Here is a 110,387-nt window from a genome sequence, read left to right on the forward strand (position 1 = left end):
TTCAATGTAATACATCCGTTATATTTTTCATCCATTGGTCAGTTAAGAGCTAACGTGGCTGCCAAATTTGTGCCACGTGGCAATTTTTTTTTATGCATTAAAAATATTATAATAATTTACCCTATTAAAAAAATTAAAAATAAAAATGAACCCAATAACCCATTCCCCCCCGACCCACCTCCCTCTCCTCCACTCTCTTCACCTCCCCTCCCATCCAAAAACCCACCCCCACCCCACCTCTACCTCCCCGAAGACCTAACCCTAGACTGCTCGCTTCCCGAATCCCTCGAATTCGACCACGTCGGTGACCTCACATCCCTTAACCCCTTCCCTCCTCCTCTCTCCTCGAACTCCTTCCCGAACCTCCGCCACGCCTAAAAATCCCACCCAAGCCCACCCCCTCCTTCCAATCTCATGCATTTTCTGTGGGAGCGGAGACCGCCAACGAGCGTCTCTACGAATCGATTGGTGATAGGAAGAGGAAGACGAAGAGAGAGGAGTGCATGAGATTAGGGTTAGGGTTTGAGGCTTCACGAAGAAGCTCATCTCCTAGAGGGAAGAAGAAGAAGAAGAAGAAGAAGAAGAGCAGAGGAAGAAGCTATAAAAAATGGTGAGTGAGGAGAGGACTGAGAAGGGGATTTTTGGGAGGGGTGATGGGGGATGAGAGAAGGGGATGGGCTCGGGTGGGTTTTTTGGGGGTGGGTGATGATGGATGGGAGAGAGGGGGGTGATGAGTGGGGAAGAAGATTTGTGGTTTTTTTTTAATAGGTTAAATATTATAATATTTTTAATGTATAAAAAAAATTGTCACGTGGCACAAATGTGGCTGCCATGTCAGCTCTTAATAGATTAATTGATATAAAATGTCATGGATGTATTATATTAAAATAAAATAGTACGTAAGGTATGAAAGTGAAATGTTTTGAAGATATTGTATGAGGTTGCAATAGATCTTAAACTTGAGGTGGTAAAGTATAATTTACTCTTAAAAAAATGATTAAACAAAAACAGATCGAAGAAAAGAAAAAGAAAAAAAAAACCCCAGCCACCACCACTTCCTTTCCGCACCCCATCACCCACCCTACGACATCCTCCGACTACCCTCATCTCCCTCAACCGTAACTCCACCGCCCGATTTGGCCCCACCCTCTGCTACCCCAATGACCCAACCCTTCCTGCATCACAAATCTCTCTCTCTCCCTCTCTCTCCCCACATTCTGCATCAGAGAAGTGTTTCTTTTATTATCAGTACTCTGCAAACTTTCTTTTTGTTTCTTCGTTCCTTGCATTGTTGGGATTTTAGAATAACAAAGAGAGAGGGGAAAGAGGAGTCTCTGTGTGTGGGGAAGGGGAGGACCGGATATGGTGGTTGATGGGTCTCAAGGGTGGGAGGAGGTGGTAATGGTGGGTACAAGGAGATTGGCGGGAGATGGCCGACTGGAATTTTTTTATTTTTTATTTTTATCATTGTTTTCTTACACTTTAATTGTTTTATAATGTTTTTTAACCCAGATTACATTAAAGACATTGCCACATCAACAAGTTAACAGTTTACATGATCGAGTTAATGGAATATGGTAAAGTGAGACACAACATATAAGTACGCGGTAAGTGCCCAAATTACAAATTTAGGGGTTGTTTTCACAAATAATGTCTGAGATTTATTGTGTTTTCACGTAACATGATATTTGGATGAGGGAATAAACTTGAAATTTTGATAAAAGTCAGAATTTATAAATTAACATTTACCAATTCCCTTGTTTGGATTAATATACATATAAATTTAGAATTTCCGCGTGAAAAAAAAATCTTGAAATTTAGGACCTCTAATTTCTAAGTTTAAATTTCATAGAAATATATGTCATTTTTAAATTTCCATGAATGAGAGTTTAAAATAAAAATTCCGTATAAAATTCTATTATTCTTATAGGTTAACTAAACAAGAAAATTCACAAATTCTAGAAAATAAAATTCTGTCGTTTCAAAATTTCTTGGTAATCTTAAAGTTTCTCATCCAAACATAATGTTAAGATTATATACCTTTAGAATTTGCACTGACACGCTTGAGGTTTCAAGTGGCTGCAAATTAAACTCTATGTCTGGATGAGGAATTAAAAAGAGGGTTTGGACTGAAAAAGGGAATTAGGAAATCCCGATTCTTAACTAACTTGTTTGGATGAAGTAAAGAAAGGATCTATGACTATCTGCCTCTGATGCCGCCGTAGTCTCGCGGCTATCTTTAAATATTTTTTGAAATTTTAATTTTAATGTTGAAGTATGTATAAGCATTTGAGCTGATTTCTTCATCCTCAAATCATCATCTAACAAAAAATTCTAGGGCGTTTGAAGGAGGATTGACTTTTACCTCAAATCAAGCAATGGTAAAAATGGCGTGAGTTGTGTTCTTGTAAGTCAGAAGATTCAAGACTTGACCGTCATGGACTTGAAAACTGGTACGGACAACGTCAAGGCGACGCATCGCGGCAATGGCGTCGGCGGTGGTGGTTTCCCATTGCCACTACGATGCCAATGACATTTTTATTTCACGACAGATCTAGAAGATTTTAAATAGATTGGTGTTTGAAAATTATAGAGAGATTTGTCCCAAGCCTCTCGACTCTTCGACCAATATGATTAAAAAAGCAATATGAATTTTAAGTCAAGTGAGAGAGGGGTTTTGGCTGTGGGCTGGTGATGAGTACGGGAGGGGGAAGGGGAGGGGTTTAGGCTGTGGGCTGGCAACGAGTAAGGGAGGGGGATGGGGTGGGCCTTGGCGTGGGCGGGGACTGGAAACTGGGGAGGGTTTCTGCTTTTTTTTTTTTTTTTTTTACTTTTTTTTTTTTTCAATTTTGGTAAAAGTTAACAGAGTTAAATTAGAGTTAAGTGGTAGTACACGTGTCAAACAAATATAGAAGGAGACAGGAAGGAGACACCACTTTCGGGACAGCAGACTCGAAGTCTAATTATTTTGTTCTTGTTTTAAAGTTCTTAGAATGGATGGCTGAGATTAGACTAGTTCATAGGCTAGCAGTTGTGCTTGTTTAATAGTACACGTGCAAGGCACGTGAATTAGAAAGATCATGATATTTGTGTGAGTGTTTATTTTTGTGAAATTTTTTGAAATGTCATATGAAATTGTTCATATTTTTCAATTTGTCATATAAATTAAAATTTTAAGCAATTTGTCATACCAACTTTATAAAATCATTAATTTGTCATCTCACTCTAACTCCGTTAAAATTTCCATCCAATATAAGTTATGTGTCTCGCACGTGACTTGTGTTTAGGGTTATTTAGGTCATTTTAACATCTTTTCACAAGTTTTTTACTTTTCTGTAGTGCAAACACTTAAATTTTCTACTTTTCTTTAGCACATATGCACCTACAACTCCATTTATGGCACAAAACATCAACATTTTTCTCATTTATAAAGCCTATATGAAATTATGTCTTTTGACATGCTAAATGCAACCCACTGGTGTACATTACATATTTGAAATAACCAGAAGAGAGTGCAGTGTATGATAAATTTCATTGCTATCATATAAAAAAGATTGTTCCATTGCCTGAGAAACCTTTATAGTTTTTTGTCAAATACAACTTAATAAAAGGGAAGTGAGGTATTAGGATGACAGAAATAACCTTAAACACAAGTCATGTGTGAGGCGCAAGACTTATATTGGATGGATAACTTAACGGAGTTATGGAAAGATGATAAATAAATGATTTCAAAAAGTTAGTATGACAAATTGCTTAAAATTTTAGTTTATATGACAAATTGAAAAATGCATACAAGTTGATATGACATTTCAAAATAAAATTCCTTTTTTTTTTGTAACGGTCACCTGTACTCTCTCATCCCCAATGTATTCATCGTAGTCGTGGGCGCCGGCGTTCTTGGCCACCCATATTCCTTTAAGCGCACTAAGTGGCTGATGAGCCTCCTCACGCTCCTCCTCATTGTGTTCCTCACCTATCATTAGGTTCACAAAGATCCCATCTCTTGGGGGTCAACGGAGACCATAAGCGGCGATGAAGATCTATTGTTGATTGTCTATTTGCTGGACGGCTACGAGGATGGTGCGAAGTAGACGAGACGAGTCTGAGGCGAAATGAAGCACACGGTCTTAGTAGTCAATTGCTTTTCATGGGGTCTCGGTAAGACTGTCTAGTGAGGCCTTTAGTCGAGGCGAGTCCCTCATAATCCTATTAAAACTAGTCCATGTGGTAACCAACACGAGCTACACTAACCGTTAGTCTAGTCCAGTCCAATCCAGTGAAAGCTAGTGAAGGTAAACAAATGCATCCTAATTGAAATTAAAAAACACTAACACAGCCTTAGAGCCAAATTCGACCTTATTTTTTTATTTTTTTTGGCATAGTCTGTGATTTGGTTTTTCTGAGTTCCAACGAAGAACTCAGCTTAATCAACTGGCAAGATGGCTGGATCTGGATGAGCTCCGAACTCCAGTGTTCACCAGAGTAAATTACAACTTTTGTTGCATAAATATTAAGACGATTTTCAAGTCTCACAACCTGTGAAAGTTTGTGGATGAAGGATTTGAGATACCAAATGATTTTGAGGATGACCTCACTGAGAAGAAGATGATTGTGGTTCAAGACCTCATGGCTCAAGAAGCAAAAGCCTTGAGGTTAATACAAGGTGCAGTTTCAGACGAGATCTTCTCTTGGATTGCAAATCAAGAAACTGCAAAGGCGACTAGGGATGTTTTGAAGCAAGAGTATGGAGGAGATCCACAAGTTCGAGCTGTGAAATTACAAGGTATTCTTGAGACTTTGAATATGCTAGAATGAAAGAAGATGAATCATTGTTTGCTTATTTGACTAGATTTTTTGGATTAAAGATGAATGATGAGTTAAATAACAAGAGAATTGTTGAGAAATTGTTGATTAGTTACTAGGACATATGACAATATAGTCACTATGATAAAGGAAACTAAGAAACTCGATGAAATTCACCCCACTGAGGTTTTGCAACACTCAAGGGCTTTGAGGAAATGTTAATTAAACATGCTGAAGAATGAGAAGTGACTAAAAAGCATTCTTTAGCCTTAGATTACTGTACCTAGGGATGGTTCACTAACTAGCAATTATAACGAGAAAAAGTTATGGATAAGCAAAAAGATAAGATAGGTGATTCCAAAAGTGGCGAGAAGTTTGGTGCTACGGTGAAATATACTGGTAGCATGGAAGGTTTAAAAAAAGCTTGTAAAAAACTTGCAACAACATTCACTTTGGTGAACCTTGGTACAAAGGAAACGCTAAGTGTTACAGGTGTGATAAGTTTGGACATATATCAAAGGATTGTCATAGCAAGGTGATACAGCTTGTTCATTATGCTAAAAATGTAAAAGAGGAGGCCTCAATGTTTTTTGCTTGTAATTTATATCTGTTGTTAAAAATAAACATGTGTGATACATTGTGACTGCAGCAACCTTATGACCTCACATGAGTCATTACTTATAAATGTTGATAGAACTATGACTACAAGAATTAAGATGGACCGCAGTCAAAACGATAAGGTAGCAACCTCAAATCTTGCTATTTAAAAATGTCAAAGACTAAAACAGGAAGAATACTTCTCACAAAATTACATATATTATAGGTGTCTTTACTATATATACCATTAAAATTTCCTAACGACCAGCACTTGTAACCAGTAACCTTACACCTTCTCTTCTTACAACTAGAAGGCCTTAACAATAATCTCGCACTCTGGTTTCGCGTTATTTGAAAAATCTCCTCTCTCAATCAACCATGCTAAGAAAATGTTGCTGCTGTTTCTGCATCATTGTTGTAGTACTCGGTGCCCTCGCGTTCACCGCTTGGTTCGTGATTCGTCAATTCAGCCCTTCTAAACCGATGATTTACCAGGTCACCGATGCCTCGCTGACGCAATTCAACCTGACGGCAACCAACAACACCATCTTTTACAATCTGTCCCTCAAGATGACTGTGGAAAACCGTAACAAATGGAATGACTTCCACTATGAACATTTTGAAGCCGTTCCTAGTTATAAGAACCAGGATTTGAGTACCAGTATTCTAGGACCATTCGGCGTAGCGCACAGGGATAAGTACGAGTTGAATCCATTGTTCAAGGGACACCAAACGGTGACGGCTCTTACAAATGGGGAGGCTTCAAATTTTAGGAATAGTTTGGTTTTTGATATCGCGTTGAAGATCTATTTTAAGTATTGGACCAAGATTGCTATGTACAAGGATGAGAAGGAGCTCCAGATGGCTTGCTATTTGAAGGTTCCATTGAGTTCTAGCGGAAAACCAGCTGAAATTTTTCAGAGCACCAAGTGTGACAAGGTCGACCATTAAATTTGTTTCACGTTTAGTTTAGAGTAGATTATCCTTTTTGTATCACTCGCTTGTCATTTCAAGGCAATCTACTTGTTTGTATATAGGAATTTTTTGTTTCCCAAATTTTGAAAAAAAAAAAAAAAAAAATCTTTATTATAGTGGTGTGACTTCCTTTTTTTTTTTTTACTTGTTATTATTTTTAAAATTAATCTCAAATCACGACAATTAACATTATGGTAGTGATATTTATTTTTTTACTCGTAAGTGAAGATCTCAGGTCCAGTGTCAGGAATGGCAATTTTGATACCTTAATGGTCCATTTCCAATCAATATATGGCTTAGCCAAAATCTTTACCCCCAGTTCGGTATATCAGAAGAAAAAAAAAAACCTGGTGTCCTGAATCACGACTTTGGAGGAACTTAACAAGATAACAACATTTGTTTCTTTATGTTGTGAGTTATATATTAGTTGAAGTGTAAATAGTAGTTTATTGTCCCACATTGGTGAAATACATATGTAATACCAATTGTAACTCTTATATATACTCCACTTTGGAGATTAATGAACGTATAAGAAATTCCTAAATATTGTCATATATATTTTTGGTATTTACCATGTTTAGTTTAATATGGCATCAGAGCAGTTCGCTCTTGGTGACCTATGTGCTTTAATTTTGTGCCCACATTTTTCATGATTTCCTTCGTTGAAAAAAAAAATTAAAAAAATAAATAAAATGTCGCGCTACAATGTTGTGAACAGTGATCCTCTACAGTGCCGTAAATAGTAATTGCTACAGTACCGTGAATAGTGCTCTGCTATAGTATCGTGAACAGTGATTGCTACAGTGTTCTGGTAAATTGTTTTCATACTGCTACGTATCTTTTATGCCTTTATTATTCGTGATTTTGTTCAATGGCTCAATATAATCATAGTGTTTTTATGTTCCTAATCATTTGTGGGGTCATGCTGTTTTGGCTGTTATGTATTTGATCAATCGTGTTCCAAGTAGAGTTCTTGATTTTCAGACACCACTTGATGTGCTACAAACACATGTTTCTCTTGTTTCTGTATCAAAGCTTCCTCCGAAAATGTTTGGGTGTATTGCATATGTGCATGTCTAATCTCATCAGCAGAGTAAACTTGATGTATGTGCTCTCTGATGTGTCTTTATTATGTATGCTAACAATAAAAAAGGCTATAAGTGTTATCATCCTTCGACTTAAAAAATTTATATTACCATGGATGTCACCTTTCACGAGGAAGTTTCGTATTTTGTGAAGCCCTCTTCCAACTCTCCACTTCAATGAGAGAGAAGGAGTGAAGTGCAGATTCGAAGAAATGGTATGGATGATGTGTTACAGGCAAAGTTAGGAACAGAACCGATTATGTTGCGTGATACTGATCAGTCGGCTACAGATAGTGATTGGTCACCTGTCATTCCCGGAACTATTTCTACTGACGACAGATCAGATGTGCCCAGCGAGTTGCCTGCTAGTATGTCTGACGAATTACCTTCTGATGATCGGTTGCCTGCTGCTGATATGTCTAACGAGTTGCCTGATGATGGTTCGTCTAGTGATGATTCTTCTAACAGTTTGGTACAAGATGGTGGCATACATGAGGTAAATTCTGACGATTCTTCTACTTATCAATTGCCTCCATGAGCTAATCATGGAAAACCTAAAGTACAATATGAACCTGATATGCATGCCAAAGCCAAATATCTTATCAACAATTATGTGTCTACTCATCGCTTGTCCAAACCATATGCATCTTACATATGTCAGCTGTCTAGTGTATCAATTCCAACAAAATTGCAAGATGCTTTGTCTAACCTTAAGTGAGTTAATGCCATGAAAGTTAAGATGGAAGCTTTGGAAAAGAATTCTACTTGGGATTTGGTTCCTTTACCAAACAGGAAGAAAGCCGTTGGATGTAGATGGGTGTTTACTATTAAGCACAAAGCAGATGGTTCTATTGATCTGTATAAAGCCAGATTAGTTGCTAAAGGTTATACTCAAACATATAGGGTGGACTATCAGGAGACTTTTGCTCCTGTTGCCAAACTTAATATTGTGCGTGTTCTTCTGCCTTTAGCAGCAAACTAGGATTGGCCTCTGCTGCAGTTTGATGTTAAGAATGCTTTCCTTCATGGTGATCTTAATGAGGAAGTTTATATGGATCTCCCACCTGGTATTGAAACATCTCCTGAAAAAGGTATTGTATGCAGGTTACGAAAAGCTTTGTATGGTTTGAAACAATCTCCTAGAGCGTGGTTTGGGAGGTTTACAAGTTCATTGAAGAAGTTTGGGTATATCCAAAGTCATTCAGATCACACTTTGTTTCTAAAGCGACAAAATGGTAAGCTAACTGCATTGATTATTTATGTTGATGACATGATAGTGACTGGTGATGATCAGAAAGAGATACAACACCTTCAAAAGTACCTAGCTATTGAATTTGAGATGAAAGAATTGGGTGAATTGAAGTATTTTCTTGGAATTGAGGTTGCACGATCCAAGCATGGTATTTTTCTGTCTCAACGGAATTATGTTCTTTATTTGTTAGCTGAAACATGTATGTTAGATTGTAAACCTGTTGATACTAAGATTGAGCAGAATCATCGTCTGGGCGTATTTCCAGATCAAGTTCCTACTCATAAGGAACGGTATCAGAGGCTTGTGGGGAGATTAATTTATTTGTCTCACACTCGCCCTAACATTGCTTATGCGGTTAGTGTGGTAAGTCAGTTTATGCACTCACCTAGTGAAGCTCATACGGATGCAGTAACTCGTATTTTGAGGTACTTGAAGATGGCTCCTGGTAGAGGTTTGGTTTTCTCCAAGAATGGTCATTTGAACGTCGAAGGGTATACAGATGCAGATTGGGTAGGTTCTATCACTGATCGGTTATCTACATCTGGATACTTTATGTTTGTGGGTGGTAATTTAGTTACTTGGAGAAGTAAGAAACAAAAAGTGGTGGCTAGGTCAAGTGCAGAAGCTGAGTTTTGTGGTATGTCTCATGGTGTATGTGAGTTGTTGTGGTTGAAAAAATTGTTGAGAGATCTTGGGTTTAAACCCAAGGGTGCTATGAAACTTCATTGTGATAACAAGGCTGCTATTAAGATTGCTCATAATCTAGTGCAACATGATCGAACAAAACATGTGAAGATTGATCGACATTTCATTAATGAAAAATTGGATGCTAGAATTATTATGTTTCCGTTTGTGGGATTTGAAGATCAACTTGCTGATGTTCTTACTAAGGTTGTGTCTAATAGTGTGTTTTCCAACTCGCTTGCCAAGTTGGGCATGCGTGACTTCTTTGCACCAACTTGAGAGGCAGTATTGCGAGTTATATATTAGTTACAGTGTAAATAGTAGTTTATTGTCCCACATTGGTGAAGTACATATGTAATACCAATTGTAACTCATATATATACTCCACTTTGGAGATTAATGAACATATAAGAAATTCTCAAATATTGTCATATATATTTTTGGTATTTACGATGTTTAATTTAATACTTTAAACAAAAAAAATAATGTTTCATTGTTTATTTATGGATTAAGCATAAGACGTGGAGGTTTGCAAAAGTGAGAATAAGCTTTGAAATGGTGTGTATTTCTGTTGCACATAATCACATTCATTTCCTGTTAGTATGTGAATTTTGATAGACTCCTTTCGAACACTTTTTTATTATTATTATTTGGTCGAGTGTAAATATAAATAAAAGATTGAATTGGGGTACTGGTTAGAGATGATAAAGGGCAGTTTCGCGGTGCGTTTGTCCGGCGAGTGTCTGACTTGTTGAACTCTGATATGATTGCATTTATGGCAGCTCGTGACGGTGTTCATTGGAAAGTGATTCTATCAGGCTTGTGCATGCTCTAGGTAGTTTACAATGTGAATTCTCCCTGCTGAGCATGATTGTTGAAGACATTAAGGTGGCTTTACGTTCCATTCCTCAAGCTCAAGTTTCTCATGTTCGCAGAATTGCTTATATGGCAGCCTACAGATTAGCGGAATTGGCATTGTACTTTGACCATTAGTGTCTTTGGTTTGAGGATCCCCTGACCTCATCCAAGATATCTTGATGGAAGATTGTAATATAAGGAAAAGGTTTTTGTTTCCTACATTCATACATCACGTCGATCGCCATGTAATGTGGTGTAACACACACAATGATAGCTCTCTTAATTGGTAACATTTTTTCACACAGCAATGCCTTTTGTCAGTATGCTTATGTTCAGAAAGACGATTTTTGCTTATATAACTTAATTGATCAAGAGTCACTCAGTACTACGGTCTGGTGGTATTCCTCTTCACTTCGAAGTGAGAGGTCTTAGGTTCGAATCTCGTGAATGGCGAATTCAATACCAAGTTAGGTTGTTCATTGTGTGGCTTAGCTAAACTCCCCCTCCACCTAGTGTAAAAATATCGATTTACTCAAAAAAACTTAGTTGATCAAGAATATTTTACTCTTACACTAGAGGTTCATGTTTGATTTTTCCTTTCTCGCTCTCAATCATATAAAAAAATGAAATGAAAATATTTTTATTAAACACTAGAGGTTCCTGTTTGATTTTTCCTCGCAACATATTTTTATTTACATGTACTTAAAAACCTCTCTTATTGTCCCTATTTACCAATTTAGCCCTCATTAAAGGAAAATAAGCATGAAAAGGTAACTATAATTTAGGCCTTGTTAAACACATTTAATACTCATTTTTAAGTGAAAACAAAGTTCACTGGCAAACAATAGTGGAGAAGGTACAAAGGGAAATGCAAGAGGAAATGTAGCCAGTATCGTCTTCTGCATAACATATGTTTGTTTTTAATATAACGATATAATTAGGATATTTGCTTATTAATTTCAACTTCTTTCTTATAAACAACTACTCTATTTTCCCACTCAAATGATAATTCCACCCACCATAGAAAATTAAAAAAGTAAAATGTTATTTCCCCACCCACCATTATTCCCAAAATAACCGTAATATATATTTTTTTAAATAACTCTGATATATCTTTAAATGATATTATAAATAAATAAATAAAAATATAAAAAATGAAAGAAAATGCAAGACCTAAGGCCTAGACATTCATCATCTCCTTCACACCTAACACTACCCTGCAGAGACCCCGGATCCCCAAACCACTCTTCTTCCTCCTTTTTTTGTCAAAACCGCAGATCTCACACCCAATTCTCTTTTTTCTCCATTGAAGTTTCTCGCCTTCATCTAGCACACGCCCATTCCTTCCTCCAACCTTTCTATCGATTCTAACCCAAATCTTTCCCAACCTCTTTCCACCAAAGATATCACACCCCACCCACCATTATTTATTTATTATTTTAGTACTGAATTAAATAGGGGTTTAAGAGTCTTCTTTTAAAATGATAAATATGTTATTAACATTTTCATTAAATGGGTGGGTGGGGAAATAAGACACCGGGGTGGGAATATCACCACACTCTGTATAATTATCTACTTAGGGCTAGCCGTTGTCATATCTTGGCTCGTCTTCCATCCCGAAAAGCCAAAATTCACCATCACCAATGATTACCTAACGCAATTCAGTTTCACTAACGACACCAACACTCTCTCGTACAATCTTTCGTTCAACATCACCATCAGAAATCCCAACAAAACGGTTGGGATATACTACTGCCGTGTCCCAGTCGTTGCTGACTACAGAAAGAAGACGTTTGCCCGAGTGACTTTGAATTCGACGCTGTTTTTCCAAGGTCACAAGAACACTACCATTTTGCATAGTGTACTTGTCGAAGGTCAGGGATCGGTGGTCGTTGGGGAAAGCGACATTTCCATGTTTTAACTCGGAGACTGCTGCTGGTGTTTACAGTATTAATGTGTGGCTTCCTCTTCGGGTAAAAGTCTATTAGGAAATATTATACGATATTATATGTAATATATTTTGTAATATATTTACCTAAACAGGTTTGAGTCAAATCTCACTAAATGTGGGTCACTGTTTCCTAGCCATTAATGTAGGGTTGATTAGTTGATTTACTTGTATATATATTGTACGATGTACTCTGTCAATGATATACACGAAATCATTCAATCTGACACTCCTCTTCATTCAGCCATTTTAACAAGGGAACATTTTTGCTCACCACCATAAACTATGGTGTATGCTCACCATACACCTAATCAATTGACACGTGTTCTTTCATCTAACTCTAGTTAACTTTCACATTAAATGTTAGTTTTTCAATTTTGAAAAAAATTAACCAAGATTAAGTGAAAGAACATGTGTCAATTGATTAGGTATATGGTGAGCATACACCATAATTTATGGTGGTGAGCAAAAATGCTCCCTTTTAACAAAGTCCAGTAACCTGAAGGTTCCATTATTGAGTGTTAATGATACATCTGCAACTCGTTTCAAGTCTACAGAGTGCAGGAATGTTAATTTCTTTTCAAATCCTGATTAACTGTTCTTTTGTTTCGGTTACCCTAATTGTGTCTAAGTGCTGATTATATGTTGTCCGTTGAAACTATAAATAATCATATTAAATTGTCCAAGTGTCGAGCGCAGGCATTTGTCAAAAAATGTTCATGCCACTAGATTGAAACAATTACTCAAAGTATATAACTTGGCTATGTATTGAACATCAATTAAATCCATCATGCAATGTATTTCTTTCCAATTTTTTGTGATAAATTAATAGATAGTTGACTAAATAAACATCTTTCAATAAAAATTTCCAAGTTTTTCTTACAATTTCCGTGGTTTTTATTCAATTTTTATCGATATCGATAATATCCCGATATTTTCATCGAAATTTCCGTACTTTTGGACTACCAATATTTCCAATATTATCGATATTTTAGACCTTGGTTGCACATATGCTCTTCCATGTATAAGATGCATTTGGTTGTACAAGTACCTCCATAAAAGAGCCATTTGGAAAGTACTTAGCCTTTAGAACCCTCGAAATCAGGAAGTTGGGCTCAGTAAGTAGCTTCCAGCCTTGTTTAGCTAACATCCCCAAATTAAACACAAAGATATTTCGAAACCCAAGACCACCCTCACATTTTGGGCTGCAAAGTCTTTCCCACGAACACCAGTGCATTTTCCTTTCACCTTCATCACCATTCCAGCAAAGGGATGCAATTAATTTGTTTAAATCATCACAGAAGTGTTTGGGGAGGAGAAAACAACTCATTGTGTAATTTGGAATTACTTGTGCGATGACTTTGACTAGTACTTCCTTCCCTTCCGCACTAAGCAGTTTGCCCTTCCAGCCTTGGAGCCTTTTCCACATTCGGTCCTTTATATAGCTGTAGCACTATGTCTTGTTTCGACCAACAAGAGTTGGCATACCCAGGTATCAGTCATGTCGGTCTACCTTCTTGACTCCTAGCAGACCTGCCAGCCTCAATTGCATCGGCCGTTTAACATTTCTACTGAAGCAAATTTCACTCTTTTGCAAGTTAACCCGCTGCCCAGATACATCTTCATACATCTGTAGGACGTCCTTGATTTGGCTACACTCATCTTCCGACGCCCGGCAACAGTTTGTTATGTGGTCATCGAACTTTTGCGTTCCTATAAATACAGAGCCAGTGGCAACGGAAAGGGCCCTTCAAATTAGCACACAAATTGCCCTACCCAAAGCTTTTCAACAACCCTTAGATTTTTTTTGTCTCTCCTTTTCTTCTAGCCGACACATCTTCAGTTTGGATAAACAGCACTGTGAAGGCAACCAATGAGCACCTTCAATTTGGATAGACAGCACTGGAGCCGTAGAATCAGCCGATCGAGGAACACCTTCAGTTTGAATAAACAGCACTACTTCAAGACCAACTGGTTATTTATCTAAGTCTCGATTAACAAGGATTTCCGAGTCATTGTTGGTAGAGATCATCTCATCAGCCTTCTCGGCAAAGTGAGGTGTTACCAGGTTACTACATTCAACACATTGAAAGCCGAATTTGATATTGAACTTCGCAAAACTAACAGCCTTGTCTTCAAGCTATAGAACCAGAATTTGATATTGAACTTCAAGACCAACTGGTTATTTATCTAAGTCTCGGTTAACAAGGATTTCCGAGTCATTGTTGGTAAAGATCATCTCATCAGCCTTCTCTGCAAAGTGAAGTGTTACCAGGTTACTACATTCAACACATTGAAAGCCGAATTTGATATTGAACTTCGCAAAACTAGCAGCCTTGTCTTCAAGCTATAGAACCCGAAGGCTGAGATATGTTCCTTCCTTGGCCGTAGTTGCAAGATCAAGAAGTCAGCAGTGCGTCCAACGCCACATCGACATATTTTACTCTCCGACCAAATTCGGCCGACGAGTTGGCACGTTCCGCACACAACCGAATGGCATAGTTAGCTTATTTATTACTCGGCCTGCACGCTACGTAAGCTTGGTAGTTTTTAGGGTCAACACATCTCAATTAAATACTTTTTTTCTGATGAATACATACACACATCTATTATATAGAGAGAAATTCTAGGAAGACTAAATTTGTAGACAAATTTTGTAAACCAAATGATGTGTCACCAATAGAAAATAAGCACATTTATCAACGCTTAAGTAATAATCCAATCATCAACTTTTATGTCATTTAATTTACAAAATTGTCTACAAATTTATTTTTCTTTCCATCATCTGACCACACAATTACTTTGCTTGTACGTTTACCTAGATCGATCTATAAGCCACTATTTTCAGGATCATGCAAGGGTAACATTTCAAACAGCAACGAAACTATTAACTCGAGTCATATTGAAACCAACTTAAACCCAATAAAACTGACCAGTTTACATGTCTACTAATAGGGCGTAGAGTAACATACTTACCCTATGAGTTCCTACATAGGGCGTGATGAGTTAGGACCCAGGTTAGAACCAACACATACCACCATCATGGATGTGAGCCCGACCCCAAATTGAACCGGCTAAAAACAAGTACTTCTTGAAGCGCATGGGGAGGTGGTGTTTGGGCAAAACGACATTTCCAACTTTAACTCGGATACTGCTGTATACAACATCGATATACTGCTGTATAAAACTTCAAGCTATTTTTTTTTTTTTTACCAACAGTGCTCAGCACATCGTCAAAAAATTTCATACGTTTCGATTGAATCCAATGCCGAAAATGTGCACAACAACGACACTAGGAGTTTTTAGTGCTGGGAGCGATGATCATTTGTAGAGATCTAGCTTGTTTACAATGCATCACGCGTAAAATTTAACTAAATAATAATTCATGTTCAAACTTCAAGGGACGAGCATCTTACATTGCCAATGTGGTGTTACTGCACACCGAAAAATTACTCGACTTGGTGCGTCAAAACTGCCCATAAAACTACAGTTTAGAAATGTTATGCTATTCTCAGGGACCAAAAGTCGTCACAACTAACTCTCACATTGCAGTCTCCCATACCTTCCCCCTCGTCTCATCCGCCATATTCAACTGCGACCAGAGCGTCCGTCCACCATAAGTTAATGGGTGTAGAAAACACAGAAAATAAAAACAAGCAGAGAAGTTAAAGGGGTTGGGAACTACAAGGAACTACTTCAAGCAAGTATCGAAAGTCCTTTTCCTCCAAGTGCTTCTGCATAAATTTGTTTAGCTAATTAGATCAACAAAACAGAAGGTATTTCGATTCTTTTGGTGATCAGGCGAGACCCGGATTGAACAACTTTGGAAGTTCCCACAGACCAGAAGGACTCTTTGGATGTTCCTCTTGACATTTCCAACAAAGTCAATTGCTAGATATACATACCTTCTGTCAATGGCTGTCAGCACTCGATTAAGCTTTTTCATAAGTACAAAGCCGAAATCCTCCCTTTCGTCTTATATACAAGACAATACTCCATCTGCAACTGCATTGGTACCATTTTTCTTGTTTTCTCTCGTCTAATGACTCCAAGGGGCGGCACCCGCTGCCTCTACTTCCCCTGCAACGCCTTACTCTGCCTCGTCCTAACCATGTTCATATTCTGGTTGATCTTCCTTCCCAAAGAGCCTCAATTCACCGTCTCCAATGCCTCTCTAACCCGATTCAATTTCACCGACACTGACAATACTCTCGACTACAATCTCGCGCTCAACATCACCATCCGAAACCCCAACAAAAGGTTGGCATATATTACCGCCGCATCCAAGTCTTTGCCAACTATAGAAAAAAGAGGTTTGCTAATGTGACACTGCCTAGGGCATTTTAAATCATGTACTCGTTGAAGGTCAGCAGTTGGCGGTATTTGGAGAACGTGACCTCTCTCAGTTTTAACTTGGAGACTGCTGCTGGTGTTTACAGTATTGATGTGAAGATTTCTCTTCGGGTAAGAGCCAGGTTCGGAAAGATCAAGACACCAGATTATGGTCCTAGCAACATCAACTGCAACCTGAAGGTTCCTTTGAGTTTAAGCGAAACATTGCTGAGTGGTTTCAATGCCACAAAGTGCAGGAATGTTCATGTCCTCACAAATCCAAGCAACTGGCCACGGATTTGAGATTTTCGGTCCAAAAAATGACCCCTTTTTTTACATAGTCATACAATGAGATAACTAAAAAGAGAATGTAATTCAAGAAATCATACTTCAAACAAGCAATATAAAGTACAAATTCAATCCACAATATGAGGATCTCTATTCTAATCTCGACTAAACAGGTGATGAAGTATACTTTTCATACTCAATCATCTAGTGATTAAAACTCAACCCGACATTGAATTATGGAAGTAGAGGAGCTCACCTGTTCAAGCAAGGGGGCGACAAGATCATACCAAACCTACGCACCATATTCAGGAATGTAGCCATATAGAGTACCATAAACGGCTACAACCCAAAATAATCTTCAATATATGAAATTTCCATTTGAATATTATGAAACAAACACAAGCCTGAGATAAACAGACAAATTGATTTCAAAATCAATCTGTAAATTTACATTTTCTCACCACGCTGCAAGCATAATCTTGTACGAAATTAAGGGGCTTCCATTTTCAGATTTATATGAGGATGATAGAATCCTTGTGTTCTTGTGAAGTTCTGCCATGTACCTTATTGTACAATCATGTGCAGCCAATATTTGAATAGACACCAATGCAGTCAGCAGGACTTTTATTCGTATTCAAACTGAACCTCTACATGCAGATATTTTCTCATCAGCCGGACAATGGATGAGGTGAAGCTTGCTAAAACTTGGCACTCTTCATGGGATTTGGCTTCTGAGACCACCCCATAAATGACCAACTTCTTCAAATTAGGGCATCTTTCTAGAAGTCCTGCTACCCAGTCGGAGAAGAGCTCACTGATTATAGTCCATCCAAGTTCTAACACAACCACGTTCTCCAAAGAAGATGACCCCTGCAAGCCACAAACATCTCTTAAATCATAACTTAATGATAGGTGGGTTAACTGAGGGAAGCAAGTAGAAACAGTCTCCAAATCCACCACCTCATCCTCGTCATCAAATACAACACCCCAGAGCCGAAGCCTCTTTAAATTTGATGATTTTGAGATCATGTTATAGAACTTTGGCCACATGATCGTGAAGCTGCTAACATCCACAATCTGAAGATTCTCTGTGTTATCCCCAATATCGAGATGGAGGACACTAACATCATCGATCTTCAAAACACTCAGTGACCCCTTACCAATAAGCTCAAAAAGCTCAAGGGTACAATCTTTCAGGTGCAGATTCTCAATGCTATCAGCCTCTAGTACGAACTTATCCAAACTGACAGCTTCCACGTAGATATTTTTCAGTGAAGGACTATTAAGTTCCATAGTTGCCTGTGCATCTGACATGGCAATATCAGGATTAATAAGAGCCAAAATCTGAAGTTTTGGACATGCGGTAAGCAAAAGGCTCAAATCCAAAGCTGAGATACTGACATAACTTAGCGAAAGTGACTTCAAGCATGGAAATTTCTGATAACTGGGTTCAACACCTGTTACAGAATTATGAGCCAATGCCAAGACTTCAAGCTTCTGCCGACTGCATTTCTCAATGATATTCACATTCGGAGTAGTCCTCACATTATAATGTAGTTGCCGCAAGGTGTCCCGGGTATACATGAGCCAAGCAATCACTGGGGCGGCTGAAAATTCATCAACATCATCCATAAAAATTGACAAACACTGCAATGCTGTGGTTTGGAATATTGTTTGAGTTATAAGAATTTCCAATCTACTTGTTGTCAGATCATGATAGACGGACCAATCATTGGAATTGAAAGAAAGAGTGTGGAGGTGATTCCGCCAAGCCTCTCTCCATTTCTTGCACGTTGCAGATGCAATCACAACATCTCGGGCAGCTTTAAGCCGGGATAGAATGTTACCTATGACTTCAACGGGAAGGTGCTCCATATACCCAATAAATTAACGAAAACCGAGGAAAGCTCTTGGTTCTCAAAGTTCAAAGTACCCCATGAAAATTAAGAAGCCAATTCTAAAGAAATCCTCACCACACAATTAACCATCCAGAATTGTTAAACATTCCATCTGGGTTTATCACAAAACAGAAGAAAAACCAAGATCCATCCATGCCAAACACCAATCTGCCATCTTTTCGGGATTTGTCACGACATCATCTATACAAGTAAAAATTCAGATCAATATTTTGGACTTTCATTAATCAATCAGTAATTGTCACTACAATTAAACATGGAAAGCAAAGATTAGCTAGTAGAAACTGGAAAAATCCAGTACTTTGGGCATTACAAACAAGTCAACAATTTCAAAAGTTAGCAGATTTTGCACCGGATCAACATCAATTCAATGAAAAACCAAGCAAACAAACTCAATAAATTAAACCCAATTCAATTATTCAAACAAATTTCAACAGCTTAGCATCAATCTACTAAAAATGGAGCAAAAACACATAGAACCCAAAAATCTATAAGAATACAATTAAATAAAAATGATCTCAATACAGTGATAATCAATGGGTAAAACAGAGAGAAAATTAGGGTGGGATTACCTGTGGAAGCAAATCAAAATCCAAAATTCCCAAATGTCATCGGGATCACTATCATCCCATTCATCAGAGAAAGGGAGAAACTTGAATGCAGGATTCGATGGTTTTGGAAAAACGAGTGGAGAAACGAACCAGCCAAAACCTGCTTCGTCCGCGGAGAAGACGAAGAAGAGTCTGCGATTAGAGAAGAGGGAAGCCGGCAGGTCTTCCTCTAGCACGTGTGGGAAAGTGGTGAGTAATTACGCACGTGAGAATGTGGAAATTTAATTTCTGAAATTGGAATGCAAATATGCTACATTTTTTTTTTCCCAATCCAATATGCCACATGAGTCCCCATTACATGAATCCTATATCCTACCTCACCTTCTTACAAATGGGAAAAAGTTGCATTCCATAAGGAGATCAACATCTGTGTTATTGTCCACGAACGTGAACGACTGACAACTGTTGATTGTTTGAGAATTAGCAAAATAGCAGAGTTCCAAAACATAATCTATAAGGAAATTTAAAAATTAAATGAATGTGGACGACACACAACTGGTAATTAATATAAGGAGAAATTAGGTTCTCATCCATCTTTTTGCTACTCCATTGATTAAAACCTTATTTTTTTCAATTTTTGATCAAGATCCTTAGATATTAATAACATCATTAATTATTTTAATAATAAAATATTTTTTATTTCTAAATATATTCATTTAGTGTTATGTTATAATTAGTATATTTATATTTATGGCTAAATTTTTATCATATATTTTTATTTTTAGTTTATACCCATTTTTAATTTGCAACCCTTTTTTAATTTATACCAATTTTCTTTTCAATTTTAATTTGTACCCATATATTAATTTCTTTTTGTGCCCATATATTTTTTTAATTATTTGTACTCATTTTTTATTTTTCTAAATGTACACATGCTAATTATATGTACCCATTCATGTAATTTTTCAAATTTGTAATCTTAAAATGTACTCATTCTTAAATATACCAATTTGTTATATGTAAAATGTACCATTTTTTTTATATAAAATCTATTCAATTTTTTTCTAATCTATTTTTAAATTTATATGGGTACATTCTTTTTTCTTTGATTTGAGAATGTATTCATGTCAAGTTTAATCAAAGAAATTTACTAATATTATTAAGCCTAATATCTTTTTCTTTTTCTTTTTTTTGGGATTTTGAAGAATGTACTCATGTTTTGGTACAATAATTTTTTGGTTAATATTGATGAATGTACCCATGTTTATACACACACACACACAATAGTATATTTATATTTTAATATTTTTAATGTCACAGCCCGTCCCGAAATGTTTAGTTTCAACGATGTGAAATGACGGTTTTACCCTTGAACGTATGTGGTATGGTGTGGTTTAAGCTTTGGTTGTGGACAAATTATGTATTTTCTTAAATTTTGGGACCTAATTGGAACTTAGATTTTTTTTTTGTTTGATTGGGGACCAAATCTAGACCAAAAACACTCTCTCTCTTCCCTCGGTTTTTCTTCCTTCGTCCGTACAATTTGTACGGTCACTCTCTCTAAACTCCAACCAGGCATGGATCGAGCTTGTAGACAACATCATCATCTTCATCTCATCGTCACAGATCGAGCTTGTATATTGATAATTCCATTGATTGTTTGAAAATTGGAAGGAGAGTAGAATTTGACAGCATATTCTATTAGGAGATTAAAAATTCAACGAATATGGACGACAGACTACTCGTAATTAATATAATTTTATATGTTATAATTTTGGACTCATAGGTTTTCTGTTCACTTTTCTAGTACACAGTATGGCTCATATCACTGAAAAACAAAATGCCTCAAATTCTGAAGAAAATTATAATCGATACGGAAAAAGCAAAAGTAAGATCCATGAACTTTTTTTATTCAACGATAGAATTACACCGAATAGTAGGAAATTAAATTAATATCAAACTCGTCATTCATAAGATTCAAACCTAAACCATTTCACGTATAAGTAAAGAATGGTAAAAAAAAGATCAGGAAAAATTTGATAATCCCGCCGACGCAATTTCCACAATTCAGCAGCTTCTACATGTTGACATTACAAAAGTTCATAAAATTTCAAGAAGCACATAATTTTATCGATATACATTGTGTTCTTCCAAACAAAATTGGAATATCTTTACAAAAGAATGGGAACTTTAAGACCCGAGTTAGCAGAGACTACTATGACTTACGCCAGCGCCAACACGAATGATTAGTCAGTGGAAGTGTTGGTTCATCACAAGCTGGCCACACGATTCTTTATACCTTCTTGGTAGCTCCGCTGCCGCCTGTTGTCATGAAAGATTCCCCACAGCCACACTGTCCTTTAGAGTTGGGATTGATGAATACGAACTCAGACCTGCCAAAAGAAAATAAATTAGGTGTGAGCGGAACCAGGAAGGTGAGAGTAAGAAGGCAAAACCAAGTTGTGAAACCAACAGCATAAACGCCAACAGAAGAATTAAGCCCAAAGCATGTCATATTGTACCATTGCCTCACGAACAAATGAAAGGCGGTTAAATTTACAACGTATCATCAGATCGACAAGGGGCATAAATGCCATGCCATTTGGCTGCTTAAGGTTCCCAATTTCAAGTACTTGTTCATGGAAAATAAAGCAAACAAAATATACCCAGATAAAAACACAAGCAAAATAATATTAGCAGATCATCTTTCTTCATGGTTTGGTTTCTGCTCATGTAAAAATGGATACACATGCACCCTTATCTCTCCTAAACATGCACATGGAAAGCCACTTGAAGCATTCACTAAAACCCTTCTAACGTGCACCATTATCTTTCCTAACACGCACATGGAAAGCCACTTGAAGCATTCACTAAAACCCTTCTAACGTGCACCATTATCTTTCCTAACACGCACATGGAAAGCCACTTGCAGCATTCACTAAAACCCTTCTAACATACACCATTATCTCTCTCCTAACACGCACACGGAAAGCCACTTGAAGCATTCACTAAAACCCTTCTAACATGCACCATTATCTCTCCTAACACGCACACGGAAAGCCACTTGAAGCATTCACTAAAACCCTTCTAAACTGCACATTCAATTTGTCATTGAACGAGCACAACACACACATCCAACAGTAAACAGAGGTTGAAGTACTAATGGCAGCAGTGGTGGAGGTGATGATGCCCTAAATCATGGTCCTCTGTCGGTCTTAATGCAATGATCATAGAGTAGTAGTCAGGACAGGAATGGAAAGCTGACCATCGGCGAAGGTGACATTATGAGCAAATTTAATATCACTAGTTAAGGAGGGTGAAGACCTAAAGCTGACGTTGTTTATAGCAGCGCTAAGCAGCATCAGTCTAGGTCTTGTATAAGGTAGCGGGGCTCCATTGGGATGATGTTAGAGTTGATGAATGGCAATACACCCACCATAAATATGAAATGCCCACCCCCCCAAAAATGGTCAATTGCAGCACATTGGCTTACTGATTGTCATATGGTTCCAAGAGCTCATTTGGGATTGCTATGTAGGAACGACTTCTGCTCATAAATAAAAGCACTAAAGAGTGCTTCTACAACCCAAAAAACGCTTTGAAGTTTTTATGCCAAACGTAGTCAAAAGCACTTTTGGCTCTTTCGAAGACTCTTGGTTCGTCTCAAAGTGAAAAAACTCTATATTCTCCACAAAATTCAACCTGAAATTTGACGACCCATTATCCTTACGATGCGCAATTTTAACATCTAATATTAAATTGACACTGGAAATAATTACAAAAATGAAAAACTAATCCATTTCTAACACAGCACAAGTTCATTTTCTCTACCAAAAAAAAAAAACAAAAGATTTACACACGCCCAATTCAAATCAAAACCAAACAATTTCTCAGAATCCAAACATGCTAACAAGTTGCCCACAAATCCACCAAAAAAAAGGGAAAGTTGGGGAAAAAAAGAGAGGAAGAGATGATTTACCTGAGTTTATCATCTATAAAATCCATCTTCGTTCCTATGACGTGCATCAGAGCCTTCGGATCAATCAAAATCTTCACACCTTTATCCTCCACCAATTCGTCGAACTTCCCCTTATCATCTACACATGAACAAATTGGAGCAAATAAATTCACGAAATTCATAATTCAACTCATCAAAATTGAAGAAAAAGAAGAAAACTTGACGATCAGGATCAAAACGCCGCCGTACCTGCGTAATTGAGAGTGTAGGACAATCCGTTGCAGCCGCGAGCCTTGACTCCGAGCTTGAGATAAGGCCGCCGGCGCTGCTCTAGGAGCTGCCGTATGCGATTCGCCGCCGCGTCCGTCAGGCTCACGGCCTGTCGCCTCGCCGCCGGTCCGACCCTCTCGGCTGCCGCCGCCAGAATTTGCGAAGCCATCGGTGAGATTTTTAATGTCTTTTCTTCTTCCCAGATATGTCTCTCTGCGATCTAAAGGCAAACCCGTGGTGAAATCGTGCCGGGGTAGTTCCGTCATTTCGCAACCCTCCACGTTGCGTCTGAACGAAATTCTGAATGTTTCCGTGGACAAATTGATCGACAGAAATTAGGCTGCACTTCTTACGTGTGTGACTCATGGAGTCTCAATCGTTGATTGATGGATGTAAATTATAAAAGTGAGTTAAATTTATGAACACGTGTTAATTAATAATGGAATCCACAAAAAGGCCACATACAAAATTGAAAAGATTGAAACTTTCCGTAACGGGAAAGGTTGAGTCGGCTTTAAACATAATTTATTCCATTAAGCGAGATTCTCCTTACCACGCTTAATGAACAACATAACAAGTAAAAGTGGTAAATAACATTTTTGTGGTTTCGTTAGGCCTTCCACACCGATTTGTGTGGTATATGAGTTAGTACGCTTAGACACTTTGATTTTGATTCTTATATAATATGAGTTTCATTCAACTTATAAGAATTAAATTTGAATTTTTTTTCCATAAAAAAAAGAAAAAACAAGAATTAAATTCAAAATTTTCGATCTACGGTAAGAAGCCTTATGTGTCATCATTGGGGCACACTTAATGTGAAACCTAACAATGTGGTTAACTAGTGACCAACATTACTGAATATAACACCTTGCAAGTTTTTTATCCAAAACCAAATGAGCATACTAAAAGTTGAACGGTTATGATTTAAAATTTAGTAATAACTCATCAAGTTAATAGGATGTTGATGCACAAAATCAGCGAAGACTTTGGTACAACAGAAAGTGTCAGGTTTTGTGACCTTCGCTTGGTTGCTTGGTTGCTTCAGTCACTAGTGAGGATAAGTACGTAAATGAATAGAGACAGAGAAGCAAACACAGGATGTACGTGGTTCACCCAGATTGGCTACGTCCACGGAGTAGAGGAATTCTTATTAGTAGTGAAGGGCTTACACAAGTACAAAGGATCAAGCTCTCAATTTAGTGAGTTCTTGTGAATGATTTAACACAAAATGGCATTAGGCAATATTGTGGGGGAATGACCCCTATTTATAGAAAAACTTGTAGCTTTGTCACATTGACATGTGTCATGTTGTGATTGGTTCTTGATGTCGACACGTGCTGCGCTCTGATTGGCTTCTAATCTTGACACGTGTCGAGTAGTGATTGGCTTCCTGGTCGGAGGGGAACTCTTCTGGGTCCTTGACAGTATAGCGTTGGCCGGTGCTCGGTAGTTTCGGGATTGGTCAAGTATGGTACAAACAGTGCTCCCCTAAGTTCCCGAGTGAGGGAAACTCCTCGGTTGGGGACTTGCAAGATCCAATCCCTTGAGTAATCACGAAACTTCTAAGTACCGAAGTGTGGTCTGATCTTCATTTGCCCTTCTCTGGAAGTACCTTTCCTCCATCCGGGAATGGTGTATTTAGCTGATGTTGACGCACAAGGTAATGTATCAATTTCACTTGAAGCTTACTTGTAGTTTCGGGCTTGGTCAAGTGCGATACAAACCCTATAGTAGGAGTCCCCCAAGTCGCCGAGCTAGGAGATCTGCCGAAAGAGGTGACAGACAAGGTAAGCAGTCAAACTTCCAAGTAAGCAACCCAGGATCAGAGGTTTGACGTCGGCTTCCGGTTGATTGTTCTCATTCTCCTTGTCTCTCATTCAACTGCCAGGATAAGGAGAAGCAAATGGATAAGAGATGATATGAGATACTTTTGCTTTTGAAGAAGTAACTTTCCACAGGCTTATTCTTGAACTGTGCTGGAGGGTTTTCTGGTGCCCTTCAGAGTATAAGGCCGACTCAAAAATTTGAGGGTCAAAACAAGTCCATCAAATCTAGAGTACGTTCGACCTTGATGATATGGGATACTTTTGCTGTTGACGGAATAATGAATGTGGTATGGAAAGGTGTCGTGCTGTAGTGATCTGTTTCAGCTCACCATTGAACCTTCTGCTTCAATCTTTTGCATGGCAGAAGTGGTGTGCAACCTTTGCATTTAAATGGTCCTTCAGAACATTCCTTCATAGTGACTCATCCACGCTTGGCAGCTTCAGTGTAAAGAGCCAATATCTGATCAACTGTCATGAGGTATTTGCCGGTGGAATTCGTGACCTTGACAGCAGTTGAGGATGAGTACTCGAGAGCAATGCTAAGTAAGCAACCAGGCAAAGGCTCCAGGCAGTCAGTTCCAAATTGGAGGTTTGATTTCAGGTTCCGACTGACTGCTCTCTTTCTCCTTGTCCTGCAGGTGTGGACAAGGACAAAGACAAAGACAGGGAGAAAGCATGATATGGGATACTCTTGCTTTCGACCCTGATGATATGAGATACTCTTGTTCTTGGTGTGGCTTATTTGCTGAGGTATTATCGGGGGGAAATAAAGCTGAGTATTTCGAGAGGTTATGCTGAGGGTGCCTTTTCGAATGTGAGAAAGGGTTGAGCATTTTTGCAGGTTTGCCTGTCCGTTGAGGAGGGAGGTCAATGTATATAGGGATTTCCCAATAACAAGTAGTAATGCTATTCCTTTACCCTTCTTGGTCACAGCAATGTAGTGGGAGCTGCCAGCTTCACGTGTTTTAATTTTGTCAGAGCACTTTGAAAAAGTGGTATGTGGTATCTGGAAAGCTGATATTACGTGTGGAGATTACAGACAAGCTTTATCTAAGGAAATCTGGCTCTCGAAGTTCTGAGAGTTGTGCCTCTTCGGTTTTCGAACAAGCAATCCCGTCGAGGATCTGACTCTCGAGATTCGGAAAGCGGTGCTACTCCGGTTTTTGAGAAAGTAATTATGTTGGGAGTCTTTTCTCGAATGTGAGTAAAGGTTGGACGTTCTTGCCAACCTGTCTTGCCGCAAAACACGGAGGTCGACACACATAGGGACTTTCCAGTTGTCAAGCAGTGGTGCTGTTCCTTTACCCTTATGGGTAATAGTAGGGTAGCTGGAACTTCGAAATTCTCGTGCCTAAACTTTGTCAGAGATCTTTGACAAAGTTATATATGGTACCCGAGGAGTTGATGGTGCATATGGAGAGCGGTGATTGAACAGTAAGATTCACGTGCTTTCTACTTCACCAGAAATCTTCGACAGATTGCCCGTAATTTCCGCAAAGCTGAGTGTGCATGTGACAGGTGCTGACGAGGCTGAAAAAGCAGGTGCTTCTTCGATTTCTGAGATCGGCCCTCGTGGTCTCTGAGCAGCCCAGCTTTTGAGAAAGCAAACGCCTCTTCGATTTCTGAGATCGGCCCTCGTGGTCTCTGAGCAGCCCAGCTTTTGAGAAAGCAAACGCCTCTTCGATTTCTGAAGCTCCGTCGAGTGCAGATTTTTATAGAGGCTGGCATTAAGTTCCACAGCACACTTGAATCTCTACCAGTAGAAGCTCATTTCTTGCACTTCTAAGATCTTGATTTGTCTGACCTCTTCCTTCTTCAACACATTTGAAAATGTCTGGACCCTCCGACCGTCGTTTTGACTTGAACCTTGGAGAAGAGACAGCCACGCCTTCTCCAGACAACATATGGCGCCCATCCTTCATATCCCCTACTGGTCCTCTTACCGTTGGGGATTCTGTGATGAAGAATGATATGACCGCTGCAGTGGTGGCCAGGAACCTTCTCACTCCCAAAGATAACAGACTACTTTCCAAACGGTCTGATGAGTTGGCTGTTAAGGACTCTCTGGCTCTTAGTGTTCAGTGTGCAGGTTCTGTGTCTAATATGGCCCAACGCCTATTTGCTAGAACCCGCCAAGTTGAATCATTGGCTGCTGAAGTGATGAGTCTCAAACAGGAGATTAGAGGGCTCAAGCATGAGAATAAGCAGTTGCACCGGCTCGCCCATGACTATGCTACAAACATGAAGAGGAAGCTTGACCAGATGAAGGAATCTGATGGTAAGGTTTTACTTGATCATCAGCGGTTTGTGGGTTTGTTCCAAAGGCATTTATTGCCTTCGTCCTCTGGGGCTGTACCTGGTAATGAAGCTTCAAATGATGAACCTCCAATGCCTCCTCCTTCTGGGGTTTTGTCAAGTACTGAGGCTCCGGATAACCACCCTCCGGTACTTTCTCTTTCTGGGGCTCTACCGACTGCTGAGACTTCCCCTAAGCAACCTTTGTGAAGGCTCCCTTTTGTTTGTTTATTTTGACTCATGTATATGTACATATTTGTGGCTTATCGAAAATATTAATAAATAAGCTTTGCTTCATTTCAACATATTGTGTTAAATACACCAAAGCCTTCTTCATAAAGTTCTTTGAATTTTTGCTTTTGTTGAAACCTGTATTGTTGAAGCTTTGTGAGTGAAGCATGTAGTTTGAGGTAGTGTTCCCTTAATTTCCCGAGTGAGGAAAACTTCTCGGTTGGAGACTTGAAAAATCCAAGTCACTGAGTAGTCACGAACTTTTGAGTACCAAGGCGTAGTAGCATATGGTGGGAGTCCCCCAAGTCTCTAGTCGAGGGAGTTGACGAATGAGGTGTCTTGCTAATAGTCCATGTCGTAAGTACCAAAACTTCATTCTTTTGTTTTCTAAGTGGTAGCCCCGGACTTTTTCTTCATAGATTTTGTTGATGAAGGTTGCTAGGCCCGAATAAGTGGAATTGCAGAAGGTGTAACCGTTGGTGCATTAACATCATAATGGAAGCATCACAATGATGGAAGCATCACAATGATGAAAGCATCATAATGATGAAAACACCATAATGATGAAACATCATAATGATGTTTCTTTGGTGGAATTGTTTTTCATTTCTCCTAACACCCGGAATTGGTTTTCAATATAAGACCATCATCTGTAGCTCGAATCACAAACTTGGCTTCATGAAAGTTGTTCTTTAATTCCTTAACTACAACATATCCAAATTTGAGAGCCATCAGATCAGTACAACTCTAGAAATTCAGGTACGACGAGTGATTGTGCATCATTTGTCTGTCAACACGTCAGACCTGTTGTGAGCTTCAAAAACTCCATTTGCTCTTGCTTAGATCAACAAACTTTCTTCAGCGAAGTTGTTCCTTAACTTGTGAACTACAACATATCCAAAATTGAGATCCCTCGGAGCTGTATAACCCAAGAAATTCAGGTATGATGAATGACTGGTTATTATTTTTCTGTCAACCCGTCAGATTTGTTGTGAGCTTCGAAACTCCATTTTCTATTGTTCAGATCAGCATGCTTTCTTCATTGAAGTTGTTCCTCATCGTCTCTTTCATAACATATCAAAAATTCAGAATGAACTAATGGTTAAATATTTCCAGATCTTCGAAACATCACAGCAGCTTCGAAATCTGCAAGAATCCGACTGTCATGCTTGGAGCTTTAACACTTTAATTTCCGTGGCTCAAACAGAAATGGTTCCTTCTTGAAAGTTGTTCATCTGCTCAAGAACTAGAGGGTGTCCAAAATTCAGCTCCATTGGAGAGAAGCAGCAGCTGCAAAAATTTGATAGAGAAAAGGAGGCGAAGCTTTGTTGGATTTCTAGGCTGGGGAAGATTCCAGTTTTTGTAGCAACTTCAGTACTGGTGAATTGCTTGTATTTTTGTCCATAACGAAATTTTGGACTTTGAATTATTATTTGATCTATCATAATATGTTTGGGAACATATATAAGTGAATAAATAAGAAGGAAGATTTTGGGCCCTTGTGGGTGTAAAACAAAAAATGTTTAGGTTTTGTGAACAAAAGTTGTTTATTTGGAGCAAGGTTTTGTGTTGAAGCTTTGTAGGTGAAGCTTTGGTGTTGAAGCTTTCTAGGTGAAGCTTTGATGGTGAAGCTTTGTAGATGAAGCTTTGTAGATGAAGCTTTCTAGGTGAAGCTTTGATGGTGAAGCTTTGATGGTGAAAGTATGTAGATGAAGCTTTCTAGGTGAAGCTTTTTTAGGTGAAGCTTTGTAGGTGAAGCTTTTTTAAGTGAAGCTTTGGGCCCTTGTGAAGCTTTGGAGGTGAAGCTTTTCGGGTGAAGCTTTTTTGGGTGAAGCTTTTTAGGGGAAGCTTTGTGGGTGAAGCTTTGGAGGTGAAGCTTTTCGGGTGAAGCTTTTTTTGGGTGAAGCTTTGTGGGTGAAGCTTTTTAAGGGAAGCTTTGTGGGTGAAGCTTTGGAGGTGAAGCTTTTCGGGTGAAGCTTTTTGGATGAAGCTTTTTTTTTTTTTTTTTTTTTTTTTTTTTTTTTTTGGCGCTTGACACGGTCTTCATTTGCTTGTTTTGTAGTGACTGTGGAAGACGGATTGCTTTCTGATTGAGAAGGGTTCCGGCATCGCTTTGCACCATCTTCATGTGGGTAATATAGGAACTTCCTTATGTTTTGATCATGCATGTAGTGATAGAATTTGTTTCTTCTTATTGTAGATGTCAGAGCCTGGAAGTTCTAGTGATGAGGGCTCTTCTAGCTTTAGCTCTAAGTCTGAGTCTGCAATGTCGGAGTCTTCAGGGTCTTTGTTAGAGTCCGGTACTAGAGAAACATTGGATGATCTTCCCAACCGTCAAACTTTAGCTATTGCTAGTTCTTCCTCCATGGCGTTGGGTGAGGGGGTTGTTTTTGATGCCATACCCATAGTTCGCTCTGAGTTCACAGCAGACCATCTAAAGAATAACTTGTTAGATAATGAGAAGCAGGTTGAGGCGCTAAGGCAGTCATGTAATATCCCTCGTAGTGTAGGGATACGTTTGGTACATGATGAAGAATGGCCTTCTGAGCCTCCCCAGGGTCATGTTATGTTCTACACCCAGATATTACTGACTTTAGGGGTGAGACTACCTTTACATCCGTGGTTGCAAAAGATGTTATCTTTGATCGGATATGCACCTGGGCAACTCAATCCTGGTTTCTGGGATACTTTGATTGGATTTTATATCATTTGGATGGAGTGTGGGTTGTGTGAGCCTTCCTTCCATCAGTGGCGTTACTGTTACAAGATGCGCCCAGCAAAATCATGCACTGGTTATGCCGAGTGTGCATGTCGGAGTGAGAGAGAGCGTATTGTGTATGGTAAGAAAAAGGCATACTACACATGGAAAAACCGTTGGTGCTTTCTGTATAATGATTGGGAGTATGATAAGGGTGTCACGCCTGAGCGACGTGTGCTTACTCACTTCCAGACTGTAGGTTGTAACGTATCAACCGTTCGTACTATTTGCTATTTGTTGTGGTCTTTTCTTGCTTCTAACACTTTGCTTCATGTAGTGACGCGGGGCACCATCCAACTGTTTGGGCAGGAGCTATCTGACATAGAGAAGGTGTTGAGGGTGCCCAAAGAGGATAGACACTTAAGCAAGCTACGACCCTTATTTCGTCGGTACGGTTTCCAACCCTTAGTTTCCGAGAGCCAGGGACGATCGAGTAAGTTGTATCCTTCATGTAAACTTAGCTCAATTCCTTACTTTATTTGGAAAGTTGTATTTCTTATTTTGATTTTCCTTATGCAGTGGAGAAGGTAAGCAAGAAAACAGGGACTAGCACCCATAAAAGGAAAGCACCAGTGTTAGTTCCTTCGGAAGACATCCTACCGCATAAGAAAATTCATAAGTTCCGAGGGGAACCATCCGTTAGACCTAAGTCCCAAGATGTGGTCCTTAAGGGGCCTGCCTTTAGGAAGACTGGAGTCAAGGCCGTTGATAATGCTGCTGCCGTAGTTGCAGGAGAAGGGAGCCGACTGTTGCCTCATCCTCTTACTATGGAGCACACTGTCCAGGAAAGTGATCCTGGTTCCCGCCATGAGGGGAAAGGCAAGGAAAGAGCTGGCAGTGTCCCGTGGAAGGACTTGAGGGTTGCCACGCGGCCAAAGGATTTTGGGGATATCAACAATTGCTTGGCAGGGCGTCGATTCGCCTTCGATGAGCTCGGAGAGCCCTTAGCTAAGGATGAATCGGATTGCGACCGGATGTTGAAGCTGTCTTCATATGTGAGTGTTACTTTGTCATTTCCTTACTTTTTCCTCTTTATTATCATTATTTAGGTAGTGATGATCGTCTTGCCATGCAGGTCATGGCCGAGTATCACGACAGACTGCAAGAGGTTGAGCGGTACAAGGCAAAACTGAAGGAGAATAAGCAGCTTGTGGACGAGGCCCGGAGGAATAAGGGACTTTTGACTCAGGCCCTCCAACTGAAGGACGAAACCATGGAGAGCTTGAAAAGGCGAAATGGTGAGAACCTAAGGCTTAAGAAATTGTTTGAGGCAACTAAAAAACAGTTGGAGGTGGCTACCTTGGAAGTATCCAAGGTTAGGGGAGAATTGGATGGTGCCTTAGTTGAGATTTCTGAACTGGAGAAGAGCATTCCAACTGAAAGGGAGGCTGCTGTGCAAGAATACTTAAGTTCTTCGACCTTTCATCTTGCTATTAAACCCTACTGTGCTCAAGAAGCTCGCTTTGAAAAAAGGAAATGGATGGCCGTCCTTGATCGTTATGATGATGGGAGCATTCTTCGAAAATACCACGAAGATATAGATGAGCATCATCGAAAGGGCGAGACATTTGTCCTTGCTGTTGATCCTAGCAGCGAAGATGAGTCTGATAATGAAGGTAGTGCTGATGCACAGACTCAGCATGGTGAAGAGGATCTTGGGGATGCAGAGGATGATGGTAGGACGCGGAGTGATACTGCCAGGGGTTCGGCTTCAGATGAGAATGAATAGCAGTGTCTTTACTATCTGCATGTATTCTGGATGTAGTAGTCTGATGTGTGTATAACATGTGCCCATGTTATAAGCTTGAGAGTTTTGGATTTTAGGTGTTTATGAGTGTTTGCACTATTATTAATGCATGTTTGGCTATGTATGAATAGATCTATTGTTTGGATATAAGCCATTGTTTGGTTGTTCCTTTCTTTGTATAGTCTTGTCGACACATACTTAGATTTTGCTTCGTGTTGGATATATCTGCTTTGAGGTTTCAACACTTGAGTGTTCCCTTGCTAGGAATGTAAAAGAGTGAGGGCTGAGTTGGCTAAATTACCTCTTTATTGAATTCATTGCCAAATGGCCTTCATTACATAGGATGCCGAACGGCTATAGCTCAACACTTGTACATCGTGAGTCTATTTGTAGTAGTACTTCAAGTGATCAGCGTTCCATGGATGGCCAAGGGTCTTGCCATCGGAGCTTCTAAGTGTGTAAGAGCCAGGGCGACTGATGCCAATGACTTCATACGGTCCATCCCAGTTTGGACTAAGTGTGCCTTCACTCGGGACTCTGTCGCAGAGTAATCTTTTCTTTAAGACCCAGTCTCCTATTTTGAAAGAACGAAGCTTGACCCTAGAGTCATAATAGTTGGAGATGCGCTGCTTGTAGGCGACATTCCTCAAGTGAGCTTGGTTTCTGTGTTCCTCGACTAAATCCAAGTTGAGGGTGAGTTGTTTGTCATTTTCACTTTGAATGTAGTTCTGGACTCGGAATGTTGCTTGCTCGAGCTCAACAGGGACAACCGCCTCTGTGCCAAAGGCAAGTGAGAATGGAGTTTCTCCTGTTGAAGTCCGATATGAAGTGCGATATGACCAAAGAACTTGGGGTACAAATTCTGGCCAACAGCCTTTAGCTTTGTCCAAGCTGGTTTTCAAAGTGCGCTTGATTATTTTGTTGATGGCCTCAACTTGTCCATTAGACTGGGGATGAGCTGGAGAGGCAAAGCATAAGCTGATGTTGAACTTAGAGCAGAACAACCTGAACTTCTTGTTGTCAAACTGTCGCCCATTGTCAGTGACTATCGCATTGGGAATGCCGAATCTACAAAGGATGTTCTTCCACACGAAGTCTTCTATCTTTGCCTCAGTAATGGTTGCCAAGGGTTCTACTTCGGCCCACTTTGTGAAGTAGTCCACTGCAACGACTGCGTAACAGACTTTGCCCTTCCCTGCCGGCATTGGGCCGATCAAATCAAGTCCCCACTGGGCGAAGGGCCAAGGGCTGATCATAGGAGTAAGAGGCTCTGGAGGGGAATGAGGAATAGTTGCATATCGTTGACATTTGTCACATGAGCGGGATACTTTGATGGCATCCTGGTGGAGTGTTGGCCAGTAATATCCTTGGCGAAAAGTCTTGTGTGCTAGGGACCGAGATCCAGCATGATCTCCACAGACTCCCTCATGTATTTCCCGAAGGACGATTTCCGCCTCGGCAGGCGTAAGACACCTTAAGTATGGCAGGCTAAAACCTCGCTTATAGAGTTGATCATTGATGATCAGGTAGCGGGTAGACTTGTATCGAATTTGCTTAGCCTGGACTTTATCATTTGGGAGGGTGCCATGAGCAAGGAAATTATAGATCGGGGTGATCCAACTATCCCCCTGTTGTAAGTTGCATACTTCTGCGGCCATGGTGCTTGGTGTTGCCAACAGTTCGACATGAATTTTTCTTCCAATCTTGTCTTCCACAGCTGAGGCGAGGCGAGCCAGGGCGTCTGCATGACTGTTTGCCGCTCGAGGAACTTGGGTGATCTGGTAGTGGAAGTGCTTGAGCAAAAGTTGTGTTTGCGCAAGATATGCTGCCATGGAGCTGTCCTTAGCATCAAAGTTGTTGGTAACCTGGTTGACCACTAATTGGGAGTCACTGAAAATATCAATTTGTTTAACCCCGAGGTGTTTGGCCAAACGTAATCCTGCTAGAAGGGCTTCATACTCGGCCTCATTGTTTGATGCCTTGAATTTGAAACGAAGAGCATACTCCATTGCTACTTTGTCGGGCGTAGTCAAGACTAGTCCCGCTCCACAGCCCTGTTGGTTGGATGAGCCATCAACATACAGACTCCATGCTGAGGTCGTTGATTCTACCTTCTGAGCTTCCGGGGGTAATGAAGCCACTGCTTCAGGTGTAGAAGCAATGTCAACCGGATATGTGAAGTCGGCAATGAAATCTGCTACTGCTTGACCTTTTTCGGCTGGTTTTGGTTGGTAGGAGATGTCAAACTCGCCCAATGCTATCGCCCATTTGATCATTCGCCCAGACGTGTCAGGACTCTGGAGTATCTGTCGAAGAGGGTGATTGGTAAGCACGATGATGGCGTGTGCTTGGAAATAAGGGCGAAGTTTCCGAGCAGACATGACCAATGCTAGAGCTAATTTCTCAATGTTGGAGTATCGTGTCTCCGCATCTTGTAGGGCTTTGCTAGCGTAGTAGACAGGTCGCTCAATATTCCCATCCTTTCGAATGAGAACGGAACTTACGGCTGAAGCTGATACCGATAGGTAGATAATGAGAATGTCTCCTACCTCGGGCTTGGAGAGTAGAGGGGCTTTACTCATGTACTCCTTGAGGTTTTTGAATGCCTCGGCACATTCATCAGTCCATGTAATGTACTTCCTACTTCCCTTAAGTGCTTTAAAAAAGGGAGCACATTTGTCTGTGGCCTTAGAAATGAACCTGGTTAAGGCTGCCACCTTGCCAGTAAGGCTCTGGATGTCCTTTGAAGTTACCGGTTCCTTCATGTCGAGGATTGCTTTGATCTTCTCGGGATTAGCTTCAATGCCTCGTTGGCTAATCATGAAACCTAAGAATTTGCCAGAACCTACGCCGAAGGCACATTTGTTGGGGTTTAACCTCATTCGATACCTCTTCAAAATAGTGAAAGTTTCAGATAGGTTGGTGATGTGTTGGTCAGCATGTTTGCTCTTGACTAACATATCATCAACGTAAACTTCCATGCTCTTCCCAATCTGCTCGGCGAACATTGAGTTGACTAGTCTCTGATAAGTCGCTCCTGCATTCTTTAGGCCGAAAGGCATGACTTTATAGCAGTATAGTCCTCTGTCGGTAGTGAAGGCTGTGTGTTCTTGATCCGAAGGGTTCATGAGGATTTGGTTGTATCCTGAGTAAGCATCCATGAAGCTCAGGAGTTCACACCCGGCCGTAGAGTCTATAAGTCTGTCAATAAGAGGAAGAGGGAAGCTATCTTTCGGACACCCTTTGTTTAGGTCGGTGTAGTCAACACACATTCTCCACAAGACCTTTTGAAGCAAAAGACTTTCTTTGGTCGGATTTTTCTTAACAAGGACCACATTTGCTACCCATGTCGGGTAATTGACTTCGCGGACAAAGCCTATGCCTTTGAGTTTTTCAACTTCTGCTTTCATTGCCTCGTATCGTTCAGCGTCATAAGATCTTCGCTTCTGTCTCACCGGCTTGATCTTGGGGTCAATACTCAAACGATGACAGATGACATCGGGAGAGATGCCTGGCATGTCCTCGTATGACCAGGCGAAGACTTCAGTGTTCTCTTTCAAAAAAGATATCAATGCTAACCGAAGGGGTGGTGACAATGTGGTGCCAATCTTCACCATGCGATCTGGATAATCTCTTGAGATAGGTACCTTCTCCAACTCTTCAGCAGGTTGGGCTTGCTGGGTGAAAGAGTCATCTCGAGGATCATCGGGTTGATTGTTGCTATCAGGAAGATCCAAGTTCGCTTCATCTAAGCTGGTCTTTGTGACTTGGTCATGTACAGACAGGGTTTCCTTGGGTCCGGGCAAGTGTTGTTGCTTAACTGAAGTGTTGTAACATGATCGTGCACTAAGCTGATCTCCTCTGATGTAGCCGTTGCCATGGGGGGTTGGAAATTTCATCAACAGCATATGCGTGGATACCATAGCCTTGAGATCATTGATGCCTGTGCGCCCAAAGATGACATTGTATGCCGTTGGGCAGTCAACCACTAGGAAGTTAGTGGTAATGGTAGCCGTGTAAGGGCATGTACCAATAGTAAAGGGTAAATGTATGCTCCCTAAGGGTTGCACGATATCACCGGAGAAGCTTATCAGAGGAGAAATCGAGCGATCGAGCAAGTGTTCAGCTACACTGAGCGCCCTGAAAGCTTCGGCAAACATGATATTGACCGAAGCCCCTGTGTCTACGAGGATTCGTCGAACATCAAAGTTGGCTATGTGAGCCTCCACGATCAATGGGTCGTTATGAGGGTAGATGATGCCTCTTTCTTCCTCAGGGTAGAAACATATCGGATCCCAGTTAGGTTTTTGATACTTCCCTCCCCTGATGTCTTCCACGTGAAACACTTGGTGACCAGGCCTCAGACTTCGTTCACTGTTTTTCATGGCCCTATTGGAAGATTCAGATATGGGTGTGCCGCCGCTTATGGAATATATGACATTCACCTGGCGTTGGTTACGGTTATCCCTTTGAGGGTGAAGAAGGAATTGATCAATTTTTCCTTCTCGTGCCAAAGCTTCAATACGATCACGGAGGATGATACATTTCTCGCTATCATGGCCGTTATGCTCATGGTAGCAACAAAACGTGCCCGCGTTATTCGGGGGCGTGTAATCTGGGTGCCTCGGCTTTGGTTTTGGTATCAGGTGAGCTATGCTGGGGTAAATGGCCGCGCATGTGGCATTCAAGGGCGTGTATGTCTCATACCTTGGGGTAGGGGGTATCTTGACGCGGGTTTGACCCACTGCATTGACTGCCTGGGGGCGAGCGTTATTGTGGCGATACCCTTGGTTATCGGGAAAGTGTCCCTTACTCTTTTTACTGAAAGGAGAGTGGTGAGGATGGAAATCCTTCCTCTTGCCTTGAAATTGATATGTCTGTTGATTCGGTGAAGCATTATGCAAGGCATGGGGAGGTGCCACTGCTGTTTGGGAAGTCGAGGTCTTCTCATTTAGGTGAGTCTGGCTTCCACCTCCCACTTGTTGATAAAGGATGGTTGTAGGGGGTTTCTCCTGATATGTCTTTGCCTCGGCGGAGGCATGGTTATAAGCCTGCGCCATCACCTCAGAGTAAGTCTTCCAAGTATTGGCATTGATCATGTATTTAAAGAAACAATCACGTAGGCCTGCCGTGAAGGCTTTGAGGGCAGTCTTGTCATCTGCTTCGGCACACCGGGAGTATTCATGGCTGAAGCGGCCAGCATACATACGTAATGACTCGTCTGGCTTCTGGCGGATAGTGTACAAGTCATCTGCAGAGTGCAAGCGATCGGTTTGGAAAATGTGTTGGGAAACAAATAGTTTCCTCAATTCCTCAAATGAGTCTACCGTCTCAGGTGTAAGACGACAATACCAATTTAGAGCTCCACCAGAGAGGGTGGAGGGGAAGAGAAGACATCGCTCTTCGTCGGTGTGCATCCGGTATGCCATGGTGGACTCAAAGAGGTTAAGGTGCTCAATCGGGTCCTCTTTTCCAGTATAAAGTTGCAAGCCAAGCTTTTGCTTTGTCTTTGCTTGAAGGGGGGTGTTGAGGATCCTCCTTGTAAGAGGGCCAGGCCTGGGTTGGTTCCAGTCAGGTATTTCAGCCTGACGTTCAGCCTTCAACTTGTTTACTTCCTCAAGAAGTTGTAGGACAAGGGGGTCCTGAGCGGAGTTATGTGTCACTGGAGCTTTCTTTCGTAAATCTCCATCTCCTCTTGGAATTAGGAAGGTTTGATCAAGGGCATGTGATTTTTCCCTGGACTCGCTGTACTGGCTTCCAGGGTATGTCTGTCGGAACACCTCTGAGTCCCCTGTACCCTCATGTCTCTCTGGGACTTGTTGCCCCTTCCCCAAATTGGTGGCCGGCTTGGGCCGTGGCAGGGGACCGAGTCTCTCAGAAATCCTTGGGTCATTAATCTTTGAGCTTATATGGATGGAATTCTCTCGACGTTGCTTCAGGAAATCCCGACAATCGCGAAAGACGGCTTTCGATCCTTCTGCCCCTTCAGTAAAGAGGTGTCTCCCTCCACTTCTCATGGTTCGGGTTGAAGCAACTGGGTTAAGAGAAGCCTCATGTTGATTATCAAGTCGAGGGGTAATCTGTTCCCTATCAGGGATATCTATGTCGAATGCATGTGACCCTCCATGTTGGAGGGCACCCAGTTGATGGTTGACTTCCACGGGGGCAACAAGCTCGCGTGTCTGAGCTTGCCTAGCTTCGTGGAGTGTCTCGAAGAGCTTCTCATATTGCTCCTGGAGGACCTCATTCTTCATTGCTATCTTGTTGTTCTGAGCTTCCAACTCATCGACTTTAGCTTGAAGAAGAACTCGTTTTCCTTCCTTCTTTCGTTGTTTCGCACTATGTGCAAGGGGGGTGTCATTCTGTGTGCTGTGGCTTCCTTCGCTTCCCATGTTGGAGAGGGATGCCTGGTCAAAAGAAAGTGTACGAATGATAGAAACCAGCTTGACACAGCTGAAGAGAGTAGGAATAAGTGTCGCTTCCCACAGACGGCGCCAAATGTTGATGCACAAAATCAGCGAAGACTTTGGTACAACAGAAAGTGTCAGGTTTTGTGACCTTCGCTTGGTTGCTTGGTTGCTTCAGTCACTAGTGAGGATAAGTACGTAAATGAATAGAGACAGAGAAGCAAACACAGGATGTACGTGGTTCACCCAGATTGGCTACGTCCACGGAGTAGAGGAATTCTTATTAGTAGTGAAGGGCTTACACAAGTACAAAGGATCAAGCTCTCAATTTAGTGAGTTCTTGTGAATGATTTAACACAAAATGGCATTAGGCAATATTGTGGGGGAATGACCCCTATTTATAGAAAAACTTGTAGCTTTGTCACATTGACATGTGTCATGTTGTGATTGGTTCTTGATGTCGACACGTGCTGCGCTCTGATTGGCTTCTAATCTTGACACGTGTCGAGTAGTGATTGGCTTCCTGGTCGGAGGGGAACTCTTCTGGGTCCTTGACAGTATAGCGTTGGCCGGTGCTCGGTAGTTTCGGGATTGGTCAAGTATGGTACAAACATAGGATGATTTCATGCCGTCCCATGTAGATTTTCATCGACAAGTATGTCGTTGAAGTATCAATAATCAAAATATAAATAACATGTTTATACGAATAACGTATCAATATTAGATGGTCGAACATATCACATGATCAAGTAACCTAGAACAAATATTATCTCGTCATTTTCTATGCCCACTTACACTCTACAATTGGGCCCAACTAGTGAACACAAGAACTTGAAGCACCAAGATACAAAGCCCATCAATTAAACCCTCGTCACCGAACGATAAGGGTTTTTGCAAGACTGTGTAAACCGAGTGTTGCTTTCAGAAGAGCCCACACCCACATGCCCTTCACCTGAAAAAGCCAAACAAATTTGGTTCCCCAATCAACCAGATTCCTCATTTTTCTAGTAGGTTTGTTGCTTTCTTCACCACTTTCCCCGCTTCTCTATCACAAACAGCTCGCAATCATTAGTCCAAATCTGAGTGAGGGTTTTAAAGAGAGAATTTCTGACTCTTTGGGCTCAGCGCCCCCAGATGCTCCCTTGGGTTCTTTTGTTTCTGCATCCAAGGTCTCTTCGGATTTCTCTGGTTTATAGCTTCCTCTAAAATCCCAGCTGCCCATTTCTCTGTTTGCTTCTTGTTTTTCTGGAAATTGGGTCTCCGTTTGTAATGCATTTATCTGGCTTGTTCATTTCTCATTGTTTTCTGCTTGCTTGATGCTGTTTAACTTCATGATTACATTGAATTTTGTAGAATTGTTGTTGGGTTTCGGTTTTCGGGTTGTGATTTTGTCTGGGGGTTGTAATGTGCGATACGAAGTTTGTGGGGGGTTTTACATTTCTCTGGTTTGCTTCTTTCTCATTGTTCTCTGCTTGCTTGCTGCTGTTTAACTTCATGGATACATTTAATTAGCATGGTCGTTGTTGGGTTCGCTTTTCGGGTTGTAATTACTTCTGGGATTGGGATTGTAATGCGTGCTATGAAGTTTGTGGGTATGTGTTTGATTTGGTTTAGTTGACTATTGACGTTTTAGCATTTGCTGGTCTCTTGAGTGTTTGTAATTAATCTGCTATGTTTAGTTGTTTCATAGAATTATCTGGGTTTTTGTTAAACAGTTGCCATTTTCAGTACCTTTCTTGTTTATCTGAAAATTGGGTTTCCATTTGTTCTGCGTTTCTGCTTGCTTGCTGTTTAAACTCATAGTTACAGTGAATTTTGTATAATATTGTTGGGTTTGCTTTTCGGGTTGTAATTATTTGTCTGGGATTGTAATGTGCGCTATGAAGTTTGTGGGGTTTCTGTTCGATATGCTTTTAATTAAATGTCGATATTTGATCCATCTACTAAGTTATATGGTTTCTTAGAATTATCTAGTTTTTTTTTTAATTAGGTGTTGGGAGAGAAAGTCGGTTTCTAAAAGATTGGCATTCATCAGCTTACTTGTCTCTGAGATTTAAAGTCTCAGCGTTTACATGATGGCGACTTATGCATCGAATTATGTTACCCTTCCTGATACTCGAAACCCGGTGGGGGTACTGACAAGGCTTGGGGGTCGCTTAGGAATGGAGAATCACTTGGGAAGAGTTAGCAGCTTAAAAGTGTCTGAGGAGAAGTACGGTTTTATGGGTGTAACCTATAAGTCAAGTTTGCCTCAAGTTAAGTGCTCAACCAATTCTCAGAGTGTCGGTTCATATCAGAATAGAGACCCTTTTCTGAATCTACACCCTGAAGTTTCATTGCTTAGAGGAGAGGGAAATGATAGGGTTAACAACCCGAGAAAAGATATTTCAGGTGGAGGTGTCACTGAGAGCTTAAGTGACAAATCTTCTCCTAGTAACAACGGTGAAGCAAAAATCAAAGTTATTGGTGTTGGCGGTGGAGGGTCAAATGCAGTTAATCGCATGATAGAGAGTGCAATGAAGGGTGTGGAGTTCTGGATTGTTAATACCGATGTTCAAGCCATGAGAATGTCTCCTGTCTTTCCCGAAAACCGTTTACAAATTGGTCAAGAACTTACCAGGGGTCTTGGAGCTGGTGGAAACCCAGATATTGGTATGAATGCTGCCAAAGAAAGCAAAGAATCAATAGAAGAAGCACTGTATGGATCAGACATGGTCTTTGTTACGGTAGGTTCAAATGCTATTCCTCTGTCATGACTTCCAACGTTTGCCTATTTCATGCATTTCTGCACCCTGACATTAAATATCTTCATATGCAGGCGGGAATGGGTGGAGGAACTGGGACTGGTGGAGCTCCTATAGTTGCAGGTGCTGCAAAGTCAATGGGTATATTGACTGTTGGTGTCGTGACAACCCCTTTCTCTTTTGAGGGACGGAAAAGGGCAGTTCAAGCCCAGGAAGGAATTGCGGCTCTGAGAGAAAATGTTGACACACTGATAGTCATTCCAAACGACAAGTTATTGACTGCAGTTTCCCCGTCTACCCCAGTAACAGAAGCATTTAATCTGGCCGATGATATTCTACGACAAGGTGTTCGTGGCATCTCTGATATAATCACGGTATGTGGTCTTTAAAAATATTGTGTAATGAAGTGTAATCTTAACTTCTGGCTGTTTAAACAATTCATAGAGCTCTTCAAGGGCCTTCATTTGGTCAATGGGGGTTTTTTTATTTGTTTGTGGATCGATGTGTTTCCCTTTTTGGGCCATATTTGTTACTATAACTGATGGACCATCATCTTCATTGCAGATACCAGGATTGGTAAATGTGGATTTTGCTGACGTACGGGCTATAATGGCCAATGCGGGTTCTTCGTTGATGGGGATAGGAACTGCAACTGGTAATGTTTTAGCTGCATACTACTAGGATGTTTAGAGTGCTAATATCATATCAGAGGCTTCACTTAAAATTTTGGACTTGATTATTGTGGTCCCAAAATTTCCGTATTGCCTTCCCTTATGACACCATTGTGGCTAACGTCCTTGTGAAGTTAATATAGAATAAAAGGAAAACTAATGAAAAGGGCTTGAAAACTTTGAGTTTTAATGATAAGGACAAAATAAAGGGTAAAGTGAATAGTACCAGGATTGACTTTTTAGTGTAAAAATGTGGTTTTTCGTTAAAGTGAACAGTACTTGGAGCTTTTCGTTAAAGTTCCCTAGAATAAATGGCATCTAGAACTTCAGATTTTTTGTTAGAACATAAGAAGGAAAGGTCTGAAAGAAGACATGGTCTCAAGTTAATATATTATAAATTCTGCATTTTTTTTTATAATAATATGCTGAAACTTTTTTTTCTTTCTGATTTTTGTATTTCCTTGGAGCAGGGAAGACGAGGGCAAGGGATGCTGCATTAAATGCCATCCAATCACCTTTACTAGATATTGGTATCGAGAGGGCAACTGGAATTGTTTGGAACATAACTGGGGGAGCTGATTTGACCCTTTATGAGGTACTTCTTCTCTCTTACTGTCTGTTTTGATCGTACTCATGGGATCATGAAGTTGACATATTTCTTTGCTTCAGTATGAAAGTCTTCCATGTACCATTTCCGTAAAAGAAAATCTGTTCCACCTTGAAGTGTGGTTTACCGTTTTCTGTGAGACAAAGCTGTCTTTAGGAATTATGCTTACGATTTCACCATTGCATTCAATAGTCTGAAAATGCTGTAGAGAGGGTACTACGCTTATTGAAATCGAGATTTCTCCCTTAATTCTTGACTGCGAGGATGACGTTACTCTGCAATCTGTATATTGATCTTATTCTAGAACCGCACGGAGAAATGAACTACTACTATGATCGGCCTAAAATCTCTTTTGACAATTTTCTCATAAAAGAATCATTTAGTTGGCCCAGAACTGTCCTATATTCACAATGTAATAACTCCATTATTGCGCTTACTGCTGCTTCCTATGCTTCCTGCTTCTTAATACTTGCCGCACCTAAACCCTCACTGCCTTTCCGCTTGATATCCTTTACTGAATTATAAATGGTAGTTTTGACTCACAGTTGATATGGCGTTGTATTTTTCCTCTCTTACTCTCTAATTTCAAATGAGCAATTCTCGTAGGTAAATGCTGCAGCTGAGGTTATATATGATCTTGTCGATCCGACAGCAAATTTAATATTTGGAGCAGTGACAGATCCATCCCTCAGTGGTCAAGTAAGTATTTTTGCTTTCTCTAAAGTGAACATGGTAAAAAATATGTCCAAGAGCTTCCTGATTTCTTGTTGAACATGGTAAATCTGCCGAACCGGATATCATGGGATTATCATAAAGGAATTGGATGGCTGCATCTTAACATGCAGTGTTGCTTGTCTTCGTTTTTCATTCAGGTCAGTATAACTCTTATTGCTACTGGATTCAAACGCCAAGAAGAAAATGAAGGCAGGCCACTCCAGGTAATTCCTTAACATGCCCCCGCTCACGCGCACACATGCACCAACTCTCTCTTTCAAACAATTTTGTTAAATCTACCTATATGCAGGCACAAGGCGATGTCACCCTTGGAATCAATCGACGCCCATCCTCTTTCATGGAAGGTAGTGCAGTTGAGATTCCTGATTTCTTGAAGAAAAAAGGACGCTCCCGTTATCCAAGAGCTTGATCTCATGCCTCCCGACCTCCACCTCAGCATCCATCCGAGGGATTTAAGTAAGTATGCCTCCGTAGATACTAGATGATAGATCCTCCATATGCCATTAGCAGTTTCTAGCTTTGCTATTAGATTAGTACATCCTCGTCCGAGTGTATGTTTCTGTTTCGAGACATTTAGATCTGGCAAGTTTTTCGCCGGAAGATTTGAATAAACGCCATTGGCATGTACAGTTTTCCCTTTTGAAAGTGAGATACAAGTTGTGGAGAAATCATAAATGGATTCGTTCAGAGAAAATTCTTCTTTATGTTTATACTCTTGAATTAGAGGGAAATAATTTCCGCAATGCCCTTTTTTTATTCTTCGCTTCAAACCAAATACAGCAGAAATTAACAGAAGTGTGTAGACGGAGAAAAGTCCACAGAGAAATTACCACTCAATTTTAATTGTCAGGTGTCAAAAAACATAATTAGACACCCACAATTTGTTCCCATCTTAGTGGAAGGGGGGTTGTGTTCCAAGTTGAAGATGATGGCCAAAGGGTTTGTCTTCTTACATGCTTCCATCTTAAAATCGCCTTCTTCCTTCTTGATGAGCAAAGGCTCGTTTGGCAACGGAGCTTCTGAAGAGAACACTTATGGTCATAAGCGCTTCTGTTGGAAGTGCATTTGTTAGAAGCAGCAAATCTTGAAGTTTTTTTTTTGTGCTTTCATGTGGGAAGTGTTTGCTTCAAGTGCTTTTTATATTCCATAAGCACTAAATTTTTCTGTCAAACGTTGTCAGAAGCGCTTTTGATTATTTGAAAGCAGTTTCGACCTTTCTAAATTCCTTGCCAAATGGGTCCCAAGTCATCTATAACCTTTCTTCCTCACCCTGCAGTTAGCTGTTGTTAAAAAAACTGTCAGCGAAGTTATTTGGACATATAGAAGCTCTGGCTTCTGCCCAGTAAATCCCTTGACTAATGCTTCAGCTTCCAAAACACTACCAGTAATCTCCACACGAACACTGCCCGCCTGCGAAATGGTGAAACCGACTATTATCCCTAAGGATAATCTTTCTCCCTACCACCTTGGAGATGTACCTGATTGCAGAATGGCAATCCAAGCACACCCTTATATTTTTCTTCACAATGATCGGCTTCCCAGCAGGCATACTTATTAACGCAAATGCAATCGCTATCCTCTCGCTGTGATGGTGAAGAACCTTTTCCTTCTCATGATCATCCATATCATGTGGAATCAAATCTGTCTGTGGAACATATCCAGCTTTCTTTATCTGATCAAGAAGAGTATCAAGCTTTTCATAAATTTCTTTCTTCAGAGGATGAGACCAATCTTCGGCTCCGAAGATATGCGTTTTGTTTCCAACGTCAACCCAACTATACCCTGGCAATTTCTTCATGGTGCCATCTCTCAACATCTTCCTCACACTCCTCACATCTTCCCATTGCTGCTCCTTGGCATATAAATTCGACAGCAGAATATGTGCTCCGATGTTCTCAGGTTCTAGCTGCATCAGTTTTTCTGCTGCCAGTTTTCCCCTCTTCTTATCACCGTGAATCCTGCAGGCTCCGAGGAAAGAGCACCACCCGAAAGCATTTGGTTGAATTGGCATGCTGTTTATGAATTCTTCAGCCTCTTTAAGCCTTCCCGCCCGGCCAAGCAAGTCAATAACGCAAGAGTAATGTTCATCTCTAGGAACTATTCCATATGTTTTCTCCATAGAATAAAAGTAATTCAAACCATCCTTTACCAATCCAGCATGGCTACACCCTATTAAAAGACTGACGAATGTTATTGCATTCGGCTTCACTCCTCTTTGTGCCATTCTACTAAATGTTTCCGAGGCTTCTTTTCCTAATCCATGAAGAGCAAGCACACCTAACAATGAATTCCATGCAACTTCATTCGGGTTTGCTATCTCATGAAACACTTGGGTCGAATCATCAAGCAACCCGCATTTTCCATACATATCAACAAGAACAGTAGAAATGAAAGGGTGTCTATCAAGATTAAGTTTAATTGCCTGAGCGTGAAGCTGGATTCCTTGATCAAGTGCAGCTTGGTTGGCACAAGCCTTGATCAAGCTAGAGAAAGTGAACTCATTAGGCTCAACTCCCCGACTATGTAAGTCAACAAACAAACTAAAAGCCTTCTCGATTTCATCCATCTCAACGTAACCGTTGATCAGAGAGGTAGAAGACACAATGTTTCTACACTCGGAGTCAATCCGGAACACATCTGAAGCACTTTCCATATCTCCTGCTTTCGCGTACATATCAGTCAGAGCGTTGCCCACTGAAACCTCCGTTTGAAGTCCTAACTTTAGAACGGTCGAATGAAGACACCTTCCGAACTTACAATCCTTCAACGCAGAACAAGCATTTAATGCAGTACAAAGAACATGCTGATCTATAACAATCCCATCAACAATCATCCTTTTATAAGTTAGTAAAGCTGCCTCAGAATCACCACTCTTTGCATACCCATCAATCATCGAAGTCCATGATACCGCGTCCTTACACGGCATCTCCTCAAAAACCTTACAAGCATCAACCGTCACCCCACACTTCCAATACATATCAGCCAAATTACTACCCACAAACAACTCACAAGCCAACCCCAACTTCAAAGCAAGAGAATGCATCTGCCTCCCTATCTCAATCGACCCGAGAAACACACAAGCTCTTATAACACTTGCAAATGCAAACTGGGTTGGTTTCTCTCCGGCAACCATCATCTGGGAAAACGTTTTTAACGTCTCCGAGAACCTCAAGTTCTGAGAAAACCCAGTTATCATTGCCGTCCAAGAAACCAAGTTTCTCGGCCGCATTGTGTCGAACAGTTTGAGCGCATAGTCGACCTCCCCGCATTTGGAATACATGTTCAGAAGATGGTTGGCGAGAAAGATGCATAGTGGGTACTCGTTGCGGAGGAGCTGAGCGTGGAGCTCTTTGCCTCTGTGCAGCTGCTTGGTCCGGGCGTAGGTTTGGATGGTTTGCGCCAAGCTGGTGGAGTCCTTGAGCATGTACCCGCCAAAACGGCAAGCTTGTTGAAAATTCATCAGGAAGGGGGTGTAAATAGAAATTTTGTGGAAATGCTTTACAAAATGCACAAATAAAATGAAATTATGTGGTAAAAATAGAATATCTTAGAAAACAAATGTTAATAACGTGATCAAATGAATTGGACAGTCTTCTTTAGATGTTGGATTTGCAAGTTAATTATTGCCTTTTTAACCCTGAGAAGAGTATAAGCTTATTTGGAAGTGCTTTGAATGATTAAAAGTACTTTTGGTGAAAATGTTTTTGAAATTAATCCTTGATTATAATTAGTCAGTTTTCTCTTTGAACTTTAATTTTGAATACCCCTTAAATTCCCTCCTGAACTTTAATTTTATAATTGCAAAAAAGGTAATTTTATCTCTAATGTGGACAATATCTTCTTCTCTTCCGCTAATTCAATCCGTATATACTTTTTGTTTGAATTTTAAGGTTTAGGGTTTAGGAGGGAAATTAAAGTTTAGGAGGGAATTTGCCAATTATAAAAGTTCAGAGAAATAATCGGCTAAAACTAAATTTTAGCAGGGGAAATTGACCAATTATAAAAGTTCAGAGGAAAATTATTGCCTTTTTAAGTTTGGAAATAAAATCGGCCAGCACCTCTTAAGAAAATGATAACGACACATTTATATCTTATCGAAATACCCATATTTATTCTTGCTCGTTAATTTTTATTTTGTTTATTGAATCTAATAATCAGAAATACAGATGCGTGAGTAGGAAGAAAAAAAAAAGAGTGATTGCCAATCCTTTTTATAAGTGTTGTTTTTATGGTTGGTGGCTACATTTTGTCAATCTTTTTCAACATTACCAAGGGGGCAAGACTTGGCAAATCATGTGGTTATGGTCCTTATGGACATAGATGTTAAATTTCTAGCTGTCGAATTCTTCGAGAGCTATAGCCATCCACATATGCTTGGATTGTGTTTTTTGTGATGTTTACAAAACATACTTCACCTCAAATATCACATCGGGTTCAACATTTCATTACATATAACGTGTGGATGGACTAATATCACCTTTCATTCCTTAAAAAATAATGGCAATGCAGACGTGACTATCTTGGTTAAAGTTATGTTGTTCACTTGAGTTCGATTTCTTCTATTTTTTTTAATTTTAAATTAATTTAAAATAGAATATCGTTCGTGTAAAAATAAACATTCTTAAAATACATTATAACCCACATGTAATATATGTAGGGGAACCCTTTTCGATTTTTGTCTAAATATATTTGGACAAATATAGCAACACAATTAATTGGAGAAAAATTACAGTTCTTTCTATTGGCATGGAAATATTTTTATCAAACAAATGTGATAGAGCTTTAAAATTTGTATGAAAAATTTGGTATTAAGAAGGTTATATCATAAGAACAAAACTTCTTTACGAGTTTTGTTAAAAATAAAATTAATTAATAGATGAGGCTCAACAAAAAAATAAAACTTTTAACATAATTGGATATTCCTCTAAATTGTATAGACCTTTTACATGAACTGGCCATAAAAAATAATTGATTTTTATATGATAAAACAAAAGGCTAGTTGTAAGGTTGGGTTTAAACAAAAAACATAAGGTTGTTGGCTCCAACAAGTTTCTAACCCATCACTCCTTGGTCAAAACAATAGATCACATGCTCTTTATGGTTAAAACAAGCAGACAATACATATTTATTGATGAAATTCCATGACGGGCATGGGCCTGTAGCCTCCATGTGATTCCGCTATTGGTCACATTGTAAAAAATACGTGACGGGTAGTAATTATTGCACGTATCTCTATTAGTTTCGGTAATATTGGTACAATATTTTGAAGAGTGTGTGTGTGAGTCTTATAAGTAGATATTCAAGTGTTATAACTTCTTGTAAAACAAGAATATATACATGAGGAAGTATGACTTGCCCTCTTCTTTTGCAATGCATTTTATGTCGATAGTAATCCTCCCATAAGGAGGCAAAAATAAGAAAGACATGACAACATGGGGCATCGAAGAGAAAGATGCCAATGTGCATAATACACCACCATCTGGATACTACAGAATCTGTTTGTCTAAAACCTTTTCGTTTCTCCTTAGATTTTACCCTAGTACGTGCTTGACTATGAAAGAGTAATTATATATATAGCTATATGTAGTACTTTGTATCTCTCTTCACGCATCGAAAAATAAAAGTTGTTTGTTATTGTTGTCAAGAATATCTCAGATTGGAGATGAAGGTCTTTCGTTAACTGTCGCTTCCGCTCATTCCTAATTGACTTCAAGTTGGATTCTCGTATTCTATGCAATGAAATTTGTTTATCAATTCAAAAGTTGGTAAACTAGTGAATGATTTATAATAAGGGTTCATTAGATATTGGTCCTGAAAAATCATGATTTCTAAACATAAACCCACATATAACTAAACATTCAACAAAAACCTAAAAGTCAAATAAACTGCCACATAAGAATATAAGTATCCTACTAATACAAATTATTTACAATTTTTGCCACAACCTACTTGAAAATTAGCTTCAATCAAGGGCCGTAAAACCTAATTAATCATCCTGATGTTTTTTCTATTTATTTATTTTTAATTTCTACAACAATCTAGTGCATTACTCTAAATAATGACTACATTATATTATTCGGTGTAATATTCTCCTTATATATAATAGTTAAACGTCCCTACTTTATGTATATAAATAATATCGCCCTATAGTTTGTAATTTACCTACAGTATAAAAGCAAAATATTCTCATATTTCTTTTGGCAATTTACCTATGATATATGCAAATAATATTCTCATGTTTTGCTGGCATTTTTTCTAAATTATGCAAGTAGGTAAATTTCAATAATAGTAGGTAAATTATGCACACGTAATTTACCTACATTTTTTATGTGAATCAAATATCTAGACTGTATGTGTAAATAATTAACCTATAGTTGGTTCTTTTCTTTTTCTTTGTCCTAAAATTAATTTACCTGCAAGTTTTTATCTCCTTTAATTTATATATTTTTACTTTGACAACAATTTTTTTATATATTTTAAAGTACAATAATTTACCTATATATAATATGGACACGTTGTAATGGTAAATTGGAATTCGAGAGCCAAACTAACCAACAAATCCCTATATTTATATGCAAAATATTATTTTTGTAAAATCATTAATTCTCCCTCACAATTTGCATAGAATTAATTGTGTACATTAAACATTCAATAAGGGTGTTTTAGGCATCCGAAAAATTTTAAATGGGTAAAGTCAAACATAATTAATGAATTTGCTTATGTGAAGTCTAGTCAATGGGTTTTATTTGAGCAAAAAATTTACGTCGGGTTTTATGTGGAGAAAATTGAGCTCCAGGGGCTAAAGTCATATTTTCAATTTTTAGTTGTGGGTTATCTAATTATTGCTTCAGGGTTGTGCACTCGTTTGAAACTTCAAAAGTATTCTTCGCGTGAATATGAGAAATATATATATGCATGTAAACCCTAAGCCCTAAAACCAAACCTACATGTCTATACTTGCAAAACGAGTTGAACAACACCGCAAAGTTAAGAAAAAAACAAGAAAGTAAGACAAACCTGGATATCGGGATGCACATTAATTTGAGAAGTAATAGCCAGACAAGTCAACATAGTCTGAAAATAAAGCAGCACAAGCTGCTGACGAAGCAAGATCTACAGCCTCTTGCTAAGCTTAAATTATTATTATTATTTTTTGGATAAGATGAGTTCTTAAATTTCATAGGATAGCCAAAACAAAACCAGGGGCTGCTAGCAAGTATTTATGTGCATCAGAAAATATCTATTTGGAAAACCCCAAGGTCTCAATCTTGTATTGAATAAAATTGAATTGTATGCGAAGTTTCATTGAATATAACAATTATGCATGGGAAGGATATGGATGCTGTGCTTTTAAAACATGCATGGTATTGTCAATTTGAGAGCAGCCCACAGTTCTGTTACTTTCCAGCTGCTGGTTATGCAACTTGCTACTTGGTTGCAACTAGGTCGAAGAAGTTGTCAAATTTAACTCATTAAAATGATGTTGATGACTTATATGGCAATTTGACATTTTTTTTCAAATTTTTACTCTGTCTAATATTTTAAATAATAATGTTATTTTATACTTTTTTTTTTATCCATTGCGAGTCTAATTATTGAGACAATCAATCAAATACTTAAAATACACGACAACATTTATTATATATTGCACCACATCTTATTTAAAAATTATTAAATGAATTTGACATTAAAAGGCTTTGCCTTCAATTGACTCGACGCCACGCAAGAAACTAAAGGCTTGATTGGAGAGAGTTTGTGCCATTTTTTAGTGTTGCTTGTGTATGTGTTAGTTTTGACATCTCCTTTGGAGATGTTACAATACAAATATTTTAGAATTGTTCGATAAATTTGATTATTTTTTCTTATAGAAGTTAAAAATTTTGATATTTACATTAAGGTGTGAGATTGGAATCAAACTCATCATCTCATCAAAAGTCAAATAAAAAAACCTCTCATTTATAAGTACAAAGAAATATTAATAGATCATAGTATTAACGGATTGTATAAGAAATGCACATGTTGTTGAGAGCAAGAATCCTGCATTGAGAAAGTAAGAAACTACGCATGTTCTTTATAAGAAATTAAGCTTAATCTAGCCAACACTACCACTTGTTTTATAAGGTAAAACTTCTCATTTCTTCATAATATTATAGCATATTGTCCACGTACATTTACATTACCGAGCATGTGTCATACTGAGAACATAAATGCATAAATCTCAAGTCAAAAAATAAAAAGACTTTAATGTACTTATAAAAAGTTGAGTTTGTGTTGTACTTTATTACCAGAGTCTCATTTTCTTTTCCTTTCCTTTTTTATTATATTCAAACAAGTACTAAGCCACATAAAATGAACTTCAATCTCAGCCAAGCCACGTACCATACACAAAAATCAAAACCTTTTGAGTTGACGTGTAACACCAACTCCCCACCCATTCTAGCCTGCATTATTATTTATTAACACACACATAAATCCTCCCCTAACCTACTATACTACCACCATTTGATTCACAAAGTTCCAACAACTACATCCAGAGGAAGAAGAAGCAGCAGCAAGCTCTGGCAAGCACACATTTTTATCACCATTTCTGAATCCAAATGAGAAGAAAACCATCTCAAATCTCTCTGCAGAAACCCATCGTCCAAAACATTCCAGTTCTACCAAATATGCAAGAAAATGGTGAGCAAATCTCAAAGAAAAATGACAGTTTTATGGAGCAGCAAGGAAGCACGTCACCAAAGATGCATGAAAACGACGAGGAACTTTCAACAATGGACGGTCAGGATTCAGCTGCTGTAGAAGGTGATGATGATGTTGTTGTAGATCAAGTGCCTACGGCGGCGGCGGCGGAAGAAGAAGAGAGTGGACGCGAGAGGTTACAGAAGCACAGAATGGAGGTGGCCGGACAGGTTTGGATTCCGGAGATATGGGGGCAGGAGGAGTTGCTGCAGGATTGGATAGATTGTTCAGCTTTTGATGCTTCTTTGTTTCCGAGTGGGATTATGACTGCTCGGTCTGCTTTGGTTGAGGAGGGGAGGAGAGAAAACACCGGCAGATTAAGGATAGAGAACAGGTGTTGAATATTCATTAATGATAATTTAATCCTCTTTTTATTAGTTTTATAAGATCTTTTATCTTTGTTTTTTTTTTTAATTTTATTATTATGATCATATACAGATGATTGTTGAAACATTGAGTTTGTGAGAATGATTTTAGTAAGAATGATAAATGTTTTTTAGGCGATATTATTGTTTAATTTAAATTATTGAAAGGGAATTCGAACTTAGGTATAGAAGAAGGACCATACTATTGTAACCAACTCAACTAAACCCATTGTTCTAAAATGCGCCGCCTAGGCGCTAAGCGGTTGGTCACCGCCTCGATTAATGTCTAAGCGTTTGAAAATTAAAAAAGAGCGCATAAACCTGCTGATGCGCCCGTCTAGGTTGCAACTCACTTAGACAGAAAATAGATAACTTTCATTTTGAATTTTAATTTTTCAATAAATTGTAAGGTACTTGTTGAATACTTAAATGAACACACATTATAAGCTTGTTCCCCATGTTTTCATTATGTTCCAATGCTTCATAATATATATGTCATTCTATTTTGTAGTTTATGATGAAATTATATATATTTTAAGTATAAACAGACACTTATTTACATTAAATATAATATATTTACTTAAATCTGCCTAGTATGCCTAGGCGCTAGGCCCCACCCTGCCACTCGACCAATGCCTAGCGTCTTTTAGAACCTTAACCCAAATCTCTAAAGAATGCATTTTCAAAATAACGACGTGCGCAACTTGTATTGAAATTTTGTGTATAGGATCCATTTATGACTAGTGCATAATTCGGAAGATATTTCGAGTTTGAATTCCTCTCCAATTGATCAAATGGAACATCATTTCCTTTTTCAGTTGGATTCAATGGAGGATCGTTTAGTTTTTCCCTTTAGATGATATTGGTTGAATGCCAGTGACTAAACAAATTTAAGCCAGATTATATATTTTGGAACAAAATGTCAGCAATCATTGTGAAATGGGGGGAGAGGATGATGAAGAATCAATCTTTTTTTTTTTGTCATAGATTAGATGTCAGATTAGCCACCGACAGAGTTCTAACTCACGTCATCATACAAAGGTTCAACTCATTTTCACCATTGTGGTAAAGAGCCACTTGCAGATGATGAAGAATCAATCTACCATTGGAGGACTCAGGTGCGACGGGAATCTTAATTTGGCAATATCTCAGGCCTATCCCCCATTGCCATGTGAAAAAGATAAAATGCATAACAATGCATGACTTGAGTTGGAAATTTCAATTATCGTCACAATGGCATCTCATCGTTGGTAAGTTTCTCTCGGGAGGGTAAAAGTCGAAAGACAGAATAGAAGTCGATGTCTGAAAGCAAATCTTGTTAATACTGTAAGCCATCTTCTTTCTCATAAAGATTCACTACATGATTACGATCTGCTTAACATAAAAATAAATAAATAAAAAGGCCACATTTCACTAACCATACAATCTTTCATGTTTTTGTTTTTCCTTCCAAAAATTGACAACAGGATAAAAGAAATATATAACACGTTTGCTATTACACAAGTGTTTTAGCAGCAACGGGTTTCTTTCGACAGCTATTCAGATATCAGCTCCCATATTTTAATCGTCCCGTCATCGGCTGCAGAAGCAAGAACCCGGTCCTCCTAAAGAATTCAACAGCAGTGTACGATGGAAATGTTAGTATACGTATGAAAGTTGGACCTCTCACTTTTCTCTTTCTTTAAATATAGGGGAATATGCACAAATAAAACCGATTACAAACTTCAAATCACTACTAAAACTGGAGGAACACTAAGCAGACAATTAATCCGCTACAACCACGGTCTACACGGCTCATTTATCTGTTTTGTGTCCCACCCACAATCATGATTGGACCATGTGCATATTGGTACCGTTCAAGGGTATATCAGCAACAATAACGGTCCTCAAAATGGTAGCGGTAGTTGTGCGTTTGTGTTGATAACAGTGACGCTTGTAATTACCGTCAGGGTTCAATGATGATTGTGGGTGGTCGTATTGACTATGAAGGGGGTGCTGGTGATAGTAGTAGTGGATACAACAGAAATTACAGTGACAGAAGCAATGACGGGTGGTGATAGCCATTTGAGTATTAATGGTAGCAGATACGAGTTAAAGAACCTAGAGTCCATGTCGGCACCCCCTCAATTCACAAGGAAAAGAATAGGACCTAAATAAGTTGCAGAAGAAGAAATCTTACCCCAGGGCTCCATTGCACAGAATTGATATCCATGTCATGGGCATTCTCCTTCCTCAAAAGCAATTTATACGAAGGTCCATCAACCTGAATGAAAACACACAATTCGGTAACTTAATACTCTCCAAACCAGATAAGCAAATAATAGAGCCACTCCAATCATCTAGCACTTGATGAGCTTGCTACTAGCATCTGCGTATGAATCAGAAGTAAACACAAATTTAGAGATCGAAAACCTTGCCGAGTGATTCCGGAAAGGGGACTATATGTCTAAAAAGCATTAGATTAACTGATCCACGCCAAGCTCTAGATATATATTTAGGGTGGTGCTATCCACAACCCCTATTTACTCCCACACACCCCCCCGTTAATCTCTGTCCTTTGATCTTCTTCAATTCATTCCATCCGACATCCGGAATTGAGGAGTATGTGAATATAAAAAGTGGTGTGTGGCATCACCTATATTTATTCGCAGTTTACCATCAGATGCATGCAGAATCGCAGATATTAAGGCATACGAAACAAATTCTGGAATAATCAATGTGGGTTAAAGATTATGACATACCAAACCATCTTGATCATCGTTCTCCACAAAAAATCTTATGGCATCATCAGCAGCTCCACTAGCTATGATATTGTCCCTGTCAATTTTCAATCAAATATAAATCAATATTCGGGATAAATCCAAATCTTATTTGGTGAATCAAATAATAAATTAACTAGCCTAGTTAACTCAATCAAATCAGTGTGGCCATGTTTAGTGTATACTTTACCCAGATTACTATACTATCTCATACCGAATAAAAGATCGTAAGAATATTCAGTAAACTACCAAATTAAACAGCTCATCTTGATTCTTTCCTGTGTTTTATAATCTTGACTACAAACCCTAAACTGTTGGGACTATTTCTTTGGTTCCATTACCTTGACCAATGAACTGAAAATATTGTCCGGTCATGATAACCTGAAAGAGTGCAAAGATGTCGCCTGAAAAACCAAAAAGAACGAAGCATCTTGTCAGTACAATTACAACAAATGAATGACAGCTAACTGTCAGCACCCTATTAATCCAGTTACTAATTACTAATTACCGAATTAAGTTCAATAATAATATCTTTCTCTTGTTATAAAACACAATTACATTGTCTCTTTTTGTAGAAAATATAATCTGTTTCAAATTCATGCATCTTTACATAAGAGTGACAGTGGATGGTGCATGCGTCAGGATGCATGAGTGTTCAAAAGTACAGAACGACTACATGAGGAACTCAAAGTAAAAAGTACATAAAACAAACAAAAAGAAGTATAGAACTAAATGAATATCAAAGAGAGAGAGAGAGAGAGAGAGAGAGAGAGATAAAATACTCAACTTTTTTTAAATAATTCCCAAAAGCGAAAAACCAATTTCACGTATGGATTCTAAAAAAAGTAAAGAAGTACTCCTAATGCTACTCACCAAGGTGCAAAGCCATCAGCAGACATCTTTGCATCGTCTGATCCCCATATCTTTAAAGTAAGATCATCACTGCAAAATCAGTACATTGTTATTTATTTCTTCAATTTTTGTTTTACATAGATGTTCTTACAAATGGTGTTTTAGTATCCAAACCAAGCAAACATTAAAATGAGATATCTTTTCTGCATACCTGCAGGTGACCATTTTGTCTCCACTGGCATTAAACGATAGAGCCCAGATGGTAGAAGAGTGACCACTAACAAGAAAACCGATGAGCTAAATTAGAGTAAAATGGTATATTTTAGTAAAAAGTGCTAGAAATACTGCAAACTCAACTGGTTTAGAACCATGTATTACATTCAACAAAAAATCTCCTGCATTCCTAAGACAGGACCATATTTATTTTAAATTATATATGAACAGCTGGGATGCATTGCATCCACTGCACATTCTAGTCGTCCATATCTAATCAATCAGAGAAACATGACCTCATCTAAGGAAAAACTGCTTATGAGTGAACACACGCACAAGGTTATGGAATATTTACTTAAAGAGAACAATCTGAAGAAAGAAGGATGATACAGAAAATTTCAAGATCTAAAGAGGCTACGATGTAGTACTTGTTAGTTTCACCTAATGTTTGAACACACGCCCAATCATCATCATCACCATCATCTGCCCATATCTGCAAGAAACATTGCACTGAATCATAAAAACTCTGAGGTAGCCCAATCTTCTTGATACATAACGAAAGAAAAAGAAAGTAACCATTTTTGTAGGACAGTGGTAGGGATAGTAAAAGCACTTAAAAGTTCTAAGCTTTTACCTTGACAGTGTTATCATAGCTACAAGAAAATATAAGATTCCTAGTGGGATGCCACTGAACCATCTTCACATCCTGTGTATGGCCTTGCAACACTGAAACACAGTCGAACTCATTCCCGGGTAGCGCTTCCCATACCCATACAGTTTTATCCCGCCCGCAAGTCGTAAGCATAGACCCAGATGGATTCCAACACACACTTTTCACTTCGTTTTCATGACCCTAATACACACACACACACACAAAAATGCCTTTTCACTTTACTAACAAAAACCAAAATAACCCGACTTGCAAAATCGACAATTTATGCATAGCAATAGTCTTTCAATGCCATTAACAAAATACCATCTTTACTAACACAAATCAAAAGATCCCAACTTGTAAAAAAAATTGACCAATTTATCTAAAGCAAGATTCTTTCACTATTTGCAAACCTCTAGACTGGCAACACATTCGTAATCGCCTCCAACATTTTCCCAAATTGCAGTGGTGGCATCGAAGCTTGCAGTGGCCAATAACTTCCCAGATGGGGACCAAGCGCACGATCGGACGGTTCTGGTGTGCGTTTCATCCAGAACTGCCTGCAACCCATAAAAACTCCATTAAGAACCGACCCATTTAACAAAAAATGGAAATATTAAATAAAATTACATGAAAAGATGGGTCACCTTACAATCCCAAGAAGAAGTGGATAGGTTTTGTTCCCAAATACGAACGGTCTTATCGCCGCTGCAGGAAGCGAAGGAAAGGGGAATTCCGGCGACACCGGTGGCCGGATTCCAGGCGAGGCTCCAGACCCTATCAGTGTGGCCCTCTAGCTTCTGAATCTCTCGCAGCTCTTTTGCAAACTCCATGGCCAAGTGAGGCTTTGAGCTATGAGGAGTCGGCGAGGCAGAGGATTTGACTGTGCGAATGCTGTCTGTGTTGAGTGTTCTACGAGGGTACTACATTAGTCACGGGCAAAACAGTCCTTCTGGCAAAGTAACACGTAGTTTCCTTTAATTTCATTTCGACTTTGATTACAAGTGAACTTCCAATTTGAGTTCGAACTCCACACTCGCATGTTTAAAAGCCACCATTTTGTTTTGGCAGACCGTTTGAATTAGGAGGTCAAAAGTAACGATGCTGCCTTATGTGGTAAGGTTCTTTTAAACTTATTAAGAATATATAATTGCTTCTTTACGATTTTGGTATAGATAATAACGTTTGTTAAACAAAATATATATACATAATTTATGGACCTAATAGATGGGCATGAAAAGAGCAACCTAAAGGATGAGAAGACCAAGATATTAAGCCTACAAGCCAGCCCAAGAAACTCAATAGATAGAGTGCAAAACCTAAAGTACGAAACCTAAAGTACTTTCCCATTACTCCTTCTTGGCATGGAATTTTAAGGACAAGTCTGCTCAGACGTTTAACTTCAGGCCACGAGTTGGTATTAATGGGAAAAGACGTCTATCAAAAGACATAAATGTTGTTAGCCTAGCACTCAGCTAAAGTGCCTTCCAACCACTCATGGACGAACGTTGCACTCGATGCATGTCGGTCCAAGAAGCCATGCAAATAGCCTTGTGCAGTCGCTATCTCTCCACATGTTAAATGAACAGTGGAGAAGTAGCTTATAGGTTGTGCTTACGCATTCGACCCATTAAATGGTAAGGCAGTAAGAGAAATAAAGGAGACGAATACCCCTTAATAAACTGTCGGATCAACGGAAGGAAAATTACATTACATTATTTTAAAGCACTCTTATAACCCACATCAAATATATATTAAATCACTATAATGAACGTAGCCCATATTTAGGAATAAACGACTTAAATCGTTTTGCTCACAATCTCGCCTTTGTTTTAAAAGCTGGTACACCACTAAATTGAAAAATAATTCAAACTTACGAGGCAGTGATTTGAAGACGAAAACTCCATTGAGACAAAATTTCCATTGAAAAATGAAATTCTAAGCCTACATGGACCAGTACCTTCAGAGCCCACAACAGCCGGTCCGACCGACCCGCCCCAAACCGTTCCAACACTCTAGCGGACCGCTCCGAGCAACCCGGTTCTCAAATCCAAACACAATATTACAGAACCCAAATCCCTTTCCCATTTCCACGACGCAAGAGCTCTGACCAAAATCTTCCGCCTCGCAGCTCAGATCAGAAGCAACCGGAAACAGATTCGCGCAGATCGCCATGGATTCAGCGGCCCGAAGGAGCGGCGGCGGACTCTTCGAAGGCCTTTACAGGGTCATCATGCGCCGCAACTCCGTCTACGTCACCTTCGTCATCGCCGGCGCCTTCCTCGGCGAGCGGGTGAGCATCTTACAAGTTTTTAGATTAGGGTTTCCCTCACTGAACCTCTCGTTTCAGATTATTTTTGTTCCCTGTTGTTTTCTGTTTCGTTGGTAGGAAAATCTGAGGAAATTAAAGGTGATTGATTTGCGATTAGGTCAGTTTAGTCTAGCAGAAAGCTCAGGAATTTCAATTGTGTTTATGGTATTTTGCTGAATTGGTCCTGTGATTAAACGGGAGCGGCTATATTTTTATTGTGTTGGTGAAAAATGGGTGAAATTTGATATTTGTTTATTGCCATTTAGTAATAAATTTTTGGTAATTAATTTTATAGATCTAATTTCATTAATTGGTTTCATATATGTTCATATATTCAACGCTCGTAAAGATGAAAAGTTGCTAAATTGATCAAGTTGAGGGTCATATATATAGTGGAACTATCGAGATTCAAAATCTTGGCACTTTGGTTTATGATATCATATTATCTCATATGCGCAATGCTCGTAAGGACGTAGAGTTGCTAACTGGAGACATTACTGGATTTGCATTGCTTGGAACTTTACATTTCGGGTGTTTTTTTTTTTTTTTTTTTCTGAGTTTTGGGGTGTATGCATATTTCTGAATGAGTTTTTTTTTTTTCATTCCTTGCTGAATTTGTTTCTTATGATTCGCCTCTAACTTCTATTTGATTTATGTTGTTTTGTGAAAGAAGAACGAACGTCATAGTGTTCTTATGTATTTGATTTGCTGGTTTCAGGCTGTAGATTATGGAGTTCATAAGCTGTGGGAGTACAATAATGTTGGGGTATGTGAACTTTTCTTTAGTTTTATTTACACATGGTGGTTTGCGTGCACTTACTCCGTGTATATTAGAATTTATGTATTTCCAGTTTGATGGAAACACTAGAAGAATGCTATGTACGATTGTGCCCATGTGCTATTTTCTATATTAGATACAGATGGAAAATCCAAATTGTAAATTGCTTTTATTTATTTTCCCTTCTGTAAATACATGCTGGTTTTTTATTTTTCCTAAAGACAAAACTTTTGCCCATGGCTGGATGTTCTGTATACCTTATTTGGTTGAGCATGTATGCTTGTTTGGATTGTTATAGATGGTGCTGCTGGTTATAGATGTATTTCCTAATTTGTTTTTCGAGGGAATGTTTATCTGGCATTTGTTGCTCTTCCTTACCTATGTCGAACGGATGGGAGTTTTCGTGAGTCTGGCCGCTGGCCACAGTTGAGATGGATTGTCGCTTTCCACAACTATATAGACATGTATATTGTTCTACTCATGTCTTCAGTGCAGTTGAGATTTTTCGTCGGTAGTAATTGTTTACGACATTCTGTACACATTGAATGTACTTTTAAAATTTCTCAATTTTGATCGGTCTACTGGACAATGTCACAAGTTTAAAATCGGAACTGTTTATTTTCTCTTTTATGCAGAAACGATATGAAGATATTTCAGTTCTGGGGACAAGGCAATCGGAAGAATGAGATTACCAACGCTTCTCTTCGACAATTCTAAAGTTTTCATACTCTTGGAAAGTTGGACCGTGCAAATTATGCTTTAGGTAGGACTTCTCATTTTTGTAATAAAGTATGGGCGGATTCAGCTTAGGGAGACTTTGGATGCGGTCCCTAGTTATGAACAGTCTTTGACTAAAACCTTATTGGTTTTCAATTTTTGATCCAAGTCCCTGAAATTAATTGATAATTTATTTCTATGTACGTTACTATATTTTTTAAATTAAAAATTAAAATTTATAGTTGTTTATAGTAATGAGATTTTAAATAAAAAACCATAATTTGTGGGATTAAAAATATTAAAATATAAATATACTATTGTGTGTGTGTGTGTGTAAACATGGGTACATTCATAAAAAAAACCAAAAAATTATTGTATCAAAACATGGGTACATTCTTCAAAATGGGTACATTTAGCAAAAATAAAAATGGGTACAAATAAATAAATAAATATGGGTACAATACAAATAAAACTTTAAAAAATATGGGCACAAAAAGAAATTAATATATGGGTACAAATTAAAACTGAAAGGAAAATTGGTACAAATTAAAAAAGGGTTGCAAATTAAAAATGGGTACAAACTAAAAATAAAAATATATGATAAAAAATTTAGCCATAAATATAAATATACTAATTGTAACATTTTTAATATTAAATGAATAAATTTAGAAATAAAAAATATTTTATTATTGAAATAATTAATGATATTATTAATACAAAGGACCTTGATCAAAAATTGAAAAGTAATAAGGTTTTAATCAATAGAGTAGTAAAAATAAGGATGAAAACCTAATTACTCCTTCAGCTTATCTATCAACCTTCTTCCATTCAACGAAAGTGTTTATGAAGTGTCGAATCTGTTGTGCACGGCCACATTGACTTGATTCTGTCAATGGTTATTGTTTATTTCTGAGATTTTGTTCCCTTTTGCCTTATGATTTGTGTTATCTCCTGTTATTTTGTTTAACAAAATCATGATTAGTCAGTTTAGCGAAGTTAAACGAAAAACTCGACAAACTGTAACAAAGGAGAAATTATAAACTAGAAAGGGAACAAAGAAATTTGCACTGGAATGTAAGGTTGTTCTGCTCACTCTTGGCTTTGTCTACATGAACGAGTGACACAGAGCTATATTTTCCGATTTTGTGATCCTTCTTATTTTTTTGTGTAGCTTTCTTTCTTTTAGTTCTCCCAATTTTAACTAACCTTTTGACACATCAACACAAGATAGGGAAGAAAAGAAAACAGTGAAGAAAAATATTAATGAATTATTATTGTGTCTTGGTAATACTACAAGTTATAAGCCCGGATTTGTAACTAAGCAGGGCATTACATTGATTGGTTGTATGGATGATAAGTCAATTAGGTGAGAAATCCATTTTACCTCTCGTTGAGGTCAAATTAAATTAAGGACGGCCTTAACCCTCGGGTTAGAATATCAAACCCTTACGATGGCAACTGGAAGCAAGCAATAAATTATTTGAGTCATTGTTCAGTTGATATACTTCTTATGACGAGCTAATTCTTTTGAGGTAACCGGAACTTGGTATACAAACGAACCAGATGAAGAAAAAATGTCTCCATGAAAGACCAAGTCCAACTCAATCTAAAAGTCCCCAAACAAACTGTAATACCTACGATTTTACTTTTATCTGTAAAATTTCATCAAATCCTCAATCGACGATCTATGTCTTGCGTTCATTCAACAACCTTGATTGCACGGGATCAATTGTTTAACATTGGGTTCAAACAGTAACGTTAATCATTTTAATTTACTTTTAACAATAACAAAATTTTAATTTCAAGGACTTAAGTGTGATACAAGTTAAATATCATGGGGTGTTGATGGAAATAAGTAAAAGTCAGCGTATAAAGATAAAACCTAGAAGTATAGGGATTCGAAGGAAAATATCAAAAATAGACAAACGCGTAGCAAGCAGCTAGGGTTTTATAAAAGCCCCAAAGTCTCTTCACCATTTAGCGCGGCAGTCCCGAAATCCAGTTTTAGGGTTTCCTTCTTCAGGTAGCCTCCGCCGCCACTAGGGTTTTCTCATCTCATCATTCTGTGCATTCTGTATTGCGACCTCACTAAAATTTTCGCTTCATTATTCTGATTTTGTAGGAAGTTTTTTCGCAGCGACGACAAGGATCTAACTAACCATGAGGTAATTTCATTTTCTCCTCCTGTTCTTTGTTCATCAGATTGTAACTAGTTTTGGGTTATTGATCGATTTGGATTTTAACTGAATTTTTGGTGTTTTTAGAAACCAAAATCTCAAATTTTTGTTCATGTATTAGCATGTTGCTTGAATCCCTTGCTGTTTATTTGTTTTAATCTGGTTTTGCGAAGTGTTTACTGGCTAGAAATTGTGATTAGGGATTTAATACTCGTAAATCTGTAGTCTGGGAGGAATAACTGACGTAGTTTTTACAGAGAGGGGTGTGGTTTGATTACTTTGTTTTAGGGTTTTTTAATTTATGTTTTTTTCGGGTGGCGGTGGGCGAAAATGTCACTGATAGTCTAAATCTCAAGATGATTTAAAGTTATTTTACATTCATGTCTTAGACTATTGATTGCATTACATATCTAAATTGATAAATTTGAAACTGTTCCCTAGCTCTATCGTGGGAGTCAAGAACCTGTTTCGGATTATTTTACATTGGTCGTGTTACCTAAAGTTTGTGATTTTGCCGTCATTTGTTAAAACAGTAAGCTTTCAAGTGATGGGCTGAGGGAGGCCATTTCACAGATTAAGACAAATTCTGAGACAAAGAAGAGGAAGTTCACTGAGACGGTTGAGCTTCAGATTGGTCTGAAGAACTATGACCCACAAAAGGACAAGCGTTTCAGCGGTTCTGTCAGGCTTCCACATATCCCTCGCCCTAAGATGAGGGTTTGCATGCTTGGAGATGCTCAGCATGTTGAAGAGGTAAGTTGGCACATCTCGAACTGTTTATGAATTTGTTGACTCTGGATGCATTTGTGATAGAGTTGAAGCTAAATCTGTGTATCCTATGCTTTTACCACAGGCAGAGAAGATGGGTTTGGACTACATGGACGTTGAGAGCTTGAAAAAGCTTAACAAGAACAAGAAACTTGTTAAGAAGCTTGCCAAGAAATACCATGCATTTTTGGCTTCGGAAGCTGTCATTAAGCAGATTCCTCGTCTTCTTGGCCCTGGTCTTAACAAGGCAGGCAAGTATTCCTGATTATTAGCTATTCTGTATTCTCATTGTTGGACATTTTGATTTATTGAAGTGGCAGCTAACACTAACTCAAGCTTTGTGTACAACTTGCAGGTAAGTTCCCAACCTTGGTGAGTCATCAGGAATCTCTAGAGGCAAAACTTAACGAGACCAAAGCTATGGTGAAGTTCCAACTTAAGAAGGTTCTTTGCATGGGTGTTGCTGTCGGCAATCTTGCTATGGAGGAGAAGCAGATTTTCCAGAATGTGCAACTCAGTGTCAATTTCTTAGTTTCACTGTTGAAGAAGAATTGGCAGAATGTAAGTTATTGGCTTCATCCTCCTTAAATCATTTGGGTTTTTGAATTATACCCTCTCTGTACTAAGTTTTGGCTCTCAAATTTACGGATAACAAACCTTAAATGCTTATTTAATTGATCCTGTTGCTAGTATATCTTATATTGAACCATTTGCATTGCTATATTTTCTTGAATATTAATGTTGATAGTCGTTTTATTTCATTTAGTCGAACATATGAGCTGTAAATTGTGATTTGTTCTGAAATGAGATTGGATTGGCATTTGAAGTCTCGACTTCTAGTTGAGTATCATTTGATGCATGCTTTTATCTTTTTTACCCTTTTAATTGTACTTATGTATGTTGCCCTTTTGTTTGTATGATCAAATAGGTGAGGTCTTTGAACTTGAAGAGTACGATGGGGAAAGCTATCCGTATCTACTAAGTTCATAATCTTTATCAGAGACTTTCCAAGCGAAGGAAGCATCGGCAAACTTTTTTTCTAAGACATTTATTGCATATGTTTCAGTGTTATATTTTGTTTTCATTAACTTTGATTTCGTCGTTAAACTACAATTAGTACTGTGCTGTTTTAGATGAATGCTTTTGGAAAATTTTGAAGGAAAGTCTTTTTCTCTAATGTCTAGTGGATGGTGAAAGGTTACAATTGGGATGAAAGAATTAGGGTTTTCAGAATATGCTTGTTTCTTTTCTTCACCTGTATTCCGAAAGCCATAATCCTTTCATCGTAATGGACCCAGTTGTAATGGGGACTTCGACGATGAATCTGGATGAAGGGTTTCTTTCGGTTGGGTTCCCGTTTGTTCAACCGAGTCCGGGAAATGCACTTTGAACGATTGGCGATGATCTTGCCTGATGATATTCCTTTGATAACAATGTAGATTACCATATGTGGATTGGCTTGTGGGCCAAACGCGTCTTAAGCTGTCTTTGTATGGAGTCTACAAAAGCACTTTTGCAAACCTTTTGTTTCACCATGAATTGAAAGAAAGAAATTTGGCGAGTGCACTCGTCTACACTTGAATCCATAAGACAAACATGTAAATGCAAATACAAAAACCAAAACAAATTCAGCCCTTTTTTCTGTTTTGGTCATATATTTACGCTACTATAATATTTAAGCAATATTAGTTTGCCGTTGTAGAGAGTCGAATATGAGACTTCCCACCGTAGTGCCAATTGGTAACAAACCAAATTCTAGGTTGTAATTTTTTTCTCGCTTTTTTTTTTAATGAACGATAAGATAATCTATATTAAATCATCTAAATTATCGGATAGAAAATCAAACACGGGACATTAATTGTAAGAGCGAATGTTCTTAGCCAACTGAGCTATAATGCACTTGCATACAACTTTGCAGTAAAGTCACCCACATCCAATCACATACCAAAGTCTTCGGTTGTTGGAACAAACTTTAGTGAAGTGATTTCCGCACATCCATTTTCTTCCCCGCTATGCTCTTTCGTTTTTCTCTGGTATTTGGGTTGAGTAAATCGAAGGAGAATCGAGGGGCGGAAATGAACAAACTAGTGTAAATCACTTCGTTGAACTTTACAATTGCGATGGGATGAAACTCATTTCCAACTTCATTAACAGCTTGTAACGAGTAAAAGATGGCAAACAGTGAAGAACAAAAATTCCAAGTTGGAAAACTAGAACTCTCAGACAAAGGCAAGGGATTCATAGAACTACTGCAACAACTGACCGTTTGTGATTCTGTATCCGACAAGGACTTTGAAGATCGATTTAAGGAGCTTAGCACCCGAGCAGAGGACCATCAGGTCTTTGTAATACAAGATGATCGCTCCGGGAAGATTGTCGCAACTGGGAGTGTGTTCATTGAGAGGAAGTTTATAAGAAACTGTGGCAAAGTCGGGCACATTGAAGACGTTGTGGTTGATGCCAATGCGCGCGAAATGCAGCTAGGGAAGAAGATTATTAACGCCCTTACGGATTATGCTCCTTCGATGGGGTGTTATAGGGTGATTCTCGATTGCAGCGTTGAGAACAAAGCGTTCTATGAGAAATGTGGCTACAAGCAGAAGGAAATTCAGATGGTGAAGTACTTCATATGAGAAGCATTCTTAATTCCTTGTAAGTTGGCTTCTTGCTTTTGTTTCTTTTCGCTTGTGCTGTATAAACAAAGAGTTTCGGAGGAAAAAATTCATCCGTCATAATTTAAACCTTGCCATGACAACATTGAAATTTCGATCGGGAGTTTTATGTAGTGCTTAGAAGTGAAATCTGCCCAGTTAATTAGTTCAATCCCATTTTTTCAGCAGAACTTAGAAGTTGAAGATTGTTCGAAACCATCTTTTGTTTGCCACGACAATATTATATCCTTGGCATGCAGAAGAAAATACTGTCAATTTCCAAAGGGCTCCGGTGACTAAGATTGGATTGGCGTAGATAATTCTATGTGTGAAAGGTATGTTGAATGAAAGAAATTAAGAAACTGTGTCCGACTTGAAGGTAGAAGATGGATAATTCATTGAGGGAACTTTTCCCTTTGAATCCCCGCGTAACGGTAGGATTAGAAGGGTTAAGTTTCATTCATGCTTAATCCTACAAATAAAAAGATCATTCACCTATACCTTTAAGTACATGCTTCTTTTTTCTTTTTGTATGAGCTATCCGCTATATTCCAATCTTAGTCACCAAACGAGCTCATATGAAATTACTACCATTTCAAATTTGAAAGCACTCTCCATACTGCTGTGAAACTGCAAACAGGCGGGCTGTTGAGTAGCTGTTTTGGACTTAAGAAGGAAACAAGGTTTAGCGGAAGAACACTACTTAGCTTCTTATAGACAAAGAGTCGTTCCATCTTATATATCGACTACTCATATAAACATACATTAACCTAATTATGTTTTTTTTTTTTTTTTACGTGTAAGAAGCTAAATATTCTCAACAAAAACTAAAGTTAAACTGTAAACTATTCCATAATAGATGGAAAAACATGTCCAAACCAGCTTTTGTGCATTTAAAATGCTAGCGTTAATACTTTTCTATGTACATGTGAACAACTGATAACTATTAACGTCTTGATAAACCATCCAATTAATAACGCTTAACACGAACTCATCTATACATTATAGTACATTCAACAACATTGTTTGGCTTCTTATACCTCATTAAACGCAGTTACAATTTGATACATGTACTAAAATATCTCATTAGAACTACAAAAAGAAATATTTCCATACACATGTCAAGATCAAATTTGTTTGTAGGAAATCATGACTCCTTATAAGTAAAAAGAAAAATATTTTCGGAACGTACTAACCAATTTTTCATTAATAATACGTAGTACAGTAGTACGAAAAATATGACTGAAATTGAAATAAAAATTCAATAGTTGTAGAAATCAAATCTAACAGTACATTTTTGCTGACCATCCTAAAGTAGTGGTAACGTCCTCCAACCTATTAATTACTGTTAGATTAAGTTTTGAGATTTATGAGAAGTGCAAAATGAGATTTTTAGATCAGTTATCTTTTCCAAATTTCAAAAGCTCAATAATAGATAATGACGTGGTGGAAGCTGATTGGTACGTCGAATCATGACACTGTGGTCGCCTCCACATGCAAATACCTACTCTCCATCCTTACGCACCAAAAAAATTAGTCGTTTAGACATTTTAACGAATACCTTTCCCCTCCGTTTCCGGCATCTCTGTAACCCTAGACCCTAAAATCCCAATTTCTAAATCGACATTTGAAATTAATTTTTTATTTTTATATGAATAAATACTGCAACTTTTCTATTTGGTGGTGAACGTAGAAAACAATACAAATAGAAATTAAATAAAAATGGCGTCGAGCTTGCACCAATGGGAGTCAGACCCTCTGTATTCCGCGGCCGAAGTCGTCCAAGATTCCGCTGACAGGTTAATTGCTCCTACCTTTTTTCATTCTTTCTTTAATTTTAATATGCATTGGAAATTTGGAAGCGTTTTTCTTGCTTTTGGGGAAAGAAAGGCAAAAACTTCTTCTTGGGCTGAGAAGAAAGTTAATAAAAAAAAAAGGTGAAAAGTATTATTTTTGAACTGCTGAATTTGATGAACTTGATTTCTGAGCTGGGTTAGAATGTTGGCATCTGAATTTATTTTTTTGTCGAAGATCTTTGTTTGGTTTGGGAATGATGTTGTCTATCACAAATGGGACTTCATATGCATCAAAACTTATTTTTCTTGTGCTTGTCGAGCTACCCGAAAAGTCCAAGTGCGTAGTATTCATTTATGTGCTTGTCTTTCCTTTCCCAATGTGGAAGTCCGCTATAGATATGGTCTCACGTGAGGGAGTGTGTTGGAAATCCCACATCGGGAGTTTAACAGAAGAACCGAGGCCTTTTTGGATGAAACCCCACTCCTGCTGGGCTAGCAGGCGGTTAAGTTGGGGACAATTTTGGTGTTGGACCATTTGGCCCGTCTCTCTGAAACTTTGACAGTCCGAAACATCAACTTTTGAGAAATGCCAGTAACGAATAAACTGTAAACCTGCCCATTTTTACTTTCTTCAATATTTCGCTTTTTCGAAAAATAAAGGAGCTTACAGATTGATAATTCATTGTTGTATAAACATAAGGAACTTTGTTTTTTTCTGTTGTGGATTGCTTATTGTATTTGCTGTTCTGTGTTTTTATTATGTTGAGTAGCTTATGAGTAGTCCATTCCCTGAAACCAGTGCTCATTTTGTTTTGGTGTTTTAAATTTTAGGATGGAATCGGTTTTCCGCTCTCTGCTGCATGAGCTCAGTCTTGTTCAAGGTGACTGTCCAGACCCAAAGTTACATGTGTCAATAGATTATCACAAACGCGATCTTGCTACTACACTTGAAACGACAAAGTGGCAGGTGGTAATCTTTGTACATGTCAACTCTTTCTTTCTTCATTTTCTGCTTAGTTAGGTTTTAGTGATTCTCTCCTGCCAGTTGGAAGACTTTGAAAGAGCAGTGGCAGGCAGGTCTCAAAATCGGGAGGATGTAAATTCAAGACACAAGCAGTTTATCGGAGCCATGAGGGAACAAATACTTTATGTGGAGAAGAGCTTGGAGGGCACACCGATAGGAGATCCCATGCGAAATACAGAGTGGGTTAACTTGAATGAACAAGATAGACATGGTTTGGCATTGTTTCTTTCTGGTGGAAATAACGCCGAGCCCACTGATGGTCAAGAAGTGGAAGACAGCAGTATCTTGAGAAGATTTCTTGATCCAACCGCATGTAGTGCTAAAGACAGTACTTCTGGTATAGATGAGCACAAAAACAGAGAAATTGAGGACTTGAATACGAATGGAGTGGTGCATGTGGACCATGTTATTGAATCTAGAAAGGAGAACAACTTGAGTAAAGTTGGTTACTATAACAGATTTGGTGAAGGTGGGAGTTGGGACATCGGCAATACAAGGTTGAAATCTGATTTTACAGATTCTTTTCCACAGACCTCTTGTAACAGATATGGAGGTGGTGAGAGTCGGGATCTGGAAGCTAATGAAGCCAAACCTGAAAGCTTCAGCAGAACAAACGTATTGGGGTTCTTGAATACTGCATGGAGTGTGTATGGGAGTAGGGTCACTGGGAGCTATACAAAGAGATTTAAAGATGGAGAAGAACAAAGTCATTCCCCATCAATTGCTGATGTTTCTCATGCCGCTCAGGTAATTTGGCAATCAGAAATCAGAAACTTTTAACTATTCACAACTCTTCTATTTACTCTTAAATCTGTAATTCAAGCGTCACGTTTTCTTTCTTCGATAATTAAGAAGATTCTTGAATTTTCCAATTCCGTTAAGTATTGCATGTTCATTAGTTCATATTCTTCTTTAGTAATTAGCTGTGACTTGAGATCAAAGAAGGAAATACTTGTAAGTTCTATCAAATTTTCAGTGTTCCAAAAGGATTGTTGTGTGATTATATCTGATTCCGCTCTGTAACCTGAATCATTTCATTGTGGAAAACTTGGTTTGGCTTTCTATGCTTCAGCCTAGATGCTTATGGGTTTGCTTGTCCTTGACAGGTTCAGCATCAGGGAACGTGGTTGTATAGAAATTTTAAAGAGTTGTGTATGGGGATCCGGACAATGGTTATGTACTTACGGACCTGGCTTGGTGTATTTAGGGCAAGATATGAAAGATCACCTTATCACATTCAAGTTCAGCGGCATTCTATTCACGTGGTATTGATAATACTACTTTCGCTCATTATTTTAGGTGAGGACAGATTACTTAGTAATATTGTCTGCAGTGCATGTTTGTTTCCTTGTTATTAACTGCATTTAGCTGTCGTTCGAACCATGTGATTGATTGAGAAACTACATAGGAAAACCAAACATGTCGTTATTTCCCCCTTTGAAATTGTCAATATTAGTATAGTTTCATCTGTGCTTTCTTTTTAACTCTGCTCATCACTCAGGCACACTGGTGTCCCGGCTTGCTTAAAGACATTCGTGGTTTGGGTACACTCTACAATCTGTACATGCAAGGGGTTTTCTCAAGACTTTTTAACGTGGGAAGAACTGCTTTTTCGCCATCTGACCCTCTTATCATGGTCGGATGCAAACACTATTCAAACCTGGAGAAATTGTGCACCATTGGGCATCGCGTCATTACTCGAGTGAGTCTCTGACTGTAAGATGTATTGGTTTTGTGATCGTCGATTCTGCTACCAGTCTGCATGATTGTTATGTCAAGAATGGAGCCGTTGGAACCAGTCGATAATGGTTTGGTTTGGTTTCTGCAGTGTGTAAATTTGTGGTTTACTCGAGTTATTATGTTGTATTTGGTCAGAACGGGGTCAGCTGGGGTCGATCCATTGTTTTCCAGTCACCATAACCGGAATTCATGCTGTGCTACATTTTGATTGGTGTGGTAGATCCGCTTCAATAATACTTGATCTGGAGGAAAATTGATAGTCGTGACATAGTATAACATTGCTATCGCGAGTCTTACATTTCAGAGCAAAAGAAAACGAAACCCGAGCTGAACAGCAGATTCTCAATTGTTCGAGTTTCCTGGATATCAAGTGTCGTAATGACAACCAATGTATTAAAAGGAGGAGGTGTAGGCGAGGCGTTCCATGGATAGCCCTGCCTAGGCGTGAGGGGACCTAAATAATTTAATATATATTGAGATTAGAATACTGAAAAACTTGAATTTTGAAACAAATTATGGTGGTTTGGAGAATTTTGAAACAAATTGAGGTATGAGATTGGAGTAAAATTGAAATATAGGATTGGGATTGAAAATTTAGGGTTTGAGGAATAGGGGAATCGTGGAATTGGGGATGGGGTGAAATATAGCAGAGAGAATCGGGTATTGGTTGGTGGAATATACAGAGAAAATGGGATATTGGGTGGTGAAAATAGCAAAGAATTGGCAGATAATGACTATAGTGATTATAAAAAAAATAAAAAATTAGACTTTGCCAAAAGGACGTCGTTTTGAACCAAGTCATTTAAAAAGAATTAAAAGATTTGGCCAAAACGACATCATTTTGGGCCAAGTCTATAAAAAATAAAAAAACCTTTCTTCTCCCTCACGCGGTCGTCTTCTTTGTGAAGACGCCGTTGCAACATAGTTATAGAGCATAGAGTTTTCCAGAACATTTCAGATTTCAAGCAAGATTTTGGATCATAGGAACGCCCAGTCAACGCCTCAGGCGCGCCCCGACAAAGCCTAGGCGAGTTTCCCCCCAATCCAAGAAAACAGAGGTGACAAAGCCCCACCTACAAGGCCGCCAGGTGCGCCCCAAGGCGCGTTTTTTAAAATACTGATGACAACTGGTGCAAAACAGTATAAATACGTCTCAGCGCAAGAGAAAACGAAACGCAAGATGAACCAAAAAACAGTATTAGTAGAAACAATCCCGAGATGAACAGCAGATTCTCAACTATGATGGGCTTGTTTCTAACACTCAGTATTCTATTAGTTCGTTCGACAAAGTTAACAAAGTGAGAAGCTAGTATCGGCCCTCTTTTTCCCTCTCAGGTGACTTTCACGGCCACGGAAAGCTACCTGTGTCCGATTCTGCAAATTCCAGACACAAGGGGATATGCCGAAACATATACATGAGCCTCATGATCCATAGATTCTTTCGAGTGTAAAATAGTTTTGTTGTCCACCTGAGATCTATATTACAAGGTTTCTTACTTTCTTCCCAGTTGCACCCCACCAGAACTCCAGAATGTCAATCTATATTTCAAACAAATGCTAATACCACCGAGGGTGCGTAAGCTTGCCAATCGACAGCTTGAAGCTCTAATATTCTTGAGGAAGACCACTGGTAGCTCTCCCTGTAACAAAAAATATAATTGCCTAATCAGCATGTGAAAAAAAATAAAAATTTGACGAGATTCACTGTAACTTGGTAACCCTTGCGTTCTTGAATCCTGGCCTGATAACTGTTTGTTTTAGAGAACCGTGTTTCAAGTTCACCAACAAGTAGACATACGTCAAATAGAAATAAACCTAGAACATCTGCTCTTTTGATCCATAGACTACTAAAAGGAGTCGTGCAACTGATAAATATACCAAATGCCCTCAATTTTCAGGCACTCAATGAACCAACCATACCTGCAGTGGCATTTGTTTACAAGATACCTAGAAATGCAAATGGTATTTTCATCCAAGGAAAGAAATGTATATACTTACCATTTAACAGTAGCCTCTTCTCAATCTGACTTTTCGATTTCTCGAAACCTCTTATCCCATTCTTGAGCTTCATAGTCTTGCTCAACCAAATCCTTGTCCGTGCTATATACAATTCTATCCTGCCCTATGAATGTTTTTTGGGCCATTTCCCGAGCACTGAGGAGCTGAAACATCATACAGAAAATATGTAACTAAATATTGTTTTAATCATTGAAGGAACAGAGTTCATCTAGTTTCCGTTCTTTGTTCCTTTTTCTTTATTTCAGTTGTCTTTACATCAACAAGTACATGGTTACCTTATGAAAAATCCTATACCTTGCACCCTAAGACAACCTCATGTGAGCGTTCAAGTGAAGAAAACTACCACTATTTTTTAGTTTGAAACTTCATATCTTACAACAGTTAACAAATGCAGCATTGCTGCACTAGTATGTTCAACTTAATTTTGAGTTAAGAAGATTGGTATGTTTTCAATGGCAACGCAATCATTAAGAGTTTGTTTTCCTCAAGCAAGTATAGGCCTTATGCATTAAGAGTGGGAGGGAGGGAGGGCTTGATCAGCACTAGGTGAAATTTCATTTATAGATCTCATACCTATCCCCTACAAACTAGCGTGCGAGACTGTGAGTACAAATTTAAATAATGACAAAGCACACATGTGCAGTTTGAGATAGAAACCATTAATCAAGACAATCTAGAGAAGCACCAATTTACCTTTCTTCTAAGTGAGATATCCGGCAATTCAAGGGATCGAGCAAACTGCTGTCTTGCTTTATTTCTTTTTTCTATGTTAGCGTTTGTCTTAAGCAGGAGGAACCACCGGAACAAAGGAATTGCAAAGAAAGAACCAGCATAAATCTGCAAAATAATTGTGAGGCAAGATAAAATCCAACTCAATAGTGCCTGAGGATTTAATCAGGTCTTCATATAGGGAGAGCTTCATAAGAGGGATCCCTATCCACTATTCAAGAGAAAGATTGCGTGTGAACCCAACCATTTAACAAAAAAGTACAAATTCTTGATTGCAGGTAGGGAACTTTAATTTGTTTGAAATCAAATCATACCTGAAGTAGTGGAAATATGCTATTAATAAACTCAATAAAACCAGCTGGTGCAGTTGTAGTATCCCTTCAAATAAGAAAGCGGTGGGCATCAGAGCAATATAGAGTAAAAATAACCAAGCAATTACAAAGTTCAAGTCATACATACTTTAAGATGGTTCCAAGAATGATAACCCCAAATAAATTTAGTCCACCAAGTCCAGCAACCATTGCTCTCTCAGAAATGCTAGTGTTACTGCAAACACAGAAAACTTGATTGTTTCATTTTAAATTCCAGATGAATTCACAACATAATCGGCAACAACAAACATAATAAATGACCTGAATTGCCACTTCTTCTCCTGGAAAAATTTGTCAACACCTCCAACAAAATCAGCCCATCTTCTCCCCACATATTCCTTCCTTCCACTCCTCTGAGAAGACGCTGTGCGCTGTAGAGATGGAAACTTGTACAGAATGTTTCCCTGCATCATAACCAATTTTTTTATGAATGACAATGTAATATTATATTGTTTCATCTATGTAATGAAATCCAATATAGAAACGGAACGATTTCACAATTTGCAAGCATGTACCAGGCCACGGGAAACAGAACCTTATTTATCCAACAGTTCTCATCTCTATATGTATATGCAGGGGCAGGCACGGATCGGTTTTCATTCGGTTTGACACCAAAAATATAAGCGAACCAACTAGATTTCAACGGTTCGGTTTTGACAAATACCACCATTGAAACCGAACCAAACCATTGTTAATTGTTTTGATTCGGTTTGGTTCAATCATTTCAAGCCTATCCAACACATAAATAAAAAAACGTTCAACATTTCAAGAGTTTTAATCTTCTAAACATCCATACATCTCACCCATTCCAATTCAATTGAAAAATTAAATTTTGGGGAACATAAAAAGTTCATCAAGTCAAATAGAACTAAGTTTCAATTAAATAAAAACTCATGCTAGCGAACGATTTACTAATTACAACCTCATATAAGCATAAAATACATATACATCTCCTAATTGTTAATAGTCATTACAACTTATAATATATTGAGACTTATAATATGTATTTTGTAAGGCCTCAAATAATCTAATACGTTGACATGTGGAAAATAAATTAATAATTAAAAGATACATGGTTGATTCGGTTTGGTTTTGGTCGAACCAAATCAAAAATAAATCGGCTCGGTTTTTAAATTGTTTGACTTTTTTCTTCAAAACCAAACCAAACCGACCAATATGGTTTGGATCAGTCGACTGCCCACCCCTATGTATATGGAGAAAGAAGACAAAATAGAAGCCATTTATTTAAAAACATCAACGTTAAACATACCTCTTCATCTATGATAGGCTGACCCTCATACCTTAACAGAACAGGTAAAATGTATGTTTCATCATTCTGAAATTAACAGAAAGTAAAAAAAATGTCAAGCAGCGTAATAAAAATTTAGAAGGAAAATGCTGAATATAGTAAAAGAAACTGAAAACTTCAAGGCCATGTAGAGTTTGAACCGACTGAAGTGCTCAATAAAAAGCCAAACCACACAAAACAAAATAGGTGAGCTCGACAGCTGTTTGGAAGCTTTTTCATTTACAAAGAAACAAATAAAAGATCACGATTATATACATTATTGAGTATGAAGTTTTGAAGCACCATTTACTTGAACAATTTTTGTTTGAATCTCTTATGAGGAATTATGCAAATGTGATTTGACTTTACAGATGAAAGTACTTAATACTTTTACTTCAGCATGGATACAACGCAATGCATGCTGAACTTCTCCAATATTCTGATGTGTTAAATTAACTAACCAATGGATGCAAGTGCTTACTATTAACCATAAATAATCTAATCTCAGCTGGAACTAGTACAAATTCTCCAAATACAAGAAAAACTCCATTACAAGAGTTTGGAAACTCAAACGAACATGACAACAGAAAAAAAAATATATATATTTACCAGAGTATCCCCTGAAGATTCTATATCAAGATATGGAGCAAGTTCTTCAGCTGCAACAACACCACCTTTAGAGGATATGTATTGTCCGATCTGCATTTACAATTCAAGGGATAATTTTGTCATTATACCTTTATATATATCTATCATAATTTTTAATGACAAAAAAAAAAGAAAAAAAAAAGACAGTTCCAAGATAATAAGTAGCAACAGACTATCAAACTTTAGGAATAACACAAAGAATCACACAACTAAGGAAGTTCAAGGACTATACCACAGGTGGATGACAGTTTCTGAGAGAGGATCCCCAATTACCTTCAGTATTTGTGAAAATCTTACATTTTCCAATATCACATCATATAGTTTATATATAGCTTTGGGAATGTAACAACAGTTTCAAAACAATCATGACAATTCCCAAGCACAAGACCAGCGCAGTTCTTATGTTTTGATCTAGTCAAAAAGCTATCCGCCAATTACACAATCCCCATTCCTACAACTTCCACATTTTTACCAACTGAAGTCATAGATGAATTCAGCGCATTACTTTAACCTAACAATTCCCTTTTTTCTTTCTTGTTTTTGGATTTTACATATACACATGAAAGAGATTGTTGTTAAATAAATATAATGCTTTAAATGATGATTAAAGTTGTAAACTCCTGTATTTGACCTCAACAAAAGCCGTAAACTCCTGTATATTTCTTTCCAAAGTATTAAATCAAGGATTAGCATAAGAATCTATGACAAAATACCATATCCTATCTCAAAGTCAAGCCTAAAAGGTCTTTGCAAGATTTTAAGAGGGGGTACTATGTGAATGTAGCTTGATTGAGAGAGAAAGAGGGAGAGAGAGTTATGAATACCCCAATATGCTAGTTTACTCTGACAAGACAGAAATCTAATTGCATATAAAAGCATACAAACACAACCAATGAAATGAAACAAATTGTTTAAAGCAACGAACCACTGAACTCAGTGCTCGATTATTACCAACTTCCATCTCTCTTCTTCGATTCCTTGGTTCGGATCACCATCGCCAAATACAAATGAGAAAATCTAAAAGACAACATCATAAAGTCAATACTTTCTTCTTCAAATACAAAACTAGTAAAGAGACGATAGAAAAAGAATGATCAAATCCATCACATACGGATTCAACGAAATTCATCTTGTTATCATCTGTTTGTACTCGTTCTGTTTGTACTCGTCGCCTCCTATAGTAATATGGATCCCAGTACCTTAATGAAATAAATAGTAAACAAGGTGTGAGCAAAAGTCTCTTACAAGTTCCAACAACTAAAATAACTAAATCTGAAACCAGTCCACAGTATTATGAAAAACGTACTTAACAAGGAAGTATAGAAGAAGGTATTACCAAAAGAGGTCACCGGGATTCATGTAAAAAGTGAACCCTGAATCATACGACCTTCCTCCACGTCTTCCACGATTGTCCTCTTCACTGTAACCAAAATACTAGTGTCAACCATTCTGCCCATAAAGAAAACATTTAACAATAAGATAATAACATTTACCCTGGAAACTTACCTTCTACCAGAAGACAGAGCAACAACAATTGCAGTATAAACAAGAACAATGGAAGCAATTAGGGCAGTTCCAAACGAAACCCTCGCTACATACTCAACCCCAGCCTGCAAAAACGCATTATGTTAGCTCCAATTGCCAAACATTATAGCCAAAAATTCCACAAAGTTACTACCTTTGCCTTCTCAAGCACAGGCTCAACTCTCATTCTAAGCGATTTTCCTAAAAGCTTCGCCCGATAATCCTTGGGGAAAACGTAGAGCACGTCGCCTTCATCCGAAACCTGTTGGGACCATCTTGAAAAGAACAATTGCACTCACCCACAAACGAAAAAATAACTAAACAAACCTACAACCCCCATCATTTTCTTCGCAAACATTTTAGAAAACAACTACAAGTTCATAAATTTTTTAAAATAACTAAACAATCCTACACACCCCATTCATTTTCTTCACAAACATTTTCAAAACAACTCCAAGTTCTAAACTTCTTTTGAAAATAACTACCTCCAAGAATCCTTCAGTGTCAGCAGCGAGAGCTTGCAGAGCGTTCTGAGCTTCGTTAAGCTTGAGCCCAGCCCGGCCAGCCACGTCACCAATCGTCACTCTCCCTCCACAAGCGTCCACAGCTTCCATCGCTCGCTTCCTCACATCCGAAGGCAACTTATCGCTCTCCACAGCTCCGCCGGGCCTGATTGCAGCGCTGGCGGCGTCGAGGCTAGACTTCACCGCCGGCACCAAACCCCTAGATTCCCGAAACTTGGCACCAAATCCGGGGAAAACGGGCGTCTGGTGGAGACGGAAGGTTCTGGGAGGGTTGGGGAGGAGTGAGGATTTGAAGATGCGACGGCGAGGACAGTGGGGCTTCTGCGGAAGCGTGAAGCAGGTGGCAATCGACGCCATTGACGGATTGAATTTTGGTTCGGAAGTTGTGTGGGTTTTTGCTAAGTTGTTGTGGCCATGGAACTCTTGGCGAGTGGCTCAGAATTTGCAGGGCTTCGAATTGAACCTGTTGGACTCTTATCGAGTTCGACCAACAAAAATAAATAAATTAGACAAATATTAATTTGGAAAATTTTTATTAAAAACTGTCACCACTTAGTACTAGTATTCTTTTTTAATTGTAAGTGAGATGTTTTAAGTTCGATTCTTGTCAAAGATTAATATAAACCACAGTGTTGCTTGCCACTATCATTTATCTCGCAATTTTTTTCCAAAAAATTTAAAGTCATTACTAAAAAATGAAATAGAAAATATAGCAATTGGTGCAACTTTTTTTCATCTTTAATTATGTTTTTTGTGTGAGTTTATAGTTTATCACATGTATATACAACAAAAAAGTTGACTAGTCGAGAAAAATGCGATAATATAAATTATTAATCATGTAACTATTTTGAATTATAGTAGTATTTATGAATATGTTGAACATGTTCTGCTTGACTTTTCTCTCGGTACCTAAACTAAACTTATGGTATTTTAACTAGAAGTTTTGTTGTAAATCATATTTAAACTAAAAATACTTTGACAACTGTAAGTTTTATATACAAATCTTTGATTAGAAAAAGATGAACGTTACATTGTATGATCCTTATAAAGAGTTCGATTAATTTCATATTATCAATTAATTTTACAGTAAAAATTCAACTTCATTCACCTCAAATGTTCACTTGTAATCATGTGTTTAAGTTTGAAGTGTTTTTAATATTACCAAGGTCTTAAAACCTTGTATGCGCAAAACCCTCCTAAACTGATGCAGTCGTAAAACTTTCGGGAGTAAATTGTAAAAATTAAAAACGTGGTGGCCAATTTGAAGGAAAAAAAAAAACCCAACCTTTGGTGATTTGACATAAATACCCCGTCCTTCAGATCGGAACCCAAGTCACTCTCTTCTTCTTCAACCTGGACTGAAAAGCAAAAAAATAAAAACTTCGGCGCAGAAGCAGAATGAAAGTTGAGACCTTCAATGCCGCTTTCTCTTCCGATGTTCGTACATTTCACAGGCTTCCGAGTTCTTCAATTTTCGGCGCAAAAAGCCCTAAAATTTTGACTGCCAGACCTTCCATGGCCTCCGGTAAGTATATTTCTGCTTCCGTTTCATCTTCTACTTTGGTATTTACCCTTTTCATGCAGTGATTCAACGCGCATTTTCCCATTATCTGGTGCAGGATTCACCCGGCGGCTTTCGATCTATTGCGCCGTTCGCTTCCGGCCTTGCATTGACATACACAAGGTACTGCAACTTCAGTTTATCACAGCTCATGCTTTTGAATCATTTGGGGTTTTCTGGAAGTCGTTTATATATGTTTTTGTGATGAGCTGAATTATCTTTCTTTTGGGATTTCTGTGTTTGTTATTTGATTTTTACTTCAGGGTAAAGTGAAACAAATTGTTGGGTCTACCCTTTCGGATTCGAAGGATGATGGGTCGGTTCTTGTTACCAATTTTGTGTCGGATAAGTCCGCGGCGGAGTATGCAAAGATGTATAAAGAAGATGGGCTTACAGGTGGTCATGTGATCATGCTTGGAGCTGACCCTTTTAGTAGAGCTGCAGCCATTGAAGCTTTGCATGCCTATCCTGGTGGGTCTATTGCCTGCCTTCTTGTTCTTGTATATTCTGTTGCTGTTTTAGATATTATTGAACAATTGTCGGATCAAATGATTAAAATTAGTCGTCTAGTAATTATTTTGTTAATATTAGAGAAGTGATTCTTATTGGATTCATCTATCAGTTTTGATCTTGATGTGCAGTTCAAGAGGTAGTATTTGGCTGGATGAGTGTAAATTAGATTAAAAGATTGTTACTTAACTTCAGATACTTAGCAATTCTGCAAAAAACATCAGCGTCTAATTATTATTGCAGATACTGAGATTTTCAAGTTGGTTGAGTGCCTTGGGAGTATACTATTTCACTTTAATCTCTATTGTTGATGATATGTTTGGAACTTACAGATTTTCCTCTGCTGACCTTGCTGCGAGGACTGGTATAATCCAGGTGGCTTGCAAGTAGGAGGTGGGATCAATTCAGAAAATTGTTTGCATTACATAGAAGAAGGGGCTAGCCATGTCATTGTCACCTCCGTAAGTTACCACCTTTTTTTCACCTTTTACACCTATATATTAAAGAAGATTTATTTAGATCAAATTGTGTCACGAAATCATTTCTTTACATTTGGCATGGTTTTTTTTTTGCAGTATGTATTTAACAATGGACAAATGGACCTTCAAAGGCTTAAAGATCTTGTTCTTGTTGTTGGAAAAGAGAGGCTTGTTTTAGACCTTAGCTGCAGAAAGAGGGTATGAAGCTAATGAACAACGAAACCTCCCTTGTCATTGTCTATTTGTTTATTTTCTTTTCAAGGCTAAGCAGAGTTATTTATGTACTTTCATCTTAAGCAGTTTTTATGTGTATTCGATTCGTTGTAATCCAAGTTTAATGAAAATTGGGATCATATTGGTGGTGTTTGACTAGAGTAGCAATTTTCACAGACAATTGCAAATCTTCATATCAGCACTAAAAATATCGAATCATTATTAAAGTTTTTCTTATCCTTAATGTTTTCCTTCAGTATTTTTTACTACCTATTTTCTAGGCGTTTAAATGGTGGTCTTAATTTTCATATATGAATTGCTTTAATGTGCAGGATGGTAAATATGCAATCGTCACGGATAGATGGCAGAAGTTCAGTGATGTGAATCTTGATGAGGAAATATTGAATTTTCTTGCCAACTTTGCAGATGAATTTCTGGTACATGGTGTTGATGTTGAAGGGAAAAAGTAAGTCAAATATGTTGCCATTTTATTCCATCGCCACAACAGATACACTGGTCCAATTGAATTTTACAATATTAATGCCTTAAAAAGAGGTTTCGACTATAATTAGTAGTTAAAGGAAAATGATATTCCATAATGGAATTAAAAATTTCTCCTTGCCTGAGAAATCTATTTGGGGCTTTAGCTCTCTCTGCTCTAGTTGTGAGAACTGAGAAATACAATTTTTAAAGGTCTGTGAGTTTGATGCGTCGTGTTCTTGATAAATGCTTTTCTTTTCTTTTTTCTTTCCTATATCCTTTCTTGTTCCCATTCACACTTTTTTTCTGATATCAAGAATTTTCCCCCTATTTACAGATAAAACTACATCACTTTTGAGTTTTGAGTCAAATCCACTATTCAAGTAAAGGATGGATTAATTTATAATAATATGTTTTTTTTCTTCCATTTCTGATGGTAAGATCAAGAGGTCGCACTTGGTGCGATGGCAAGTGCCTTCGCCCATGAGCGGTAGGTCTCGGGTTCGAGACTTGGGAGCAGCCTCTCCATAAATGGGGGTAAGGCTAGCCGACATTCACCTCTCCCAGACCCTGCGTAAAGCGGGAGCCTTGTGCACTGGGTACGACCTTTCTGATGGTAAGATCCAATTTTGAGTTTAGCTTCTGCTATAATTTCATTTGAAGTTTATTGCTAGCCGTAAACTTTAGAATAACCATACTGATAAAACATTTGCCAATTCCAGATGGTCTACTACGTTGTTTGTTTAGTTAATTACTATACTTTACTTGTTGAAAGCTTACAATTGCATATCGGTATGAGTACCATCCCCACACCCCCAACCTGACATCCAATAGACAAACATGTTTATCCGTTGAGTTCTAACAAATCTTATTTTTGCTTATCGCAGGCTGGGCATTGATGAGGAGCTTGTGGCGTTGCTTGGAAAGCATTCACCGGTTGGTAACTTTGTAATAAAATGGCACATTTATGTATTTTGCTAACTGCACAGGTTTTTAAAGTTCTATAGGGTTGTTGCTGGAAATGTAGCTCCATCTCGTCATTTCACTAAAAAAATATTCCACATTTCTATTTAGACTACTGTTGGCTGTTTTATGTTCAGTTGAACAGAGTCGAAATATGTTTTTATTCCTCACATAGATGACCTTGGAAAGACAAAGAACTGAGCCATGATTGTTGTGATCCAAATCATTTGTATGGTGAATGGTTATTCAAATGCATATGCCCCATCGGTACAAAGCCGTCAAGCATGAGACTTTATTATTCTGATTAAGCCAGAAGGCTTGGGGCTAAATGCTGCACTCATGTTATAGTAGAGAATCAGGCATGGGGAGCTGACATTTTGAAATTCTTATGTTCATGCATTGTACATGTTCAAATTACTTATAGGCTATGTTTTTGGGTGCCAGATTCCTGTAACTTATGCTGGTGGTGTGACTGTAATGGCTGATTTAGAGAGGATTAAAGTGGCAGGACTGGGACACGTAGATGTTACTGTTGGCAGCGCTTTGGATGTTTTTGGAGGCAACTTGTCATACAAAGACGTCGTTGCTTGGCATGCCCAGCAGGAGGCCTTGACTGTTTAGTGCATTTCTATTATCTTTCGGTTCTGTTCGCGCACTATTTTGACATCTAGGTTATTCTGGTTTATGTGTTTTGAAAAATTCATTGCATAGTAGAGTTCAGCTCTGTAACTTCGAAAAAAGCCGCGTTGTAAGTTATGAGTAGAAGCTATTATTTTTTTGGGTCAATGAAAATTTGCATCTGGATAATGTGCCGAAACAGGGTTTGGAGCCTTAAGAAACAAATCCAGATTGGAGCCTTAAAGATATAAAATTAAGCTCTGAGTTTGTCATGGATTACTTTTAGGCTATGTTTATTCATGGTAGATGATTTCCCATGCCCTTTCCTAGGGGATAGGAAATGAAAATTTTCTCTATGTTTGTTAGTGATGGGAAGGAAACATAGTTTTTGGATATAATAGGTAGGTTTTTTATAAAATAAAGTAATTAATGCATCTCCAATGGGATGCAAAAAACCTTGAAAGATGTATTTTTTAGTTGGCTAGAAATCTCTTCAATGACGAGATGTAAAATATTCATTTTTGTTGGAAAATGTAAATAAAAACTAACTTGTATCTTTATTTCCTAAATTTGCTACTTCAGATACCATATTGGGGTTGAGAGCCTTGACATGGCTACACTGCACAACTTGGCCTCATTGTGAGAAACTTTAACTCTGCTACACAAAATACACGATTTAATTTTACATATTTGTATTTGTGAGTAATACTTATAATAACTCATTTATAACCGTAATCATCAAGTTTAAATGGATGAATAACTGTGGTTATTACATCTGCAGATTTTAAATGGGTGAATAAATGTGGTTATATTTGCCGATGCAGAGTGGCAGCTACTTTAATGATCAAACTCATCATCAAAGTTGATAAGCATGTATTTATCATCACTTATAGCAATGATAACGTCTACTTTATATTGCACATATTAATTATATATTTTCAAAATACAACGGTGCACGTGAAATGGTAAATTAATTTTAATTTCCTCCAAAATCTCATATACAACTTACACTCCAACATTCATCAGTACACACATTCTCTCACATTTCATGGCACAACTAAGATTTTCATATCTTTTATAGCAAAAACCATGCAAATTTTTGTGAGGAGATGCATAAAAAACTTGCTCAATATGAATTGTCTTACGGGCAAGAATATTATGAAGATTTCTTTTTAAGCGTTATAAGCACTCTAAAAATGTTCAGAAGAAAAAATTTGTACAAGAAAATGCAATAACATGCTACGAAGAGAATTTTCTGTAGCAACAATAATAATTTTCTGTTTGTATCACTGTCAGGCTATCCAAGTGAAGCAATCATTCAATAGTAAAGAGGCTGAGATAAAAAAAAAGAGAAAAAACAATTTTCATGAAATACTGGTTTTTTTTGTTGATAAGCGTGTTTATCGTGTCAAAACAGGGTTACTAAAGATGAATTTTCAGTGTGCTAGAAAATACGGTATTGTATAATAAGTGTCCTAATACAAGTGGTTGAAATATTTTTCAAGTATACAATCAATTATTATGATACTTGGTGAACCATAACGTGTTTCCGGCACAGTGAAAAGTCTCTCGTTACTAACCATCTCCAATGATTGTGCTATATTTAGCCACTACTCTTAAATATAGCATATTCAAAATAGGACAATACATGTCACTTAGTACTAGTAGTATTATTCTTTACTTTATAAGTGGGAGGTTTTATATTTGATTCACATTATTGTTAGTCCATTATGAGACTAAGTTCAATCTCTCTCAGTATAGATAATAAAGTTTTTTTTTTCAAAAATAATAATAATAATAATACATAGTGTTTGTACCATACTTAGGGCATCCGTATTTAGATCTCATATAAATACTCTGATGACTCAAATGTAATTATGTAATAAAGGAATGGGCAAATATGTAATAAGTGAGAATCCCTTATTCTATAAAAGGACCCCTCACTCTCATAATTAGGGAGACCTCACATCCCCTCTCAGATTCAGAGAAGCTCATCCTCACATAAGGAAACTCTCTCTCCCTCTCTCACTCTTCAACATCTCAGAGAAATACAATAATCAGTGTGGACGTAACCCAAACATTGGGGTGAACCACGATACATCTTATGTTATTTACTTTCCTACAGATTCACGGTCGGAATTACGTTGTTCCAAGCCCCCTCCGATTTTGTGCATCAACACATAGGTATTCACATTTTAATTTGGCCCAATAAAAGACGTCACGTATTCTTTGTTATTAAGTAAAAAAATTTAAATAAGATGTCAATTTTTTTTAAATAATAAAATAAGTGTTAAATTATCATCGGACAAAATTAAAAAATGAGTACTCATCACTGTAAGTAGACAAGTATTGTACTTGAAAATATAGTTTTCCATCTCCAATTCAAATGACTAAACTGAGTTGAGCGATAGCATTAGTAAGTTAAATGTTAGATTAGTCACTGAATGATTGTCATCATACAAAAGCACAATACCAAAAAAAAAAAAAAAAAAAAACTAAACTGAGGGTCAGTACCTGCAATATCCCTCTACTGTGAGGGGTGAATATGGTATTTCATTAAAAGTAACATCTATTCCCGGGAAAATAATAACCACCACTCCCTCTCACTTCCCCTCTGCAACAGAGAATTCAAAAAAATCAAGAAAAAAGCTTTCAATGTCGTTCACTCACACGCACCCTTCCAAAACCCTAACCTGCACTTCCCTCTCCGGAAACCCTAACATCTTCAGACGACTCACCACCATCTCCATGGCGACGGACCGAGCCGCCGCCGTCCCCTCCCCGCCGCAGCAGCGGAGGAGGACCATGTCCGCTCTAGAAGCCCGAGTCTCCCTCGTTGCCGCTCTCGCTTCTCAAGCGTCGTCTCTCTCCCAGCGACGTAAATGTTCAATACAACTCCCTCCCACACACACACTTGAAGCTTTCATAAGTTTACAATTTGATCCCAGCTAACAATTTTGCTTCAACGTTTTGCCCTTTTAACTTGCAGTTTTGCTCGAATTGGCCACGGAGACTGCAAAATACGTCTTCCCCAAACAGTTCGAGGCTCGTACTCTCGAAGAAGCCCTCATGGCAGGTAAATTTTTGGGCATTTTTTGAAAAAGCGATATTTTAAAGTACTCTAATATACGGGAATGGGGATTCGAACTTGGGTGCCGGGACAGGTTGCCCCTGGCTAACTGGCCTAACCACATATGCGGCATTTATTTTCAATTAATTTTTCTGTGTATATTTGGTGTAGTTCCGGACCTTGAAACGGTGAAGTTCAAAGTTCTGAGTAAGAGAGACCAATATGAGATCAGAGAAATTGAGGTTTTGCAAAAAGCTTCATTTTTTTCGGTTCCATTTTCGCCATCTTGCGATTACCCAGTTTAGTTGTAATTCACTGTTTCATGTAAGCAATGACTAATTGGGATTGTGACTGTGTGGAATCAGCCTTACATTATAGCAGAGACAACAATGCCTGGAAAGACTGGTTTTGATTTCAATGGTGCATCTCAATCCTTCAATGTCTTAGCAGAATACCTGTTTGGTAAGGTACTTTGAAATTTCTTCCCCCTTTTCTTTTCGGGGTTTTTATTTATTTTCCTTCTCGCAATGATTTGGTTTTTAACATATAATTTTGTTTATTTAACCACTTAATGTGATTTTGTTATCCATCTAACCCTGTTTGGCTATCTTACTTTGTTCTTATGCTGGTTAAGAATACCACAAAGGAGAAAATGGAGATGACCACACCGGTTTATACACGTAAAGTTCAATCTGATGGGGAGAAAATGGAAATGACAACTCCTGTGATAACAAAGAGGGTAACTCTTGTGCACTCATCTTATGTTAATGTTATCTGGCACCATGTGTATTTAGCTGATGATTCAAACTAAGATGTTATACCTGAAGTTCTGCTGAGATTACATGTTCTTTCGTGTAAGTTTCAAATGCTTATAATTATCCATGCAAAAATGTTGCAAGAAACTCACGACACCAAAATATTAGCTCATGAAGTTGGCCATGGTTGTCTCATATAGTTAGTCCATTTTGGAATTGAATATTTAATTTTAATATATGTTTTGGTGGTGTAAGTCTGGATTGGTATTTTGGCCTCTTTCCCAATATGTTATATTTAGTCTTTATCCTTCTTTTTTCACGATCTGCTTTCTCTATAATTGTATCTAGCTGGGAGATCAAGATAAATGGCAGATGTCCTTTGTCATTCCCTCGAAATACGGTGCCAATGTGCCATTGCCTAAAGATCCATCTGTAAGGGTCGAAGAGGTCCCTAGGAAAGTAGTTGCAGTTGTTGCCTTTTCAGGTCTGTTCTCTCCTTACATTATCAGCTATGTAGATATTTTGTGAATTTGGGTTATTGTATTAAAAATACATGATTCTATGTGGTAAATTTCATTCAAGTCCAAGATTCCACTAGTTGTTGAGCATGGTTATATCTAGTTCATGTGGTGTGCTATTGTAGCTGAAGTTTAGTTAAGTATTAGTTAATTGCAGGAAACATGTGGTAATAATTACAGTCTCAGTTTCACTGAGAGTAATTTATGGTTTGTTTAGTCTAGATTTTTCGACTGCATCATGACAGTTTATGCTCGCAATGTCAAATCAGGGTTTGTTACTAATGAGGAAGTTAAGAAACGAGAATCCAAGCTAAGGGAAGCTCTGAAAAATGATGGACGGTTCCAAGTGAAGGAGGGAACTTCAGTGGAAGTTGCACAGGTACGTTCTTCACTGCATTATAGATAAGAAAATGTCAGAACAATCTAATTTCAAGGTACTTTATGTACACATTGCCTTTTAAAATGCCATTTACACTTTTCCCTTTCAATATGAATGCAGTATAATCCACCATTTACTCTTCCATTTCAACGGCGTAATGAGATCAGTCTGGAAGTCGAAAGTAAAGAGGAATAGTAGTTTCTATACAGAAATTTACAATCTTGTGGTCGATCAACTATACACCATTTCTCCTGTAAAGAAAGTAGAAACTAAAGTGAGTCGGATATCTGCCAATCAAATATATTATGTAATGTCATACAGTATGTAAATATAATAATAGGGACTACATAAAGTTTGTGACATACCAGTTTCTGAGATGTATATTGGTTACTCTCTTCAACTATTCTTCTGGTGCCATTGAATATGTTCATCCGGTTCTCTTTTATTCCTTTTCATTCATTCTCTTCAAGTTGTTGCTTATGCGTGCATATTGTCAGCGGTATATAAATTCATTGTTCATTCAGATGATTATGGAGGGAAATTCTGTTAATTGACTTGAGATACTTATTGGTGCATAAGAAGTGAGAGTTGTTTAACTGAAATGTGAAATGCATACGTCATTGTTTCTTGCTTGCATTACAGGTGCCCACCAACATATAAAACTAAGCTACTCCCAGTGTGCCTAGTGCTTTATGATGGAAGCCAAAATAAGTAATGGCAACCTAGTCAGTCTCGGCCTTTATAGTGCTTATAGTGAAGTTTGAATGTATGACTACCCACTGGGATCGAAAAGGGATCGAACATGGCCTCCTGATTATTCTTTAGAGTTTAGATAAGAATACATGTCCTACTAAGACGAAACAGAGTAGCTATAATTAAAACTTGAAATGCCAATAGCACAACCATGTGCTATAAAGAAATCTAAAGTACTTGTGCTTTTCTGTAGGACCTTTTATTTCCTTATCTGGTTTCCTATCAACAAGGAGGGACCTATGTTTGTTCTGTGAGAAGCTGATATGGGAAATAAAGGGTAGATAGATACAGACCGTTTTAGTGGACAACTTGGCTAATAAGTTTTTGCATAATTTGCAATATTATTTGGCCATCTAGTTCTTCTTGTAGACTGTAGAGTGTCCTACTTGGTAATTTGAATGTGTTACTGAACGCAACAAGTAGATCTTTACTGAATGAAAAGTGCTTTTGGCTTTCATTTACCTAAAGTTCAGTTACCTACTTGATTGTAAGAATGATGCAACAAGGACTCTCTATGTATCTATTGTGAGGATATGAAGTTAAAAGAGTCCCACATCGGTGAAAGGCAATGTTTTAAAAGGCTCGCCTCAGGGCGCGCCTAGGCGCCCTATGAGGCTGGGCTTGAGGGTTGCCGCCTCTGTTTTGAGGGAGTGGGCGGAAGGCGTCGCCGGAGCTCCTAGGTGCGCCTCAGGGGAATTTATTTTTTTTACTCCCGAACCCAAAATTTGGGTAGGGTTTTAACTACCTCATACCTCTTGCACTATCACCTGTCTACCTTGTTTTCTATTTTTTATTTTTTATATAATGGATGTGTGTGCCTTCTACGTGCATTGTTATATGTGTGCTCATTGTGCTTTTCATTGTCTATTTTATATATATAATATAATATATGTATATATATATGTGTGTGTGTGTGTGTGCATATGTATTTATAATGTGTGTGCTTAGGATGATTATTGATTAATAATCTTCTTTTTTTAATATAATATAAGTGTACGCTTATCACCTCTCCCAGACTCTGTGTAAAGCGGGAGCCTTGTGCACTGGGTACAACCTTTATAAGTGTACGCTTAGTGTATATATTAAAAAATTTAGGTCCCGTGAGGCTTCGCTTCACGCCTAGGCTGGGCTATCCCTCGGACGCCTCGCCCACACCTCATGCTTTTAATACATTGGTGAAAGGAGAAACCTTGCAAGGTTTTTATTTTTATTTTTTTTTGGGAGAAACTGGGAATGAAAACCAGGGCAAAGATGCCAAAACGTACACAGAATGAGAATGAAAATAGGTTGAGTTACTTCCCATATTGTCAATTAGTTTTATGGTGGAACCTCAACTTTCTTTATGGTATCAGAGCAGGTTGGTCCATGTGTGAAGCCCAATGGCTACACGTGCTCCAAATCATCCAATTTATGTTGTCCACGTGTTTGGCTTGAAAATTCACTACATGTGAGGGAGCGTGAGGATATGAAGATAAAAGAGTCCCACTTCGGTAAAAGGAGAAACCTTACAAGATCTTATAATAGGTTGGATTGACCAAGAATACTCCTAAGCATCAGTAAAACATTTCTGTAGTGCTACCGGAACCACCATGTTTGGTATATGAAGTACAGTGGAGGTAACCTATAGCCATTCTTCCATGATATACACACACAAGCAATTTTACTAGAGCAGTTGACATATTCTATCATTCCATTATGGGAAGTTGCAAGAGGCTTTCATAATGGGAGCACTAGCACCACCACCACCACAAAATGTAATAATTTGGATGCATAAAAAAGATAATGTTTCAATGGCGGAAATTGTTATTAACACTTCAAAAGGGCACTCCTTCCTCATTTTTTTTCATTCGGGTGGAGTGCAGAATAACTATTTTGGCGTGCCAATAACATAAGATATGCTTTGTATTTTTTTTCTTTCTATTTATTTATTTATTTTTTTTGTGATTTGGCAGGTGAAGCTGGAGGCTGGAGGCTCAAGGGGCCAACTCATAGGGGCATATGTATTGCTACATCACCCTTTCGTCATATTAAATGCTCGTTGGTATTTCGACCTGATATAGAAAATGGGAGCACTAGCACCACCACCACCACCACAAAATGTAATAATTTGAATGCATAAAAAAGATAACGTGTGAATAGCGGGAATTGTTATTAACACTTCAAAAGGGTACTCCTTTCTCATTTTTTTCATTCGGATGGAGTGCAGGATAACTATTTTGACGTGCCAATAACATAAGATATGTTTTATATATATATATTTATTTTTTGTGATTTGGCAGGTGAGGCTGGAGGCTCAAGGGGCCAACTCATAGAGGCATATGTATTGTTACATCACCCTTTCGTCATATTACTTGCTCGTTGGTATTTCGACCTGATATAGAAAATTGTTTACCTCGCTTTTGATATTTGTTATGACGTGACAGTTTCTTCCCCTCTTTACCACCAAGTTGTATGAAATTTCTTGGAAATTCATTTCTTTAGCTTGAACCGTTTTATTATAACTAACTTTCTGTTTTTTTTCTTTTAGACGTTTTATTTTGTTTTTTCTTTTTTCACTTATGAGATAGAGGCTCAAGGAAAAATGGTAGATCAAGATATAGAAAGACTTGGACGTAGAATTTAAGGAAAGACATAGAGTACTTGGAGCTAATGGAAGACTTGGTGCAAAACCGAGCTCAATGTCATTCTAGGATTCATCAGCCGACCTCATTTACTGAAATAAGGCTTTCTTCCTTCTTCTTTGTTGTTGGGGCTTGGTTGTGATTCTTGTGTACTACAGAGATGCATGAGACTAAGGTTTTGAATGACTTGCAGATTCTACGATTAGGATGCAGCATACCAATTAGAGAACAGATTAAGAACTTATATTAAAACTGAGCGCAGTAATGTTTTAGGATTCATACAACTGATCCCATTGGGTGGGATAAGACTTTGTTGTTATTGTTGTATTAAGAACTTATATGTGAGAAGAGAAAGAAAAGCTAAACTGTATTTTTCATGGGTCTTTGTTTACTTTACATATATGTTACAGAAAACCGATCATGCGGAGAGATTCTTGTTTTCTTTTCTTCTTTCCCTTTTCATTTTGTTTGAAAGGAGAGATAAGTATACAATTCTACATACTAAGGATTATACTATTGTTAGTTTAGTTCAGGTATGCTTTGTAGAACAGGTTTCCACCCTTCACAGTTACCATCATCGTTGAAGCTGCTAGTATTACCCTTCTCTACGCCTTTTTCACTTTGAAGCCGAGAGACCATTTCATCAAGAACCGCAACTCCTCCCTTTATCAACATCTCCTGCAACTCTTGCTTTCTTATAACCAGCTTAATCCTTACGACTTTTGTTTCTTGTTCAGGTTCGGCTTCTGCAGGCTCCGAAAACCACACCTTCTTCTGGGAAGCCTTTTTCGGCGGTGGCAAAGGGAGAGGTACGAGATAGTAGAGGTGACCGCCTAGCAGCTTGGAGTCTGGCCGGAGATGCTGGTGTACTGGAGCCGTCTCAGATATTGCATGGCCGGAAAACTCCGATAACACCTGGTAAACTTTCATGTCTGCTCTGTACTCTAAGATTTTCCCATCAGGTCTCATAACCTTTGTTATATTTTCTTGCATAACCAAGCAATTCCCCATACTTTTGCTTGTCACAACTTGGTAAGAACAAAACTTTGGCTTTAGAAAAGTTGGGTATTGTGAGTGAGGGGTGTTAGGAACATAGATGGGTTGTATATAAAGTAGATGGCTACAATCCTCCCCTTCATTTTGCTTAATATTACAAATATACCTTGTTTCTCTCTGGACCCCACCTTTTTTTGGAACATTAAACTATAAGTTGATGACCAAGTGGGTGAAGTAATCATAGATGTTGGATACACACTTGATTTGGGTGGATGAAATGGTTGGTGAGTAAGATAAGCGGAAAGTAAATAATAAATTAAAACATCATGGGTAGTTTAGAATAGGATTAGTACTAAGCAAGATCTGCAATGATTAAAGCAAAAATCTATTTATTCTCCTGTCTCTTTGTTGTTGTGTGAGTCGACTCATCGCGTAATAAGATAACGCGTCAAATAAGTATATTGAGTCAATTATCACTAGAACTCATCATACAAGAAAAAACTCTCTTGTAACCAAGATATAAATCTAATGACATCGTTTGTCCATGTATTCAATAAGTGCACGATGCTTGCTGCATGGTGACACGGGCTACAAGAGAGTTTCTACTATTATCTTCTTTATGTATTGTTAGTCGACTCACCGAGTTATAATTAATATTACGAGTCAAATCAGTGTTTAATTAAGTGGGTTATCACCAGACTCCATCACACAGTAAAAGATCAGCTAAGATCCAGTGTAAGGCCACTATAACAAAAGGACCCAAGTGGTTGACTCCTTTTCTTGACTTGTATTTTGTTTTTGCAACAGTCGATGTTTTCTGTAGCTGCTTCCAGCAGTTGCTTTAAAACTTGCCCCATTTAGGTCGGTATGGCTGGAACCTGGAACGCATGATGAAATCACAGAAACCGTTTTCTATTTCCCCTTTGTGTCTCACTCAGTGTGGATGCCAAACAGGAAGGCATCCTTCATGTTTATAAATGGTCCCTTCTGTCCGTTCAATGAATCCAGAAAAGCCTCTACTTGAACGCAATTCTAAGGTTCATGTCCAACTCTAGCTTTTGTGGCAAATTATGGGGCTTCACTTCGGTGCTACGTTGCATTAAATGCTACGAACATTAGATAACTTGTATTTACAAGATCACAATAAAAACAATAATTCAAATCAATTCAAGTTATTAATGCTCGTAGCATGGAATAATTTTCTGTAAATTATGAGATGGTATTCTTGTGTGAAATAAGATTTTCTAGTTTTAGCCCCTAATTTATAGCCTTGTTCTACTTTTTGCCTCCTAAACTTTTAATTTGTGTCAATGTTCTGCTTGCAAGCTTGCATTTAGTTCGGTCAATTATTCCGTCAAATTGAAGGTTAACTTTTGATCCATTGTGTACGATAGAAGCTTTTGAATTTGTGGCAGGTGTTTAAGTTTTAATTCTTCTCAATACTTTTTTTCTAATAAATCAATTCTTCCAAGTAGCATTTTCTTGATGCATTTGGTCGTCCATTGCACAAGATAGAATTAATGTAAAATTATGACAGAACTGAAACCGATGGTTTGGGGATAGTGGCATAAGTTTGAAGGACAAAGTGGGAAATGCAAAAATTTAGGGCATTGCTAAAAGTGGAAGCATGCTACAGTTAGTTGTCTATGTGTTCATAAGAAATCATAGGGGTGTGTAGCATGCTACAGTTATGTTCATAAGAAAATCTTAGGGGTGTGATATCCACACATCCCGTTTTACTTCTCACACACTTTTTAAATTTTCGGCCGTCAGATCGGATGAATTGAAGAAGATCAACAAATAAAAATTATCAAGAGTGTGTGAAAAGTAAAATGAGATGTGTAGATAGTACATCTCAAATCTTAACGTTGACGCAATACAGATCTCAAATACATTAACGGTCACGAATCACTCATACGCGGCTGACGCTATGAGTGCTGATTAAATAATTAAATGGAGGAGGTTATAGATATTTCTTAGCCCAAAAAATGTGATCTCTAATTTGTTACGCATGTCCCCACAAAGACTATATACTGTATAGGGTGGGAAAGGCTTGTGTGCTTTTCGATTTTTACCTAAATGTCCCTGTCAAGCGAAATACGTGTTGGTTAGGCATTGCTCTGCCGCTCGCGGCTCACACTGGACCATTTGAGGCGCACTCAGGTATCCCAATGAGGTCAAACGTGCTGCCTTTTTAGTTAAAATGATCTTTGAGATTTACATAACTTCCCACCATGATCTTTGAGATTTGAAATCAGTATAAGTGATCTCTGAAATTATCCACCATCAATCATTTTAGTCCTTGAGTGAAAAATTATGCTAAATATGGATCAAAATGATAAAATTATCCTTAATTTAATAATTAATATGCCAAAATGATTTGACAAAAATAATGATATTTTTGTCATTTTACCCTTATTTTATGGAGATTTTTCACAAAATGACCAAAATGATTGATTATAGACAAACTCAATGACCAATTTTATTGTTTCAAATCTCAGAGACCATTTTGGCTAAAAAGCCGCATCATTTTCTACTAGCCCTACAACTTGATTGCTTCACCCCAAATACGAGAAAGTTTTTCGTATGCTCGAAACACGGCTACCTGATGTTATTATATGATACGTTGGATGATATATTGTGTGATAAGTGTTCTCAATGCACAGACTTCTCCTATGAAAATCAAATGGTAAAACAAGAGAAAATTGGTTCCACAAAATTGTGGAGTAACTCCTCGAAGTAGTTCGTGGACGATTCACAGAGCTTCGTACTTATGATCGGAATTGTTCATATTAAAAAACACTATGTAAAGATTTATCTCTATACAAAATCAAATTGAAATTAAGGTTGTTTAGTTAATCAACTATAGCAAATAGATAGAAGATTCGTAATACTTTATTAATTCTGACTATATTATACATTTCGATAACTAAATGATATTATATATATATATATATATATATATATTTTTTTTTTTTTTTTTTTATAAATGATCAGTTCATAATGATTTGTAATTGAACAATTCCGATTATAATCATAAAATTCTGTGAATTTGTCGCGAATTTTTTTATGCACGCTTTTCTCCACGATTTTGTGGAGTCGTGTATCTCTCACACGGTAAGGGGTGGGGATTGTGATTTGGAACAACAATTTGGTCAATTGAAAAAGAAATAAAATTAGTCCTTGATGAGCTATGAAAAGGACTGAGACCCACTTGAGAGCTATATATATGGCATGAATCATGGTGATAAAAAGAGTAACATCAGTTTTCTTTTTAGTTGTGGTGAGTGATGCTGTCAACACGCATGTTTGAAATATGATTTTTGGCAATTCACCTTTTTACTAGTGGAAAAAGAAATTATCATCTTTTACTTTAGAAATACCAAGCAAGAAAAGCAAAAAAATGACAATGATTCTACCTTGATATCTAACACGAGGGAAATACCCACTTCCCTGCCTATTAACTTTTTCTTGTTTGATTTTTATTTAGTTTATATTTCAAAGTCTTTTGAGGTCTTCATCAATTTAGATGGAGGGTTTAGAGAAAAAAGAGATAGAGGAAAGTTTTTGAAGACTTGGAAAAAAAAACTATATAAAAAAAAGAAAGATATGGAGTACTTGAAGCAACAGAAGACTAGGCAAAACCAACAACAGTAATGTTCTAAGATTCATACAACCAATTAATGGTATACAGGGCCGGCCCTGAGAATTTGGGGGCCCTAGACGAGTCTTCAAAGTGGGGCCCTAAAGTTCTCAGACCTCCGACTCTTTGTATATTGGTATGTAGTAAAAAGAATTCGCTAATTACATAAAAAATATATCTTCATTGAATATCATTAAAAATTAATATCAAAATAAAATATATATACTAACATTACTTAATATTACATGTCACATGTCTTTATACACAAATGCACTAAGATTGAGAGTGAAGAGTAATAAAACTGGATGATCAAGAGAGTAAAAAACAATAAAACTTAATTGACAAATATAATAATTCAACAACGCCAAGTGATTCTCTTGTGTTCTTTCTAAAATCAACAGACACTAGCGAATCAATTTAGAATAACCTAGTTTAACAATAAATTATTGAAAAGAAAATTTAAATTCAAAGTTATGGTTACCTCAAATTATAATCTTCAGGACCAAGTGATAGTTGCTTAAACATTCAATAGAAATAGAAAGACTGAGAAGTTGAAAGAAAAAGGATTACAAAGTTATGATTATTTTGGTTTTTGTTATTTTCAAAAGCAAAAGAAAAAAAATGCATTTGGATAGATTGAGGCCATTAATTTCACTAGGTTCTTGTCACATGGGTGTAGACCTGGCAGTTTTTGACACGACACGGTGACACGACACGAAAACGACACGAAAATATAATTACTAAAAGATTTATTATAAAATACAATAATCATATTAATATATACAATATATTCTATATTAAATATATAGTTTTGTATTATTGTTCTATATAAATTATAAAAAAATAAAAAAAGTTTTAGTCATTATTTATTTTTATTATGAGAGTTCCTTATTATTATTACTAGGATAAATTTTACATAACATATTCTTGTCCAAAATTAAAATATACTAGTATAGTATTTGTATATGCAAGAATTAAGAAGACATACATACAAGTATGAAAAATATGAAAGAATATATAAACACTCGTGATTTATCATTATTCCTTCACGAATAGATAATTGTTACACTTATATTATCGTTTAGATTTTTAAAATCCTTCAAACCCTCATGAATAATGTTTTTTATTTGAGGGCAAAATTAATAATAATTATTGTAGAAGTGTAAAAAATGTAAAAAAATATATATACAATCACTCATATATAAAAAATGTAAATACTTTAAATTAAAGATCAAATTTATTCATTACATTCTTATAGGGTCGAGGAGTGTATATGTACAAAATCATCAAAATCGGAGCTAAAATAACCGTTAAATTGTGATTTTTCGTTTATAACCGTCGAACACTTTTGTTCCGTTACGTAATCTCTGAATGTTTGTTTTTTACAATTTTTTACTTTTGCAATCTCAGAATGTGTACAAATAAGTTTGACGGTTGGATTGTTGAAAAAAGTTTCGTAGAATGCATATTGCATCAAAACGGTAGATAAAACAAACACTTAGAGTTAATATTATACTTCTATTAAGTATAAAATAAGTTTTTGTGGTATCCACTAGTGTAAATACTTTAAATTAAAGATCAAATTTATTTATTACATTCTTATAGGGTCGAGGAGTGTATCTGTAAAGAATCATCAAAATCGGAGCTAAAATAACCGTTAAATTGTGATTTTTGGTTTATAATCGTTGATAACTTTTGTTCCGTTACGTAATCTCTTAATGTTTGTTTTTTACGATTTTTTACGTATGCAATCTTGGAACGCGTAAAAATAAGTTTGACGGTTTGATCGTTAAAAAAATTTTCGTAGAATGCATATTGCGTCAAAATAGTAGATTAAACAAACACTTAAAGTTAATATTATACTTCTATTAAGTATAAAAAAAGATTTTGCGGTATCCACTAGTGTAAATACTTTAAATTAAAGATCAAATTTATTCATTACATTCTTATAGGGTTGAGGAGTGTATTTGTAAAAAATCATCAAAATCGGAGCTAAAATAACCGTTAAATTGTGATTTTTCGTTTATAACCGTCGAAAACTTTTGTTCCGTTACGTAATCTCTGAATGTTTGTTTTTTACAATTTTTTATGTATGCGATCTCAGAATGTGTACAAATAAGTTTGACGGTTGGATCGTTGAAAAAAGTTTCGTAGAATGCATATTGCGTCAAAACAGTAGATTAAACAAACACTTAGAGTTAATATTATATTTCTATCAAGTATAAAATAAGTTTTTGTGGTATCCACTAGTGTAACTACTTTAAATTAAAGATCAAATTTATTCATTACATTCTTATAGGGTTGAGGAGTGTATCTGTAAAAAATCATCAAAATCGGAGCTAAAATAACCGTTAAATTGTGATTTTTCATTTATAACCGTCGAAAACTTTTGTTCCGTTATGTAATCTCTGAATCTTTATTTTTTATGATTTTTTACGTATGCAATCTCGGAATGTGTACAAATAATTTTGACGGTTGGATTGTTGAAAAAAGTTTCGTAGAATGCATTTTGCGTCAAAACGGTGGATTAAACAAACACTTAAGAGTTAATATTATACTTCTATTAAGTATAAAATAAGTTTTTGTGGTATCCACTAGTGTAAATACTTTAAATTAAAGATCAAATTTATTTATTACATTCATATAGGGTCGAGGAGTGTATCTGTAAAAAATCATCAAAATCGGAGCTAAAATAACCGTTAAATTGTGATTTTTTGTTTATAACCGTTGATAACTTTTGTTCTGTTACGTAATCTCTGAATGTTTGTTTTTTACGATTTTTTACGTATGCAATCTTGGAACGCGTACAAATAAGTTTGATGGTTGGATCGTTAAAAAAAGTTTCGTAGAATGCATATTGCGTCAAAATAGTAGATTAAACAAACACTTAAAGTTAATATTATACTTCTATTAAGTATAAAAAAAGATTTTGCGGTATCCACTAGTGTAAATAATTTAAATTAAAGATCAAATTTATTCATTACATTCTTATAGGGTTGAGGAGTGTATTTGTAAAAAATCATCAAAATCGGAGCTAAAATAACCGTTAAATTGTGATTTTTCGTTTATAACCATCGAAAACTTTTGTTCCGTTACGTAATCTCTAAATGTTTGTTTTTTACGATTTTTTATGTATGAGATCTCGGAATGTGTACAAATAAGTTTGATGGTTGGATCGTTGAAAAAAGTTTCGTAGAATGCATATTGCGTCAAAACAGTAGATTAAACAAAAACTTAGAGTTAATATTATACTTCTATTAAGTATAAAATAAGTTTTTGTGGTATCTACTAGTTTAAATACTTTAAATTAAAGATCAAATTTATTCATTACATTCTTATAGGGTCGAGGAGTGTATCTGTAAAAAAATCATCAAAATCGGAGCTAAAATAACCGTTAAATTGTGATTTTTCGTTTATAACCGTCGAAAACTTTTGTTCCGTTATGTAATCTCTGAATGTTTGTTTTTTACAATTTTTTATGTATGCGATCTCGGAATGTGTACAAATAAGTTTGACGGTTGGATCGTTGAAAAAAGTTTCGTAGAATGCATATTGCGTCAAAACAGTAGATTAAACAAACACTTAGAGTTAATATTATACTTCTATTAAGTATAAAATAAGTTTTTGTGGTATCTACTAGTGTAAATACTTTAAATTAAAGATCAAATTTATTCATTACATTCTTATAGGGTCGAGGAGTGTATCTATAAAAAATCATGAAAATCGAAGCTAAAATAACCGTTAAATTGTGATTTTTTGTTTATAACCGTCGAAAACTTTTGTTCCGTTACGTAATCTCTGAATGTTTGTTTTTTACGATTTTTTATGTATGCGATCTCGGAATTTGTACAAATAAGTTTGATGGTTGGATCGTTGAAAAAAGTTTCGTAGAATGCATATTGCGTCAAAACAATAGATTAAACAAACACTTAAAGTTAATATTATACTTCTATTAAGTATAAAATAAGTTTTTGTGGTATCTACTAGTGTAAATACTTTAAATTAAAGATCAAATTTATTCATTACATTCTTATAGGGTCGAGGAGTGTATATGTAAAAAAATCATCAAAATCGGAGCTAAAATAACCGTTAAATTGTGATTTTTCGTTTATAATCGTCGATAACTTTTGTTCCGTTACGTAATATTTGAATGTTTGTTTTTTTACAATTTATTACGTATGCAATCTTGGAATGTGTACAAATAAGTTTGACGGTTGGATCGTTGAAAAAAACTTGTCATTACGAGTGTTTATATATTTTTTCTATATTTTTTTACACTTCTACATTAATTAAAAAACTATTAAAGACTTTAGGTAAGCGAAAATATACTTAAAACAAAATTGCGTTTTTATGTTTTGGATGTGATAATATGAAATGTATATACTTATTTAGTATTATGTTTTTCATTTGATTATTTATTGGTTTAAAATATATTTTCCTTAACGGGTAACGGGTCGGGTCATATTACCTGTTAATATTATCGGGTCGATTTCGGGTCGGGTCATTTTACCCGTTTATTTTAACGGGTGTTACACGACACGACCCGTAAAGATATCGGGTATGACACGAAAACGACACGAACACGGAAAACACGACACGAATGCCATGTCTACATGGGTGGGTGTGTGACAATTGACCTTTGTATGTTTTTTATTTAAGAAACTCAAGTTTTTTCTATTTATACAATTTTTATTTAAAATATTTTTGAAAATAAATAAGAATTTAAACATAAACCACCCACCAACATGAGGTTTTGTTATTTTGTTTCTAAAGTTGAAAATTTTAAATTCATTCAAAATTAATATTTATTGAATTATTTTAACTCCTTTTGATTCTTGTAATTTTAAAATTGTTAAAGAGCAATTTATCTTTAATTTTAATCTTTAATTTCATAGATTTGAAAAAAGCAAAAACTAATGCCTACAAGGTGTTTCGAACTGCCCACCCCAATGAAAATAGAGTGAAACCGTTTCTACTGCACCAACGAAATAATTGTGAGGTTTCTTACGTTTTCTTTATTTATATTTTATATACAGGATGTATAAAAGAATTTGGGGGCCTGCCGAACTTGGGGGCCCTGTTGTACTTTTATGCACAAACGGAACCAAATTCTAACAAAGTACCAATATCAACGTCCTAGGTGAAAGCTAAAACAAACAATCTCAAACTATAACAAGATTTACATGGTTTGACGTAAAGCCTACGTCCACGAGCGAAGCACGGCGAGGAATTTCACTAAACAAATGGAGATTACAAAAGAGTGTTTAAACTCTCACAACCCAAATCCCACAAATTACAAACCCTAAACCAAACGAGTAGAGAACCCAAAACTAACGGAGAAGATTCTCCCAAATTGCTCTCTAACTCACAAATTGACTCTCACCAAATTGCCACACGAATGAGCCACACTAAATACACTAACCCTAAGGTCCTATTTATAGTGCATAGGACTTAGGTTACAATAAGAATCCTAATAGGAAATAAATCCAAATCCTAATCAAATAGGTAATTAACAAAATCTCTCCACCAAGGAAACTAACTAAGAAGTCAAAACCAAACCCAAATAGGACACCAAAACCAAATAAGTAACACAAACCTAATTTATTGCATCATCCTAATTTTGAGCCAAAAACCCAACAGGCCCTAGGCGACCGCCTACCTCGGCTACCCTCAGGCAGTGGCGGATCCAAGATTTCAAGATCGGGGGGTCTCAAGATAAAAGTTCAAAAAAAATATATTAAACTAGTTCGGTTCCATATCACTATTTTTTATTGAACTTGGTTCATTGAATAATCAAAATTTATCAATCACATCAAGTGGCCCAGTAGTAAGGGCATGGATTTCGGCTCTCAAAATACAAAAAACAAGGAGGTCCCAGGTTCGAGGCTCCAAGCTGTTGAGTCTACTTGACTATGGTTAGGAGAAAGCTGAAATGCCTCTGTGAGTCTTTCAGGGCCCTATAATGGGTGGATAACCGTGACTTGCCACTAGTTGTCCCACTTTAAAATAATAATAATAATAATAATCAAGATTAATCTCAAAGGTAATAAAACCAACAAATTCTCCCCAGCAACATAACGCATCAATTAATGACTCTACAAAGATGAAATTTGTTAATGTAACATATATATTACAATTGGGAGTTGAGACTAAAGTCTGGGATTAAAAAACTTAAATGAATTGGGAAGAAATAAAATTAGGTAGCTAGAGGTGGTGGAACAACAAATGGAGCTGGGGGATGGGGTAACTTGAGTTTAAAGTTGGGAGGTTGCGATGATTTGGGGTTGGGAGTTCTTAAATATAATTTGGGGATACTGGAAATAATCGGGGTTCTCAGGCTCTGTATAAAAAAACAGAGATATTTTAGTTTTTAAATCTTTTATAATTACCTGGCTAAAAAACGCTATCGTTTCGGCTAGGTCTTTTAAAACAAAAATTAGAAACCTCTTCTTCTTTGTTATAAGCACTGCTGCATGCACATCCATGGAGGCAACAAGCCTCTCCACTGCACCTGCCCAAATTGTTGGAGGGTCCCGAAGGTCGATCACAAGTGTTTCTTCGGGCTTCCGGAGGGTTCCGGGACCTCTCGGGTCCCTACATGGATCCGCCCATGCCCTCAGGGCGGGCCCTGATGGTATAAAGCTTGGTTGTTGTTTCTATAAAATCAGGAATTTATTCAAAATAAAAATGAGAAAGAATGAAAGATACAGAAAAGACATGTAAATGTAGGAGTGAATTGCACTAATTGCTTAATGCTTATGCCATTGAGTTATTTTGAATATATAGTTTAAACAATATTTAAAAACAATTTTTGAACAATTCAAGAGTTAGTGCTTAATGTTGTATTAGATCGAATACTAATATGTTTTACACTTAATAATTATGTCTTACAATTTAATCATTTCACAGCTGACCTAATAATTATGTCTTACAATTTAATCATTTCACAGCTGACCCAGTCAAATCTTATATTGATGATGGCATTATCCATGCCCCTATAGAAGTTTTAAATACATTGATTTGATCTTGTTGCTTTCATTTGGGTGATGTTTTTAGTTTTTTGTTCTATTCCTCTCATAAAAAACACTTAATTTGAATGATGTATGCATAAAATATGAAGCATAATAGGAAATTTGTTCTCAGTAAATAATTTCATATTTCGGCGTAGGTTAATTAATGGTCATTTTATTTTCTCCATTAAAACTAAAGGTCAATAAAAACTATTTTCTCTCCAATAAGCAATACCTGCTTTCTAATGTTACATTTGACTCTTCTTAAAAACACAAAATGTTGATTAATCAAAGTATTAATCAAAGTGGATTTGCGCGACGAAGGGTTACATGCGTCGCGCAAAGCCTTCTGTCACTGCCTTGCCGCGACGGTTTGCGCGCGACCAAGGTGAGTTGGGCAAAGTTTTGCGCGACAGTTTTTGACTTTGCGCGACGAAGGACCTGCGTCGCGCAAAGTGTTTTTTTTACTAGTGGGGGGTAATTATTTGTGTTGGTAGTTTCGGGGTTCTGGCCTAGTGACGATGGTAGTCCCTGGTGAAAGTGTTGATGGTGGCAATGACATTGTTAGGAGGGGTAGGGTGGAGGTGGTGGAAGTTGGCGGAGCCAATGCTAAGCAATGGTAGTGGCGGTAGAAATAATGACAATGATGATGATGGTAGTGAAGATGAATTTTTGTTTCTAAACTCCATTTTAGAATCCCTTGATAAATATTTTAGTGGTAGTTTAAGTTTGAAAACAAATTATAATAATGGAACTTTAACGAAAAGCACCCGGTACTGTTCACTTTAACGAAAAACCACATTTTTACACTAAAAAGTCAATCCTGGTACTATTCACTTTACCATTTATTTTGTCTTTATTATTAAAACTTAAAGTTTTCAAATCATTTTCATTAATTTTCCTTTATAATAATTGACGGTAAATTTACGAGAAGATTTAAATTTAAAATATTTACGGTGTCCGTGTCACTACTGGGAAGGAACTTCATATCTTTTCTAATATTGAAATATGAAAACATGATTCGATCATTTTTTTACATAAGTTGATACGTTTCTGCTTCAACTTAGAGAGATGATTACTAACTTTTTATATTATAAAAAGGGAAGAGCTTTGACCATATTCAATAATTAAATTTGTTTATTATAAATTAACAAAGAGAAGATAAAGATTGCTTAGTAGACCACAATAGCTAGATAGTGAAACTGCGAAAAAGAAACCTTGGAACTTTTATTATATTCTAAATGGAAAAATCTTTCTTCTATAAACATTAATAAAGAAGTGAAAATGGAAATCTATCCTAAGCACTGACGATACATACCCACAGTTTTAATATCCCTCAACTTGTATATCTCTTCGTGTTGAAAAGAACATTTCTTTAATGGGTGTGCTATTTCACTTTTTCAATTCATTTGATCTGATAATTGGAAGTTGAGAGGAGTGTGTGAGAGTTGAGGAGTGGAGCACCACATGTCATTAAACACTTGAAGGGACACTTGAAAAGAAAAACATTTCCTCAAATTGTATGATGACATATGGTTTTCGCTCCGTATTTTGGGCACACTGAAAAAAAATTTGTAAGAAGTAAAATGAAATATATAGATAACACCATTCTTCTTTAATACATTTAACAAAGACTTTCTAGCCATTTTTTTTTCAAAATTTAGAAACATAGTTGCCCCGTCGATCGAGAAGTACTCTAGCCCTCTCGATCGACATCCTTGGAGCAATATTCGAACCCTTCTCAAGACTCTTTGAGCTGTGTTCAAACTCACTATGTATAGTAATTATATATATATATATATTTGGCAATGGCTGCTTTTCAACATGAAATCTCTGTCGTTTACTCCAAGCCCTAGAAGTTTTGAAACTTTAAGATATTCTAGAATGCACGTAAGAATACAACGCAGCTCTCTCTGTTCTTTTGCTCTTGAGCTTAATTAAGTTTTTGCCCAATTGATTCTTGTAATTAAGGGTTGGTACAGTTAAGATGCATGGCGCCCTTATTGTTACGTCAGCCTGATGAATGAAAGCACTTTCTGCCAACCCTGCATTAGAAAAAGACCTACTATATAATTCCATCTACCTTGCAAAAGTAGGGATTTTCCAGCAACCCATTTATAGGGGTACGAGTTTTTATATGTTTTTTGCATGCTTCTGTTCCACGAAACTTTATCATTTTTCTTTCAAATTTCCATGCTTTTGCTTTGTAATATATACATATATATTGACTCTAAGGCATATGAAGTACAGCACATTCTTTGTGAACAAAGAATAATTGGCTTGCATAATATATATTTTATATATATATGCCTGCTGCTGCAGCTGCCTTATGATCCTATCTGACAAAGAGGAAAGGTGTTCTTTTAATTGCTTCACATAGGAACATTATTGTCTTTTTCTGGACCCAAAGTGGAAAGGCAACTGCACTTTACTCATTAGATTTGAGACATTAGTATTCCTTTCTCATTCTCATCTGATAATTAGTCTAAAGGCACTTCTCCTTTTAGACAAAAGCAGCTTCATGGGCTTAATTTCCCTCCGACATTCCCTCCTTTTCTCTTGTTACTTTGTGGCTTCTAGATTGGGTCAAGGAGGGGGGAAAGGGTTCCTCTCCGGATCCCTTCCTCCTAATCCACCAAATCAGAGAATAAGTATAATTGAAATTTGATCGAACGACTCAAGTTATTATAAGTTTAAAGTGAGCTCCTATTTGTAGTCGTTGGATCAAATTTCAACGGCACGAGTTCCTTGATTTGGTGAATTAGGAGGAAGTAATCCGAATAGGATCCTTTCCAAGGAGGGGGACCATGGTCGACTTACATGGCAGCCCAGAGCACGACACTAGCCTCTCAATGGTTGGACGGTGCTACCCTAGTAGAATTACCATCATTTGGCTTGTTATCTTTGACCTGATTACTTGATAATTAAGTGTCTGATCAGTCACTTGGAGAATGACAAGTGTCATTCACATATCCTTGCCAGATCTCGCATGTATTTGTTGGGAGGCAAGGGTAGTATGTGAAGTTAATTACATGAGCTCATTATTAACTGCATCGGAATTTTGTATAAAACTTCATACTTACAGAGTTACGCAGAATTAACAAGTGGTTATGTTTCTCTTCTCGTGCGATGAGATATAGAAAGAAAAAAAGAGTATTCACCCCGCCTGGTGTAGGCAAGGTTTCTATATTCTCCTCACGACATTTTCGTAAGTTCTGGTAAGTCATGTAAATTTTAAATGGGGTTCAATATGTTGAGAGACATGCACACGTTGCAGCTTGGAAGCTGATGCCTAATTAACACCAATTAATTATATCATATTATATTCAACCAAAATGATAATTAAATGGAAAGTTGTACAAATAGAACCACGAGCTGGTGGTCTAGTGGTAAATGGCGAATTGCGATGATTTCTTCAAACTAAAAACTGGAGGTCTCGGGTTCAAAACCCGATGCTGGTGTGGAAGGTAGACTTGTGGCCAGGGGGAGGCTGAAATACCTTTGTGAGTCTTCCCGGCCCCCGGAATGGGTGAATAATCGTGGTTTGCCACCAGTTGTCCTCCTTTTTAAATAAAATAAAAAAAATTGTAAAAATTGGCCAGAGAGAAGAAGCAGGCAAATACTTTCTAAAAATAATGGTGTTAATTTGCTTTGTTCATCATGCAAGCAGTAAAGTTCAGACCTACACAGATATTAGCCCCTTCATTTGAATATTTGTAGACGGTGCATGAGCAAAGTTATCCAACGTTCCCTTTTATATACATAAACCCTAGTTTCATAACTATAGATATGATTCAAAACCCTCCAAACCCTAAACCCTTTTATACAACAACAACAACAATAATCAAGTCTTTTCCCGAAATGAGGTCGGTTGTATGAATACTAAAACGCCACAATGCTCAGTTTTGCTCTAAGTCTTCCATGAACATAAAAAATTTCATCGATCTTAGTTTTCTATACTATGTATTATCACACTAGGGTTAATATATATATCGATCCTCTCAAAAGCAATAACTGTATTCCTATTTATTATTCAAGTACAAATGATATATAGTGGATTTTATAAATTTTACTTGATGAAAAGACGTAAATCTTGTATCTTGAAGTCAGGCTATATATCCATACGCATGCATGTACGTACGTACGTACGCACGTACGCGTAGGCTAGCTCTCGTTCACAGGTCATGCAAGCTTTTCTAGTTTTATATATAACTTATAACCAGTGGTTTGAGCCTACTGCTATAAAATAGTACTGAAACTGGAAATTCAAAATGGGAAGTCTGTTTAGTATTCTCTTTGTCCATCCAGAAAATCAAAAGAGGGGAGTAGCAATTGAATGAGACACTCATGGTGGTGACGGGTGGGGGAAGGCAACCAAAGTCAGCCGCCCCATTACTGTGACCTCTCAGAAGTAGTTGCTATAAAGCTGCAGGTGAAGTGATGACTTTGTTAATTTGTACTGGAGTTTGAATCTTCGAGTGCCTCCAAATAGTAGCTATCTTCCCTGTCCCAATGAAAGAATTGACATTAGACTAAAGATCCCTTTAGGTTGTTGAGAGTTTGGGTAAGTTTCCACATATTTTTGTTGGAACAAGGAATCCCATTCTCTAACATGCCAAAAAGAAAACTTTTTTCTTATACCTAATTAAAGTTTCAGCTATCGCTAATATTATTTTCCTAAGCACTAGCCGAAAATAGGGCTCGATTTGACCATTTTCCGAATATGTATATATGAGCGATGCATCTTACAACTTTTCGATGTGGAGCCACAAAGAGTAGACCTTTTAATGGGACAGATCATTTTCCTGGAATCCTAGAGATTCCGTAATCATAACTGTTCATCGTATATCATGTGATCATAAATTATATTAACATTTAAAATTTAAAATTAAATATAAATACTTAACAAAAATTGACCGCACGATGTACGATGAATGGTTATGATCACATGATTCATCGCCGGATCCTTTTCCCTTTCCAGGCATCAACTCCGGTCCCGTGTTGGTTACTTGCAGGAGACAGCCTGCAGCGGGGTCCGTGTGACCAAGTGGGGGGATTCGCGCCGTATCCTTTTCCCTTTTCAGGCATCAACTCCGGTCCCCGTGTTGGTTACTTGCAGGAGACAGCCTACAGCGGGATCCATGTGAGTGTGACTAAGTGGGGGATTCGATAATTAAAGCCCAATACTGTTGGGCCTTGAAGAGGGACTTAAGAAAAGGGTGGGATCCTAAAGAGAGGGAAGGAAATATTTGATTTACTTTGAGTTGAGAGATTTTGCAAAACCCAACAAATATGAATAAAACACTTTTAGTTTAGACTGCCATTACAATGTTCCCACCATAATTGTGTCAACATGCTTAACACGACAAGATAAGATCGTTGTTGGATTCTCTTTGTGAGGATCTGGAGATATTTTAATAATGTTTTTTCATCATACATTGTACGATTAGAAATTATTTTAAAGGGAAACTTTGGATGCGGTCCCTAGTTATGAATAATTTTTGACTGAAACTTTATTGGTTTTCAATTTTTGATCCAAGTCCCTAAAATTAATTGATAATTTATTTCTATGTACGTTACTATATTTTTTAAATTAAAAATTAAAATTTATAGTTGTTTATAGTATAATGAGATTTTAAATAAAAAACATAATTTGTGGGATTAAAAATATTAAAATATAAATATATTATTGTGTGTGTGTGTGTAAACATGGGTACATTCATAAAAAATAACCAAAAAATTATTGTATCAAAACATGGGTACATTCTTCAAAATGGGTACATTTAGCAAAAATAAAAATGGGTACAAATAAATAAATAAATATGGGTACAATACAAATAAAACTTTAAAAAATATGGGCACAAAAAAAAATTAATATATGGGTACAAATTAAAATTGAAAGGAAAATTGGTACAAATTAAAAAAGGGTTGCAAATTAAAAATGGGTACAAACTAAAAATAAAAATATATGATAAAAAATTTAGCCATAAATATAAATATACTAATTGTAACATTTTTAATATTAAATGAATATATTTAGAAATAAAAAATATTTTATTATTGAAATAATTAATGATATTATTAATACAAAGGACCTTGATAAAAAATTGAAAAGTAATAAGGTTTTAATCAATAGAGTAGTAAAAATAAGGATGAAAACCTAATTACTCCTATTTTAAATTAAATTATTTAAAATTGAACACAAATAGTACCTGACGAAAACTAATTGTATGATATACGATAAACGAAAATGATTAAAGGATTCACAGGATCTTTACAAAGATGAACCAATGAGGATCCTATGTCTAACACGATTAGTAAACAAATTATGTTTCAGGTCAACCCTCCTAACTAAAAAATGACAAGCTCTTACACGTTTACGTAATTCATGTACAATCAATATAACTCAAATAACAAGAGAGAACCCATTTAAACTAATGATGAAATTAAAAATTTATCCCGTTTAGTTGATGTAGACAGTATATTTTATGGGTAGTTCTTGTACTTATGAACATAACATGTTTAATAATCAAGTTGTGTCTGGGTTTGAAAAAGAGGTCCTGATTAGTAATCACTTGTTCTACTTGACCCTAGTTAGTCGTATTCGTGTTGAATTTGTGTAAACACGAACTCGACCCATGCCATGAACACGAACTGCCACTCTTTTGTAGGGTACATGGTACGGTAAATTAGAAACAATAAATTTATTTGAACACACAAAAACAACATACTTGCTAACACAATCTCTAATAGAAATAACTTACCATCGTCTACAAGGCCTACCTGTATTTAAAGGTATAATAATAAGTATGTTAATTTGTGTCTCTAACAGACAAGCATTACTAGAAAAATAATCCCTCAACAACACAGAAAGCAATAACTTCCAAACTAAAGGAGGTGGTGCAACGACCTAAACCAAACAGTATTAACTTCACATCCAACACAAGGAGAGGATAAATTTTTAGTGTGTCAGAAACACGGAGCGGAACACCATATATCATCATACATTAGGAAGGGACACTTAAAAAAAATTTCCACCAACTATATAATAATTATAATGTTTCATTCCGTGTTTTGAACATACTGAAAAAAATATCTCCACCACAAGCAAAGAAAACTCAAATTTATTAATTCAATTTATCTTTTTATTATAATTGGAAATGCATGGTTGAAATTGTAATATGTCTAATTGCCCCTTGTATTGAAAAGTTAGTTTCACAATTGTCTCAATGAGTTTGAGAAAATTCATTTATGAATTGGCATATGACTGAACTTGACAGGTACACTGTCGGCTGCATGTTTTGCATTGTTGCCACCCAATCACATGTTTAAAACCTTAAAAAAAGAAAACTTATTTTAAACAACAATGTTTGGTTTCACAAAATTGGGAATGAATTTCTTGTTAAAATACTTCGTGGTCGATTTATTGAATTTCGTGTTCATGATCAGAATCATTTAAATTAAGATCTTTTATTCAATAAAAGTTATTTTTCTAAAGAATCAGTTATAATTAAGGTTGTTTATGTAATCAACTGAAACAAATAGACAGACTGTTCATAATGTAATGCTTTATCAATTTCGACCATCTGATTTTATACAGTTGAACGACTAAAGGCTCGTTTGAAATGGTTT

General features: G+C 37.4%; 16 protein-coding genes, 1 long non-coding RNA gene and 1 pseudogene across 22 annotated transcripts; 12 read left to right on the forward strand and 6 right to left on the reverse strand.

Moving 5' to 3' along the window:
- Window positions 1-5,387: 5,387 nt before the first annotated feature.
- On the forward strand, window positions 5,388-6,448 carry LOC126593235 (NDR1/HIN1-like protein 3). The gene has a single exon (XM_050259232.1). The coding sequence runs from the start codon at window positions 5,779-5,781 to the stop codon at window positions 6,349-6,351; it is 573 nt and encodes a 190-aa protein (XP_050115189.1). The 5' UTR covers window positions 5,388-5,778; the 3' UTR covers window positions 6,352-6,448.
- Window positions 6,449-16,244: 9,796 nt separating this feature from the next.
- LOC126593606 (NDR1/HIN1-like protein 10) lies at window positions 16,245-16,837 on the forward strand (annotated as a pseudogene).
- Window positions 16,838-16,908: 71 nt separating this feature from the next.
- Window positions 16,909-19,641, reverse strand: LOC126593227 (F-box/LRR-repeat protein At1g67190-like). 2 transcript variants are annotated; one of them, XM_050259224.1, is made up of 3 exons: window positions 19,311-19,641; window positions 17,783-18,921; window positions 16,909-17,692 (listed from the first exon to the last, which is right to left on the reverse strand). In XM_050259224.1, exons 2-3 carry the CDS (start codon window positions 18,695-18,697, stop codon window positions 17,447-17,449), a joined length of 1,161 nt encoding a protein of 386 aa, XP_050115181.1. In that variant the 5' UTR covers window positions 18,698-18,921; window positions 19,311-19,641; the 3' UTR covers window positions 16,909-17,446. The 2 variants fall into 2 exon arrangements, with proteins under 2 accessions (XP_050115181.1, XP_050115180.1); XM_050259223.1 differs by having other exon boundaries at window positions 16,909-18,921; window positions 19,311-19,638.
- Window positions 19,642-21,300: 1,659 nt separating this feature from the next.
- Window positions 21,301-23,752, reverse strand: LOC126593239 (iron-sulfur assembly protein IscA-like 1, mitochondrial). The gene is made up of 3 exons (XM_050259237.1): window positions 23,497-23,752; window positions 23,269-23,386; window positions 21,301-21,682 (listed from the first exon to the last, which is right to left on the reverse strand). Exons 1-3 carry the CDS (start codon window positions 23,684-23,686, stop codon window positions 21,583-21,585), a joined length of 408 nt encoding a protein of 135 aa, XP_050115194.1. The 5' UTR covers window positions 23,687-23,752; the 3' UTR covers window positions 21,301-21,582.
- Window positions 23,753-30,008: 6,256 nt separating this feature from the next.
- On the forward strand, window positions 30,009-32,554 carry LOC126593222 (uncharacterized). The gene is made up of 4 exons (XM_050259216.1): window positions 30,009-30,829; window positions 30,908-31,063; window positions 31,150-31,625; window positions 31,706-32,554. The coding sequence occupies exons 1-4, from the start codon at window positions 30,073-30,075 to the stop codon at window positions 32,357-32,359; spliced, it is 2,043 nt and encodes a 680-aa protein (XP_050115173.1). The 5' UTR covers window positions 30,009-30,072; the 3' UTR covers window positions 32,360-32,554.
- Window positions 32,555-39,739: 7,185 nt separating this feature from the next.
- LOC126593224 (cell division protein FtsZ homolog 2-2, chloroplastic-like) lies at window positions 39,740-44,235 on the forward strand. 2 transcript variants are annotated; one of them, XM_050259218.1, is made up of 8 exons: window positions 39,740-39,972; window positions 40,775-41,510; window positions 41,603-41,902; window positions 42,093-42,183; window positions 42,670-42,794; window positions 43,413-43,505; window positions 43,679-43,744; window positions 43,831-44,235. In XM_050259218.1, the coding sequence occupies exons 2-8, from the start codon at window positions 40,857-40,859 to the stop codon at window positions 43,948-43,950; spliced, it is 1,449 nt and encodes a 482-aa protein (XP_050115175.1). In that variant the 5' UTR covers window positions 39,740-39,972; window positions 40,775-40,856; the 3' UTR covers window positions 43,951-44,235. The 2 variants fall into 2 exon arrangements, with proteins under 2 accessions (XP_050115175.1, XP_050115174.1); XM_050259217.1 differs by having other exon boundaries at window positions 39,741-39,953.
- A 26-nt stretch (window positions 44,236-44,261) lies between these two features.
- Window positions 44,262-47,086, reverse strand: LOC126593221 (pentatricopeptide repeat-containing protein At4g21065-like). Its single transcript, XM_050259215.1, has one exon. The coding sequence runs from the start codon at window positions 46,999-47,001 to the stop codon at window positions 44,920-44,922; it is 2,082 nt and encodes a 693-aa protein (XP_050115172.1). The 5' UTR covers window positions 47,002-47,086; the 3' UTR covers window positions 44,262-44,919.
- Window positions 47,087-51,985: 4,899 nt separating this feature from the next.
- On the forward strand, window positions 51,986-52,784 carry LOC126593237 (protein BIC1-like). Its single transcript, XM_050259234.1, has one exon. It carries the CDS (start codon window positions 52,139-52,141, stop codon window positions 52,619-52,621), a length of 483 nt encoding a protein of 160 aa, XP_050115191.1. The 5' UTR covers window positions 51,986-52,138; the 3' UTR covers window positions 52,622-52,784.
- A 1,176-nt stretch (window positions 52,785-53,960) lies between these two features.
- On the reverse strand, window positions 53,961-58,144 carry LOC126593230 (protein CIA1-like). Its single transcript, XM_050259226.1, has 10 exons — window positions 57,769-58,144; window positions 57,535-57,681; window positions 57,104-57,322; window positions 56,898-56,962; window positions 56,468-56,533; window positions 56,278-56,346; window positions 55,746-55,808; window positions 55,387-55,462; window positions 54,825-54,908; window positions 53,961-54,249 (listed from the first exon to the last, which is right to left on the reverse strand). Exons 1-10 carry the CDS (start codon window positions 57,952-57,954, stop codon window positions 54,181-54,183), a joined length of 1,044 nt encoding a protein of 347 aa, XP_050115183.1. The 5' UTR covers window positions 57,955-58,144; the 3' UTR covers window positions 53,961-54,180.
- A 1,029-nt stretch (window positions 58,145-59,173) lies between these two features.
- On the forward strand, window positions 59,174-61,862 carry LOC126593240 (cytochrome b-c1 complex subunit 9, mitochondrial). Of its 2 annotated transcripts, XR_007612897.1 has the most exons (4): window positions 59,174-59,414; window positions 60,151-60,198; window positions 60,846-61,010; window positions 61,728-61,862. XR_007612897.1 is itself a non-coding variant. In XM_050259238.1 (3 exons), exons 1-3 carry the CDS (start codon window positions 59,295-59,297, stop codon window positions 60,894-60,896), a joined length of 219 nt encoding a protein of 72 aa, XP_050115195.1. In that variant the 5' UTR covers window positions 59,174-59,294; the 3' UTR covers window positions 60,897-61,019. The 2 variants fall into 2 exon arrangements, 1 of the variants encoding a protein (XP_050115195.1); XM_050259238.1 differs by lacking the exon at window positions 61,728-61,862 and having other exon boundaries at window positions 60,846-61,019.
- Window positions 61,863-62,824: 962 nt separating this feature from the next.
- Window positions 62,825-65,049, forward strand: LOC126593242 (60S ribosomal protein L10a-like). The gene is made up of 6 exons (XM_050259239.1): window positions 62,825-62,950; window positions 63,050-63,092; window positions 63,638-63,857; window positions 63,958-64,123; window positions 64,228-64,433; window positions 64,801-65,049. Exons 2-6 carry the CDS (start codon window positions 63,088-63,090, stop codon window positions 64,852-64,854), a joined length of 651 nt encoding a protein of 216 aa, XP_050115196.1. The 5' UTR covers window positions 62,825-62,950; window positions 63,050-63,087; the 3' UTR covers window positions 64,855-65,049.
- Window positions 65,050-66,043: 994 nt separating this feature from the next.
- Window positions 66,044-66,505, forward strand: LOC126592643 (glucosamine 6-phosphate N-acetyltransferase-like). The gene has a single exon (XM_050258398.1). It carries the CDS (start codon window positions 66,044-66,046, stop codon window positions 66,503-66,505), a length of 462 nt encoding a protein of 153 aa, XP_050114355.1.
- A 1,562-nt stretch (window positions 66,506-68,067) lies between these two features.
- Window positions 68,068-71,336, forward strand: LOC126593331 (uncharacterized). Of its 3 annotated transcripts, none has more exons than XM_050259368.1 (5): window positions 68,068-68,322; window positions 69,151-69,286; window positions 69,365-70,090; window positions 70,450-70,642; window positions 70,845-71,336. In XM_050259368.1, exons 1-5 carry the CDS (start codon window positions 68,246-68,248, stop codon window positions 70,868-70,870), a joined length of 1,158 nt encoding a protein of 385 aa, XP_050115325.1. In that variant the 5' UTR covers window positions 68,068-68,245; the 3' UTR covers window positions 70,871-71,336. The 3 variants fall into 3 exon arrangements, with proteins under 3 accessions (XP_050115325.1, XP_050115326.1, XP_050115327.1); XM_050259369.1 differs by having other exon boundaries at window positions 69,151-69,200; window positions 69,348-70,090; XM_050259370.1 differs by having other exon boundaries at window positions 69,151-69,200.
- A 928-nt stretch (window positions 71,337-72,264) lies between these two features.
- LOC126593330 (uncharacterized protein At5g03900, chloroplastic-like) lies at window positions 72,265-78,663 on the reverse strand. Its single transcript, XM_050259367.1, has 14 exons — window positions 78,148-78,663; window positions 77,817-77,924; window positions 77,645-77,748; window positions 77,475-77,558; window positions 77,250-77,337; window positions 77,090-77,155; window positions 76,100-76,189; window positions 75,473-75,538; window positions 74,464-74,606; window positions 74,291-74,377; window positions 74,146-74,209; window positions 73,796-73,939; window positions 73,082-73,245; window positions 72,265-72,723 (listed from the first exon to the last, which is right to left on the reverse strand). Exons 1-13 carry the CDS (start codon window positions 78,541-78,543, stop codon window positions 73,102-73,104), a joined length of 1,584 nt encoding a protein of 527 aa, XP_050115324.1. The 5' UTR covers window positions 78,544-78,663; the 3' UTR covers window positions 72,265-72,723; window positions 73,082-73,101.
- An 856-nt stretch (window positions 78,664-79,519) lies between these two features.
- Window positions 79,520-83,289, forward strand: LOC126591776 (1-(5-phosphoribosyl)-5-[(5-phosphoribosylamino)methylideneamino] imidazole-4-carboxamide isomerase, chloroplastic-like). The gene is made up of 8 exons (XM_050257453.1): window positions 79,520-79,711; window positions 79,806-79,870; window positions 80,011-80,218; window positions 80,633-80,718; window positions 80,833-80,934; window positions 81,282-81,415; window positions 82,317-82,365; window positions 82,837-83,289. Exons 1-8 carry the CDS (start codon window positions 79,585-79,587, stop codon window positions 83,011-83,013), a joined length of 948 nt encoding a protein of 315 aa, XP_050113410.1. The 5' UTR covers window positions 79,520-79,584; the 3' UTR covers window positions 83,014-83,289.
- Window positions 83,290-85,608: 2,319 nt separating this feature from the next.
- Window positions 85,609-88,135, forward strand: LOC126591775 (heme-binding-like protein At3g10130, chloroplastic). The gene is made up of 8 exons (XM_050257452.1): window positions 85,609-85,888; window positions 86,000-86,086; window positions 86,252-86,322; window positions 86,446-86,547; window positions 86,715-86,819; window positions 87,184-87,319; window positions 87,623-87,732; window positions 87,853-88,135. Exons 1-8 carry the CDS (start codon window positions 85,666-85,668, stop codon window positions 87,925-87,927), a joined length of 909 nt encoding a protein of 302 aa, XP_050113409.1. The 5' UTR covers window positions 85,609-85,665; the 3' UTR covers window positions 87,928-88,135.
- Window positions 88,136-90,449: 2,314 nt separating this feature from the next.
- On the forward strand, window positions 90,450-90,990 carry LOC126592096 (uncharacterized). Its single transcript, XR_007612600.1, has 2 exons — window positions 90,450-90,584; window positions 90,765-90,990. It is a non-coding gene; the product is annotated as an uncharacterized LOC126592096 (long non-coding RNA).
- A 451-nt stretch (window positions 90,991-91,441) lies between these two features.
- On the reverse strand, window positions 91,442-92,175 carry LOC126592095 (uncharacterized). Its single transcript, XM_050257850.1, has one exon. The coding sequence runs from the start codon at window positions 92,115-92,117 to the stop codon at window positions 91,626-91,628; it is 492 nt and encodes a 163-aa protein (XP_050113807.1). The 5' UTR covers window positions 92,118-92,175; the 3' UTR covers window positions 91,442-91,625.
- Window positions 92,176-110,387: the final 18,212 nt, after the last annotated feature.

Source organism: Malus sylvestris, chromosome 12 (genome assembly GCF_916048215.2).
Source record: "Malus sylvestris chromosome 12, drMalSylv7.2, whole genome shotgun sequence".
Classification (NCBI taxonomy): Eukaryota; Viridiplantae; Streptophyta; class Magnoliopsida; order Rosales; family Rosaceae; genus Malus; species Malus sylvestris.

Bases quoted from the DNA above. Each gene is read 5' to 3' on its own strand.
- LOC126593235 (XM_050259232.1), top strand. From the start codon at position 5,779: ATGCTAAGAAAATGTTGCTGCTGTTTCTGCATCATTGTTGTAGTACTC.
- LOC126593240 (XM_050259238.1), top strand. From the start codon at position 59,295: ATGGATTCAGCGGCCCGAAGGAGCGGCGGCGGACTCTTCGAAGGCCTT. The intron at 59,415-60,150 runs GTGAGCATCTTA...TGCTGGTTTCAG, and splicing joins GCGCCTTCCTCGGCGAGCGG to GCTGTAGATTATGGAGTTCA. The intron at 60,199-60,845 runs GTATGTGAACTT...TCTTTTATGCAG, and splicing joins GGGAGTACAATAATGTTGGG to AAACGATATGAAGATATTTC.
- LOC126593237 (XM_050259234.1), top strand. From the start codon at position 52,139: ATGAGAAGAAAACCATCTCAAATCTCTCTGCAGAAACCCATCGTCCAA.
- LOC126593222 (XM_050259216.1), top strand. From the start codon at position 30,073: ATGTCAGAGCCTGGAAGTTCTAGTGATGAGGGCTCTTCTAGCTTTAGC. The intron at 30,830-30,907 runs GTTGTAACGTAT...TGCTTCATGTAG, and splicing joins TACTCACTTCCAGACTGTAG to TGACGCGGGGCACCATCCAA. The intron at 31,626-31,705 runs GTGAGTGTTACT...CTTGCCATGCAG, and splicing joins TGTTGAAGCTGTCTTCATAT to GTCATGGCCGAGTATCACGA.
- LOC126592643 (XM_050258398.1), top strand. From the start codon at position 66,044: ATGGCAAACAGTGAAGAACAAAAATTCCAAGTTGGAAAACTAGAACTC.
- LOC126593239 (XM_050259237.1), bottom strand. From the start codon at position 23,686: ATGGCTTCGCAAATTCTGGCGGCGGCAGCCGAGAGGGTCGGACCGGCG. The intron at 23,387-23,496 runs GTACGGCGGCGT...GTTCATGTGTAG, and splicing joins CTACACTCTCAATTACGCAG to ATGATAAGGGGAAGTTCGAC. The intron at 21,683-23,268 runs GTAAATCATCTC...TTCTTTTGGCAG, and splicing joins TTTATAGATGATAAACTCAG to GTCTGAGTTCGTATTCATCA.
- LOC126593330 (XM_050259367.1), bottom strand. From the start codon at position 78,543: ATGGCGTCGATTGCCACCTGCTTCACGCTTCCGCAGAAGCCCCACTGT. The intron at 77,749-77,816 runs GTAGTAACTTTG...GCGTTTTTGCAG, and splicing joins CTGTGCTTGAGAAGGCAAAG to GCTGGGGTTGAGTATGTAGC. The intron at 76,190-77,089 runs GTAATAATCGAG...TTGTAAATGCAG, and splicing joins AAGAAGAGAGATGGAAGTTG to ATCGGACAATACATATCCTC.
- LOC126593227 (XM_050259223.1), bottom strand. From the start codon at position 18,697: ATGGAGCACCTTCCCGTTGAAGTCATAGGTAACATTCTATCCCGGCTT.
- LOC126592095 (XM_050257850.1), bottom strand. From the start codon at position 92,117: ATGGGGAATTGCTTGGTTATGCAAGAAAATATAACAAAGGTTATGAGA.
- LOC126591776 (XM_050257453.1), top strand. From the start codon at position 79,585: ATGAAAGTTGAGACCTTCAATGCCGCTTTCTCTTCCGATGTTCGTACA. The intron at 80,219-80,632 runs GTGGGTCTATTG...GGTATAATCCAG, and splicing joins AGCTTTGCATGCCTATCCTG to GTGGCTTGCAAGTAGGAGGT. The intron at 81,416-82,316 runs GTAAGTCAAATA...TGCTTATCGCAG, and splicing joins GTTGATGTTGAAGGGAAAAA to GCTGGGCATTGATGAGGAGC.
- LOC126591775 (XM_050257452.1), top strand. From the start codon at position 85,666: ATGTCGTTCACTCACACGCACCCTTCCAAAACCCTAACCTGCACTTCC. The intron at 86,548-86,714 runs GTACTTTGAAAT...ATGCTGGTTAAG, and splicing joins CAGAATACCTGTTTGGTAAG to AATACCACAAAGGAGAAAAT. The intron at 87,320-87,622 runs GTCTGTTCTCTC...ATGTCAAATCAG, and splicing joins TGCAGTTGTTGCCTTTTCAG to GGTTTGTTACTAATGAGGAA.
- LOC126593224 (XM_050259218.1), top strand. From the start codon at position 40,857: ATGATGGCGACTTATGCATCGAATTATGTTACCCTTCCTGATACTCGA. The intron at 42,795-43,412 runs GTACTTCTTCTC...CAATTCTCGTAG, and splicing joins CTGATTTGACCCTTTATGAG to GTAAATGCTGCAGCTGAGGT. The intron at 43,506-43,678 runs GTAAGTATTTTT...TTTTTCATTCAG, and splicing joins ATCCATCCCTCAGTGGTCAA to GTCAGTATAACTCTTATTGC.
- LOC126593221 (XM_050259215.1), bottom strand. From the start codon at position 47,001: ATGAATTTTCAACAAGCTTGCCGTTTTGGCGGGTACATGCTCAAGGAC.
- LOC126593230 (XM_050259226.1), bottom strand. From the start codon at position 57,954: ATGGAGTTTGCAAAAGAGCTGCGAGAGATTCAGAAGCTAGAGGGCCAC. The intron at 57,323-57,534 runs GTTTGCAAATAG...TGTGTGTATTAG, and splicing joins AATGTGTTGCCAGTCTAGAG to GGTCATGAAAACGAAGTGAA. The intron at 56,347-56,467 runs GTATGCAGAAAA...CTGATTTTGCAG, and splicing joins GACAAAATGGTCACCTGCAG to TGATGATCTTACTTTAAAGA.
- LOC126593331 (XM_050259368.1), top strand. From the start codon at position 68,246: ATGGCGTCGAGCTTGCACCAATGGGAGTCAGACCCTCTGTATTCCGCG. The intron at 69,287-69,364 runs GTGGTAATCTTT...CTCTCCTGCCAG, and splicing joins TTGAAACGACAAAGTGGCAG to TTGGAAGACTTTGAAAGAGC. The intron at 70,643-70,844 runs GTGAGGACAGAT...CTCATCACTCAG, and splicing joins ACTTTCGCTCATTATTTTAG to GCACACTGGTGTCCCGGCTT.
- LOC126593242 (XM_050259239.1), top strand. The intron at 64,124-64,227 runs GCAAGTATTCCT...TACAACTTGCAG, and splicing joins CCCTGGTCTTAACAAGGCAG to GTAAGTTCCCAACCTTGGTG. The intron at 64,434-64,800 runs GTAAGTTATTGG...ATGATCAAATAG, and splicing joins TGAAGAAGAATTGGCAGAAT to GTGAGGTCTTTGAACTTGAA.